Source organism: Aquarana catesbeiana, linkage group LG12 (assembly GCF_042186555.1).
Source record: "Aquarana catesbeiana isolate 2022-GZ linkage group LG12, ASM4218655v1, whole genome shotgun sequence".
NCBI lineage: Eukaryota > Metazoa > Chordata > Amphibia > Anura > Ranidae > Aquarana > Aquarana catesbeiana.
In genome coordinates this window covers 65,229,625-65,373,803 of record NC_133335.1, presented here as the reverse complement: position 1 = coordinate 65,373,803, position 144,179 = coordinate 65,229,625, and the positions used below count along the sequence as shown (strand labels likewise).

General features: G+C 43.4%; 4 protein-coding genes and 2 non-coding genes across 8 annotated transcripts; all 6 read right to left on the bottom strand.

Moving 5' to 3' along the window:
• Nucleotides 1-54,322: 54,322 nt before the first annotated feature.
• On the bottom strand, nt 54,323-54,395 carry TRNAT-UGU (transfer RNA threonine (anticodon UGU)). The gene has a single exon. It is a non-coding gene; the product is annotated as a tRNA-Thr (tRNA).
• Nucleotides 54,396-54,488: 93 nt separating this feature from the next.
• On the bottom strand, nt 54,489-54,571 carry TRNAL-CAG (transfer RNA leucine (anticodon CAG)). Its single transcript has one exon. It is a non-coding gene; the product is annotated as a tRNA-Leu (tRNA).
• Nucleotides 54,572-81,765: 27,194 nt separating this feature from the next.
• LOC141113786 (Ig-like V-type domain-containing protein FAM187A) lies at nt 81,766-83,111 on the bottom strand. The gene has a single exon (XM_073607068.1). The coding sequence runs from the start codon at nt 83,026-83,028 to the stop codon at nt 81,766-81,768; it is 1,263 nt and encodes a 420-aa protein (XP_073463169.1). The 5' UTR covers nt 83,029-83,111.
• Nucleotides 83,112-89,488: 6,377 nt separating this feature from the next.
• Nucleotides 89,489-90,892, bottom strand: LOC141113785 (Ig-like V-type domain-containing protein FAM187A). Its single transcript, XM_073607067.1, has one exon. The coding sequence runs from the start codon at nt 90,749-90,751 to the stop codon at nt 89,489-89,491; it is 1,263 nt and encodes a 420-aa protein (XP_073463168.1). The 5' UTR covers nt 90,752-90,892.
• Nucleotides 90,893-97,155: 6,263 nt separating this feature from the next.
• On the bottom strand, nt 97,156-99,844 carry LOC141113784 (Ig-like V-type domain-containing protein FAM187A). The gene has a single exon (XM_073607066.1). It carries the CDS (start codon nt 98,416-98,418, stop codon nt 97,156-97,158), a length of 1,263 nt encoding a protein of 420 aa, XP_073463167.1. The 5' UTR covers nt 98,419-99,844.
• Nucleotides 99,845-104,317: 4,473 nt separating this feature from the next.
• On the bottom strand, nt 104,318-143,213 carry SMARCE1 (SWI/SNF related BAF chromatin remodeling complex subunit E1). Of its 3 annotated transcripts, none has more exons than XM_073607965.1 (11): nt 143,104-143,213; nt 137,951-137,993; nt 135,857-135,900; nt 134,499-134,603; nt 130,100-130,180; nt 129,791-129,922; nt 122,265-122,436; nt 119,472-119,644; nt 112,321-112,422; nt 109,374-109,614; nt 104,318-105,576 (listed from the first exon to the last, which is right to left on the bottom strand). In XM_073607965.1, the coding sequence occupies exons 2-11, from the start codon at nt 137,955-137,957 to the stop codon at nt 105,353-105,355; spliced, it is 1,281 nt and encodes a 426-aa protein (XP_073464066.1). In that variant the 5' UTR covers nt 137,958-137,993; nt 143,104-143,213; the 3' UTR covers nt 104,318-105,352. The 3 variants fall into 3 exon arrangements, with proteins under 3 accessions (XP_073464066.1, XP_073464068.1, XP_073464069.1); XM_073607967.1 differs by having other exon boundaries at nt 134,505-134,603; XM_073607968.1 differs by lacking the exon at nt 134,499-134,603.
• Nucleotides 143,214-144,179: the final 966 nt, after the last annotated feature.

Sequence of the window (144,179 nt, the reverse complement as noted above, 5' to 3'; positions counted from 1 at the left end):
TTTTAAAAATCATCAGCTACAAAAAGTGTAGCTGCTGACTTTTAATAAACAGCCACTCACCTGTCCCATGATCCAGCGGTGCACTCACCCCTGCCGTTTTCACCCTGTGTCCTCCTCCGGCAGCGCCTGCATCTTTACTATGGGCACCCGGCTGTGACCGCTTGCAGCTTCACGGCCGGGTGCCCACTGCACATGCGTGAGCGGTGTGTGCTCTGTGACTGGTTCCGAAGTCTTCTGGGCCCTGTCATGTGTCCCAAACGTTTTTGGGAGGGAGGGGGGGAAGAACTTCTGTTTCGCTAAGGCGACCAGAACGGAAGTGGGAACGGGTACCTGTCAAAATCGGATGCCCGCCCCCTCCCCCCCTCCCCAAAAGCTCAGTTTCACAAACAGGAGCAGCCAGGGAGGAGGCCTTAAATCAGAACTTCCCCTTTTTGGTGGAGCTCCACTTGCTTATCATGCTGCAACAATAAACTCCAAAGTACACACAGTTCTTCTCTTACTATTCCCGGGCATACTTTGACAGGTAGTAGTCCATAATTGGAAGAGTCCTTGTGAGGTAGATTCCTGTGCGGGGAGCTAGTGGGTTGCTGGTTGTTACATTTTCACGGGTGGACTTCTTGCTTTCTCATGCAGTCCCCATTCCGCCCTCTGAGCTCAGCCTTCCTCCTATTTATATGTAGCACAGGGTGGAGGGTAGAACCCAGAAAAGCCTGGGAAAAATGCAGAACCCCCATTAACCCTTCCCCACCTGGGCAGCCCAGCAAAATTAGTAGGTATCCGCCTACAGGCTTCTCCTGAACAATCTCACAGTCTTCCACATTAGCAGAGGCATTGGTCAGGAGACCAAGCACTGGAAGGAATCAAAAGGAAATGTCTCCGGTCAGTCATCAGTATATAATTAGAAAATGGAGTGTACGAAAAATCTTTAAATAGGCTTTCACTTTTCCGTTTTGGACTGCTTTAAATTAAGGTGGTGGTAATCTCTGATATCTGTTAAATTTTGTTTTTAGCATAATGCTGCATTGCAAATGCATGTGTTGTATTTAGAAATATGTTATCTGAACTACAGTTAGTTTGAATGAGAGATTAGCGTGCACATACACTGTTATCAGTAGCTGTGTGTGGGATCAGAGTGGTAGATGATACTTCCTGTAATGCGTGAAGAGAAAGTGTAACATTTTTTTTTAGGCCAAATCTCTTCTATATCTGACACCCACATATGATAAGTAGAATAGGAAACTGTGTTTTTTTTTTTTTTTGTAGGTATATGGTTTGACTTTGCAGACAGACATGTCCCTTTAAGAAAAAGTGTCCTTAACAGGGAAACTGCATGTTTTTCTATCTTTTGGCTGGTACATAGTTCTACCTGTACTTGTGTAGCTGTCACACTTATAAAGTTTCATAAGGTTCCAAAAAATACAGGCTCCCAAGGTTCTATCTCATAGACTGGTAGCCCAAAGCTTCCTGTACAGCTGTATGTGTAATACAAAAAAACTAGTCAAGTTCACATTTGTGTATTTCAAATGTGTATATAGCGATTTTGTTGGAGTTAAGCTTTAAAGACGATCTCTGGGAAAGAAAAACACTCTCCCTTGCAGTGGGGCTGTCCCTACGCTGCAGGCTGTAAATGCTTGTTTAGTCTAGGGCAATGGTTCTCACCACAACTGTGAGGGCTAGGCTCTCTGGAGGGGGCTGGGGTTCTCTCCAGGAGGCTATGGGCTTTTGCTGGGGCACTGTGTGAGACTTGAGGGTACTGCAGGAGGTTAGAGGCACTATAGGACACTGTGGGGACTGAGGGCTCTCAGGGGCCCTGGGGGCACTGTGGAAGGTTAAGGGGCACTGCAGGCAACTGTTGGTGGTTGAAAGGCACTGTTAGAGGATCCGCAGGCCAGGAGGAAGGAGGCCACAGCCTGGCAGTGGGCCGTGGCTGGGTGGTTGAGAACCACTGGTCTGGGTCACTTGGAAAAACTGTAGTTTTATTTACCTGATCCTGCACTCCCATCTACCTCCCTATGCTTTGGCAATGGTCTGTCCTTCTGTCCAGTGCAGGGCTATGGGTTGCCAGAGGATCAATGGCCGCTGGAACATAGGGGAGAAGAAGCTGCGGGACCAGTCTTACAGCCTGGAGCGGAGGATTGAGTAAGAAAATCTGCTTTTTGCAGAACCCTAGACCTACACAAGCTCCTTTCAGTGGGGCTAACTCACATTTGTCCCCTCCCTAGAGTTTGGCTTTCGTCTCTGAGATGTGAGGGAAAATAAGGGGCATTACCCACGAGACGCCAGAAATATAGTAGGGTGACCATTAGGCACTAGATAGCAGGCAGTATATAGGGCATTATCCCACCAGGTAGCAGAATATAATATCAAATCTAACTGTACAGTAGACTCCCAGAAACATATAGATAGTTGGGGCCCATGCAGACCGCGGTGCATATGTGTTCACAGGTGCTGATGATGGACATTGCATGTGCTTTGCATACGCTGCTATGCATTTGTATGGGAGCTGCTTTGTTTTGTTTTTTTACTTTTTAAAAGCACACATTGCTTTTTTTCCATAATGATCTTAGCATTTTGGGCCACGCTGCATGGTCCTTTTTTGACCAGTGGACACAAACAAAGTGCATTATTGTTAAATTGGGAAAATTCAAAAGAGGCCTTGCCCCTGCATTTGGGCTACATTGCTTAATGCAAGTAGTTTGATTGGTCCCTCATAGATTCAGGTAGATTGAAACACACAAGGTCCACATACCTATGGTGTCCTTGCAGGAAGAAGCCAAACTGCATGTTGTGGTAAATAAATGGCAGCAAATGGCTAACACTTAATTTAAAGTAAATGATCCCTGTCCTGTATGTCTCATCCAGTTTGTCCGGGCTTATTTTTTGATGTTTTAAAGTAGAATTCTAGCTTTCCTATTACTTTAAATAGTTTTATTACCATCACACGATGATGCGGACACTGTTTTTGCTGTAACATGTAGCAATAACTACATTCAGTAGGTGCCCCTGTGTTACAGCAGCGGCACGGTGAATTCCCATCTTCTACCGGAATTAAAAAGTCAGGCTGAATACTTCTCAGTCACTCAGAAGTCTTGTATTTTTGTCAGTGAGTGCATTGTGACATCATTTGTCTTTGTCTCCAACTCGGCCAGTCAGAGGAAGCCTTGATAAAAATACAGACTTCTCTTGAGTGGCTGATAAGCACTCAGTCCAACTCTTTTTAATTCTGGCAGCAGATGAACAGTTGCGTTGTTTATTGTATGTGGCTGATGCTACAGCAGTATTTTATACACACGCACCCATTCAACACCAAACAAATTAAAGTAAAAATAAACCACTTGATAAAAAAATAAATTAATTAAAACTACTTATGTCGTGCCCTCAAGTCGGGTAAACACTGTCAGCTCCGGTCAGAGTCGCTCTACCAATTATGCAAAGTTAGTGCAGCGATCCTCCCCCACTGAGCTGTTGTGTTCTGACAGGGGGACAGCTCCCCACCAGAACATTCCGATCAGCACTCTCCACTACTGGCTGAGAACGCTGTTCAGGAGTGGGTCGACTGCTTGCTTTCCAGCATGCTCGTCAGACAGAAGCTGGCCATACGGCGGCTTCTGTCGGACAGACCGACATACACACAACATACACATGGGCTGAATGTCTCCCAACATTTGGCCTCTGTTTGGCTGTTTCATGAAAGCGCTGTTGACATCAAAATCCCACTAGCATGCACTCATGCATTGTGCTGGAGGACATTCTAGCTTTCCAGTCAGCAGAAGTGAAGTACAACGTCACCATGTGCCTTCAGGAAGCAGACAGGGTTCAAGGTATTTTTTTTCTGTAGCTCTTACCCCCAAAGGAGCCGTTGATGTTTGGGTCCCCTAACTCCAGATGTCAAACAACCTTCCCAGCAATGCCACACCCTATGACACATCAAGGGTAAATATTTATTGTAACAACACACTATAAACTGACAGCCAATAGATGGAAAAGCAGTAATAAACACTTTAATAAGTATACAGAAACTGTTATATGATAATGTCTGACTCTAATGTCTGAAAATAACAAGCGGACTGATCAATAGCCACTATATTAAGGAAGGTCATGACTAGGTGCAATGCAAGGATAATGGTCTGACAGTCTCTGGCAAAACCTCCACCACTGGCCAGTGCGTTGGGGCCCAAATCTTGCACTGGAGCACTCGAACATACAGTAAGTCCTTCCAGGGCATAGGTGCCTAAGCAGTTCTCCAATTGAGTAATACTGTTCCTTTAAATAGGGTGCAGTGGGGTATGGCCAGCAGCCTTTTACTGACACATAGGATGATGACTTATCTTTTCCTGCTCTCCATCGGGGGCTCAGCGATACCAGCTGCAGTGACTTTCTTCCCCATGACCAGACATTAACACCAGACTTGACTGTGGTGTTTTCCGACAGACCAGGAGATGTCAGGAACTCTACCTCTGCAGCACATTGTCCTGTGAGCAGCTTGCTTTGCTGTGTAGGTTTCACAAAGCCCTCCCAATCACTGTCCCAAGCCCGGGAACTCTGTCTTTTCCTGTTCTGCAGCTCCCTGGTCCTTCTGGGACATGTAGTTCCAAAGCTAATCTGCAGCACAGGCCTAAGCTCCCTGGGACTACACCTCCCACATGTCCTTGCTCCTCCCAGCAGGCTCTGCCCTTTGCCAGGCTGCACAGCAACAGCATTTCTTCTTCCTTTGTTTTCTTGGGTGGTAAGGGGGGCTTTCCTCTGGCTGCACATATCCCTGCCCCTGCACCACCACCTTACAAATGTTCTGTGTTTTCTCTCTTGCACATCTTCTTTCTAGCAGGCAAGGAAAAAGAGAATAGCTGCAGGACTGGCTATGTGTGAGCTGCCGCAGCGATGCGTGTGTGATATTGTCAGTGGCAGGGTCAGTGGCAGGTTGGTGTGTACAGCAGCTGGCAGGAGCACTGGAGACCCATGCTACATTTCTTAAATGTGTTTTTCTTACTCATTGTTTTTTGGGGGCTGTGGGTCTCCTAGATAAGCGGACCTTTCGTTTTCATGGGATGGGTTTCATATTCTTTTAGATATATATAGAGCAGCAGAGGGAGGAATTTATGCTTCAAGATGCAATCTTACAGCAAGTTTGTCGCATAATCTCATTGTTCCTGTTCAGCATTGCATATCTGTGCAGAGTTGATGACTATCCCCCAGTATACTTTGTAGTGGCTAATCTTGTAATTGTGGGATGATATACTACATACCAGGTGCACATTAGTATACGACATTGTGATGCCCTCCATATAATCAATAATGTGTTTATAGATACACATCTGTCGTCAACTGCACTATAGTCCCCACTGGCATTCCTTCCTCAGCTCTGATTTTTCTCTTGTTCAATTGCTGCTATTTGGCACCTCTGCTGTGTCCGCTAACCCCCTAGATTTCCTATAGTCCACATTGGTGCACCAGCATTCCCTTTAGGCCTTCAGGCATTCTGGCCATCTGCAGGGTTTTGCTGTTGTTAGGGATTTAATGCACCTTCCAAACGCATGCACTTTTTTTAACGGAAACTTGTTTCTCTTTTTGTTTCCTATTGGTCGCAGTTTCTGACTTTGTTTCTTGACAATAAGCTTGCCTCTTATGCTTCAGTTCAGTTCTGGTAATTCTGGTTACTCCCGAAAATAATCTTTCGGCTATTCTACCTACCCAGATGCCTACAACGATTGACCTCTCCCCACCCACCAACTTACTTAAAGCAGAGCTCCACCCAAAAAGCTCTACTTGTTTGCTTCCTCCCCCCTCCTCTGCTGCAGTTGGCACCTTTCGGGGGGGGGGGGGGGGGGGTAGAGGAACGGCTACCTGGTTTTAAAAGGTACCCATACCCACTTCTGGGAGACCTCGCCACCGAGATGTCCCCTGGAGGTTCGGCCCCCTCCTCCTTCCCCCGCTCCGGGCCATTCACAGAAAGCAGCACGCTTCATGCATGCAGTGCGTGAAGGCAGTGGCAGCACCCAAGAGCAAACTAAAAAAATCGGCTGTGGTGCCGACATTGTGGGATCCCTGGACAGGTAAGTGTCCTAATATTAAAAGTCAGCAGCTACAGTATTTGTAGCTGCTGACTTTTAATTTTTGGGTGGGGGGTCTGGAGCTCCAGACTGGTACTCGGCTATGCCCTCTACTTTCCAGTTGTCACCAGTAATCCAGTAATCCCAAAAGCCTGTACTTTGCGGGTGTCTGACTTACAGATCCAAGGAATCTGATGAAGACTGGATACTGCCAGCAGCGAAATATGAAATATGAACAAAGCATATCCCTCTATAGTGTGGTTTTGAAAGGTACCCATACCCACTTCTGGGAGACCTCGCCACCGAGATGTCCCCTGGAGGTTCGGCCCCCTCCTCCTTCCCCCGCTCCGGGCCATTCACAGAAAGCAGCACGTTTCATGCATGCAGTGCGTGAAGGCAGTGGCAGCACCCAAGAGCAAACTAAAAAAATCGGCTGTGGTGCCGACATTGTGGGATCCCTGGACAGGTAAGTGTCCTAATATTAAAAGTCAGCAGCTACAGTATTTGTAGCTGCTGAATTTTAATTTTTGGGTGGGGGGTCTGGAGCTCCAGACTGGTACTCGGCTATGCCCTCTACTTTCCAGTTGTCACCAGTGATCCCAAAAGCCTGTACTTTGCGGGTGTCTGACTTACAGATCCAAGGAATCTGATGAAGACTGAATACTGCCAGCAGCGAAATATGAAATATGAACAAAGCATATCCCTCTATAGTGTGTACATTTCTCAAGCCACAGCACTAAGTGTCCGTTCTGTCCGCTGCCTTGTTCTTCTGCTATCAGCATGAGTCACTTCTGACACGTTTTCATGTAACTTCAGCTCTCTGCCCCCTGCTTTTCAGAGCTTAGAGATCATGAGTAAATTCTGCACTTCGAATGGATGAGGGGAAAGACGGCTGGAAATAAACAGGTACAACGTATGTAGGAGGATTTGTTTCATCTCTGTGTATCGCCTGAGGCCAGTTACTTTACTGGGTATATGTAAGAGTTTACAACCACTTTAACATTGAGACCCAAGAGGAAACCTGAAAGTAATTAGCAAAATGACCAGGTTGCTATAGTAAGGTTTTGTAATTGTTTTCTATTATTTGAGATTGTTGAAAACTTTGACCTCTAGATATAGATCTTTTCTTTGATGTAAAGCTGTATGTGGTCACTAAGAATGAAAGTGTCTTCACGTATCGCGTGTTGAGAAAGTAACCACAATTTCATCACTAACATAGAAAATGCCTATCAAATGGATATGTTTTGTCCCACTTACTGACACTGTTAGAGGTCAATACCACAAATCTGACTGGTATTACTAAAACAAATTTTGGGCTATTTTTTTTCTGGTTAAAATATAATAGTTCACTAACCTCTGTAAGATTGTATTGCTGTCACTTCCTGTTCTGATTAAACAAGGTGTCCCTAGACAGGGAAACTACAGCATAAGCCAGAGTGAGAGATTTTCTAACTATGCTGCATTTAATCCAAAACTGAAAAAAATGCCATTCGTTGATGTTGAGCTTTGCTAAGTATCTTCTGATGAGCATAACTATGTCTACAAAAAATTCACAGATGCAAATATTCTTACTTACTGCGATGAGATGGAAGCTCTTATGTCATGGTTTAGCCTAAAGTTTCCTGTTTGTGAAATTCTTCTCTCCTTTCTACAGTGGTTCTGCTGGACTTCTAGTTCTACTTACATGTGCTGCTGGCTTCTGTGTTCACCTATGGGCGCCGCCTGCTCTACTATGGATTTTTATCCCTTTCCTATTTACCACTTCCTCGTCCACCTCACAGTCTGCTTCTCTATATAGGCATGCTCAGTGCAGCTCGCGTTGCCTGAGCAACTTCCTAGTTTCCCTATGTATTACTTGTATTCTGTGTCTGACTTTCTCTGTACCATCTCTGGCTTCATCTACTGTGTTTGCCTATTTGTCACGTGCCCTGACCTCTGCTTGTTTCCCGGATCTTCTGTCTTCTGCCACCTGTACTCTGCACACGTGAGTGGTCTCTGCACATTCAGCTGGGCATACATGGGGGGCCGGGACCTGGTTCTTGTCTGCTGCAAGTCCATCCCCATCATCGGGGGCTCTGGTAAAGAAGCAGGCTGGGGAACCATGAGTTGGCCTTCTACAAGGGCTCACTACCATAGGAACCGGACATCTTGCACAAACGCCTCAATTCACAAACTTTTGACACAATGATAAGGATTATTATCTTCTAGCCACACAACAATAACCCCATCTGAAAATAAGAATCCTCATCCTGGTGTGTAAGCTTTGTTAAAGCAGTTCTAAACCTTCCCATTCTTTACAGCCAAAGAAGCTGCCATCTTAGCCTCTGTTTGATCTGAAGTTGCTATTGTGTTGAACGTGTGAGAAGCTATGACACCAGCTTGGTTAAGAGTACAAGCATCTGTGATGGTATGCCTTGAATGGAACTGTTTTGGGGAACAGCTAAATTAGTTGGTGCTGCTTTAAGTGGAACCTAAGTCAGAAAATTAAGTCTTGCTAGATCACTTCAGGCTGGCCCCTTTTGCAGGTATAGATTTGTAAAACATTAAAAATAAGTGACTATACTGTTTAAAAAACAGTTATACACTGTCTCACCTTGCTCTGCACATGCTCAGTTGCTCTCTATTTTTTGGCACTGCTGAATTTGTAGAGGCCGATCTGCTGACAGCCTTATGCCGCGTACACACGAGCGGACTTTTCGACCGGACTGGTCCGATGGTCTATCGTGATGACGTACGACCGGACTAAAATAAGGAAGTTGATAGCCAGTAGCTAATAGCTGCCCTAGCGTCGGTTTTTGTCCGTCGGACTAGCATACAGACGAGTGGACTTTTCGATAGGAACTGGGTCCGGCAGAGTTCTGACGTAAAGATTTGAAACATGTTCCAAATCTAAAGTCCGTCAGATTTTCGACCGAAAAAGTCCGCTGCAGGTCCAATGAAGCCCACACACGGTCGAATTGTCCGCCGGACTCGGTCCATCAGATCAGTCCGGTCGAAAAGTCCGCTCGTGTGTACGCGACATTAAAGCGGAATTAAACCCTCCTATCCTTTACAGCTGAAGAAGCTGCTTCTGTTTGAACTGCAACTGCCATGGTGCTGCACATGTGCTCAGTTAGGACACCAGCCATTTGATGGTTTAGCAGCTTGGTTGAGGACACAAACTGGTAAATTGATGGGTTCAGTTCTTCAGCAAAATGGCAGCCTTCAGCAAGAAGAAACAGGAGCAATGCTGGTGGCAATTTACAGCACACACTATTTCGGTAGTATTATTAATGTAGAATATATGTTCCTTGCTAAAGAACCTTTTTTTATCAAGTTGTTATGGGTAAAGTTCTGCTTTAACCACTTTCCACCGGTAAGGCGTAAATGGACATCCTCCCGTTTCAGTGGTTATACCGGGTTAATGCCTGCACCTACAGGCATCAACTTGGTATTGTTCTTTTCAGCTGGCAATTCCCTGCACCGTTAGAACAATCATAGTGGCTGTTCAGCCTTTTGAATTTTCTTAAAGGCGGCGGGGGAGTGGACACCCCCCTCCCGTCGCCCCCTGGTGCTTCTACCTGCTCGCCCATGCGATCTGCGAGCTGGAGAAGGAATCCGCCACCAGCAGAAGTTCACCATAGAGAATACCGGTGACCAGATGTTCCCTGGCAGTCTTTATGACTCTCAGAGTCCCGAGTGTGGTGTTATGACATCACGTCTGGCCTGGCAGTTGTAAATACTGCCGTGTACTTGGCTGCAAACCCGATATCATTTTTTTTTTTTTCCAGCCCGGAGGAGAGATGTGGGATCTTATTGACCCCACATCTCTCCATAAAGAGGACATAAAGAGGACCTGTCATGCACTATTCCTATTACAAGGGATGTTTACATTCCTTGTAATAGGAATAAAAGTGATCAAAAAAATGTAATCGCTTCCGGACCAGCCGCCGCAGTTACACTGCGGCAGGTTGGCTCCCCTGCGTGAAGCCACGTAGCTATACGTTGGCTCGCGGGGTCCGGATAGCAGCACAGCAGGGGTGCCGATGCTTGAGGCCGACGGTTGCAATGACTGCCGGCCACGAGCAATCGTGACCAGGAGAGACAGAACAGGGATGAGTGTGTGTAAACACACACTTCCCTGTTCTGTTCTGACAGGAGTGACAGATCGTGTGTTCCTATTAGCTAGGAACCACGATCCCTCACCTCCTCTAGTCAGTCCCCTCCCCCTTCAGTTAGAATCACCTCCCAGGTAACACAGTTAACCCCTTCACCGCCCCCTAGTGTTAACCCCTTCACTGCCAGTGACATTTTTACAGTAATCAATGCATTTTTAAACGCACTGATCGCTGTATTAATGCCGATGGTTCCAAAAATGTGTCAAAATTGTCCGATGTGTCCACCATAATGTCGCAGTCACAATAAAAATCGCAGATTGCCACCATTACTAGTAAAAAGCCATTCCACGACGTGCGCAATTTTAAAACATGACATGTTGGATATCTATCTACTTCCTAGCGTAACATCATCTTTCACATTATACAAAAAAATGGGGCTTACTTTAGTGTTTTGTTTCTTTTACTTCATGAAACTGTTTTTTTTTTCCCAAAAAACATGTTTGAAAAATTGCTGCGCAAATACCATGCAACATAAAAAGTTGCAACATCCTCCATTTTATTCCCTAGGGTCTCTGCTAAAAAAAAAATATATAATGTTTGGGGGTTCTGAGTAGTTTTCTAGCAAACAAATTATGAGTTTTACATTTAGGAGCAGAGTGCCAGAATTGTCCCAGATGGCAAGTGGTTGAAGTAGTTCAAAACTCTAATGCCCTGTACACATGATAGGATTTTCCGAAACAAAACTGTGAATTTTTTTCCAAAGGATGTTGGCTCAAACTTATCTTGCATACACACGGTCACACATATGTTGTCGGAAATTCCGAACGTCAAGAACTCAGTGACGTACAACACGTACGACAAGCCGAGAGAAATGAAGTTCAATAGCCAGTGCGGCTCTTCTGCTTGATTCTGAGCATGTGTGGAATTTTGTGCGTCAGAATTGTGTACACACGCTCAGAAAATTTAAGAACCTGCTCTCAAACAGTTGTTGGCAGAAATTCCGACAACAAATGTTCTATGGAGCGTACACACGGTCGGACTTTCCGACAACAGGCTCACATCCAACATTTGTTGTCAGAAAATCCTATCGTGTATACAACCCATTAGCGTTTGTTACCTTAATGCATTGTCTGCATTAAGATAAAGAACTCCCCACTATTAGTTTACTGTGTAGCGCTCTCCCAGCACAAACACAGGTACACATATACAGCTCCAGTGCTCCACAGATAAAGACCCACTTCTGTGAGGCTGCTATGTGAAGGGGTTAAACTGCTGCTAAACACCAACAATTACAAAGTAATAATAAAGCTTTGCCTCATCTAGCCAAGTAGGTTGCCTATAATAAAGAACAAGATTCCTCAAGGTTTGGGACTTTAAATGGACGCAAGGTAGTGGTAATATAAAAGTAAAACATTTATTTTACAAGCAATGAATCAATCAATAGTGTAACAAAAATATACAAATAGCTGATATAGATGTTTTTTATCATTAGCTATTTGTATATTTTGGTACACGATTGATTAATTGCTTGTAAAATACATTTTGTACTTTTATATTACCACTGCCTTGCGTCCATTTAAAGTCCCAAACCTTGAGGAATCTTGTTCTTTAACAATTACAAAGTTACATAGTTGGTAAAGTTGAATAAATACACCAGTCTATACAGTTCAACTTATGGAAACAAGTATGGTAAAAGAGCGACATCATTAATTAATATGGCGTTGGAGCACCTTTGGCATCCAAGACGGCCTGAATTCTCCTGGGAATTGATAAATATAAGTCTTGGATGGTGGAGAATGGAATCTAATACCACTCTTCATGCAAGAATCCAGGTCACAATCCTGCGCAATGTCCTTTTGTCTCTTTCAGTCAGTTGACCGCGCTTATGCTTATCATATGACGTTTTCCCGGAAACTGTATATGCCTTCATAACCTTTGATAACCTGGTGACACTCCAAATAAATTGACAACTTCAGTCACAGAGGCACCAGCTAAGCGGGCACCAACAATTTGCCCTCTTTGAAACCCAATAAGCTCTGACATGTATCACTAGCAGCGCACGCAGTGAATAACGAAAGTGAGGCTTTCCGCCTATTAGCTAGGTGTCTCATCACACAGCGGAAGCAAAAGAATGTTACATCACTTCTGCTTTCAACGCAAAACATGTTGTTACTTTCATACCTGCAAATCATGTTGTGTTTCCATATTTTTGTCCAGCCCTTGTATTTGTGTATTGCTATCATATTTCCCCTTAAGCGTCTTTTCTCCAGGGAGAATAGGTTTAATGATCATAGTCCTTCCTCATAACTGAGGTCTCTAACCCCCTTATTAGATTTGTTGCCCTTCTCTGGACTCTCTCTAGCTTCAGCACATTTTTTCTGTGGGCTGGTGACCAGAACTGGGTGGTATACTCAAGATGTGGCTGAACCACAGTTTTGTAAAGTAGTAGAGTAATGCCCCGTACACACGATCGGACATTCCGACAACAAAATCCATGGATTTTTTCCGACGGATGTTTTCTCAAACTTGTCTTGCATACACACGGTCACACAAATCTTGTCAGAAATTCCGATCGCCAAGAACGCGGTGAAGTACAACTCGTATGACGAGCCAGAGAAAAATGAAGTTCAAAGCCAGTGCGGCTCTTCTGCTTGATCTGAGCATGCGTGGAACTTTGTGCATCGAAATTGTGTACACATGATCGGAATTTACGATAACGGATTTTGTTGTCGGAAAATTTGAGATCCAGATCTCAAATTTTGTGTGACGGAAATTCCGATGAAAAATGTCCGATGGAGCCTACACACGGACGGAATTTCCGACAACAAGCTCCCATCGAACATTTTCTGTCAGAAAATCCGACCGTCTGTACGAGGTATTATATTTTTATCTCTTGAGTAAATACCCTTTTTAATGTATGCCAGTAGTCTGCTAGGTTTACTTGCTGTAGCTTGACATTGCATGATGATAACTGTGATCGACCAAGATCCCCAGATCCTTTTTTATCCTTGATTCCCCGATAGGTTTACCCCAAGCAAGTAACTAGTATTCATATTTTTAGGCCCTAAGTGCATTACTTTACATTTTTCAATATTAAACTGCATTTACCATGTAGTAGCCCATTCTTTGAATTTAATTTATCAAGGTCTTCCTGTAAAGTTGCTATATACTCTTGTGAAGTTATTACCCTACTTAGCTTTGTATCATCAGCAAACACTGAGATTGAACTATTTATTCCAACCTCTATAATTTATGAACAAGTTGAACAGAATTGGTCCTAGGACACAGACTTGGGGTTCCCCGCTTACAACCCATTCAGAAGATCACCAACTTCTGGATGCACTCCTGTAACCAGTTTTCTATCCAAGTACATATACTATCGTCAATGCCAACTGACCTCATTTTGTATACTAAGGGGTACTGTATCAAATGCTTTGGCAAAATCCACAGACCTTCCTCTATCCAGATTACAGCTCACTTCCTCGTAGAATGTTAACAGGTTTGTCTAGCAAGAACAATCCTTCATAAATCCATGTTGGTTACTACAAACTATACTAATTTTATCAATAAATTCTTGGATATCGTCACTTACCATATCCTCCAATAGTTCCCATACTAATGATGTTAGGCATCCTGATCATGTGACCAATGTTACAATAAGTCACAGTGATTTTGTGATAGGAAAGTGTATTAAATAAATCATGGGGGTGCCTTAGCACACACTGGGAACCATGAAGATATATACCAGGAGGTCACCAAAACTAAGCTGGTGTTCTAGACGTGGCCAAAATACCAGCAGGCCACCCTCCTAACACCTGCTTTGTTTATCTTTATATTTTATTTTTCGCATGTGATATGAAAGCCCATCCCGCCTCCCACTATTAAGACCTACGTAAAGGGCCACCATGAGTGGACAAGATGAGGCTGAGTATGTAAAATATTTTGTTTAGCAGTTGGAACTTAGCATGCAATAAGATTTATTTACAATGATTGACACACATACACAGGGGTTGCAGATCATAGATATGTGAGGTTCATTACTAAGGATTTGTTTAGGTCTAAATCAGTGGGAATTATCACTACAAATATGTCTTTTTTTTCTATAATACATAAAGCAACAACAGAAAAGTATAAATACACCAGTCGTATGTATAAAATGAAACCAACTTTAACCAGAATCTATCAGCATCAGTTAGATCCTGTTTAGTTGGCACCACCCAGCTTAACTTAACTGCTTGCCGACCAGCTGCCGTCATTATACTGCAGCAGGTTGGCTCACCTGCGCAAATCGCCGTAGGTGTAAGTCGGTCACTTTAAGAGCGATAGGAGGCATGCACGCGCTGGAGCCAATGTGCGTGGCTGGCGGCCGCGATCGCTCCACAAAGAGTCAGAATGGGGATCTGTCAATGTAAACCGACAGATCCCCATTCTGACAGGGGAGTAGAGAGAGATCTGCAGTTCCTAGTGATCAGCAACAGCGATCTCTCTCCTCCTCCAGTTAGTACACTCCCCCCCACAGTTAGAAACGCCTCCCTAGGGAACACTTAACCCCTTGATCGCCCCCTAGTGTTAACTCTTTCCCTGCCAGTGACATTTATTCATTAACCAGTGTCTATTTTTAGCTCTGATCACTGTATAAATGTCACTGGTCCCAAAAAAACGTCAAAAGTGTCCGATCTGTCCGTCGCAATGTCGCAGTCCCGCTAACAATCGTAGATCACCCCCATTACTAGTAAAAAATAAATAAATAATAAATATGACACAAATCCATCCCCTATTTTGTAGGAGCTATAACTTTTGCGCAAACCAATCAATATACACTTATTGCGATTTAATTTTTACCAAAAATATGTAAAAGAATACATATTGGCCTAAACTGATGAAGAAATTCATTTTTTTTAATTTTTTTTGGATATTTTTTATAGCAAAAAGTTAAAAAAAATCCTTTTTTTTTTTTTTTTAATTTTTTTTTTAAATCTTTGCTCTTTTTTTTATTTTTAGCACAAAAAATGCAGAGGTGATCAAATACCACCAAAAGAAAGCTCCATTTGTGGGAAAAGAAGGACGTCAATTTTGTTTGGGTACATTGGCGCTCGTCCGCGCAATTGTCAGTTAAAGCGGCGCAATGCCGTATCGCAAAAAATGGCCTGGTCATTAAGGGGCCAAATCCGTCCATCCTTAAGTGGTTAAATGATCAATCATTTTTTGAGCCAAATCAGAAATTGTTGGCTGAAGTGAGCCTGTACCCAATCAGACACTATTCAGGTATTCTGACAGCCACTGGAGCTGGCTGTAAGAATCAGTGCTGGGACAAGGCCATTTGGTGCCCATGGCGAAGATGGCAAACTGCGCCCCCATCTCCACATCTCCCCCCACTGTAATATTCATATCTACCCCACTGTAATATTCACATCTCCCCCCACTATAATATTCACATCTCCCCACTGTAATATTCACATCTCCCCACTGTAATATTCACATCTCCCCATCCATCCCTTACGGGCAATATTTAAGACTCAGACGTAACTGCTCAAAAGATGCTGATTTTGTCAGGGAAGCCAACAAATTAAGAGAGAGACTCCTTGAGCGAGGTTACTCGCCCACATGTTTAAAAAAAGCTTTCAAAAGAGCCTGAGGACAATTAAGGCACAACATCTTGTTCTCCAAAAAAACACCTTCCACTTCCCAACCAGCTATTAGAGTAATTACCACTTATAATAAGCAGCATGGGATCATCAAAAATATCCTACAAAAACATTGGCATCTACTACAAATAGACCCCAATCTAAAACCACACATATCTGCAACACCCACTATTACGTATAGGAAGGCCCGTTCATTAGGGGATCATCTCGTAAAAAGCGAATATACAGACACTTTTCGCTCAGATATATGTAAACGACTGGGAACCTTTACATGTGGTGGATGCTCAGTTTGCCGCTATATGAACACACAAAACAAATTTAAACTACCCAATGGAAGAATGTACAGGCCGAGACATTTTGCTAATTGCAAGACCCCTGGAGTGATTTATTTACTCACTTGCCAATGTAAATGCTTTTACGTTGGCAAAACCAAATTAGAGTTCCACAAAAGGGCGGCACGACACATCACCAGCATGAGGCAGGCGAGACCATCACACGGGAAAGTTTCCCCTTGTCCATTTCACCATCCTTGATCGTGTCCATCCGGACATGAGGGGTGGTGATTGGAACAAGATCTTGCTCCAGAGGGAGGTCCGTTGGATCGCAAGCCTCAATGCAACACAATTTCCAGGCTTGAATACCCAGATGAGTTTCCGTCCCTTTTTGGAGGGCTTTGTCTCAGGTGGGTGTGAAAAAGAATGAAAACCCAATATTACATACCCGACAAACATTGGGAATATACATTCTTGTAGGATATTTTTGAATTACCCAGATGTAATGGATTGGTTGATTATGTTTTCGATGATAAATTCCTTGCACACATCTTTTGATGATGCCACCTGTATTTTACAGAATGCCTTTCCAACCCAGTTGTACACGCATAATGATTGGTATAATATATCTAGCATTTATGTGTTCACCTAAGTGTGCATATAGTCTTAATAATCTTTGTTATTTGATTTAATGTATAAAATATTTTATATGCGGTATTATACCATCTGTCATTCATCTTTACCCATTCATTGCACACCCAGCTACGTCCACCATGCTTGATTTACCAGAGTGATGTTTTTTATAGTCACTTTATTTCGAGATATTTACTAATTCTGGCTTTATGGTTCAAAACTTTTTTACTCAATTTACAGTTTTTGGTTGCTCGGCTTTGGATCTGCCTCCGCCCGGCGCACGTGGGCCACGCCGAACCATCTGAGATGACGGCGTGGCACCCTCTTACACTGCAGACTCGCCCGATTTTGGGCTTGTCATGACGGTGTTCTCGTGCGTCGGTGGGGTGGACCTGCATGACGCCCCCCCAGCACTTCGGCTTTGGGGGGGCGCCGTGCAGACCCCCCTCTGGGGCCCCATTTTTGGATGCCCTGGGTCCTTCTCCCTTCCTTTCCTTGTGGTTTCCAAACAGAATGGAATCAGTGAGTCGATTTCCATTTTATTTCTTGATTTTTTTATTTTTTCATTTTTTCATGTATTTTTCTTCTCTTTATATGGTTGCCACACACCCACCATTTATCCATATCGCTCCTTTCCTTCTCTCTATACCTCTCCTTTTCTGTCTATTCCCCCTCTTCTCCTCTCTCTTCTTCCCCTGTTTATGCGACCGTGTTCCCAGTTGCCATAGCAATAATCATTTTCCTCCACTGCTCTGATCTCATGTTATGGCAAGTACTAGCCTGACAGCACCTTGCTGCGCCCGTCGTGCGTGATGACGCCATTCTTCAGGGACGGCGGGACCTCGGAGCCTTTTCCTTTCCAGGGCTCCTATGTGTCCGTCCTCCCTGTGTGCGTCATCCCGTCCGACGCACGCGCACTCCGCGAAGCGGCATCCTCCCTCTGCTGACACTTCTTAATGGAATCCCACTGCGCAGATGCTGATGGCTATTTAAGCCGCTTTCTGGCGTCCTGCCCAGTGTTTTATTCCACCACCAAGGCTCTCCACGCTTCAGCTGCCCGTGCATTATCCCTGCATCTAATAGAGAGTGTTTTCAAATACTTCTCTCCTTTTAATGTATGATATATTCTGTTGCAGGACACACTCTCTGAAAGACAGAGACAGGCAAACCCTCTTATGTCTCTCCCCCCTTTATATACAGGCAGAAAAGTTTTTCTTTGCAGCAGCAGACGGTGGCACTACTAATCTTTTAAATTTAACAGTTTTTTCTGAATGTCCTCTCTCTAACATTTCAAATGTTGAATACAGCATGACCTTGTAAATGTGGAGTACTGGCCAGACACATTTTTGTTTAAAATGAAAGAGCCTCCTATGGCAAATGGGAAATAAAATAAATCTTAAAAAATATATATACGAATGTATGGGTTTTGTCAAAACTGCTTAAAGCTTCTTTTCCTTTCTTTCTAAGGTCATTTTGGGGACCCAGCAGGGCCATCCTTCCATTTGGGGGCCTTTGCGGAGTCATGTCTGAAGCCGAGGGATAACCATTACTCTACACTGGTTGGTCAACTGACGATCAGTGCGTTTTTATCCTAAATACATAAATTGCTGTCTCATCCAAAATTGGATGCCTGTGCATATTTTATGCATCTACTTTTCATTCCTGAAAACCTTCTGCTGGTATGTATGGTGGACACTGTGGGTCGCTGGGCTACTAAAACTTCTTATGCTCATATTGTTACATTGTGCAAACTGTTTTCATTTGTTGTTTCAGAATGTATCTTCTACATATATGAATTTTTTTCTCTCTGCAACACGCCTCTGAAGAAGGGACATCGTCCTGAAACATGTTAGGCTTCTAGAGAAAATATCTTGTTTACAAATGGAAGTATACAATAATTATATGAAGGCAAATTCTATTATATAAGTACTTTTTGAGATTTATGTCCAATGTATTCTGTTTTTAAGCTTTTCTAAATAAATAAAACATATTTTTTATCTAATCGCATGGTTCGCCTACAAAGTCCCATTATACTGGGGGGTATATAAGTTCCCTGATTTAAGGGTCTTATCCTATGCACTGTAATATTCACATCTCCCCCACTGTAATATTCACATCTCCCCCCACTGTAATATTCACATCTCCCCACTGTAATATTCACATCTCCCCCACTGTAATATTCACATCTCCCCCACTGTAATATTCACATCTCCCCACTGTAATATTCACATCTCCCCCCACTGTAATATTCACATCTCCCCCCACTGTAATATTCACATCTCCCCCCACTGTAATATTCACACCTCCCCCCACTGTAATATTCACATCTCCCCCCACTGTAATATTCACATCTCCCCACTGTAATATTCACATCTCCCCCCACTGTAATATTCACATCTCCCCCACTGTAATATTCAAATATCCCCCCACTGTAATATTCACATCTCCCCACTGTAATATCCACATCTCCCCTCACTATAATATCCACATCTCCCCACATCTCCCCACTGTAATATCCACATCTCCCCCCACTGTAATATCCACATCTCCCCACATCTCCCCACTGTAATATCCACATCTCCCCCCACTGTAATATCCACATCTCCCCACATCCCCCCACTGTAATATTCACATCTCCCCCCACTGTAATATCCACATCTCCCCCCACTGTAATATTCACATCTCCCCACATCCCCCCACTGTAATATTCACATCTCCCCCCACTGTAATATTCACATCTCCCCCCACTGTAATATTCACATCTCCCCCCACTTTAATATTCAAATATCCCCCCACTGTAATATTCACATCTCCCCCCACTGTAATATTCACATCTCCCCACTGTAATATCCACATCTCCCCACTGTAATATCCACATCTCCCCCCACTGTAATATTCAAATATCCCCCCACTGTAATATTCACATATCCCCCCACTGTAATATTCACATCTCCCCACTGTAATATCCACATCTCCCCTCACTATAATATCCACATCTCCCCACATCTCCCCACTGTAATATCCACATCTCCCCACATCTCCCCACTGTAATATCCACATCTCCCCCCACTGTAATATCCACATCTCCCCACATCTCCCCACTGTAATATCCACATCTCCCCCCACTGTAATATTCACATCTCCCCACATCTCCCCCACTGTAATATTCAAATATCCCCCCACTGTAATATTCACATCTCCCCACTGTAATATCCACATCTCCCCTCACTATAATATCCACATCTCCCCACATCTCCCCACTGTAATATCCACATCTCCCCACATCTCCCCACTGTAATATCCACATCTCCCCCCACTGTAATATCCACATCTCCCCACATCTCCCCAATGTAATATCCACATCTCCCCCCACTGTAATATCCACATCTCCCCCCCACTGTAATATCCACATCTCCCCCACTGTAATATTCACATCTCCCCCACTGTAATATCCACATCTCCCCCACTGTAATATTCACATCTCCCCCCACTGTAATATTCACATCTCCCCCCACTGTAATATTCACATCTCCCCCATGCATCACAGTCCACTCAGCCCCCCCACCTGTCAGCCTACCACATCACAGCTCTCAACAACTCCATTTTTAATGTCCTCAGCGAGTCAGCACACACTTTCCTCCTTTTCAGACTATTGTCCTCACTCCCTCTAACTTCGCCCCCTCCCTCACTTACCTTGCACAAACCGAAGATCAGAGGGAGGCACGGCATGTCTCGGATGGAGGGCAGGTGTTGCAAAATGGTGATTGGTTGCTGAGACCACCCTTCATCCTACCCTGTTTCCCCAAAAATAAGACCTAGCATGATTGTCGGTGATGGCTGCAATAAAAGCCCTACCCCCCAAATAAGCCCTAGATAAAGTCCTTGTAGGTCTTATTTTCAGGGTAGGGCTTATTTTCGGGGGGAAACAGGGTAGGGTTTATTTGGGGGGTAGGGCTTATATTGCAGCCATCACTGACAATCACACTAGGTCTTATTTTCGGTGAAACAGGGTAGCAGCCAATCACACACACTATTGGCTCTGTGTGAGGATTGCGGAGACGGCAGGGGGATGAAAAGGCTGCTAAATGGCGGTACCGCGGTGGGCCGCATAGGAGAGTGAGGCGGTCCGCCATTTAGTAATGCCTGTTTTAGAAGGACACTTCACTGCGCCCCCCACCCCTAATAAATTGTCCCGCTCAGGGCATCCGTCCCTTCGGCCCACCCCTTGTACCGGCTCTGGTAAGAATACAATCAGTGGCAGGGGGAGATTTGTAGATGGATGAAGCTGTTGGATTTTAGGGGTGAAGTCTATGTGGGTATGACAAGCTTTAGAATTTCTGGTTTCCCTCAGCTGTTTATTTCTATATTTTACCCCTTAATGCCACCTCCTGGCAGCCCTTTAAGTGGGCTTTAAGGCTCAGGAAATGGCATGGCTTCTCTGTCATGTGACTCATAGCAGTTATATGATTGGGAGCCTACTCTGTTGGCTCCAGTTTAAAAGCCATGACCAAAAGCTGTCAGTGACAGCTCAGTCAGTGTGGTCAGCACATAACAACCTTATACTGCCGTGGACACCTATGTGTGGCAGCTGGGCGTTAAAGCCCACTTTTCTTGCCAAAGCATATGTATGTTATGCGGTCGGCAAGAGGTTAAAGGCTAAATTCACCTTTGGAACATGCTAGATGTTCCACCTGTATTTATGGTTATTTTATTTACCTCCCTGTGGGTGGGGAATCTTCTCCCCTCACCCAATGTCACAATTTAAAAGGCTCCGAGCACATGGCTGCATCATTCATTTAGAGTTCAATTAATGAACTGCTTCTGGACCACCCATATACTGCGGCAGGGCTGCGCGAAACAATGTACCTGTACGTTGTCTTGTCTTCTGGGTCTGGGGTGCGCACGCGTGCCGCCGGAGACCCTCTTCCTCTGTGATTGGACACAGCGGAAGCCAATCAGCAGGTCGAATGGCCGCCGGCCACCCACAATCGTTCGCTGGAGAGGCAGAAAGGCAGTCTGCCTATGTAAACAAGGCAGAGCGTTGTTCTGTCACAGAGAAAGAGAGAGATCTTGTGTTCCTGCTAATCAGGAACACAGATGTCTCTCTTCCTCCAGTCAGTCCATCCCCCAGACAGTTAGAAAGCATTCCTTACAAGCACAATTAACCCTTTGATCGCCCCTGATGTTAATCTCCTCCCTGCCAGTTTCATTTATACAGTGGCAGTGCATTTTTTTAGCACTGATCACTGAATTAGTGTCACTGGTTCCCAAGAACTGTCACTTAGTGTCCGATTTGTCCGCCGCAACGTTGCAGCCCCGCTAAAAATCGCTGATCGCTGCCATTACTAGTAAAAAATTAAAAAATGCCATAAAAATATCCCATAGTTTGTAGACGCAATAACATTTGTGCAAACCAATCAGTATACGCTAATTGGGAAAAATATGTGGCAGAATACATATTGGCCTAAATTGATGAATAAATTTGATTTTTTACATATTTTTATTGGATGTGTTTTATAGCAGAAAGTAAAAAATATATATAAAAAATTCCACCAAAAGAAAGTTTTATTTGCTGCAAAAAAATACATCAATTTTGTTTGTGAGCAGTTTATTGACTCTTCCTGCAATTCAGTAACTGCCTCCCCATATCGGAGTTATGAGCAGACAGTGTACTGAGATTCTGCAGGATCCAGCATTGTATCCGTGTTATCTGTAATACAATGGCATGATACAGGGAAAAGGTATTGAACACATGAAGAAAGGGAGTTGCAAAAAGGCATGGAAAGCCAAGAAACCAGCTGAAATCTATTAGTAAGTAGAAAGCAATTGTGCCTCTTGTCAGTAAAATCAGCTGGTTCTGTCTCAACTGATGGCCTATAAAAAGTGTCACACAAGAAACATTACCATGGTGTCACTCAAGAAACATCTCCTGATGGGTAAAAGCAAAAGAACTCTCAAGACCTTTGCAACCTTATTATTACAAAATATACTGATGGCATTGGTTACAGAAGGATTTCTAAACTCCTGAATGTTGCAGTGAGCACTGTTGGGGCCATAATCCGGAAGTGGAAAGAACATAATTTCACCATAAACCGACCACGACCAGGTGCTCCTCACAAGATTTCTGACAGAGGAGTGAAAAGAATTAACAGGAGAGTTGTCCAAGAGCCAAGGACCACTTGTGGAGAGCTTCAGAAAGACCCAGAATTAGCAGGTACAATTGTTTCAAAGAAAACAATAAGTAATGCACTCAACCGCCATGGCCTGTATGCACGCTTACCGCGCAAGACTCCAGAAGAAAAAGCATGTTGAAGCTCATTTAGGCCCCTTTCGCACTTGTGCGACTTGAAAATTGCGCAATTTTGCCATGATTTTTGCCGCGATTTTCATGCGACAATGCCTGTGTAAACATGAGGTCTATGAACCTAAAATCACATCAAAGTTGGACCAAAGTAGTGCAGGGATATGAACGGTACTCATTGGAAAACATGGGGAATTACTTGTTGTGCGACTTTGCATTCTCAAATCCCAGGACAAGTCGCACAAGTGTGAAAGGGGCCTTAAGGTTTGATGCACAACATTAAAACAAGCCTGTGAAATACTGGGAGAATATAGTCTGGTCAGATGAGACCAAAATTGAACTATTTGGATGCCATAATACATACCATGTTTGAAGGTCAAATGGCACTGCACACCACCCCAAAAACACCCCCATACCAACAATAAAGTTTGGAGGTGGGAACATCATGGTGTGGGGCTGTTTTTCAGCATACAGTACTGGCAAACTTCATATCATTGATCATCTACCAGGATGATGAAGATGAAACAAGGGTGGACATTTCAGCAGGACAATTATCCCAAACACAAAGCCAAGAAAACTCTCAATTGGTTTTAAAGAAAAGAAAAAGCTGATAGAATGGCTCCCAGCCAATCACTTGACTTGAATCCAATTGAAAATCTATGGAACGAATTAAAGATCAGAGTTCATAGAAGAGGCCCATGGAACCTTCAAGATTTGAAGACTGTGGAAGAATGGGCCAAAATCACACCTGAACAACGCATGCGACTAGTTTCTCCATACAGGAGACGTCTTGAAGCTGTCATTACCAACAAAGGATTTTGTATGAATTATTAAATACATTTCAGTTAGCGTGTTCAATACTTTTTCCCTGTGTCATTCCATTTTATTACACATAACTTAACTTAAAGTGGTTGTAAGGGTAGAAGGTTTTTTTTTATCTTAATGCATTCTAAGCATTAGCATAAAAAGGCTTCTGTGTGTAGCAGCTTCTCCAGCACCCCCCAATTACTTACCGGAGCCCCCTCTTTCTCCATCGATGTCCACGAGTGTCTAAGCCATCCGGGACACTCCTCCTGATTGGCTGAGACACAGCAGTGACGCCATTGACTCTCGCGGCTGTCAATGAAAGTCAGTCAGCCAATCAGGGGAAAGAGGGGGCGGGGCCAGGTCAGGGCTCCATGTCTGAATGCATGCACTGAGCTCTGACTCAGCTTGGGTGACCCCATAGGAAGCTGCTAGCTGAGAGGGCACTCGATAGGAGAGAGGGGCCAGGAGCATTAAAGAGGGACCCGAGAAGGGGAGGATCCGGGCTGCTCTGTGCAAAACCAACTGCACAGAGGAGGTAAGTATAACGTGTTTGTTATTATTTTTAATTTATTTTTTAAAAGGAGACTTTACAATCACTTTAGTTTCTGAACTTATTTGTTTTGGTTTCTTTGTATGTATGGATTGCATGGGTTGTTACCGACGTGGTCAAAAATTTGATGTCAATAGCACCTTTAGAAATATACAGTATCTCACAAAACTGAGTACACCCCTCACATTTTTGTAAATGTTTTATTATATCTTTTATTTATTTATTATATCTTTTCATGTAAATTATACTTTGCTACAATGTAAAGTAGTGAGTGTACAGCTTGTATAACAAAGTACATTTGCTGTCCCCTCAAAATAACTCAACACACAGCCATTAATGTAAAAGGAATATATTCTAAATATATATACTCGCTCTGGAAGTGAAAATTATTAAACCCAATAATAAAAAATGAGTAAAATTGCAGCTGCTGTACACAAAGTGCTATACACTCAACAAAAAATGAAATGAATAAATTACAGTGCTCGCAGTAGTACAAATAATGTATCAATGAATACAGTGAAACCAATTCATAGTTAAGTGAATGTCCATATATCGATGACTGATGTGCTCCAAATCATAAAGTGCGATCGTACTCCAAAACTCAAAGTGCGCCACACTCCCTCCTGTGTCCCCACTCACTGGATGGAATGGACCCCCAGCTTTGCAGTCTAGGGGTCGTTCAGGCTTATAGTGTTGGCCAGGGATGGCAAATTCACATCAAGATACCAGGAAGATCTCCAATGCTCATGGCAATCAGGCGTGGATCATAGTGCCCAAAATGACATAAAGGAAGGGGACTATAGTGAAGTACTGTTAGGTAAAGGTATTTATCGCACAGATAAAAGAGGTACTTACAAAATGTAGGTTAAAACAAGCATAGGTTTATCAAAGGATTGCAATGGGAAGCGCCGCTGCTGGCGTGCGTTCCACCAAAAACCGGAAGTGACATTGTGTGGACTTGAAATCGGAAATTGCGTCAACGCGTTTCTCCCTCCCAGAGGGTGTCATCAAGGACCTGGGGATGACAAGGGGATACTTGATTTCCCTATGTGCTCTAACAGAGCCCCATAAATACCTGGTACTTCTAGGTAGCCTGTGACTCTTTCCTCTTCCTCCCATGATGCAGAAATTGAGTGTTTATTCTCAAAGCCTAAGATGGGCACAGGGTAATTTACCCCATGGAAATTCCAATCCAGAACATACATAGGACTTTTTCTCAGGGTTCTAATGGGTGAGTGGGGTGGAAGGGGATTCAAGGGACAATAAGCATCTGCAGTGGAGGGGGCATGATTCTGTTACTTTGCTCTGAATGGTTCTAATGGGTGAGTGGGGTGGAAGGGGATTCAAGGGACAATAAGCATCTGCAGTGGAGGGGGCATGATTCTGTTACTTTGCTCTGAATGGGCAAATTACAAGTTTGCTTTAATGGAAATCCCTGTCAATTTAAAAAGATCAGATACTGAAAGAAAAATCCAAAGTAGAGGTTATCACTATTAAAAACTTTATGTCCGAACATAGATCCAGAGAGAGAAGCAAGTGAAATTGCAAGTACTGACTTTTGTTGTAAAAAGTCAGGTTTGGCCTGCCCCATTTTTATTGGTCAGTAATTGTAAACATTCAGTATATATTTTTTTTATAACAAACATTTTATACTTACCCTGTCAGTGCTCCTGGCTCCTCCCCCCCACTGCCAAGTGCCGCCATAGCAAGCCGCTTGCTGTTAAGGGGCACTCGTGTGTGCTCGCTCCTGACCCGGGTCTTTATGTCCAAAAAAACACAGAGTGCATCTTAGCCTCGCCCCCTCCTCACTGGCTGTGATTGACAGCAGCGAGAGCCAATGGCTTCTGCTGCTGTGTCTGAGCCAATGAAGAGAGTCAAGAGAGCCGCTGCTTTTGTGCACATTGCTGGACTGAGATCAGGCTCACGTAAGTATAAGGGGGGGGGGGGGGTTGGCTCAGCACACTGGAAGCAACAAAACACACCGGCAACAAAAGTGAGTACACCCCTGAGTGAAAATGTCCAAATTGGGCCCAATTGGCCATTTTCCCTCCCTGGTGTCATGTGACTCATTAGTGTTACAAGGTCTCAGGTGTAAATGGGGAGCAGGTGTGTTAAATTTGGTGTTATCGCTCTCACTCTCTCATATTGGTCACTGGAAGTTCAACATAGCACCTCATGGCAACTGAAAGAAAGAATTGTTGATCTACATAAAGATGGCCTAGGCTATAAGAAGATTGTCAAGACCCTGAAACTGAGCTGCAGCATGGAGGCCAAGACCATGCAGCGGTTTAACAGGACAGGTTCCACTCAGAACAGGCCTCGCCATGGTCACCCAAAGAAGTTGAGTGCACGTGCTCATCCTCATATCCAGAGTTTGTCTTTGGGAAATAGACATATGAGTGCTGCCAGCATTGCTGCAGAGGTTGAAGGGGTGGGGGGTCAGCCTGTCAGTGCTCAGACCATACGTCACACACTGCATCAAATTGGTCTGCATGACTGTCGTCCCAGAAGGAAGCCTCTTTTAAAGATGATGCACAAGAAAGCCCGTAAACAGTTTGCTGAAGACAAGCAGTTTATGGACATTGATTACTCGAACCATGTCCTGTGGTCTGATGAGACCAAGATAAACTTACTTGGTTTAGATGGTGTCAAGCGTGTGTCGCGGCAACCAGGTGAGGAGTACAAAGACAAGTGTGTCTTGCCTACAGTCAAAAGATATAATAAAATATTTACAAAAATGTGAGGGGTGTGCCCACTTTTGTGAGATACTGTATGTGTGTGTGTGTGTGTGTGTGTGTATAGACACTTTTTCACCTGTTCAATTGCTTGATAACACAAATTGCTAATCAGCCAATCACATGGCAGCAACTCAATGTATTTAGGCATCTAGACGTGGTGAAGACGACTAGCGGAAGTTCAAACCAAGCATCAGAATGGGGAAGAAAGGGTATTTAAGTGACTATGAACATGACATTGCTGTTGGTGCCAGATGGGCTGGGCTAAGTATTTCAAAAACTGCTGATCTACTGGTATTTCACACACAACCATCTCTAGGGTTTACAGAGAATGGTCAAAAAAAGATAAAATTTCCAATAAGCGTCAGTTGTGTGGACGAAAATGCCTTGTTGATGTCAGAGGTCAGAGGAGAATGGACAGACTGGTTTGAGATGATAGAAAGGCAACAGTAACTCAAATAACTCGGGCTACAACAGCAGAAAAACACACCGGGTGCCACTCCTCTCAGCTACTGCCCCCCCCATCTACCGTCTAGAGAGGTCTGGCCATAAGTGATCTTCATGGAAGAATTGTGACCAAAAAGCCATACCTCCAATGTGGAAAAAAGGATGAGCAACTCAACTATGCACGAAAACCAGGGCCGGTACAAGGCAGGGGCAGATGCCAATTTGCTGGAGGGAGGGGGTCGCAGGTGAAGTGCGGCAGTGTGCTTCACAACACAGGCGGGTGCCACGAGCAAAGGCAGAGGAGCGCTGAAGCCCAGTTGCCGCAGACCCCGCGTGCTCTCCCAGCTGACAAATGATAGGAGCGGGGAGCGGGTGCATGGAGGAGAAACTGTGCTGCCCCCCTCCTCCCCCCTTGAGCTGCCGCTGTACAGTAGAGGGCTCTGTTTCCTGCCCTCCTTTGGTCAGCAGCAGGGAGAGCGGCTGTGTCTCTGTGTAGAGAGAGCAGCTGCGGGATCTTTTTTCCCCCTTCTCATGCTGCTGTACTCGGGAGCAGGGAGCGGTGCCCTCTCCTTCCTATTGGGCAGAAGAAAAAAAAAAGCACAAAGTTTGCCATCTTTACCCAGGGCCCTGAATGACATAGGAACTGAGGTGCAGAAAAATGGCAGCAGGTGCTCTGAATCAATATGTGATGAATCAAAATGTGAAATATTTGGCTGTAGCAGGAGGCAGTTTTTTCGCCGAAGGGCTATAGAGCGGTACAATAATGAGTGTCGGCAGGCAACAATGAAGCATGGTGGAGGTTCATTGCAAGTTTCAGGCTGCATTTCTGCAAATGGAGTTAGAGATTTGGTAAGGGTCAATGGTGTGTCCTCAATGCCGAGAAAAACAGGCAGATATTTATCCATCATGCCATACCATCAGGTGATTTGCCCCAAATGTATTCTGCAGCGGGACAACGACCCCAAACATGCAGCCAATTTTGTTAAGAACTATCTTCAGCGTGAAGAAGAACAAGGAGTCCTGGAAGTGATGGTTTGGCCCCCACGGAGCCTGTTCTAAACATCATTAGGTCTGTCTGAGATTACATGAGGAGACAGAAGGATTTGAGGCAGCCTACATCCACAGAAGATCTGTGGTTAGTTCTCCTAGATGTTTGGAACAACCTATTTGCCGAGTTCCTTCAAAAACTGTGTGTAAGCGTACCTAGAAAAAATTATGCTGTTTTGAAGGCAAAGGGTGGTCACACCAATTATTAATTTGATTTGGATTTCTATTCTGTTCATTTACTTTCCATTTTGTGAACTGATAAAAAACAAACTATTAACACTTTTCTCTTTCCGGAAAGCATTCTTGATTTACAACATTTTTACACCTGCCTAAAAAGTTTGAGATTTAGTAATAATGTTTTTATTTAAAAAAAACAGGTTAGATTAGGAAGAAAATTATAAAACAAGGCTTTTTTCTGATGTGGTTAGCTTTGAACTTTTTGGAGAACGCTGTAACATCACTTTAATTTCCATACCACAAAATAATGTTAGCAATGCTCTGTTTTTTGCTAGGGTCAAACAATGTCTCCAGGAAGTTAATACTGTGTCCTAATTTCACAACTGCTTAAAGCTGAAATATTTGTTGATCTAAAATTGGCAGTTTAATACAATTTTGTATTAATTTGCAAGATTCCATGTATTTTTGAAGTGCATGTAAACCCAAAATTTGTTTTTAGCATGCCAGTTTCTTCTTCCTGCCAAATGCAGAATCTATTGATCTCCCATTTTTTTTTGTGTACTAATGGTTTTGAAGCATCTGAGCTTGATTGAATACAAAACTTCCTATGCAGAGCAAAGTAACAAGATCACTTTGAAGCAGCTCCCTGCATTAGCTTATACTTATGTTTCCTTAACTCTTTTTCCATTGTTGGGGAGTAGATGACCTGTGTAAGCCCCAAGTGAATCTGAAAGTGATATTAAAGTCTCATTTTTTTTTTCTTGTTTAAAAATAACAAACTTGTCATACTTACCTGCTCTGTGCAGTGGTTTTGCACCAAGCAACCCAGATCCTACTCTTCTCGGGTTGCTCGCCGGTGCTCCTGGCCCCTCCACCCAGCTGAATGCCCCCATAGGAAGCAAAATGCTCTCAGGGGCACCCGTTCAAAGCCTCTGCTCTGTGTGTCTATTCAGAATGGGAGCCGCAGCTCGGATCCACCCCTCTCTTCTCATTGGCTCACTGATTTTGATTGTCAACAGTAGGAGCCAATAGCGCCCGCTGCTGTCTCAGCCAATGAAAAGGGGAGACCTGGAAAACCGAGGCTCTCGTGCAACATCGCTGGATTGAGATGGGGCTCAGGTAAGTATTAGGGGGGCTGCTGCACACACAAGGTTTTTTATCTTAATGCATAGAATGCATTAAGATAAAAAACCTTGGGGGCGTGTCCAAGATGGCGCTGGGAGTAGACATGCTGTAGTGGAGCTCCCATTCCGGACTATAATCCTTAATTAATCCTTGTGTAGAATTGCCATATTTCAGCTTACTACCCTGCAGACTGCCTCATCGAGTACAGAGGAATGAAAAAAGGCAAAAGGGGAAACCACAGAAAAGGACTATCGGACGCAGTGAGTACGCCGCCTAAGCCTAGGCCTACCCTCTCCTCGGCCCACCACATGGAGACTCAGACGGATTCCCCGTCTGACGGCTCTATCCAGACTGGCTCTGCAGCTTTCGATGCCCTTATGTTGGCTATTTCTACCTGCCAATCTACCCTTATGGTGAAGATTGACCATGTCCAGATGGAGACGGCCCTCATTCGTCGAGACATGGACAAGTTCAGGGAGTGGGTGACCGAAGTTGGGAGACGGGTGTCCGGGACAGAGGGTGTGCAGAGAGATCACCATGCGGACCTGCAGATTCTTAAATCCAAGGTTAAACTCCTTGAGGCCAGGGCAGAAGACACCGAAAATTGGAACCGCCGTAACAATCTGTGTGTTCTGGAGCTGCCGGAGGGTGCTGAGGGCTCAGATCCCGTGGCCTTCATGGAACACTTACTCCCCTCCTTGCTCCCAAAGGCAAAATTCTCCCCGCATTTCTTAATTGAACGTGCTCACCACATTCCGGCGACCAGAGGGCCACAGGGGGCTCCACCACGCACGTTCATGTTTAAACTCCTTCACTACAGGGACAGAGACATGTTGGTTCGTGCAGCCCGCTTGCAGGGAGAACTAACATTCGATAATGTCAAACTACTAATTTTTCCAGACTATTCTGTGAAAACACAGAGACAACGTAAGTCCTTTGACCAGGTCTGTGCCATGCTGCGAGAGAAGGGGGTTAAATACAGTGTACTCTTCCCCGCCAAGCTGAGTGTCCAAGATGGCGACCGTGTGCAGTTCTTCACCTCCCCCAGAGACACTGCTGCGTGGGCTGACACCATGCAACATTGATGGTCTCACAGTCTTTCTTCCTACTTGTGCCTGTATGTCTATCACTGTGGGACCTATCCGCAGTCATGGACCACGATGACTGAGACTTGTGTGCTGTAGTGCTCAGGTTCCCCTGGTTCCCCGGGAGCCCATACCTACCATCTGCGACTAACGTTGGGCCACCTTTGCTGGCTCTCAGTTATATGTGTTATGTTGCATGACAGTAATGTTTTTTTGTCACTTTGCTTGTACTGCGATGGTTGTCTTCCTCTGCCCTCCTCGGGCCCGATGGCACGATCTATTGCTCCTCCATTCCAATACTCCTCACCCCATATTGACAGTGTATCTCCATGTCTACCCTTAATGTCCTCTCCTGGAACACATGCAGATTGAACTCCTGAATGAATGAATGATTTGTAGAGCGCTGCAAATGCGAACTGAATCGCCTCAAGGCCTCCTCAAACGATCCTTAGTATTCCAGTTTATCAAAATGCATAATCCACATGTTTGTGTGCTCTAGGAGACGCATCTGGTTGGGGGCAAAACCCTTAGCCTTAAGAAACCGTGGGTGGGCCATCACTATCATTCTACCTACTCCAACTTTGCTAGGGGGGTGAGTGTTCTTGTACTCAAGACGTTCCCCTTTAAACTGCTTGATCTGGCATTGGACCCAGAGGGTAGCTTTGTGATGATCTATGCACTAATCCAAAATCTATCGTAGGTCATCGTAGGCCTCTATTTGCCACCCCCTGCATCACTTAAATTGCTAAATCTGATTACTGCCAAGTTAGCACAATTTCCCTCGCACAATGTGGTGTTATTGGGGGATTTCAACCTCGTCCTGGACTCTGACATGGACAGATGCGCAGCTGCTGGGGCCACCTGTCAGGGACTGGCAACCTGGGCCGACACTTATGGTCTCATAGATGCGTGCAGGTGGAAGTACCCCCTGTCTCGAGCTTTCACCTGTCACTCTGCGTCCCATAAATCCTTTTCACGCATAGACCTGGCCTACCTGGGGGCGCCTGTTCTGTCCAGGGCTTGGGGCATTACCATTCTCCCTAGAAGGATTTCAGACCATGCCCCACTGCTTTTGACGCTGGACCTGTCAGCAGAACCATCTGACAGGCTCTGGAGGCTTTCCAGGTTCTGGGTCTCAGATACGGAGGTGGAATCCCAATTTAGGAGCGAAATGGACATGTACTGGAGGGTTAACCCGAATTCAGCCACTGTGACCTCTGTGTGGGACGCCTTTAAGGCCTACTTTAGGGGGCAGTATCAGTCCATTATTGCTAAGGTTCGGATGGGGGTGTAGAGTGGACCTTAACAGGGTGGAAACTGAGGCGACCAGACAGGAGGCCATATATATCAGGACCCAGGATCCCCAAATTTATGCCTGCTTACAATCTCTGACTAAGGAGGCCCTTCTTTTGCGGACGACTCTGATGCAGAAGAAACTGCTCCATCAATCACAGCACATTTTTGAGCAGGGAGAAAATGCTGGGCGCCTCTTGGCCTGGCTGTCAAGGGAACAGACAGAAGTGACGACCATTGCACAGATCCTCTTTCCTGATGGGGTCCTCCTCCCTGCTCCTTTGGAAATGAACCAGTGCTACCTATTACCAACAGTTGTATAGTTCCTTGTGACTTACGACCAAAAAGATCTAACTAACTATTTAGAGAGTATTGACATCCCAGTCCTCACCTCTACATATGCAAACAAACTAGATGCCCCCATTAAGGTAGAAGAGATACAAATGGTTTTGAAGATGATGCAGGTGGGTAAGACACCGGGACCGGACGGATTCACAGTCGAATTTTATAAAATGTATGCAGAGGAGCTGGCTCCCACGTTTCAGGCATTACTGACCCAGGCGTCAGAGTCAGGGGTACTCCCGGACACAATGAGCGATGCAGTGATAGTGGTCATCCCCAAATCTGGGAAAGACCCTACTCAGTGTTCCTCCTACCACCCTATTTCCCTCCTCAATGTTGACACCAAAATATTCTCTAAGATCCTTGCCAACCGGTTGAATACTGTCATCACGGCCTTGATCCATCCTGATCCGCTTCATGCCAGGCCGTGGGACGGACATAAACATCTGGAGTTTACATACCCATATAGCGATAGCTAAACCTGACAACCCTGGGGTGGTGGTCTCTCTCAACGCCGAGAAGGCGTTCAACTCGGTCGAATGGGGGTACCTATGGGCCGTCCTCTCTAGGTTTGGTTTTTCTGACTTGGCTGCAGATGCTGTATGCCCAACCTAGGGCGCGCACTAATGGGAACTTGTCAGAATTATTTTCCTGGGAAAGGGACACATCAGGGCTGTCCACTGTCACCGGCATTATTTGCCCTGGCCCTGGAACCGCTTACCATTCTCCTTCGGATGGACTCGGGAGTCAGGGGCATACGGGTGGGTCCATTAGAGGAAAACTATCTTTATATGCGGATGACTCCCTGCTATACCTAGCAGACACTTCCACCTCCTTACGCTCAGCGCTGGCCCAATTTGATAACTTCAGTCGATATTCTGGGATCCGAATCAACTGGGACAAATCGGTGCTGTTCCCACTACACCCGTCATTGCCCCATACGGACACCCGTGGGCCCCACAACGGTAGGATACCTGACTAAGAACTTACCAGGCGGTGTATGACGTGGCACAACCTCCCGCTCACCGTGGTTGGTAGGGAGAATTTAATTAAAATACTATATCTACCAAAACTGCTGTATTTCTTCAGGCAGACCCCTATCCCTAGGTCCTTCTTTCAGAGATTGGACAGCATCATGACCTCCTTTATTTGGGCTGGTCGCCCCAAGGGTAGTGCGACAAATTCTTTACCTGCCATTATCTGGCAGCGGGTTAGCACTTCCCAATTTTTTACTATACTACTGGGTGGTGGTTCTATTCACTGTGAGATGGTGGTTCTTCCAGGTTAAACAGAACCTGGTGGTAACTTTAGAGGCTTTAGATTGAGGTCCGGCTTTTTCCTTCCGCGTTCCACCTATTTACTGCCTATGACCAATATGGCATTTAAGTCAAAACGAGGCTTGGTCGAGGTCAGGCTCCTCTCTGCTTCCTATTTACTCTCTGTGTCCAATACGGTGCCTGACTCAGAATGAGGTCAGGCTCCTCTCTGCGTTCCACTCTCTTTCTATGTCCAATATGGCGCCTGACTCAGAACGAGGCGTGGTTACGTTTGGATGTTATTTTAGTGATGGCTCAGCACACCGCCCGTGCCCCAGGAAGACGCAAGGTATTGCGAAACATGTAGGGCGGTGCGTTGTGCTGACGCCATCACGCCACATGTGACCCCGGCACAGGGGGTGTTTTGTTTTTATTTGTTTAGCATCCGCACGTTTTACCTAATAAACACGCTTTTCTACTACACGATTGGCGTCCCCCTCTCTCTTGCTTATCCACTCGGGGCTCGGAGCCCGAGTGGGTCTTTTTTCAGAGCCAGAGAAGCGGCATATCGGGTATTTTTTCCGTCCCCTGTTTGACATCCACTTCCATCTGAGGGAACCGGACGTTGGAGACAGCGAATATCCACACATCCACAGCTCCTTACAGAGGGTAATCTGTCTGCCTACATGACCCTGCGCTGGAGGGGGTCCACCTTGTCTGGTAAGGGTCTTCACATACAGATTACCGCTCTGTCTTTGAGATTCATCCATCCACTATACAAGCCCCTGGAAGTTCCTTAATATTTATCATTTCTCACCTTGGAACTTATCACACATCAGGAGTGTATTTGTCCCTTTTATGCTATACATTGTGGACATTATTATAGGCCTCATTTATTGTACTTTGTTATTGTTTGTCACATTGTACTCATTTAGTATATTTCACTATACATGTATTTGTATAATTCACCACCATTTTTTCAGCGCAACTTTATGTATTTGATTAACTTTAGAGGCTGCCCTTCTGGGATCCTACGCGGCACTGTCTAACTTGGTATTCAGGGGGCCTCTCTCCCCCCAGTTTCTCTCCCTCCCTTACTCTCTCCCCCACTTCCCTGCCCCCCCCCACTACACTTACGTGCTACTCACCTCCAGGCAGTGGGGGGGTATTGCAGTCACAGGACAGCTGGCTGCCTATATCCATGCCAAGCTCTTCCTTCTATATATTCTGTGCTCTTAACTGTTAATTTGCTATCTGTTTATAATAAGCATCCGCTGTGTTAATCTCAATCCTCTGGTATCAATGCTACTTGAAATGTGAGGCAAGGATTTCAATTGACATTCTGTTTATGCTTTGTATGTTTTTTGTATGTCCAATAAACTTTACTGTGTTAAAAAGATAAAAAACCTTTTGACTTTAGAACCACTTTAAGTTGGCCATAGACCGAGATTCGAACCATGTATGTGGGCAGGCTGAATGTACCAAAGTTGAAAGATCAATCAACTTGGGTACAACCAGCCTGTCACATTTTACATGTGATTATAGCCTGTTATCTGTTATAGCCACTAGCATTAATCACTGTGCCCTGTCTGCAGGGATGGCTCACCCCACAGAGACATGTGCTCCATAAACCTAGAGGTACCAGGAAGACACATGCTCCATTTAACATAGAGGTGCCAGGCATCATTTGAACAACAGGGGGGTGAAGAGAAAGCAATCATAAGCTGTTAACATCCAATAACAAAATCTTCATACACCATAAAGGTGCTACAGTATTTAAAGTGACAATGCAATATAAAAATAAAGTGCTCAATCACAGAAAGTTCATGAATAAAAAGTGCTTGTGTGAAGGTAGAATCCAATAAATCCAGATCATATGTAACACAGTGTCACACAGGGTTCTCTGATCGGCTGGACGTGTCTATCTCTCTGAAGCTCATACAGGGGCAATCTTCTCAGGAATATACGTATGTCCATAAAAGTGATCTTGATCTACAGATGAAGAAGAAGAAGAATACAGAAAAAGCTAAAGCATGTGAACGGTATATGGAGGGAAGCGAGGACCTATGTAAGATATTGTTGATATCCATGGAAATCTTTTACCTGTCTGATTGGAGGTCCCAGGAGTAGGAATTTAGTGCTTGGATCGTGGAGTCACGTATTACATAGTAACTAGACCTGTAGGGGTCTTTATTTGAGGTGAGAGGCTGGGGCAAACCACTGGCGCACTACGGATGGTGAAAGTTACATATAATCTGGACTTATTGGATTCTACCTTTCTTCAAACAAGCACTTTTTATTTATGAACTTTCTATGATTGAGCACTTTATTTTTATATTGCATTGTCACTTAAATACTGTAGCACCTTTATGGTATATGAAGATTTCGTTATTGGATGTTTACTTATTGCACTGTCACTTTTTGTATTTTGCACTTTATGAATAATGGATGTTATTGCTCATTGAGTGAGCGCCACATATTCCTATATTTCATTATTATGGTGTGAGAACACCTTTTCACGTTGGCAGCTACTCAGCTTTATTTATCGTTATTTGGTTTGCGCATTAGTATTTTCACATACAATCATAAGCTGTTGCCACCTACAGTGAGGGAAAAAAGTATTTGATCCCCTGCTTATTTTGTACGTTTGCCCACTGACAAAGAAATGATCAGTCTATAAATTTTAATGGTAGGTTTATTTTAACAGTGAGAGATAGAAAAACAACAAAAAAATCCAGAAAAACGCATTTCAAAAAAGTTATGAATTGATTTGCATTTTGATGAGTGAAATAAGTATTTGACCCCTTCACAAAACCCTTGTTGGCAATCACAGAGGTCAGACGTTTCTTCTACTTGGCCACCAGGTTTGCACAAATCTCAGGAGGGATTTTGTCCCACTCCTCTTTGCAGATCCTATCCAAGTCATTAAGGTTTGGAGGCTGATGTTTGGTAACTTGAACTTTTTGCTCCCTCCACTAATTTTCTATAGGATTAAGGTCTGGAGACTGACTAAGCCACTCCAGGCCCTTAATTTGCTTCTTATCGAGCCACTCCTTGTTGCCTTGGCCATGTGTTTTGGGTCATTGTCATGCTGGCTGAGGGAAGGAGGTTCTCACCCAAGATTTGACAGCACATGGCCCCGTCCATCGCCCCTTTGATGTGGTGAAGTTGTCCTGTCCCCTTAGCAGAAAAACACCCCCAAAGCATAATGTTTCCACCTCCCTGTTTGACAGTGGGGATGGTGTTCTTGGGGTCATAGGCAGCATTCCTCCTCCTCCAAACACAGCGAGTTGAGTTGATGCCAAAGCACTTGATTTTGGTCTCCTCTGACCACAACACTTTCACCCAGTTCTCCTCTGAATCATTCAGATGTTCATTAGCAAACTAGGAGGGGGACCTTGCGGGCGCTGCAGGATTTCAGTCCCTTGTGGCATAGTGTGTTACCAATTGTTTTCTTGGTGACTATGGTCCCAGCTGCCTTGAGATCATTGACAAGATTCTCCCATGTAGTTCTGGGCTGATTCCTCATCGTTCTCGTGCTCATTGAAACTCCATGAGGTGAGAACTTGCATGGAGCCCCAGACCGAGGGAGATTGACAGTTATTTTGTGTTTCTTCCATTTGCGAATAATCGCACAAACTGTTGTCACCCTCTCACCAAGCTGCTTGGCGATGGTCTTGTAGCCCATTCGATCCTTGAGAAGGTCTACAAATCTTGTCCTTGACATCCTTGGACAGCTCTTTGGTCTTGGCCATGGTGCAGAGATTGGAATCTGATTGATTGCTTCTGTGGACAGGTGTCTTTTATACAGGTAACAAGCTGAGATTAGGAGCACTCCTTTTAAGAGAGTGCTCCTAATCTCAGATTGTTACCTGTATAGAAGACACCTGGGAGCCAGAAAACTTGCTGATTGATAGGGGATCAAATACTTATTTTCACTCATTAAAATGCAAATCATTTCACAACTTTTTTGAAATGCGTTTTTCTGGATTTTTTTGTTGTTATTCTGTCTCTTAATAAACCTACCATTAAAATTATAGGCTGATCATTTCTTTGTCAGTGGGCAAACCTACAAATTCAGCAGAGGATCAAATATTTTTTCTCCTTACTATATAAAGCTAACCCAATCCCTTGTCCAGCATGGGCATAGCATGGGTTCATTGTAATCTTCCACAACTATTGCTGCTTCTTTCCCTGTTGAATTATTATTATTATATGTATGCATAAAAAGTGGGAGAAAAGAATGTTGGGTACCAACCCATTAAAGCCTTGTACACACGATCAGATTATTGGACGAATTTTCGTCAGTTTTTTGTTGCATGCTAGTCTCAAATCGAAAGTAAAGAGGATACTCACCATCAGAAAATTTTCGTATGACAGAATTCAACGTCAGAAGTGTAATGTGTTGTGTCTTTCATTTCTGAGCATGCCTAGTCTTGCTCTGCAGATTTTTTTGGGGCCGAAAACCATGCTAATGAAAAGAAAATCGGACGTTGTGGTCACATCAGACAAAAATTTTGGAGCCTGCACATCCAGTTTTTGTCTGACGAAAATTTGTATGCGGCTGTCAAAAGCAGCATACTAATGATCAGAAAATCGGCAGATCGTTCATCGGAATTCAGATTTTCTGATTGTGTGTACGGGCCTTTAGACATCAATCAATCTCAGTTGGATTGACTCTAAGGCTATGTTTCCACTATTGTGTCCCCAAAGTCACGCGATTTACACTGCGACTTTGCTATCCGATTTTTGTTTCGATGTCATGCAACTGGTGAAAGCCATGTGAGAACAAGCCGCACCGAAGTAGGAACAAAGTAGTGCAAGAACCTTTTTTGGAGTCACTGCGACTTGAGTCGCACCAATTAGAATGGGGGCCATTGAAATGCATGGGTTTTAACTTGTCATGCGACTTCACATGTGTCAAGTCGCACAACAACTCGCAGTAGTGGAAACAGAGCCTAAAGCCTAATTATGTGGGGGTCTTGTGAGCCAAAGATGGACTGATGCCTCTGTGAGGTGAAACAAATATAGATAAGCTGCAAACACTAACCACGTTTCATTGCGTGCATAAACCAAAAAATATAAATAAACGTGCCTGCGCTGAAAAAACAGATATATCCCAATAGTTGGGAGGTGCATATATAGTGTAAAACTATACTACAAAATTTCAATTAAAAAAAAAAAAAAAAAAATGCTAGTAATATATAAATTATAGAATGAATACAATCCTTATATAAAAGTATCCCATAAAGTGCAACATGCAAAAAAACAATATATATATGTGGTTATAAATATAAGATCAAAGTGCAAAATCAAGTGTCCACATTTAAAAAGTTCAATTCATTGATATCAACACATAAAGTGCAAGTAAGTGGTGTCCACAAAAAACAGTGTTCCTCATGCTCCTCCTTAATGGTGTTCACAATCCAGCATGCTTCAGTGCTCTCCTGTGACCCCCCACTTGTGCTTGCGCTCACCTCTGAGCGTGTGACACGGTAATTAAACGGTGTCTAAACACGCATTGGAGCCACCCCTTGGGCTCATACAGGGTATGCTGGTATAAACTCCAACCACTCTCAGATGTCATCAGATAGTCTCACATACAAGAAAAAAAAAAGCTCCATAGTGTGATACAGTAGGGATTTATTTAAAATATATTAAAACTTCCCTCCCAGAAGGGTACTCACAATATGTAGGTGCGTGAGTGCACCAATCTTTCCAGAGAGTGTTTGTATAAAACAAGCGTTTGTATGGCGTGCGGTGTGTCGTTCCTCATCTACCTCTGTTGCTGACAGCTCCGGGGTAGGGATAGTTTTAGGGATAGTTTTACACTATATATGCACCTCCCAACTATTGGGATATATCTGTTTTTTCAGCGCAGAGCCTAAAGCCTCGTACACACGATCGGATTTTCAGCAGGGAATTGTGTGATGACAGACCGTTTGCCTAAAATCCGACCGTTAGTACGCTCCATCAGACAATTGTTGTCCAACTTTCCGACAACAAATGTTGGATGGCAGGCTAGTAAATTTTCGGCGGACAACGGTCTGTACACAAGTCCGTCACACAAAAGTCCAAAGTACAAACACGCATGCTCGGAATCAATGCTCACCAAACACGACATTAGCAGAAGGTGCTCAAAGGGTGGCGCTCAAGAGCTGAAATTCCACGTAGTACGTCACTACGTTCATGTTTGTTGGCCGACAATTGTGTGCCGTTAGTATGCAAGACAAGTTCCTGCCACACGCCCTTCGCACAAAAGTCTGACGCTCTGTTGGCCAACAATCTGATCGTGTGTACGAGGCCTTAGACCTCATACACACTATTAGATTTTCTGCAGATTCTTGTCTTCAGATTTACCAAAACCATATAAGAGTTTCAGTTTGTATACAATCAGGCAGGCCCTCGCACTACATGGTTTTGGTAAATCTGAAGACAAAAATCTGCAGAAAATCTAATACTGTGTATGGGGCCTTACAATTAGTTTGCCAAAGTTTTACTCCACTCTGTTAACATATAGAGATATCCAACCTGCAAGACTGGTCATTCAATTGTTATACAGTATACAAAAGTATCGTCCTAATACAGACAAAGATCCAAAATGCATTAAAATCATTTAAAATTGAAATTCATTAACACCCTGCATGATCGATATTTTATATGTTTCTTATTATAGTGGACTTATCAGTATACACCCTTTTCTGTGCACATCACGTGTGATGTCTGTGTGGTGCGGATTGAGACATACATTCTGCAATGTGATTCTGGCAATCACACTGCGTTTTGCGATCTATTTCAGGGTGTTGTTAATCTAACATTGACACCCCGCAGCAGATCGATTCGATGCCGAATCTTGTGCGTTTCCTGCATCGCATCAGTGTAAACCAGGGCCTAATGTGCATGTATATATGTATTGGGACGCCTGCCTTTGTACTCACATTAACTTGAATGGCATCCCAGTCTTAGTCCATAGGGTTCAATATTGAGTTGGCCCACCCTTTGCAGCTATAACAGCTTCAGCTCTTCTGAGAAGGCTGTCCACAGGGTTCAGGAGTGTGTCTATGGGAATGTTTGACATTTGTAAAGGTCAGGCACTGATGTGGACGAGAAGGCCTGGCTCGCAGTCTCCGCTCTAACTCATCCCAAAGGTATTCTATTTAGGTCAGGACTCTGTGCAGGCCAGTCAAGTTCCTCCACCCCAAACTCGCTCATCCAGGTCTTTATGGACCTTGCTTTGTGCACTGGTGAGCAGCCATGTTGGAACAGGAAGGGGCTATCCCCAAACTCATCCCATTAAAGCATGGAGCATGAAATTGTCCAAAATGACTTGGTATGCCAACACCTTAAAGTGATTGTAAAGGATCATTTTTTATTTTTTTAAATAACAAATATGTCATACTTACCTCCACTGTACAGCTCGTTTTGCACAGAGTGGCCCCAAACATCCTCTTCTGCGGTCCCCCGGCGGCTCTCGCGGCTCCTCCCCACATCAGATTACACTCTAGGAGAAGTGCCCTGCCGAGGGGGTTACCTTGCGAATGCCGACACAGACACGAATGCTGGACTCGGCCCCGCCCCCCGGCGCCCATGTCATTGGATTTGATTGATATCAGCGGGAGCCAATGGTTGCGCTGCTATCAATCTATCCAATCAAGAGCCGGGACCCCGTGGAGAGAGGGACAGTTCGTCCCCGCCAAAGAGATGAAGGGGCTCAGGTAAGTTAAACAGGGGGGCTGGGGGGCCAGTGACTGCCAGGTGTTTTTTCACCTTAATGCATAGGATGCATTAAGGTGAAAAACACGAGGGTTTACAACCCCTTTAAGAGTTCTCTTCCCTGGAACTAAGGGGCCAAGCCCAACCCCTGAAAAACAACCCCACACCATAATCCCCCCTCCACCAAATGATTTGGACCAGTGCACAAAACAAGGTCCATAAAGACATGGATGAGCGAGTTTGGGGTAAGAAATTGACTGGCCTGAACAGAGTCCTGACCTCAACCCGATAGAACACCATTAAGATGAATTAGAGTGTAGAGCGGGGACTGCGAGCCAGGCCTTCTTGTCCAACATCAGTGCCTGACCTCACAAATGCACTTCTGGAAGAACGGTCAAACATTCCCATATACGCAACCTAAACCTTGTGGACAGCCTTCCCAGAAGAGTTGAAGCTGTTATAGCTGCAAAGGGTGGGCCAACTCAATATTGAGTCCTACGGACTAAGACTGGGATGCCATTAAAGTTCATGTGCGTGTAAAGGCAGGTGTCCCAATACTTTTGGTAATATAGTGTATATTCGTATATATTTTCTGGTTTTGATTTTTCAATGGCTGTCATACACAATACTTTCCATTAGATGGCAACCTTGTAGAAATACAAAACAGTTTAGAAGTCTGTTTTATGAAAAGTATGGGGATTGGAGACCAAGATTACTGGTGTCCTTCTGAAAAATACTAGTTGCCTGGCTTTGTCTGGCTATAACACTTTTGACTTACAGGACACTTATGATGTAAATAAGCATCAAAATGGTACAATTCTGAGATTCCCAGAAGGAGAGGACAGCAATGGTAGTCTCCATGAATCTCTAATGGTGTACAGTAAAGTAGAACATAAAAGAAGAGCGCACACCATACTAGTGCAACACAAGAACTTTAATTTAAAGATGAACAAATGTAATGGCAAAACCTCCATAATTGAAAGAACTAAGATGTAATTACTTAAAGGGGCAGTCCACTGCCAGTAAGGCTGGGGAGGGAGGAGCTAGATGATGCTGGATGTCCTCCTGCCAGGACATGAGGCAAGCTCTATCTGACTTGCTGCAGCTTCTAATGCACGCTGTGAGAAGCTCACAGTATGAAAATCAGAGTAAGCAATTTTAGGACAGGAGAGGATCCTGTACAACTGTGCAAGAATGAAGGGAGGGCTGGAGTTCCACTTTAAGTCATGGGGATCAATAAAGGGCTCATTTAGTTGTGTGGAATCGAACACTCATATAAAGCTATTGAAAATCCTGAAGTACTAAAAATTCAGTTATATTATTCAAGATGCAATTTTGTGACATGAAATGGTCATACGCATAAATGCTCTAATAAGAGTGTTCGGAAACAAGAAGAGAATACAAAATATATTAATATTCTATTCATATAGGAGTATTATTACATTATTATTAACAGATCTGCTTCTTATAGTGCCGGCCCTAATACACTGTACGACTGTATTATAGATGCCCCATCTATCAATAGGGGTATCAAAGCAGAACTCTAGCTCAGTGTTTCTCAACTGGGGTGTCATCTGGGTTCCCCTGGGGTGCCGCAAGCATGGGACTCAGTTTGCCTTGGATCTGCATCATGAGTTGGCGCAGTGCATGCGGGGCTGGCTCCCAGTACCATAACAACCAATGACAGTCTAGGTCTAGGACACAAGGCATTTGTTTCTATGGCGATGGCAGCTAGCTCACCGGCGCCATGACAACGCCAGATTTATGACTTATTAGTGGTGGACTTTTATGTATTTATTGACACACAAATCCCTGTGCTGCCAGAGGAGAGGAGACATGTCGTTTGTTCCTAGAAAGTAGGAACAGTGATATGTCTCCTCTCCTACTCAGTCCTATCCCCATACAGTTAGAACACACTGAGGGAACACACATTTAACCCCTTGATCACCCCCTAGTGTTAATCCCTTACCTGCCATTTACATTCACACAGTAATTTTTATAGAACTGATCGCTGTATTTGTAATTGTCAATGGTCCCAAAAATGTGTCAAAGTGTCCGATCTGTCAGTCGCAATCCTGCTAAAAATCGCAGATCACCACCAATACTAGTAAAAAAGAATTGCCATAAATCTTTCCCCATAGTTTGTAGACTCTATAACTTTTGCGCAAACCAATCAATATACGCTTATTGCGATTTTTTTTTTTTTTACCAAAAATATATAGAAGAATACATATTGGCCTGATGAATAAATGTGTTTTTTTTTTTTAAATTGGGGATATTTATTATAGCAAAAAGTAAAAAAATATTGTTTTTTTTCAAAATTGTCGCTCTTTATTTGTTTATAGCGCAAAAAATAAAAACTACCGTATATACTCGAGCAGGGGCGTTGCTAGGGGGTGGCTGTTGGGGCTATAGCCCCGAATCTGGGGCCCATAGCCCAGAGTCTCTTGCCGTAGGGTCCCTGCCTAACCAGTGGGTTGCGGCTGCTGCGGCAGGCAGCCTGGCTGCATGAGAGAGGCGGAGGAGAGGAAAGAAGTGAGCTCTTCCTAGCCGGGCCTCTTCAAATTGAGAGCGAGGTGCGGCGAGCAGCAGAGAGATGACATAATCTCTTACTGCCTTACCATTTGCTTACCATTTGTACCCCCAACCCCCCCCCCCCTCCCACGGGCATGCAAAAAGGAGCTGCTATGGGCTCTAGCCCCAGATCTTTTGCAGACCTAGCAACTCCCCTGTACTCGAGTATAAGTCGAAATTTTCAGCCCCTTTTTTGGGGCTGAAAGTGCCCCCCTCGACTTATACTCGAGTCACCGCCGTCTGCCTACATGATCAGCGTGTCATGCAGACGGCGGCCATTCCTATGTTCAAAAGCCGCGCCTCCTCGTCTGTGATAGGCAGTCAGTGTACAGCCTATCACAGACATTCTCTCATCCTTGTCCGTGGTATGAGGATGAGAGAATGTCCGTGATAGGCTGACCGCTGACTGCTGGGAAATGGAGTTTTCTGCCTATCATGGACGAGGAGGAGGTGCAGCTTTTGAACAGTGAATGGCCGCCGAATAGTAATAGCACACGCTGATCGGTGCAGAGCGGCACACGGAGGATGCACAGGACACAGGTAGGATGCACACAGACACATGCACACAGGTACATATACACATGACACATGCACACATACACAGGACACAGGTACATATACACATGACACATGCACATATACACATGCACATATACACAGGACACATGACACATGCACATATACACAGGACACATGACACATGCACATATACACATATGCACAGGACACATGACACATGCACATATACACATATGCACAGGACACATGACACATGCACATATACACATATGCACAGGACACATGCACAGGGAGGTATACAGCTGCAAATGGGCATTGTTGACCCTCTTTTTCCACTTACAGTAGCTGCTGCATTTCTCACCCACGTCTTATACTCGGGTCAATACGTTTTTCCCATTTATTTGTGGTAAATTAGGGCCTCGACTTATACTCGGATCGACTTATACTCCAGTATATACGGTATAGAAAAAAGCAGACACTGCGCTTCACGAAGGATATTGCTGTCTACAGGACATATGAGACTGGGCACCTACGGATCCTATTGGCTCATGGAGCAACTACATTTGTAGTTTCGGAGATATCCGGCCCCGGTCCTGCCCCGATGACATTATATACATATGTTGCTACCGTTTATGGTTGGAGCCCGATTGCTGTCAAGCACATTTACTGCTACACATACTTTGTAAATGCATTTTATGCATCCAGCTACCCCGTTCTGGCATCCATCTGTGTGGTTATCATAACAGCTGCCTCCTATTTTTGAACATGGAATCATTCAAATTGAATTAACATTTATCTGAGTATACTTCACTCTCTACCCATGATGAGGGTGCTTTTTTTTAAAAGACTGGAGACGCGTCGGGTATCGGGGTACACTACCCATTGGAGAGTATTGATGTTCTTTTGTATACCATGATATTTTGCTTTTTTGTGTTTTGTTTTTGTGTATCATGTATGTATTGTAGATTCGTCTTTTTATCTATTTGTATTAAACATGCAATATTATTAAAGTTATTCATTTTTACATCAGAGTTGGTGGTCTTTCAAAGTCCCACTTAGGGGGTATTTCCTTTTGTTCAAAAAATAAAAACCGCAGAGGTGATCAAATACCACCAAAAGAAAGCTCTATTTGTGGGAAAAAAAGGACGCAAATTTTGTTTGGGTGCAACGTCACATGACTGCGCAACTGTCAGTTAATTGTAAAAAGTGCTCTGGTCAGGAAGGGGGTAAAATCTTCCGGGGCTGAAGTGGTTAAAGAAATACAATACTTCAGAGAGCAGAATAATGCAGCAACCAATTAAGGGATGACCAAACATGATTGGACAAATCAGATCCAACATCCATCAATGGGTCCTATAGCAATCACTTGGTCTAGTATGGCTATAGTTTCATATTTGCGTCCTTGATCAATAACTTTACTAATTCTCGTGACACTGATTACCAGTCATTCAACCTTTTACTTTCACAAGATAGTTTAAACAACACTCTTCACAGGGCACTTTTATTAATAGTCTACTTGGTAATCACAGCAATGGTCCAGGGCACAGTTCTAAGTGTCATGGGGCTTTAACCACTTCACCACCATAGCTATATTACGGCAGGGCCGCCGCTTTGTGCCAGATACCGTTCCTAGTATGTGATCTGACACTTCTGGGTCTGGGGTGTGCGTGCGCCACCGCTCCTGATGTGATCACACACAGCAGAAGCCCAGCGGCGGGTACCGCGGACGTGATGTCTGCCAACACCTGCCGACTGTTCAGGACAAGGGCAGAACAGTGATCTGCCTATGTAAACAAGGCAGACCGCCTTTCTGTCAGTAGGATAGGCATTGAACCTGTGTTCCTGCAAAGCAGGGACACAGATCTATGCCTTACCTTAGTAAAAGCATCTCCCACACAGTACACAAGCACTGGCTAGGAACACATTTAACCCTTTGACTGCACCTGATGTTAAAGCGGAGTTCCACCCAAAAGTGGAACTTCTGCTTTAAGGACTCCTGACATGCCACATTTGCTCTCCTCACCCCCCTCCATCCTTGCAATCTTCTGGGACATGTCACCTGTCCCAGAAGGTTGCCCGACCCCTCAGAACGCGCAGCGCGACTCGCACATGCACAGTACCCACACTTGCAATGCCGGCGCCATGGTGTAGAGAAGCGAAGGAGAGAAGTGAGGCTTCGGGCGGCCCCATCGCTGGCCGGTGGAACAGGTGAGTGTTTATTAAAAGTCAGCCGCTACACTTTTTGTAGCGGCTGACTTTTAATAAACACAGAAATGGGTGGAACTCCGCTTTAACCCCTTCCCAGCCAGCGTCATTAGTACAGTGACAGTGCATATTTTAGAACTGATCACTGTATTAGGGCTCATGCACATTGCAGCTAAAAAAAAGCTGGCTTTACAGGCATTTGAGCTTGGATTTCAGCTTGAAGAAGCTTATATTTTTTAGGCTCTTTTGCACTTTTTTATTGAGCTTTAAGCTTCTTTGAGCTTTTTTGAGCATAAGCATTTTTTTTTCACAAACCCTCCCCTCAGCTCATTTTTCCTATTTTTTTGTATGTTTTCGAGCTTCTTTGAGTGTTTTCATGCTTTTTTGCACGTTTTTGGGTACTTAGGCATCTTTTCTGCTCCAAAGCTCTTCTCAAAAATACGAGTTTGGTGGGTTTTTTCTGCATGTAAGAGCATTATGCCTGTATACTCCTCAAAAAGCCATAGTGGGCATGGACACATTGGGGTTTATTTACTAAAGGCAAATGCAATTTGCACTGCAAGTGCACTTGGAAGCGCAGTCACTTTAGATCTGAGGGGAAGATCCTAAATCAAGGGAAGCTCTGCTGATTTTATCATCCAATCATGTACAAGCAAAATGCTGTTTTTTTTAATTTTCCTTGCATGTCCACCTCAGATCTACAGCGACTGCACTTCCAAGTGCACTTATAGTGCAAAGTGGATTTGCCTTTAGTAAATAAACCCCCATTGGCTAACATGAAGGGGGGTTTCCATGCAGAAAAAATAAGAGCTCAAAAAAGCTCAAAAGCCTGTAGGAGCAGCTTCTTTGAGATGCAGTGTTCATGAGCGCTTAGTACCACTGGTTCCCAAAAAGTGTCAGTTAGGTGTCTGATTTGTCTGTCGCAATATCGCCACCATTACTAGTAAAAATAATAGTAAATAAAAATATCCCATAGTTTGTAGACGCTATAACTTTTGCGCAAACCAAACAATATACGCTTATTGGGATTTTTTTTTACCAAAAATATGTAGCAGAATACATATTGGCCTAAATTAATGAAGAAATTAGATTTTTTTTACATTTTTTATTGCATGAGTTTTATAGCAGAAAGCAAAAAATATAGTTCTTTTTTTTCAAAATTGTCGGTCTTGTTTTGTTTATAGCACACACACAAAAAAAAAGCAGAGGTGATCAAATACCACCAAAAGAAATCTATATTTGTGGGAAAAATAAAGAAATTTTATTTGGGTACAGTTTTTGCATGGCCGCGCAATTGTCAGTTAAAATAACGCCTTGCTGTATTGCAAACATGGCCACATCATGAAGGGGGTAAATCTTCCGGAGCTGAAGTGGTTAAGGTCAACTAGGGATGTGTATCATGCATGCCTCGTTCTGTTTTCTGCAAGTACTTATGTAAATGGTTCCACTTGGTTTCATTTGATGCATTGTAGAACAACCCTTGGAAGGTTACATAGGTTAACCACTTCCTGCCCGGCCTATAGCAGAATGACGGCCAGGCAGTGGTTCAGTTATCCTGACTGGGCGTCAAATGACGCCCTGCAGGATAACAGCCGCCGCAGGCATCGCGGCAATCGGCGGTGCGGTGTGTCAGTCTGACCTACACTGATCTTGGTAAAGAGTCTGACCTACACTGATCTCGGTAAAGAGCCTCCGGCGGAGGCTCTTTACTACGTGATCAGCCGTGTCCAATCGCGGCTGATCACGATGTAAACAGGAGGAGCTAGTTGATCGGCTTTTCCTCACTCGCGTCTGACAGACGCGAGTAGAGGAGAGCTGATCGGCGGCTCTCCTGATTGTTTATCAGCGCAGCCCCCCTCAGATGCCCACACTAGACCACCAGGGAAGCTCCCAGGACCATCAGGGAAGCCCCCAGCATGTGGATGGCCAGGTACATCCCCCATGGCCATCCACATGTGAAAAAATATGCCCAAAATATGCCAATCAGTGCCCACAAATGGGCACTGACTGGCACCTCTGTGGCACATTACAAAACAAGGATGCCCAGCAGTGCCACCCATCAGTGTCATCAGTGCCATCTATCAGTGCCCACCTATCAGTGCCCATCCGTGGCACCCATAAGTACTCATCAGTGCCACCCATAAGTACCCATCAGTGCCGCCTACGAGTGCCCATCAGTGCTGCATACCAGTGCCCATCAGTGCCGCATATCAGTGCCACCTATCAGTGCCGCCTATCAGTGCCCATCATCAGTGCCTGTCAGTGCCACCTCATTGGTGCCCATCAGTGCCACCTTATCAGTGCCCGTCAGTGCAGCCATATCAGTGCCCATCATTGAAGAAGAAAACGTACTTATTTGCAAAAAATATAACAGAAACAAAGAAAGACTTGTTTTTTTTTTTCAAAATTTTCGGTCTTTTTTTATTTGTTGCTCAAAAAATAAAAATTGCAGAGATGATCAAATACCACCAAAAGAAAGCTATATTTGTGGGAACAAAATGATAAAAAATTTGTTTGGGTACAGGGTAGCATGACCGCTGAATTGTCATTCAAATTGCGACAGCGCTGAAAGCTGAAAATTGGCCTGGGCAGGAAGGTGTCTAAGTGCCTGGTATTGAAGTGGTTAAAGGATTGTATCTCTTACATATAAACACCGAGATTTAAAATCAAGCGTGGGCCTTCAGAGGGAACTCAACCAAGCACAGCTTACAATCGACCAAATATTAGGAAACTAATGTAATGTCAGAAGGACTACAGCTTTTTCTTATACAATGTGTATAATAGAAACCAGGGACAGTTGGGAGCTATGCATATACTTTATAGCAGTATATAAATTAAAGGATGATTGCCTTTGGCAATGTTACATGTTCTATCCATTTTTAGGGTGGATTTTTATGTAACATGTTCCCACTCCTGCAGCCTCTCAAGGATCTGCCACCCCCACCCCTGGTACCAGCGAGCCAGGGATCTCCCAGCACCCACTGTCACAGTTTGAAAATAACACAGCCATGTTAGGCTCCACCTACACGGCCACGTCATTCATTCACAGTTTCCTGTGACTGAATGAACTACAAGTACCAATAACCTTTGTAGTTGACAGCTTGTAGTTCTCAGTGAACTATCAGGGCGCTAGTGAGCGCTCTAGGTAGTTCCTTAAGTCTTCCTGTCCTTGTGTAACTGAAAATACTGATGATGGAGTTATAAAAGTGTAATAAAAAATAAGATAAATATTCCATTTGGTTTGATACCTTTTTTTATTAATCATATGGGTATTTGAACCAAGGATGGTTACTTGTTTTCTTGAACAAGTGAACACAGAAATCAAACTAAACGAAACTTTGCAAATAGGTGTAAGGTTTTCAGCATTGGGTTTGCGTTCTCATCGTCGCTGCTGATACTTGATTTCCCCATGTGTTATAATAGAGCCCCATAAATACCTGGTACTTCTGGGTAGCCTGTGACTCTTTCCTCTTCCTCCCATGATGCAGTAATTGAGTGTTTATTCCCAAAGCCTAAGCACTGACAGATGGGCGCAGGGTGATTTACCCCATGGAAATTCCAGTCCAGAACATACATAGGACTTTTTCTCAGGGTTCTAATGGGTGAGTGGGGTGGAAGGGGATTCAAGGGACAATAAGCATCTGCAGTGGAGGGGGCATGATTCTGTTACTTTGCTTTGAATGGGCAAACTACAAGTTTGCTTTAATGGAAATCCCTGTCAATTTAAAAAGATCAGATACTGAAAGAAAAATCCAAAGTAGAGGTTATCACTATTAAAAACCTTATGTCCGAACATAGATCCAGAGAGAGAAATAAGTGAAATTGCAAGTACTGACTTTTGTTGTAAAAAGTCAGGTCTGGCCTGCCCCCTTTCTATTGGTCAGTGATTGTAAACATTCAGTATATATTTTTTTATATAACAAACATGTTATACTCACCCTGTCAGTGCTCCTGGCTCCTCCCCCCTACTGCCAAGTGCTGCCATAGCAAGCCGCTTGCTGTTAAGCGGCACTCGTGCATCTTAGCCCCGCCCCCCTCCTCACTGGCTGTGATTGACAGCAGCGAGAGCCAATGGCTTCTCTGAACCAATGAAGATAGTCAAGAGAGATGCTGCTTTTGTGCACATTGCTGGACTGAGATTGGGCTCAGGTAAGTATAAGGGGGGGGGGGGGGGATTGGTGGCGCAGCACACTGGAGGTTTTTAACCTTAATGCAGAGAATGCATTAAGGTAATAAATCGTCAGCCTTTAGAACCACTCTAAGTCCTTTGGTGGTTCTTCTGCCCTTACAGGTCTTTATTCGTCTCAAAGCAGCCATTCTTAAAATGGCCTTACTGCCAGGCCACTAATACTTCCAAGCTGAAGTTTAAAAGGTAAAAATATACAGAAAAAGGACTGCTAAATCTCCTTCCATTGTTTGAGTGAAGCTTTTCTTACATGTGACGCTGAGTCTTGGAGCAGCAGATCCTTTGAGCAATGAATGTGTTTATCCAGATCAGTTCTCCAGCCTAATTGAACCCCAGATTGCATGCGTACTACAGTTGGTGGTGTAGTTGTCTGGATCCTGGAAGGTAATAATACTCTCTAGTTTTGCTCTATAAGTACTCTGTAGATTTGCTCTATAAAACTTACTGTGACTTTAAAACCCAAACAAACAATCCCCAACACGTGACACCCTCAACAAGGTCATTGAGAAAGTATTAACTGTCTTAACAGGTATTAATAAAATACTTCTATACAGTTCAATAACTGCTGTTCAATTTGCTGGAGCTTGTACAAAAAAGATAAAGGCAGCAGCCATATTAACTGAGACTTTCATAAAACATCATTGCCACCTACTGGTAAAGTATTGTTTCTACAGCATCTAGTTTTTAACCATGATCTATAAAAAAAATAATCAACATGCTACAAAGGTCTGCAGCTGTTCCTGAATTCCAGGGATAGTCCTGAGTTTTGAAAATATGTTAAATTACCAATTCCAACTGTGTGTACTACTTTACTTGCATTCCCTTTTATTGTCTTTAGGCTGGTGCCTCTCACAAGCCTCTGCCATAAAGGACCAGTTTTAAAGCTGTGGTGGAGATTTTCTCAATGGGCATTTTGCTTTTTTGTTTTGCATATTGTGACCTGCACCCTGTCCTCCATTCTCCCTTAGGCAACAATGACATGTTGTGTTCCCGATGCCTCCTGGGATTTGTAAATTGTAAAAGTTGGGAATTATTGCTCTCACTTCAACCTTTGCAGCGATACCTTACATGTGTGGTGCTTCATTGGTGCACCCTGTGCACGTGTTTGCATTTGAGTGTAAGAGCAGGGCAACAGGGTTTACATGTCGTGTTTTCGTTTTTTTTTTATATACATTTTATTATAATTTTATTTTGTTTTTTATTTAACTTTATTCTTATCACAAGGTGGTTTGCAAACCTCCATGCGATAGCACTGGGAAGGTGACAGGTACACTTTATGGAGACATTGGGGTCTAATCAATCCCTAGTGTCAGATGGCTGAAAATCAGCACACAAGAGAAGATACCAGCCTCAGTGAGGAACTGTTGGAAAGGTGAATATTAAAGGGATTGTAAAGTTTCTTTCTTTTTTTTTTTTTTTTTAAATAACAAACATGTTATACTTACCTCCTCTGTGCAAGGGTTTTTCTGGGGTCCCCCCACGGTGCTCCTGGCTCCTCCTCTTCTCACGTTCCATTGGGAGAGCCGCTTTTCAAGGGGGCACTCGTGCGGGTGCGTTTCTGAGTCCTGCTGCTACGTCCATTGACACAGACAGCAGGACTCAGCTCTGGCTCCCGTGTCACTGGATTTGATTGACAGCAGCAGGAGCCAATGGCTCCTGCTGATATCAATCAATCAATCCAATGAGGACCCGAGACAGCGGCTGGAGCTGCTGTGCTCGTCCCCATTACTGAAACGATCGGCTCATTTAAAAAAAAAGGGGGGGGGGTGCTGCAGCATTAAAGGTTTTTCACCTTAATGCATAGAATGCATTAAGGTGAAAAACCCTGGGGTTTACACCCCATTTAACCCTTTAGTTCCACTTTAAAATACAACTAAAGGCAAAACTTTATTTAATGTTGGGGCAATCCAAAACAAAAAAAAATTTATTTAGTTTTACTTTAAAGCAGATTAGGAATGATAAAAACATTTTTAAAATCCTAAACGTTATTATCTTGCAATAGAAGTTAGTAAAAACTATAAAACGATCAGAAACTGTATAAAAACAGTAGGCTATCTTGCCATTAGTGACACTAATGTTTATGGCGAGGTAGCTTAGTAACACTTTTTATACAGTTTTTGATAACTTTCTATTACAAGGTAATAAAGTTCATCATTTTTAAACATGCTTATATCATTCGGTCGTAATCTGCTTTAAGGCTCATTCATATGTGTGCAACTTTTGATCTGCGGTGGTTTTTAGAGACTTTTAACAGGCAGTGAGGTCACCTCCTCATCGCCTGTTTTAAATTCTGACCCAACGTGCTGCAACCGTTTTCATTGCATGCAGTTGCGGGGTGGTTGTGGTGTAGTCCAATTTATTTGAATTAGGCAGGTTCGGCAGTGGTACAGCTCGCCAACTGCAACATGCTGTTTCATTTTACCATACCAAGTCCTTAGACCATCTCTGCTATGCATGGCAAACAACATAAAATTGTAGGCAACGCAATTTAACCACTGAAGTCCTGGAAGGTTTTACCCCCTTCATGACCGGGGCATTCTTTGTCATATGCCACTGCGCTACTTTGACTGCCAATTGCGCGGTCGTGCAACACTGTACCCAAATTAAATGTATACATTGGGTTTTGGGTTTGGGTTTTTTTGGGGTTTTTTATTTTTTATTATATAAACGAAAAAAGACCGAAAATTTTGAAAAAAAAAACTATATTTTTTTACTTTCTCCTATAAAACATATCCAATTAAAAAAAATTTCTTCATAAATTTAGGCCAAAATTCCAATAAGCGTATGTTGATTGGTTTGCGTGAAAGTTATAGCGTCTATAAATGATGATATATATATATATATATATATATATATATATATATATATACTGGAATTTTTTTATACTAGTAATGGCGGTGATCAGCGACTTAAGATAGGACTGTGATTGTGCATCAGGCAATCTGACACTAACACTGGTTGGGAACTGACACTGGCATCACCAGTGACACTAATACAGTGATCAGTGCTAATACTATACACTGTCACTGCACTAATGACACTGACTGGGAAGGGGTTAACATCTAGAGGGCAATTGAGGAGTTAACTGTGTGCCTAAAAAAAAATGATTACTACACTACTAAGTGAGATGCAGTCGCCAACACTTGCAGAAAGGCCCCAGCATTCTAGAGGCCTTCAAACGTTTCCACCCTAATGTTTCCTTGGGACTTTGGGGAAAAATTCTTATGATGCTGCTATGTGAGATACAGTCGTCAAGATTTGCAGAAAGGCCCCAGCGAGATTTGAACTTGCGACCCCTGGTTGACAAGACCAGTGCTCTAACCCCTGAGCTATGGAGCCCTTTTTGTCAGCATGGAACACAAGTTCTTTTTTGTGCTAGACGTTCAGCGGTAGACGAGCTGAAGAATGTAAATGCAAGAAAAGCTTAAAAGCTGTCAGAAGTGGGATTCAAACCCACGCCTCCAGGGGAGACTGCGACCTGAACGCAGCGCCTTAGACCGCTCGGCCATCCTGACCTGTGATGCTTGGTGTTGGTTGATTTAATGTGCCCATAAACTCTGCTGAGGCCTACATGCCATTTTTTTTCATGTTGCTGTTCTGCCAGGAATTCAATGAAAAAATAAATCCGCTGAAGGTTACTTGATGGAGAAATTGCGATAGAAGCAGCTTTACCCTTATCACCATTCCTTGCTACCTTCATCATTTGCAATGCGTTGGAAGGAAACAACAAAGCCGAATGTTAAAAGTGCAAAGTAGTGATTTAATAGAAGGACACTCAGAAAACAAGCGTCTTCCTGTTAACAAGAGATGGCCATTTGCTTCAAGTGCACTTTTTCTTCAACCCAGAATTAGAAAGTGGGTGTTTCTAGTAGATATTGTTTAATTCAAGATCTCTGGAAAGTCAAGTTGCCCCAACGATTTGATTTTGTATTCTGGAGCCCTTCAAACATTTACACCCTTACCTTTCCTTTGGACTTTTGGGCAATATTCTTACTACGCCACTATATGGAATGCAGTCACCAACACTAGCAGGAAGGCCCCAGCAAGAATTTGAACTTGCGACCCCTGGTACAGGGCCAGTGCTCTAACCCCTGAGATATGGAGCCATATTTGTTACCCTGGAACACAATTTTCTTTTCACTAGAGGTTTGGTGGTAGAAGCTGGAATACATGAAAGGCAAGCAAAGAAAACTCAGAACTCACACCATTTTGAATGAACACACTGAGTTGTGGAATGCGGGAGCATCCTCACAACTCCTAGATAACACTTCTGGGCTACGTTCCTATGACAGTGCATTTCGAGGAGTTTCTCCTCTTTCTCAAGCCTAGTATGTGGGCAAATAGAACTGTCTAAAGTACAGATGGAAAATCACAAGGGCCTAGCTGCACTTCTCAGATGTCAGGTTTTTTTGGTAGTGAGCCCTTGTAAAAAGCCAACTCATGGTTCCCCAGGGCACAGAGTCTAAGTCCCAGCCTGCTTCTTCACCAGGGCCCCTAATGGTGGAGATGCAGCAAACTGGAACCAGATATGCCCGGCTGACAACGTGGCGACCACTTGCATGTGTGGAATACAGATGGTAGAAGACAGAAAAGGATCCAGGAAACAAGTGGAGTCGGGAGGTTGGCAGGCAAGGGAAAACAGTAGACGAAGCTGGAGTCGCTACACAGCTAGTCAGGCACAGAATACAAGTAGTATAAGGCAAACCAGGAGCACAGAGAAACTAGGAAGTTGCTCAGGCAACCCGGGCTGCACTGAGCATGTCTATATATAGGGAAGCAGACTGGGAGGCAGGCCAGGAAGTGATAGTAGAGGATAGGGAAAGAAATCCACAGTGGAGCAGGTGACACCCATAGGTGAACACAGAAAGCAACAGCACATATGAATAGAATCACAGATGTAGCAGAACAACTGCAGCAATGAGGAAAGAAGTTTACAAACATAACTGCAGGGCAGACCGTGACATCAGAATTACACAAAAATTAGTCTATTAAGTGCTTTGGCGATAAAGGTGATAAAAACTGGAGGTTGAGCCATGTTTTTACCACCCACACCCATCCTCCCTCCTTTCCCAACTGCCCCCTTAACCATTTGCTATCCGGGCCAATTCTGACACTTCGCTCCTACATGTAAAAATCTACTTTTTTGGATAGAAAATTACTTAGAACCCCCAAACAAAATTTTCTATTTTTTTTTTTTATTGGGCAGAGGCCCTATAGAATAAAATGGTGGGTGTTGCAAATTTTTATGTCAATTGGTATTTGCGCAGCGGTTTTCAGATACAATTTTTTGGGAAAAAACTTTCATGTATTAAAAAAAAACAAAACACTACACAAGTTAGTTCAATTTATTTGTATAATGTGAAAGATGATGTTACGCCAACTACGGTGCTTAAAATTCTCCATAGGCGATGCTTTAAACGCCTTTACAGGTTACCAGTTTAGAGTTGCACAGGAGGTCTGATGCTAGAATTATTGCTCTCGCCCTGATGTTTGCGACAATACCTCACATGTGAGGTGCGATCGCCATTTACATATGTGTGCGGGAGTAACGTATCCGTTCACATTTTATTTTCTATTTTATACAAAATAAAAAAAGTGTTTACAATTTTTTTTTGGAAATAACTTTATTGCTATCACAAGGGATGAACAAAATCACTTGTGGCAGCATGGGCCATGACAGGTCCTCTTTATGGAAAGACCCCAAAACTCTCCTAGCTACCCATGCAGCCGATTATGCACAGATCGGTCGGATCAGCTGCTTTTCTTGCTGCTGGTGGCCAGGCAAACAAAGAGCCAAAATCGGAAGTGACGACAACTCGTCGCTCCCGGTTTCCAGGGTTACAGAGGGAGGGGAATGACGTCCGTTCCTCTCAACACAGGGCATGACGTGAATTGTGACCAGTTAACCAGAAATCTACAGAAATTCCATCAGTGTATGCCCAGCTTAAAGTGTTCCTCAGCATCCTAATCTACTCTGTGTGTTTAAATCGATTTGCCTATTTTTTATTATATATATATATATATATATATATATATATAAAATCTGCACAGAAGGGATATCATTTACAATTAGCATCTTTTAATAAAGTAATTACCTTTTGCAGGAGTTTTTTATATTTCTAGATTTATAATTTTTGTAAATGTAGATAAACTTCCTGGTTCCTGGAGGGGGAGGAGAGGTTTCCATAGCTAAGGCGTGGCAACTTCCTCTGACACTGCTGTTGCTATGGAAACCCGACCTACAACCTATTACGCTGCTCTGAGTATGTGCGAGATCTGGAGATGCATGCTGGGTAACCAACATGCATGGAATACAGGAAGAGATACAGTGTGGCTTCAGATGCCCACACATGAGATGACCGCGGCCTGCTGGGACTTACAAAAGTAAGTAATGGTGCACAAATGCAAAACGGACCTTCGTTTACAGCATACCTTTACTAGAATACATTAAGCATGAGGATTATAGGGGTATTTTTATCTAAAAAGTAAAATTTCGGCCGGAACACCACTTTAAGGCTAGCTGCAGGGTCAGTCAGGGTTCCTCTTTTACACCACCTCTGTCTAAACATGCAGATAGCAAGGAGATGGATGCTTTGATAGATGGCACTTTTCTCTGTCTGTTTGCCTAGAACAATTTAGCTGACACCCACCACTGCCTCTGTTTTCCTCATGGAGAACTTGTCTAAAGCAAGTGTATGGACACAGGGAAAAGTGGCTGTCAAAGTGCTTTACCAACAGCATTGTAGAACAAGTAATTTTCTAGCAAAAAAAAAAACAAACTGTTTTTAACTTGTAAACAACAAATCTCAAAAAGAGGCTCGGTCCTTAAGTGGTTAGCACACATAAACACAACATAACACAAAATTCCTGATAAATTCCTACTAAGGCTTTGTTCACAGGTCTTCCGTGCAGCGCTGTGCAGGCAGTCCCGTTCGTGTCAGTTTGGACGCAGACACATTCGCTGCTCCCAATCTAACATTCGTGTGGGTGCGGGTGCACAACCCCAAATATAGACAGTGTAAGTACAGGGACATGTACCTGCAACCCACACAAATGTCAAATCGAAACAACTGTGTATGCCCATGTGGGTAAACACAGCCCTGCATGGGTATATTGCTGTAGTTTGCCTCATGCAAGGCCTTACTTTGTTTTTATTTTATTTATTTTTATGGTGTTATTTTAAATAATCTTTCTATTTGTTTTTGGAGGGGGGGGGGGCACTTTGGTGAGACATCGGGGATCTTATTCTCATTCTTCTTCTCTACAGTCTCAGCTTTACTCAAGATGAATAAATAGAAGCCTCTGTACAGAGTATAATATGTTTACTATGCTTCAGTGATGAAGGAACACAGGAGCGATCGGTACCGATTGTTCACAGTGTTCATTTAGGAAGGGGCTGGTAAACATGACATTCCCCAACCCACTCTCCATCCAGCAGCACTGCAGGGAGGAGATGCCACAGTCATAAAGGGGGGTAGTACCAGAGGGGTCGGAGCAGCCGGTGGTATGCATTTGCAGAGTTACGTCCCCCTGTGGCTCCCCTGCAACACCCAAAGGGGAGAGGAGAAGCTGTCAGCTGCAGGGGAGCCACAAGGGATCTGTGCTGCATGGGGGGGTTGGGTGTATCGATGGTGCTACATCCTGTAGAGTGTGAGGCAAAGCCAACCACCTCCTGACCATTCTTTGTGTGCAGTGTGGAAATCCTGCAGCATGATGGTCAGGAGGAGGAGCGCTTAGCCTCCCACAATGTGGGAGGAGGAGCTACGCCCTGACGTCACCGCCGAGTCCCGGAAGCATACGGGCTTCGCGTGTGTTTTCATGCGCTTTTACTCTGCTTTTATGTAAGTTGCCACCTGTTTTTTACCTCTAATAAATATAACAGGTTTACACTATGTGGAGTTTCTCTTATTTTTTTTGGTATAACACTGGTATCTGTCGATCCTGTCTGATGACCACCTTTGCTGACACTGTGGAGATCAGGGCTTGCCAGTGGAATCCCGGGCTGGGGTTGCAGCCATTCGCCTTGTGTGGTCCCCTGTAACAAGGGACCAACACCTTCTGGTAAGCGGCGGTACTTTTTGGTGGTGGAGGAGATTCCTATATTTCACTAGTCACTTTGGCGTGAACCTTCACTATTCATCACTGTGGACTCACCCTCAATATCTGAATTTCTGATGTTCACCCATACAAACTGTGGTTTTTGATGGACCGATTCTTATGAACTTTGGATTTCAATTATTACTCCATTTTTACTTATTTTTTCCACCTGCACATTTGATGTTTAATCATGTGATGGGCTGCTAGATATACTTATTGTTATTGGCAGATGTCATATGTATTAATATATGTTCACGACACGGGTTGTGTGATATTCACTTAATATATATTTGCTTTTCAATTTTTGCAAATTTCATTGATTAGCGCGATTTTTTCACTTTATCTGTACATTTGTTTGGTGTAGTATAACACTTTAGTCGCAGCTCTTTTTTTGTTTTGGTTTGGTTTTATTTATAGCGCAGTATTTTTTATATCCAGTGTGGAAATCCTGCAGCGTGATGGTCCGGAGGAGGAGGGCTTAGCCTCCCACAATGTTCAGAGCAGCTTAGGGGGGGGCAAAGTCCACCCCAGCTCCCCCTCCATATCTGGCCTTGATTGATATGCCCTCTGTGAATAAGGTTTTAAATTGGGCAGTGAGGGGACGATATATCACCTCTTTACTGACTGTCAAATGCCTCTGCAAATTGCTTTTCAGAGAGGTGGCAAGAGCTGCCATGCATGTGAACGAACCTTAAAGCAGAACTAAACTTCCACTGTTTCCAGGGCTTTTTTTCTTAATGAATAGATGCAGATAATCCCCCCTTTGGAGTAACCCCTTATATCTGCCCTTACTGAATTCCAAGTACCCTCCCTTGGTTCCATCCCCTACCCATCTCCAAGTTCTGCACCTTTTAGAGAATACAGAACCATATATATTTTTTTGGTGCCAAGTGATTTGTATGGAATTTGTTAATAACAAGAAAAGCAGACAGGAACAATAGATCCTCCCACCCAGCAACAATAGACACCCCAAGTAACAATAGACGCCTGCCAGCAACACAAATCTTTGCAAACTAAATATCATGTTTTGGGGATTTTAAGTAATCATCAGGCCTGAAATGTACATTTTAACATGTGTGCAAAAAAAAAAAAAAAAAAACCCCATGCCTTTTACAGTGTTAAAAACACCAGCAGCAGGGTTGACGTCATCCAGCTGTTGAACTGAGCACAGGGTCCCTTCTGTACCCACTGGGACTAAATGAGCACAGGGATCCCTGTCCACCTTCTGCATAGCTCCCAACTGTCCCGGATTTCGGGGGACTGTCCCTGATTTGGAGCAATGTCCCTCTGTCCCTCATTCATCCTCATTTGTCTCTAATTTTGGTCTGGTCTATATAGATGTATATAAAATGCACTTTTTATCTATCAAAAAGTGTTTTCCAATTTCGTCTGATTGTTGCATTTGTAAATTCCAAAAGCCAATATAAAGGTATGAAATAGTATAGGTATAAATAGTAGTGGTAAAAAAAAAGCATTTTGTGGGTTTAACCAATCTTGTTTTTTTGTAGAATTCTCCTTTAAGGGGGCGTGGCCAGGGGTGTGTCCTATGCCTGCATACTTTTGCTGATAGGTGTCCCTCATTCCCATCTCGAAAAGTTGGGAGGTATGCCTTCTGTGCTTCCACACAGCATCATCCAGCCTTCAGACTAGCGGACAGCTCAGAGCAACTTCCACATCATATGGAAGCATCATAAGATGCCACAGAACCACATGCTTGAGCTGCCTTCCCTCAGTGCCACTAAGCCCCTCAACTGCTCTACATAGTGAAAAACGTCAGTGTGCATTGCACACAGCTGTGGGGTGGTTAAGGCTGGCCATACATTAATAATTAGGACAAAGCCCCAGGGGCAGCGTAACACGTTAAAAATAAATCATTTTTTTTCTTACGTTTTTTTTTTTTTTTACATACTGCCACCAGAGCAATACAGTGTTGCCATAGTAAAACTGTACTACTTTGTGGAGCTGATCAGGATTTTTTTTTAACTACACATTATGATTGCTTAGAACAGTGAATTTCAGTATTATAAGCAACCATTTTTGCTGAATGAAAACTATTCATTCAGTGTTTTACCATTGTGATCGATTGTGATTGGCCACAGCTAATCACATAGTGCAGATGGGCTGTGATTGTTCCTGTCTGTACCATGTGATCATGTAGGAAGTGGCTCATGTACAACGTCAACACGCACCTTCTGTTGTCACCCACGGCTTTGGAAGTCTGTGAATCAGCAGCCTGCTGGATTATATATGCTGTACGTGTACTGAATCCAGCTCTATGGGAGTACATGGAGCATGAACTTTGTAATAAATGGTGAGCGTTAAACGGGCTTCACTATGGTAGTCCTTTCTTTTATTCTCCGGTCTGATATCCTAACCTGCTGCTGAACAACAATCATCTCTGCTGGATACTGGGTGTCGCTCACTCTCTATTAAGATAAATGCGGGTTTGACCATTATAATTTTTGGTCCTACTTATCTGGTAAGAGGCGTCTGTCAACAGTTAATGCCTGGTGGTGGATTTCTTCTCAACTTTAACCACCTGCCGACCGCTGCACGCCGATATACGTCGGCACAATGGCAGAGGTGGGCAAATGGGCGTACCTGTACGTCCCCTTTAATTGGCGGGGCCAGCAGGCGCGCGTGCGCCCACTGCGTACAGCGTGACCGTGCCAGCGTGACCCACGGACACTGGGTAGCCCATCCCCCCCACAGTTAGAATCACTCCCTAGACACACTTAACCCCTTGATCACCCCCTAATGTTTAACCCCTTCCCTGCCAGTGTCATTTACACAGTAATCAGTGCATTTTTATAGCACTGATCGCTGTATAAATGACAATGGTTCCAAAATAGTGTCAAAAGTGTCCCATGTGTCCGCCATAATGTCGCAGTCACGATAAAAATCGCAGATCGCCGCCATTACTAATAAAAAAAAAATAATAAAAATGCCATAAAACTATCCCCTATTTTGTAGACGCTATAACTTTTGCGCAAACCAATCAATATGCGCTTATTGCGATTTATTTTTTTTTTTGTACCAAAAATATATAGAACGTATCGGCCTAAACTGAGGAAAAAATGTGTTTTTTTTATATATATTTATGGGGGATATTTATTATAGCAAAAAGTCAAAAATACTGCTTTTTTCCAAAATTGTCGCTCTTTTTTTGTTTATAGCGCAAAAAATAAAAACCGCAGAGGTGATCAAATACCACCAAAAGAAAGCTCTATTTGTGGGGAAAAAAGGGCGTCAATTTTGTTTGGGTGCAACGTCGTACGATCGCACAATTGTCAGTCAAAGCGTCGCAGTGCCGAATCGCAAAAAGTGCTCTGGTCAGGAAGGGGTAAAATCTTCCTGGGCTGAAGCGGTTAATGCACACACTGCACTTTTTGGATCACCTCTATTATTGTTTTTTTATTGATGAACTGTTTACATTTAGATGGACTTTTCATTTTGATCTGGCTGGTCTGTTTTTTTGCAATTTTACTGTATATGGACTGATTTATTGCACTTGCACTTTGTGTGATTGTTATACTTATTATTTATCTGAATTGCTATTAGCACTGCTTTTTTATTCTTTATTCATATGAGCTCTTATCACAGGTTTTTTAATATAGCTGATTGTTTTTTATTAGTTTGATCTAGCGCTGATTTTTATAGAAATTTATATACCATACCTGTCCGATGCCCCTGGAAGCTGGAAAACACTGAAGTTCACACCATTTTTACAGAGGTCCCAACTTCCTTGTGGGGGGGCGTACACTGAGCGGCTGCCCTGCTGTATTTTGAATACGGGAGCTTGACCGCTTAGACAATGCTTTGCACTTTCTGAATAAATGCAAAGCAATCTCTGAACGAAAGAGGTGGAGTGGTGATGTCAGGCTCTCTACCTTGTGCAATCAGAACTTTTTTATACTTTGCATACATTGACAAAATGTAATGCATTTCCGAATGGCACCTGTGCCGAGCGGCCAATCTACACTGTTAACAATTTAGCAGGACAGCCGCTCAACATGAGACCCCAAAGCAAGTAGAGATCACTGGAGTAGCGGTATTGACTTCAGTGATTTCCAGCAGGATTGGCCATGTATGGTATATACATAGACTGGTCCAAACTGCACCAATATAACTATGTATAAAATTTCCATACCTGGAATTATTCTCTAAGCTGTGGTAATTGTTTGTGTCCATCTGATGAACCAGTAACTAAGACCCCTTTCACACTGGGGCGCTTTGCAGGTGCTACCGCGCTAAAAATAGCGCCTGCAAAGCGCCCTGAAAGAGCCGCTACTGTCTCTTCTCCCTCGGGGCTTTTACACTGGAGCGGTGCGCTGGCAGGACGGTAAAAAATGTCCTGCTAGCAGCATCTTTGGTGAGGTGAAGGAGCGGTGTGTATACCGCTCCTGCCCATTGAAATCAATGGGCAGCGTGGCTACACCGCCGGCAAAGCGCTGCTGCGGCAGCGCTTTGCGAGTGGTTTTAACCCTTTTTCGGCCGCTGGCAGGGTTAAAAGTGCCCCAATAGCGGCCGAATACCCCCGCAAATACGACGGTAAAGCGCTGCTAAAAATAGCGGTGCTTTACCGCCGACGCCGCCCCCCAACCCAGTGTGAAAGGGGCCTTACAGTGTCTTTTTTATTTAGAAAGGAGTAGAGTCAGTTTCCAAATAAGAAATATGAATCAATCTTTATTCATCTTCAGGTATTAAAAAATAAAAAAAATACAACCTCGTACACGGTCATCACAAAAACAGCATTAATATTTGTGTGGGGGACATTCAGCTGCAAAACTGCAGCAGAACTGGATAGAGGGGACTTTACCCACTTTCACCCCCTTCCTGCCCAGGCCAATTTTCAGCTTTTAATGCTGTCGCACTTTGAATGACCATTGTGTGGGCATGCAACACTGAACCCATATGACATTTTTATCATTTTTTAAAACAGATAAAGCTTTCTTTTGGTGGTATTTAAAGAGGAAGTAAATCCAGGCTTTTTTTATATTTTTTTAAATATTATGATCCAACAATGTATTTGTAAGCCTTATGCCACATACACACGAGCGGAATGTCCGACAGAAAAAGTCCGACGGAAGCTTTTCATCGTCTATTCCGATCGTGTGTATGCCTCATCAGACTTTTTTTTTCGAAAATTCTGACAGACCTAGAAATGGAACATGTTCTAAATATTTCAGACGGAACCAATTCCTATCGGAAAACCCGCTCGTCTGTATGCTGTTCTGACGGACCAAAAACGATGCATGCTCTGAAGCAAGTACGAGACGGAAGCTATTTGTTACTGGCTATTGCACTTCCTTTTTCTAGTCCCGTCGTACTTTTTGTACGTCAACGCGTTCTGGACGGTCGGACTTTGGTGTGACCATGTGTAGGCAAAACCGCTTGAGCGGAATTCTGTCGGAGTTCCGTCGGAGAAACCTGTGGAGTTTAAGACCGGTCGTGTGCACAGGGCATAACAGACCACTTTAACCTACAGGTAAGCCTAGATTAAGGCTTACCTGTAGGTGCAAGAAATATCTCCTTAACCTACACGGTTAAGGAGATATTATACAAAAAACGGGCACTGAGGTCAACGGCAGGTGCACTGAGCGTGCCGTTAGTGAAGGCAATCATCCTGTCACTGCCGGCTCCCACGCGCATGCACCGGAGTGATGTCATCGCTGCTCCAGCCAGTCACAGCGCCGGAGCAGCGATACCCGGAAATCACTCCAGGAGATATGGCGGAGACGGAGGAGGTGAATGAGGGTCGCTGCGGGGGCTTCGATCTCAGGTAAGTAATTCATAATGAGCTAGTATGCATACTAGCTCATTATGCCTTTGTCCTGCAGGGTGTTATTTATTTTTTTTAGAGAGGGTTTACTTCCTCTTTAAATCTACACAGGAGTTCTATTTTGCACAGGAGTGTATTTGTTTACTTAGGAGATTTCATTTGTAATATACAGGTAATATACATTTATCTTATTAAGTTGCGCTGATCACTTATCTCACACCAATTTTGTGCACTGTATACACTTTAGGTCTAGCTGCAATTTTTTATTAGATTAGATTGATTCACTTGATAGCGCAAGGGATTACACGGTTTATTTGAAAAAACGATACTACCTTCGGTAGGAATAGGAGTTTAGGATGAGGCCGCAATACAACCTCATCCTTATGAATAAACCAATATGGCCCTTTAAAAGAAAGAGCAGCCAACTCTGATATTCTTCTTACAGAAGATATGGCAAACAAGAAATGTATTTTTCCTCGTCAAGAGGACCAAGGGTATATCTTGTATTGGCTCAAAGGCTGCTTCTGTAAAGCCGACAGGACTAAATTTAAGTCCCAAGGGTTCAGGGGTGACCTAAGTGGAGGATTAATCCGCGTTACCCCCTGAATAAAGTTACGAACCAGAGAGTGTGAAGCAAGCGGTCGTTGAAAAAACCACGATAAGGCTGACATCTGGCCTTGATAGTACTCAAGGCCAGCTTCTTTTCTAATCCTATCTGTAGGAATTCCAGGATCCTACCTATGACATATTTCCTGGGGTGCCAACCCCTGGATTCACACCAGGAGACACATGCCTTCCAGATTCTATAGTATATGACTCTGGAGGCCGGCTTACTAGCATTAACCAAATTAGAAACTACTGAAGCTAAAAGCCCACATAGTTACATAGTTACATAGTAGGTGAGGTTGAAAAAAGACACAAGTCCATCAAGTCCAACCTATGTGTGTGATTATGTGTCAGTATTACATTATATATCCCTGTATGTTGCGGTCATTCAGGTACTTATTTAATAGTTTCTTGAAGCTATCAATGCTCCCCTCTGAGACCACCGCCTGTGGAAGGGAATTCCACATCCTTGCCGCTCTTACAGTAAAGAACCCTCTACATAGTAGGTTAAACCTCTTTTCTTCTAATTTTAATGAGTGGCCGCGAGTCTTGTTAAACTCTCTTCTGCGAAAAAGTTTTATCCCTATTGTGGGGTCACCAGTACGGTATTTGTATATTGAAATCATATCCCCTCTCAAGCGTCTCTTCTCCAGAGAGAATAAGTTCAGTGCTCGCAACCTTTCCTCATAACTAAGATCCTCCAGACCCTTTATTAGCTTTGTTGCCCTTCTTTGTACTCGCTCCATTTCCAGCACATCCTTCCTCAGGACTGGTGCCCAGAACTGGACAGCATACTCCAGGTGCGGCCGGTCCAGCGTCTTGTAGAGTGAGAGAATTATCGTTTTATCTCTGCAGTTGATCCCCTTTTTAATGCATGCCAATATTCTGTTTGCTTTGTTAGCAGCAACTTGGCATCTACTAGGACCCCCAGTGTCCTTTTCCATCCTAGATTCCCCCAGAGGTTCTCCCCCCAGTGTATAGATTGCATTCATATTTTTGCCACCCAAATGCATTATTTTACATTTTTCTACATTTAACCTCATTTGCCATGTAGTTGCCCACCCCATTAATTTGTTCAGATCTTTTTGCAAGGTTTCCACATCCTGCGGAGAAGTTATTGCCCTGCTTAGCTTAGTATCGTCTGCAAATACAGAGACTGAACTGTTTATCCCATCCTCCAGGTCATTTATGAACAAATTAAATAGGATTGGTCCCAGTACAGAACCCTGGGGAACTCCACTACCCACCCCTGACCATTCTGAGTACTCCCCATTTATCACCACCCTCTGAACTCGCCCTTGTAGCCAGTTTTCAATCCATGTACTCACTAGGGGTGCGCATCTTCACTGGCCTCACGATTCGATTCGATTACGATTATCAGGTCCACGATTAACGATGCATCACGATTACTGCGCGCGGTTTTCATCCAAAAAATTTAAGTAGTCAGAAGAACTCCATTTTTTAAATTTTATCTGTTCTTAAAAAAAAGACAACACTCCTTGCATGTAGCAAAGTGTAATCAGTGCAGACAACTTAAAGAGGAGCTCCAGACTGCCCCCAAATGACTACAGGAGATGATCAGAGACTGCAGACATGCTACAGGAGATGATCAGAGACTGCGGACATGCTACAGGAGATGATCAGAGACTGCGGACATGCTACAGGAGATGATCAGAGACTGCGGACATGCTACAGGAGATGGTCAGAGACTGCGGACATGCTACAGGAGATGATCAGAGACTGCGGACATGCTACAGGAGATGATCAGAGACTGCGGACATGCTACAGGAGATGATCAGAGACTGCGGACATGCTACAGGAGATGATCAGAGACTGTGGACATGCTACAGGAGATGATCAGAGACTGCGGACATGCTACAGGAGATGATCAGAGACTGCGGACATGCTACAGGAGATGATCAGAGACTGCGGACATGCTACAGGAAATGGTCAGAGACTGCGGACATGCTACAGGAGATGATCAGAGACTGCGGACATGCTACAGGAGATGATCAGAGACTGCGGACATGCTACAGGAGATGATCAGAGACTGCGGACATGCTACAGGAGATGGTCAGAGACTGCGGACATGCTACAGGAGATGATCAGAGACTGCGGACATGCTACAGGAGATGGTCACAGACTGGGGACATGGCACAGGAGATGGTCACAGACTGGGGACATGGCACAGGAGATGGTCACAGACTGGGGACATGGCACAGGAGTTGGTCACAGACTGGGGACATGGCACAGGAGTTGGTCACAGACTGGGGACATGGCACAGGAGTTGGTCACAGACTGGGGACATGGCACAGGAGATGGTCACAGACTGGGGACATGGCACAGGAGTTGGTCACAGACTGGGGACATGGCACAGGAGTTGGTCACAGACTGGGGACATGGCACAGGAGTTGGTCACAGACTGGGGACATGGCACAGGAGTTGGTCACAGACTGGGGACATGGCACAGGAGATGGTCACAGACTGGGGACATGGCACAGGAGATGGTCACAGACTGGGGACATGGCACAGGAGATGGTCACAGACTGGGGACATGGCACAGGAGATGGTCACAGACTGGGGACATGGCACAGGAGATGGTCACAGACTGGGGACATGGCACAGGAGATGGTCACAGACTGGGGACAATAATGCAGAGTTGTGGTGTGATGAATGCACATAGAAGACAATTGTATGATATGGACTTGTGTCACAGCGCCCCCCCTCCCCCTCTGTACTTACATGCTGCTCCGCCGGTGCTGGTGGCAACCTGTAATGAGCAGGGCGATCTGCCTGCTCACCATCTCCCCCCGATCTCCACTCCAGCCGCCGGTGTTCTGCCGGTTGTCACATCTTTCCTGAGCAGGGAATTCTCCCGGGAGAGCGCTCCGTACGTAAAGCTTTTACTAGTGTGTGTATTTTCCGCTCATGTGACTCTCGGCCGCGCCTCCCTCCTCTCACGTCTCTCCTGATGTCAGCCCCGCCCGCCTCTCTTCTGACCTGATAGCTCCAGTCAGTGGGCGGGGCTGAAATCAGGGGACTCAGAGGAGGGAGGCGCGGCCGAGAGTCACATGAGCGGAAAATACACACACTAGTAACAGCTTTACGTACGGAGCGCTCTCCCGGGAGGGGGCGGGGCCAGACATCGATTTTTCGGGTCGCATGCATCGATGCCGCATCGGGGACACCCGAATCGCGATGCATCGATGCTGCGATTAATTTCAGCAGCCCTAGTACTCACCCTATGGTCCATGGCAACGGACCTTATTTTGTACAGTAAACGTTTATGGGGAACTGTGTCAAATGCTTTTGCAAAATCCAGATACACCACGTCTACGGGCCTTCCTTTATCTAGATGGCAACTCACCTCCTCATAGAAGGTTAATAGATTGGTTTGGCAAGAACGATTCTTCATGAATCCATGCTGATTACTGCTAATGATACCGTTCTTATTACTAAAATCTTGTATATAGTCCCTTATCATCCCCTCCAAGAGTTTACATACTATTGATGTTAGGCTAACTGGTCAGTAATTCCCTGGGATGTATTTTGGGCCCTTTTTAAATATTGGTGCTACATTGGCTTTTCTCCAATCAGCTGGTACCATTCCAGTCAGTAGACTATCTGTAAAAATTAGGAACAACGGTCTGGCAATCACTTGACTGAGTTCCCTAAGTACCCTCGGATGCAAGCCATCTGGTCCCGGTGATTTATTAATGTTAAGTTTCTCAAGTCTAATTTTAATTCTGTCCTCTGTTAACCATGGAGGTGCTTCCTGTGTTGTGTCATGAGGATAAACACTGCAGTTTTTGTTACTGAAGCCCCCCGATTCACTTGTGAAGACTGAGGAGAAGAATAAATTCAATACTTTTGCCATCTCCCCATCCTTGGTAACCAGATGTCCTTCCTCATTCTTTATGGGGCCAATATGGTCTGTCCTCCATTTTTTACTGTTTACATACTTAAAGAATTTCTTGGGATTTTTTTTGCTCTCCTCCGCTATGTGTCTTTCATGTTCTATCTTCGCTGTCCTAATTGCACCCTTACATTTCTTGTTGCATTCTTTATAAAGTCTGAATGCTGAGGATGATCCCTCAACCTTGTATTTTTTGAAGGCCTTCTCCTTTGCTTTTATATGCATTTTTACATTGGAGTTAAGCCATCCAGGACTTTTGTTCGCTCTTTTAAATTTATTACCCAATGGGATACATTGGCTAATGCCCTTATTTAATATGCTCTTAAAGCAAACCCATCTCTCCTCCGTATTCTTTGTTCCTAATATTTTGTCCCAATGTATGCCTTTTAGCAAGGTTTGTAGTTTAGGGATCTTTCAGAATGTGGGTCTCAATAGCCAAACTGCTAAATTTAGTTCGTTTCTGGGAACATTTGATCTGAGAAAACGAGGAGACGGGAACTCTCGGAACTCTAGTTTGTAACCTAGAGCTGTTGAGGAAGCCACCCATCTGTCTTGACATTGTTCCTGCCAGACCCTTGAAAACTGTAGAAGCCGTCCCCCCACTTGAGTGAGCTAATGCCCTTATTTAATATGCTCTTAAAGCAAACCCATCTCTCCTCCGTATTCTTTGTTCCTAATATTTTATCCCAATTTATGCCTTTTAGCAAGGTTTGTAGTTTAGGGATCTTTCAGAATGTGGGTCTCAATAGCCAAACCGCTAAATTTAGCGTTTGTAAGGTAGGATTGAATACTGGACCTTGCGAGAGAAGGTCTGGCTATAGCGGTAGGGTCCAAGAGTCCCCTACCGCCATTTTTACGATCTTGGCAAACCAAGATCTCCTGGGCCATGCTGGGACCACAAGAATCACCTCCTTCCTTTCTTGCTTGATCCTGCGAGAAGGCGCGGAAGCAGCAGAACAGGAGGGAATGCATAGATGAGTGAAAAACTGATCCCACGGAAAAACCAAGGCATCTGTTCAGTATGCCATTGGATCCCTTGTCCTTGACACAAAGTTGTCGATCTTGTTGTTGAACCTGGACGCAAACAGATCCACGTCCAGGAACTCCCCATTTTTGGCATATTGACAGAAAGATGTCGGAGTGAAGGGACCATTCTCCCGGGAACAATTGTTGGTGACTCAAGTAGTCCGCCTGCCAATTCTCTATCCCTGGAATGAAAATTGCTGATAGGCAAGGAATGTTGTCTTCTGCCCAAGATAGATTATGATTCACCTCTCTCTGGGCCGCACAACTTCTCGTGCCCCCTTGGTGATTGATAGAAGCCACAGCTGTGGCATTGTCAGATTGGATCCTGACAGGACAATTCCGTAGTCTGAGCGTCCAGGCCTCCAGGCCAGGCGTACTGCCTGAATCTCTAGAATATTGATGGGCAAGGTCATCTTTGATTTGGACCGTTTCCCTTGGACAGACACTTTTTTTTCCAGGACTGCTCCCCAGCCCAGAAGGCTGGCATCCGTTGTTACCACCTTCCAGGTAACTGGTAGAAAGGATTTTCCTTTTTGAAGATTCTTGGATATCAACCACCAATTGAGGCTCTGACGCACTTTGGGGGATAAACGCATTGGGAAGCCCAGAGCTTGGACCTTCTTGTTCCAAGCTGACAGGATACTGTTTTGCAGCTGTCTTGAATGAAACTGCGCATAAGAAATGGCCTTGAAAGAAGCCACCATCTTTCCCAACAATTTTATGCAAAGTTGAATAGAAGGATTCTTCTTTGTTTTGATCAGCTGAATGAGTTCCCTTATGGAACTGATCCTTTCCTGGGGCAAAAACACCCTCTTCTGAGCTGTATCTATGATCAGCCCCAAGTACTGTAATCTCCTTGATGGTTTTAAGGAAGATTTCTCTAGGTTCAGAATCCAACCTAGGTATTCCAGGTAGCTGACTGCATTGACCAAACCTTGGTTTTAAGCGGGTTACCGATTGATCTATCAAGAGTAGATCGTCTAAGTAAGCTAGTATCGTTATACCTTGAGCCCTTAACCTGGCTAAAGGAGGAGCCAGGACCTTTGTAAACACTCGAGGTGCAGTAGCTAGACCGAAGGCAGAGCTACAAACTGGAAATGAAGATTTTCTACCTCGAAGCGTAGAAATTTCAGGTGAGCGGGGAAAATCGGCACATGGAGAAAAGCATCCTTGATGTCGATTGATGCCAGAAATTCTCCCCCTTGTAGGATGGAGACTACTGATCGAATTGACTCCATGCGAAAGGAACGGATATTCAAAAACCGCTTTAGATCTTTGAGATCTAAAATGAGTCTGACATCCACGTTTGGTTTTGGAACCGTGAAAAGGTTTGAATAAAACCCTAATCCTTGCTTTACCAAGGGGACCACTGATATCACTCTTTGAGACATGAGATGATCCAAAGCTAGAAAGAGAACTTCTTTTTCACTGGATCTCTGGGAACATTTGATCTGAGAAAATGAGGAGACGGGAACTCTCGGAACTCTAGTTTGTAACCTAGAGCTATTGAGGAAGCCACCCATCTGTCTTGACTTTGTTCCTGCCAGACCCTTGAAAACTGTAGAAGCCTTCCCCCCACTTGAGTGAGCGGGGGTGCCCCTTCATAAGGAGGCTTTAGTATTTTGTTTTGTGGGTTTCCTCCCCCAGGTCCTCTTTTGGCCCTGGGACTGACCCTGAGGTTTACCTTCTGAACCTGACGGTGGAGGCCATCGTGACTGCCTGGAGGCTGATTCCCCGGGCACCGGAGAAGAAGCACGTTTTAAAAGAAAAAATGCTTTATTTATTTTTAACCAGTAAAAGGGAACTTTTCCCATTAGAAAATCTTTGGATATACCTATCCAGATCATCTCCAAATAACCGTTCACCATGAAATGGGAAACTGGCCAAGAGCTTTTGCGTGGCGCTTTGGCTGACCAATTTTTCAACCATAGGATTCTACGCACATGTACGAGCCCTAGCATGAGCCGTGAGGCCTGGAGAATAGAATCTTTCATAGCGTCTACTGTAAAACACAACGCTTCTGATATCTTGAGCACCTCCATAAACTGGTCCTTTAAGGACTGAGATACTCTGATCGCTGCCAGTGCAGGCTGAACCTGCGAGCAAAATATAGCTTTTAAAAAGGAATTCCAACTTCTTAACTGTTGGATCCTTTAGCATATGAGCATTGTCTACTGGACAAGTCAGGCTTTTGTTTACAGAGGATATAGCAGCGTCAACTGCTGGAAATCCCCATTTCTTATAGAACTCTTCCTCCATAGGATAAAGTATTGAAAACTTTTCTGGTGGAAAAAACTGTTTATCTGGGTGCTCCCACTCAGAATTGCCATGAATGGATAGGAAAAGCATGAACAGATTGAGGAGGCTTTAGTGAACCCAAACCAGAAGTGGGCCCATCGACTGACTGCGCTTATTGGCAGTAAAAATGTGGAGCGGACCAATTCAGTGGGATCCTGCGAACCTGATCCTTTCGTATTAGGCTCTTCGGAAGAGGAGACATTAGCCTCTTCCTGGTCCCTTGCCCCTCCTGATGGCTCACTTTAACCAGTCATATTACTCTCAGGGGAGGATGCCATCTTTTTTTGAGATGGTTCTAGGCTCCCTAGTGACAATAGTCTTTCTAGAGCCCTTTTTTGAGGTGTTTTTAACCCCCCCTTCCGACCATAGCCTGATGCACAAAGCAGAGGTACTACCAGAAGGAATGCATCCACTGCTTGAGCAATAGTCCAGCTCTGCTGCTGCTATTAATGCTCAGCCTGATGCAGTAGTAAATGTGTCAAAGGAAATGCCTGTGTCACCAAACCTCATATATACCTTTGCTCTTGTGTCCCTCCGCAACTTGTAACAGCAACAATGGTGCCTTTAAAACACACATTCCTCGCACTGGGCGTTGGAGGATGCCAACGCTGTGCTAAGCCCTGCCCCCCGTCGCTACGGCCCTTCCTCCCTCCTTTCAAAAGAAAGCTCTTCCCACGCGAGCACGGACTCCGATCCTATGGGATCAGCAGAGAGAAATGGCGGAGGGGGGGCCTGGAAGCTGCCGAGCGGCGTGCCATTCGCGCTCTTTTTTTTTTTTTCGAAGTGCACCTTCCCTGAAGAAAAACAGCACAGGGGGCAACTGGTGGGGAGGCAAACCCCCCCCCCCCCACCCCACCCCAGACGACTTACTGGAGGTCTGCTGCCAACTGGAGAAAGAGAAAAACTGCTGTTTCCTGGACACATCGTGGGCGCTCTGAGAAGCATGAGACGTAAGTGCTCTATACAGCCCCCAGTGACACATAAGCGTGACAAAATTTACTAAATTAAAGGAGACATTCATAAGAAAATTTAGAAAATTTCTTAGAAAACTCCATTTACCTTTCCCGTCGCAGAGTTTTCTGTGGTAAACCAACAGACCCAATCTTCACCCTTCACGGTGGGTTCCGTTAAACCTTCAGGAGTTGGGGATCCTCGAGGAAACGCACAATCCTGGACCTGTAACAGCACCACCGCCAGTAAAACTTTATGGCCTTGATACCAAAAAGTACTGGATCCCAGAGTCCAGCTATCTAAAAGAGAAGCATTTACAGGCAAGACCTCGTTTCTTCAGATACGAAGCCCAGTACCATTCAATTCGGCCAAAAAGACACTTTAAATAGATCCGGCTGCATGGCTAGCCCCAGCAAGGATTGCTGCAGTGGAGCCCAGCACAGCACATCTTTACTCGTGACCAACACCTTAGACACTGGCGAAAAAACTGAGGTACTCCCACCAGTGGGAGGGGTTATATAGGGTGTGCACTTTTTGATTTAGGGCTTGCCAGTGTCCATCACCTGAAGGTGGCCCACATAATAACTACTATGGCTCTGTGTCCCATGATGTACGATAAGGTGCAATCGATAATAAATGACTTTGGATTAGCATCGTACAATAAGCTTAATTTGAATAAATCTTCTATCCTGCCCATAGGGCTGACAAGTAGGATGAAAGACCATCTCAAAGCAACACTCCCATTTCAATGGGTAACTAACAACTTAGCATACCTAGGGGTCACACTGACATCACCATCAGCTTCCACGTATGAAGCAAACCTTCCTAAGCTGATTGGAATAATTAAGCAAGATCTGCAACATATATCCAAGTTTGAATTGTCCTGGGTAAGGAGGATTGCTGCTTTGAAAATAATTCTTCTACCTAAGATAATATACCACTTTAGAACTATACCGATAGTTATACCAGACCGTTTCTTTACAGAGGTGGATAAACTATTTAGGCAATTCATTTGGGGTAAGAAAATGGCCAGAATTTAATTTCCCTTACTAGGGAAGCATAAGCTTAGCGGGGGTGTGAACTTCCCTAATTTTAAAAGCTACTATTTTGCGGCCCGCCTGGATCAGACTAAATTGTGGTTTGACCCACAGTCAGACAAAATATGGGTCCAGATTGAGAAGAGCATTATGGGCAACAGACGCTTGTCTTCCTTGCTATTGTCATATCTGACCCATACGAAACAAAACTATAAGACCTTTCCCTCAGTAGAAGCCACTATATTGGCATGGAACAAACTACATACCATAGTACCTCAAGATACGATGGATACATGCACTGATTTTACTCTACAAGTTTACAAATATATCATACCAAACTTAAACATCCAACCATGGTTAAGAAAGGGAATACTGACCTACAAAGAGCTGTTATCTAAACAACTCAGACCCACAACATTCTCTTACATTCAACTTACCTATTTTCATAATAATAACCCGAACATATTTTATAATAATCATAGAGAAGCTTGGTCATACTCAATGTCTAGCCATGACAGACGTAAGGGACTGTCATAGTTCTACAACAAGCTACAATATAGTGGAGCCTTTCAAAAATCCTCCAACATGGAAAACTGGGAAAAGGAGATGTAAACCTCCTACACACAGAAGGAATGGCAAACAGCCATTCAATTTCATTTTCGCTACTCCCACTGTGTAAACCATTGGGAACTGATGCTGAAAATGCTGTACAGGACTGACCCCAGTCAGACTGGCGCAAACTTATCTAGACTCATTTCCCAATTGCTGGAGGGAGTGTGGAGAAAGGGGTGGCAATCTGCATATACTATGGAAGTCCAGGGGAGTGAGAAGTTTTTGGAAAACAGTATTCTCCCTAATTTCTAAGGTCACAGGCCTAATTATTTCACCGTCACCACAGATGGCTATACTTAGCATAGGAATACATTCAGTACCTATACAATTTTGGCCTATAGTTACACATGTACTAATAATGGCAAAGTTAATGATTACCTCTAAATGGAAATCTTTAGAAGCTCCTAATGTCTCTGAAGTCATTTATAGAATTAAATTACAGTATACATATGAAAAATATTTTGCTGTACGGAACCAAAACCTACCCAAATTTAAATCTTGCTGGAATTCCTGGATTGCGAGCTATCCAAGTACTGACTAGTAGCATAATATATAAACGAATATTTATATAAAGCAAAATGCATTAAATGTTCTTGATATGAAAAAAATTTATGATAATTTGAACCATTTAAAAATATCTATCTTTAACCATTTTTGTTGCTCCCATGTGCCTCGTCAAAGTCCCGCCATGATTCTTTCCCCCTTTTTTTATATACAAATTACCGGGATGGAGGTGGGGACTTGAACGGCCCCACTCAACCTCATTTAAAGTCCCAAAAACACTTGTTTTTAAAACCTTTTTCTAATCCAATTAGGGATGGAGGCACATGGTGGCACTGTCAATATTATCACTTTCATTTTTAATCATCTCAAATGGCTACTTGTTAGCTGCTTGAATTCAATTCCCATTAACTGCTAGTATTAGACTCTAATCACCAATGTGTTTTTCTTTTCTCTTTTTTTGTGTGTTTTTTATTTTCTGGTCTATTGATTAAGAATGCTTTTTTTCTCTCCCCTTGCATGTGTGCGGTGATGGTGTGGGCTTGATTGTCTGCTGGACCGTGCCTTCCGTGTCCCGATCGGGAGCTGCGACGCGCACTGCGGACTCTCCCGCCACCTAGTGGTGACGTTGGGTGGGCGGGGGTTTCCCCACTGCGCGTCGACGTCATGCATCCCCCGCCGGGTGCGCTGACGTCAAGCGCGCGGCCGGCCGGGTGTTTTCCATCTGCTGACCCGCTGGGGGAAGGGCTTGATTGGCGCTTCAGACTGAGGGGCTGTGTCGGTCTGGCTCCTGGGTTGGCGGCGTCTTCCTCTCCCCCTATTGGACCAGCGCATGACGTTGGGGGCGGTCCCTGCTGCGGTGCTGCCTATATGGGCTCCTTCCTCACATGGGTTTCACACACAGGACAGCATACACCTATTCAATTTGGACTACAAGAGACACATAGGCATCTCCCCATTTTTCCACAGACACTGACAATTAGGTACTCTCCTTCACATATCCTAATCGCTTTACACTCTGCTTTCTTTTCTTTAAACATTTTTTGTTATCTTTTCTCACCGCACTGTTTTGCAACTAACTTTTTTTTTTGGTCACATACATCACAGAGGTTTTCCACCAAGGTGGTCACCCCCCACAACACTATCACCATTCATACCTCTACCCATGTGGGGCGTTGTTCATGTTTGGCTGTGCTGGCGGCGGGGCGTCCCCTCAGCTCCCGTGTGGGGCCCTGCATGGCCGGTCTTGGGGGTTCTGGGCCCGCACCACCCCTGCAAGGATACACATGTAAGTGTGTGGGATAATTCAGGGCATGGGGGTTCTCCCATGTCCTGGGTTTACCCTTTCATTTTTTGATTTAGGTTAGAATATGTTAATTTTTTTACATCTATTCCGTTTTTTCTATCCATAGACAATTACCAAGGTTTCGTTCCTGATGATAGGCTATAAGGCCTTGAAACGCGTAGAGCTAACATCAACCGATATGTATACATTTCTGTAATACTTTGTATGGCCGTTCTTTTTATACTTATTTTCAGTTTATTTTAATATGCTTTCTATAACAGCCCTATACAGGGGGTACTCTCATTGATACAATTGATACAGCTATCTTTGTCCATAAAATTATGTCTCATTCTATATACTATATAATCTGTACCAACCTGTTGTTGGAATGTCTATTTATGTACAAATGCTTGGTTCTGATGAATTGTAATAAAATATACGAATATTTATATAAAGCAAAATGCATTAAATGTTCTTGATATGAAAAAAATTTATGATAATTTGAACCATTTAAAAATATCTATATTTAACCATTTTTGTTGCTCCCATGTGTCTCGTCAAAGTCCCGCCATGATTCTTTCCCCCTTTTTTTATATACAAATTACCGGGATGGAGGTGGGGACTTGAATGGCCCCGCTCAACCTCATTTAAAGTCCCAAAAACCCTTGTTTTTAAAACCTTTTTCTAACCTTTAAAGGGGTTGTAAACCCTCACGGTTTTTCACCTTAATGCATTCTATGCATTAAGGTGAAAGACCTTCTGTGCTGCAGCCCCCCCCCCCCCCTTTTTCTTACCTGAACCCGATCGTTCCAGCGACAGGGACGAGCATAGCAGCTCCAGCCACTATCTTGGGTCCTCGTTGGATAGGCTTTAATGATATCGTTAAATGACCTGAGGAAGGAGGCCATGCCTCTGAAACGCATTGGCATGGCAACTGTGTAATGTCCTCACTCTCTTCCCCCCTGTATCTTGCTTGTGTGGGTTTGTATGTCCTCGAAGAGCAGCGCCGGCTGGACCGGAAGCATGCACATTAGGATCTGCACGATGAGCATAGTGGTGGATAGCCTCGGATGTGCTGCCAAGATCCGCCAGCTAGGTGGTCTTGAGGTGGTTATAGAAGTGTGGCCACAGTTGAATCCTTATGCTTCATCTATCTTCACACAATGTGAGTTTTACCATTGTAGTGTTTTAACTTTACCATAATAAAGCTGAGTTACACTAGGGCGGCTTTGTGCTCTCTTCTTTGTGTTCTGTCTAGATGTGTTCCTACCACCCAGAGGATCCAGAGAATAGAATATAAAAAATAATTCTGCGCTGCCCAGAGAGTGATTAAGCAGCTAACACGGCCAATCGAGTATAAGCATATAACAATAAAACAAGAATATGTGTAGCGCTAAAAACTGAAAAGTTTGATATAAAGACAATGAAGTCTAGCTATTAGTGAGAAAACATCTGAAAAAAAAGAAAAAAAAAAAAGAAAAAATTGAAAAAGTCCTTAATGTTTATATGACTCATAAGAGTTGATGGTCCATATAAATGTAGTTTTCCACACGAAGTCACTACATTTATATGGACCATCAACTCTTATGAGTCATATAAACACCCAGAGGATCCATAGGGAGCAGCAGCACCCTTTGACTTGTCTAATTATCACCAATAACCAGCTGGACGGCTATACCAAATTGTTGATCAGCGCAGCTGCTAGTTTTTTTCTTTTGTGTGCATTTTTAGTCATGGCTTTACTGGATATCTCCTTGTGCTGTGGGCTGCAGAATTAGAGCCTGCCACGCCTTGATTTGTAGTGACCTTGAGAGAGTCTCAGTCTCTCTCCCTCCCCACTATCCCCCCCACCTCTCTCTCCCCCCATTTCTCTCTCTCCCCCCACTTCTCTCTCTCTCCCCACCCCTCTCCCCCTCTCTCTCTCTCCCCCCTCTCTCTCCCCAAATCTCTCTCTCCTCCTCTTTCTCCCCCCCACCTCTCTCTTCTCTCTCCCCCCTCTCGCTCCCTCCTCTCTCCCCCCCCACCTCTCTCTTCTCTCTCCCCCCACCTCTCTCTTCTCTCTCCCCCTCTCTCTCTCCCCTCTCTCTCTCCCCCCCACCTCTCTCTTCTCTCTCCCCCCCACCTCTCTCTTCTCTCTCCCCCCTCTCTCTTTTTTTTTTTAATATCTGTAAACCCAAACACTAAATTTGTGTGAATAATTCCCTAAGGACAATTCTCATGATGTGAACAGACCCAAAATGTGAGCCTTCATGCCTCACAAGTTATAATAATGCTGTAAAAATGCCAGTAGCTTTGCAGTGAGTCTTTCCATGGTTTTGAAACAGTGTTTTTTTTTTTTCTTCATTGGCTCAAAAACGTTAAACGCTGGTGTGACGCGTTTTTGAGCGTTTATCGGCGTTGAGCGATGCTACAGTATTTTTACAGCTGAAAAACACCTCTCAGGAACCAACAGGTTTTGGGGGTTTTTTCAGCCAAAAAACACCCCAGCCAAAAACAGTTGATAACAGCCTATGTGTGTATATACACACAGGATTACATGCTGGAGAGTTTATTGACTGTAGAAAAAAAATGTCTGAATCTAAAAACATCCAAAAACGTCCATTGTAAATGAGGCCTAACTGTGCAAGTCTTCCTAAATAGATGCCTGTTTTTTTAATTTAATAATATTTAAATTTCATTTTATTTATTTTTAAATAAATATCTAGTTTCTGCTCTCTGAGACCCTTGTTAATAGGCTGCTTTCATTCCATCTGCTACAGTCAAGGTTCCCTGCCGGTTGATTGACAGTTATATCAGTATAATGGTGGTTATATCTGTTTCGATAAACGAACAATTTATTTTCCAATCAATCTCTTCCAATAGGAATAATCAATTTATAGTTAACCCATTTGATCGATATGCCACACACAGGAATGGGGATTTTCGATTATGGTTAAGAAATGATCATAACTTTTGATTGTACATTATCGATCCTATTTCTGCATTATGTAATCTTATAATATGATTGATTGAAATACGATCGTATTCGTGATCAAAGTATTTTTTTGCAGGTCGATGCAAAACGATCGATAAAATTTTGACCTGGCTGATCAACTCCGTTTATTCAACTTTGTTATAAATGGAGTTCAAAATGACCAGAAGGGAACTTATGGTTATTCGGCTGTTTGCAGATTTGGTCATTTTTATCAAATAACACATCAAATGGATCTTAAAATCAAAGTGTCTATTGCCACTATAAGCCTCATAATGAAGTGGGATGCCCATCAAAGTGTATACTGCTTCCTCACCGAACCCTGTAGAGCATTTTTGCACACTTTATGCTCCCTGGAATTATTCTCTAAGCTGTGGTAAGGACATATCTCCGATTGTTTGTGTCTGATGAACCAGTAACTTACAGTGGCATAGTATGCTTTATTTAAAAAGGCGTAGCATCCTTATTGTTTATGTTTTTCAATTGACTCTGTCAGCCAGACGCTAACCTTTAAAGGGGTTGTAAACCCTCACAGTTTTTCACCTTAATGCATTCTATGAATTAAGGTGAAAGACCTTCTGTGCTGCACCCCCCCCCCTTTTTCTTACCTGAACCCGATCGTTCCAGCGACAGGGACGAGCATAGCAGCTCCAGCCACTATCTCGGGTCCTCGTTGGGCAGGCTTTAATGATAGCTTTAAATGACCTGAGGAAGGAGGCCATGCCTCAGAAACGCATTGGCATGGCAACTGTGTAACGTTCTCACTCTCTGCCCCCCTGTATCTTGCTTGTGTGGGTTTGTATGTCCTCAAAGAGCAGCGCCGGCTGGACCGGAAGCATGCACATTAGGATCTGCACGATGAGCATAGTGGTGGATAGCCTCGGATGTGCTGCCAGGATCCGCCAGCTAGGTGGTCTTGAGGTGGTTATAGAAGTGTGGCCACAGTGGAATCCTTATGCTTCATCTATCTTCACACAATGGGAGTTTGACCATTGTAGTGTTTTAACTTTACCATATTAAAGCTGAGGTCCAGCCACCCAGAGAATCCATCGAGAGCAACAGCAACCTTTGACTTGTCTAATTATCACCAATAACCAGCTGGACGGCTATACCAAACTGTTGATCAGCGCACCTGCTAGTTTTTTCTTTTGTGTGCATTTTTAGTTATGGCTTTGCTGGATATCTCCTTGTGCTGTGGGCTGCGGAATTAGAGCCTGCCACGCCTTGATTTGTAGTGACCTTGAGAGAGTGTCTTTTTATCCCTCCCCCCTCTCCCCCCCACCTCTCTCTCCCCCCCCCACCCTTCTCCCCCCACCCTTCTCCCCCTCTCTCTCCCTCCTCCCTCTCTCTCCCTCCCACCCTTCTCCCCCTCTCTCTCCCTCTCCTCTCTCTCTCCCCCCCCTCTCTTTTTCTCCCCCCTCTCTTTTTCTCCCCCCTCCCCCCTTTCTTTTTCTCCCCCCTTCCCCCCTCTTTCTTCCCCCCACCTCTCTCTCTCCCCACCTCTCTCCCCCCCTCTCTCTCCCCCCCCTTTCTCCCCCCACCTCTCTCTCCCCTATCTCTCTCTCCCCCCCTCTCTCTCCACCCCCACCTCTCTCCCTCCTACTTCTAGTGACCCATGAACGACTCCTTAGACCATGTCTGCTATGCATGGCGATGGCGAATACCTACAATTATAGGCGCTGCATTTTAAGCAATGGATTATCGCAAAAATAAGGAAAAAAATGGCAAAACTGAGACCGATCATTCTCAATGCGAGGATGGAGTCAGAATCAGTGAACTTTCGCTTTTCTGTTGGGTCCGCTTGAAGGGTCAGCTTGATACCAGCTTTAAGCTTCCCTTGCAGCCAACAGTAATATGTTGCTTGGTCGCTGTACCGGACGTAACGGAAGTTCAGATTATTGCCGTGATCTATAAAGATACGTGTCGCCTCCTTTTGGCCAATCAGATAGTCTGATTTGTAGAATTGTTTGTTGCTTTTATCCCAGGCAACAGCATCTCCTGGTTTGGCACCTGGGCAGGCAAGAGTAAGGCTGCTCCCCACGGTGTGTGTATGTTTTTCAGTCGGAGCCTTGGAGAGGAATGGGATATAATTCTTGATCTTGCTTAGTTTGTGTAGCCAGTATTGGGTGGTACCTTTTAACCCTGGAACCCTTGTGTGGCAGGGGGTCAGACAACTCCTGATGAATATTTCTGGTCTTCGATCGGAAAGTTCCTTTCGCAGGTTGTCGGGAATCCCATGTGAGCCGCAGGGAACAACGCTGCTCTGTGAGAGCATGTGCCTTGGTTCAAGATGGGCACTACTGACATAGCAAAAGCCTATCTTTCTGTGTTCCCCGGGGACATCACAGCGGTCACACTTTTCCCAGTTCCAGAAAGCGGTGAAGGCTGTCAGGTGCTCTGTTTTGAGGTCTGGCTGTGGGTCTTGGTGGTGCTCCTGAAATGCCACATAAGCATTTGAGGTATCCTGCACATCAAGGTCGTACCCCCAGAAGAACGCACCATCGCCGTTTCCACATATGTAAATTCCCGAGTCTTTTACGCGGGCCTTGTGTATGATGACGTTGTACATTTTGGTGACGATCTTCGACTCCACATGAAGAGACTTCTGTGTTCCATCTGGTGTCAGCATCTGAGTTTTTACACTGTTCACTGATTTTTTATAGAACCAGTAAACATGTGTCTTTGTGTCTGGCCTGCACTTACAGGGCAGTTCTATGGTCATATCGGTAGCATAAGCCACACTTTCATAAATCGGAATAGACGGGCATAAAAGCTTTTCATTTGTTTGTTCCTTTTCTGAAAGAACATAAGCATTCACTGTTGTGATCTGCCAACAGATGAAAAACATCAAAATACTAACAAGCTTTGTGAATTCCATACTAGACTGCATCTAACGGTCTGCACTGTACTGAGGTCAGTGACTTCTGACAGGAGCAGTGAGGCTGCAGGCTGTTTACCTCCTCAGCTGGAGCTGTTATTATGATGTCACAGTGTGCCGTGGTTGCCATGGAAACCTCAGCCAGGCTTTGCAATGGAAAACACAGGAAAATACACCCCTGTAAACTGCTCTAGCAGATTAATTAGTTTGGTCTGGGAAAATTACTGGATGAAAATTGCTACATATTGTATTGGAATTAATTTATAAGCATTGAAAGATATGAATCAGCCTATAGTAACCAGAGATGTTAGATTTGATTTTATCAGATTAAATGCAATCAGCAAACCCTCTTTTTGTCTTATTTCTTCTATGATGATTTTAATGAATAAAGATTTAACACGAGGATAGGGGTCTTTGTTTTTAGCTGTGTGAGTGTAATATTCAAGTCTGTTTAGACATGGATAAAAATATCTGTTAGCGATGTCAGTTAGCCAGAAAACAAATTCAAATTCCAACTGTCATTTGCTAACTGCCGGTCTGGAAGTGGGGAAGTTTTTTTTTTTTTTTTTGAATATCTGTAAACCCAAACACTAAGGCCCCTTTCACACTGGGGCGGTGGGGGCGTCGGTGGTACAACAGCGCTATTTTTAGCGCTGCTGTATCGTCGTTCTTGCAGCGGTATTCGGCCGCTAGCGGTTCGGTTTTAACCCCCGCTGGCGGCCGAAAAAGGGTTAAATCCGCTCGTACAGCGCGGCTATAGCCGCGGTATTACCGCGGTATAGCCGCGCTGTCCCATTGATTTCAATGGGCAGGAGCGGTGAAGGAGCGGTGAATACACCGCTCCTTCACCGCTCCAAAAAAGCGGTTTGCAGGACTTTTTTCACCGCCCTGCCTGCGCACCGCTTCAGTGTGAAAGCCCTCGGGCTGTTTAGGGGCGGTTTTCAGGCGGTATTTTTAGCGCAATACCGCCTGAAAACTGCTCCAGTGTGAAAGGGGCCTGAATTTGTGTGAATAATTTCCTAAGGACAATTCTCATGATGTGAACAGACCCAAAATGTGAGCCTTCATGCCTCACACGTTATAATAACGTTATAAAAATGCCAGTAGCTTTGCAGTGAGTCTTTCCATGTTTTTGAAATAGCGTTTTTTTTTTTTTTTTTCAATGGCTCAAAAACGTTAAACGCTGGTGTGATGTGTTTTTGAGCGTTTATCGGCGTTGATCGATGCTAGAGCATTTTTACAGCTGAAAAATGCCTCTCAGGAACCAACCGGTTTTGGGTCTCTTTTTTCAGCCAAAAAGCGCCACTGCCAAAAACAGTTGCTAACAGCCTATGTGTGTATGGACACACAGGATAACATGCTGGAGAGTTTATTGACTGTAGAAAAAAATGTTGGAAGCCAAAAACAGCAGCTGTAAAAACATCCAAAAACGTCCATTGTGCATGAGGCCTAACTGTGCAAGGCTTCCTAAATAAATGCCTGTTTTTTTAATGTAATAATATTCAAATTTCATTTTATTTATTTTTAAATAAATACCGTATCTAGTTTCTGCTCTCTGAGACCCTTGTTAATAGGCTGCTTTCATTCCATCCGCTACAGTCAAGGTTCCCTGCCGGGTGATTGACAGTTATATCAGTATAATGGTGGTTATATCTGTTTCGATAAAGGAACAATTTATTTTCCGATCAATCTCTTCCAATAGGAATACTCAGTCAATTTATAGTTAACCCATTCGATCGATATGCCACACACAGGAATGGGGATTTTGATTATGGTTAAGATATGATCATAACTTTTGATTTTACATTATCGATGCTATTTCTGCATTATGTAATCTTATAATATGATTGATTGAAATATGATCGTATTCGTGACCAAAGTATTTTTTTGCAGGTCTATGCAAAACAATCGATAATATTTTGACCTGGCTGATCAACTCCGTTTATTCAAATTTGTTCTAAATGGAGTTCAAAATGACCAGAAGGGAACTTATGGTTATTCGGCTGTTTGCAGATTTGGTCATTTTTATCAAATAACACATCAAATGGATCTTAAAATCAAAGTGTCTATTGCCACTATAAGCCTCATAATGAAGTGGGATGCCCATCAAAGTGTATACTGCTTCCTCACCGAACCCTGTAGAGCAAATATATATATATTAAATGATCATTTCAGGAAATTTCATTTTAAAGGCTTTTGTTGCCATGGTTACCAAAGCTTCTTATACACAGTGATGGGCGGTGGGGGAGGCGGCTGGAGCATCTCAGTTTGATTACAGAGCCTGGGGGAGGGAACAGACACACCATGTACTGATTTATAATAGAGGAATATGATGGGGCAGTTTTGATGGGGCAATTCTAGTGGGGCAGTTTTGATGGTGGCAATATGATGGGACAGTTTTAATGGGGAAATTTTGATGGGGCAGTTTTAATGGGGCAATTCTGATGGGGCAGTTTTGAGGGTGGCAATATGATGGGGCAGTTTTGATGGTGGCAATTTGATGGGGCAGTTTTGATGGTGGCAATTTGATGGGGCAGTTTTGATGGTGGCAATTTGATGGGGCAGTTTTGATGGTGGCAATTTGATGGGGCAGTTTTGATGGGGCTGTTTTGATGGGGCAGTTTTGATGGTGGCAATATGATGGGGCAATTTTGATGGGGCAGTTTTGATGGTGGCAATATGATGGGGCAGTTTTGATGGTGGCAATATGATGGGGCAGTTTTGATGGGGACAATGTGATGGGGCAGTTTTTATGGGAGCAATTTTGATGGGGCAGTTTTGGCAATATAGAAAAACAAATAAAGCCCAGCGCTCAGGATATATTAAAAGCAAACTGCAACAGTCATAAATCAATAAAATGAGGTAGTTTAATAAACCAATAATAAGTATGAACTGACAGTAATAACTACTGAATAATAAAACCAAAATGTAGAAAACTGTTGCAGAAAGCACCACAGTAACACAAAATTAAAAAACACAATGACAGAATCTTAAGAAGTTAAATGGTATAGCACTAAGTTTCAACATGTAAAAGGCACTTGCAGTAACGGACAGTCAGCCTTCGAACAACAGGAGACCAGCACAGGAGATCCGTCCAGAAAAATCCCCAACAGAAAACAATGGGTGAAATGGTGGAAGCGGAATACAGTACTTACAACAGAAGGCAATGGGTGGAATGATGGGAGCGGAAAGACGTGGAGAGGAGCACACTCACAACTACCCAGTGGTTTGGGGAGTCTAGCATCGTGCAGGGAAGCTCGCCGGCTCCAGTAAGCTGTAGAATGACTGTGGCATGCACTGAGCCGAAGCTCCACCATGAGGAGAGCAGCCTGGCTGGAGCTCTGTGGCAATGGATGATGACGTCAGCACAGGGGAGTCGCCGGGATGTCAGTGGGTGAAAAACAAACTGCTGAGTCTCCAGATGGTGTCTCCACAGGGGTGAAAGCTCCTCAGTAAGACATGGTGACACTGCCCAAAGACCAACGCTGGACCTGAGATGCTAATCAGGGGAGAATAAAAGTGCCGGCAGGCTGATGGAGCTCACATCTGCCTAGACGGCCTGGGGCTCCTCAGAAAAACATAAAGTCAATAAAAATAAATTGATGAGAATCGATGAAAAAGATGGAGCAAACAGGGAGACTGATCAGAAATCATCTGACCAGGAGGGGATGTTGGGGATGATGTTGCTGGAGAAACCGCTGCTAGCCAATGTGGAAGCTTCACAGGGATAGTGGATGGATGGGTGAATCAATGCTCACTGTGACAAGGCTCTGGCTGGGGCCACTGTCCTGGGGTTGCCTTGACGACGCGTTTCGCGCACGAGCACTTTGTCATAGCTTTGTCATCACTATGTCTCTCACTCATTAGGTGTGGGGATTAATGATCAAAAAGCTTTTCAAAAAAACCTTTAAATATTCCACATCTTTCATACATTAGTGGTGTTGTTAAACTTTTTGAATGAAATTCATGTTTATTTTAAAACCATTCCTACTTTTCCAACTATTCTCACTTCTTTAACTTTTTCTTACGGATTCCAGCTATTCATCCAGTAAGCTTTAGCAATTCAGCTATTTAGCATTCCCACTCATTTTCTCCAAGAAATGCATTTTCTAGTAACCTTATAAAAATGCCAGTAGCTTTGCAGTGAGTCTTTCCATGTTTTTGCAATAGTGTTTTTTTTTGTTTTTTCAATGGCTCAAAAACGTAAAACGCTGGTGTGACGCGTTTTTGAGCGTTTATCGGCGTTGATCGATGCTAGAGCATTTTTACAGCTGAAAGACGCCTCTCGGAACCCACTCGTTTTGGGGTTTTTTTTCAGCCAAAAAACGCCCCAGCCAAAAACAGTTGATAACAGCCTATGTGTGTATGGACACACAGGATAACATGCTGGAGAGTTTATTGACTGTAGAAAAAAAATGTCTGAAGCCAAAAACAGCAGCTGTAAAAACATCCAAAAGCATCCATTGTGCATGAGGCCTAACTGTGCAAGGCTTCCTAAATAAATGCCTGTTTTTTTAATTTAATAATTTTCAAATTTCATTTTATTTATTTTTAAATAAATATCTAGTTTCTGCTCTCTGAGACCCTTGTTAATAGGCTGCTTTCATTCCATCTGCTACAGTCAAGGTTCCCTGCCGGTTGATTGACAGTTATATCAGTATAATGGTGGTTATATCTGTTTCGATAAACGAACAATTTATTTTCCAATCAATCTCTTCCAATAGGAATAATCAATTTATAGTTAACCCATTTGATTGATATGCAACACACAGCAATGGGGATTTTCGATTATGGTTAAGATATGATCATAACTTTTGATTTTAGATTATCGATCCTATTTCTGCATTATGTAATCTTATAATATGATTGATTGAAATACGATCGTATTCGTGACCAAAGTATTTTTTTGCAGGTCGATGCAAAACGATCGATAAAATTTTGACCTGGCTGATCAACTCCGTTTATTCAAATTTGTTCTAAATGGAGTTCAAAATGACCAGAAGGGAACTTATGGTTATTCGGCTGTTTGCAGATTTGGTCATTTTTATCAAATAACACATCAAATGGATCTTAAAATCAAAGTGTCTATTGCCACTATAAGCCTCATAATGAAGTGGGATGCCCATCAAAGTGTATACTGCTTCCTCACCGAACCCTGTAGAGCATTTTTGCACACTTTATGCTCCCTGGAATTATTCTCTAAGCTGTGGTAAGGCCATATCTCCGATTGTTTGTGTCTGATGAACCAGTAACTTACAGCGGCATAGTATGCTTTATTTAAAAAGGCGTAGCATCCTTATTGTTTATGTTTTTCAATTGACTCTGTCAGCTGGACGCTAACCTTTAATTAAAGGGGTTGTAAACCCTCACAGTTTTTCACCTTAATGCATTCTATGCATTAAGGTGAAAGACCTTCTGTGCTGCAGCCCCCCCCCCCTTTTCTTACCTGAACCCGATCGTTCCAGCGACAGGGACGAGCATAGCAGCTCCAGCCACTATCTCGGGTTCTCGTTGGACAGGCTTTAATGATAGCTTTAAATGACCTGAGGAAGGAGGCCATGCCTCAGAAACGCGTTGGCATGGCAACTGTGTAATGTCCTCACTCTCTTCCCCCCTGTATCTTGCTTGTGTGGGTTTGTATGTCCTCGAAGAGCAGCGCCGGCTGGACCGGAAGCATGCGCATTAGGATCTGCACGATGAGCATGGTGGTGGATAGCCTCGGATGTGCTGCCAAGATCCGCCAGCTAGGTGGTCTTGAGGTGGTTATAGAAGTGTGGACACAGTGGAATCCTTATGCTTCATCTATCTTCACACAATGGGAGTTTGACCATTGTAGTGTTTTACCATATTAAAGCTGAGTTACACTAGGGCGGCTTTGCGCTCTCTTCTTTGTGTTTTGTCTAGATGTGTTCCTACCACCCAGAGGATCCATAGGGAGCAGCAGCACCCTTTGACTTGTCTAATTATCACCAATAACCAGCTGGACGGCTATACCAAATTGTTGATCAGCGCACCTGCTAGTTTTTTTCTTTTGTGTGCATTTTTAGTGATGGCTTTGCTGGATATCTCCTTGTGCTGTGCGCTGCAGAATTAGAGCCTGCCACGCCTTGATTTGTAGTGACCTTGAGAGAATCTCAGTCTCTCCCCCCCCCACCCTTCTCCCCCTCTCTCTCCTTCCCCCACCCTTCTCCCCCCCACCCTTCTCCCCCTCTCTCCCCCTCCCCACCACCCTTCCCCCCCCCTCTCTCACCCCCCCACCCTTCTCCCCCTCTCTTTTTCTCCCCCCCACCCTTCTCCCCCTCTCTTTTTCTCCCCCCCACCCTTCTCCCCCTCTCTCCCCCCCTCTTTTTCTCCCCCCCACCTCTCTCTCCCCTATCTCTCTCCCACCCCCACCTCTCTCTTCTCTCTTTCTCTCCCTCTCTCCCCCCTCACCTCTCCCCCCCCCCACTTCTAGTGACCCATGAACGACTCCTTAGACCATGTCTGCTATGCATGGCGATGGCGAATACTTACAATTATAGGCGCTGCATTTTAAGCAATGGATTATCACAAAAATAAGGAAAAAAATGGCAAAACTGAGACCGATCATTCTCAATGCGAGGATGGAGTCAGAATCAGTGAACTTTCGCTTTTCTGTTGGGTCCGCTTGAAGGGTCAGCTTGATACCAGCTTTAAGCTTCCCTTGCAGCCAACAGTAATATGTTGCTTGGTCGCTGTACCGGACGTAGCGGAAGTTCAGATTATTGCCGTGATCTATAAAGATACGTGTCGCCTCCTTTTGGCCAATCAGATAGTCTGATTTGTAGAATTGTTTGTTGCTTTTATCCCAGGCAACAGCATCTCCTGGTTTGGCACCTGGGCAGGCAAGAGTAAGGCTGCTCCCCACGGTGTGTGTATGTTTTTCAGTCGGAGCCTTGGAGAGGAATGGGATATAATTCTTGATCTTGCTTAGTTTGTGTAGCCAGTATTGGGTGGTACCTTTTAACCCTGGAACCCTTGTGTGGCAGGGGGTCAGACAACTCCTGATGAATATTTCTGGTCTTCGATCGGAAAGTTCCTTTCGCAGGTTGTCGGGAATCCCATGTGAGCCGCAGGGAACAACGCTGCTCTGTGAGAGCATGTGCCTTGGTTCAAGATGGGCACTACTGACATAGCAAAAGCCTATCTTTCTTTGTTCCCCGGGGACATCACAGCGGTCACACTTTTCCCAGTTCCAGAAAGCGGTGAAGGCTGTCAGGTGCTCTGTTTTGAGGTCTGGCTGTGGGTCTTGGTGGTGCTCCTGAAATGCCACATAAGCATTTGAGGTATCCTGCACATCAAGGTCGTACCCCCAGAAGAACGCACCATCGCCGTTTCCACATATGTAAATTCCCGAGTCTTTTACGCGGGCCTTGTGTATGATGACGTTGTACATTTTGGTGACGATCTTCGACTCCACATGAAGAGACTTCTGTGTTCCATCTGGTGTCAGCATCTGAGTTTTTACACTGTTCACTGATTTTTTATAGAACCAGTAAACATGTGTCTTTGTGTCTGGCCTGCACTTACAGGGCAGTTCTATGGTCATATCGGTAGCATAAGCCACACTTTCATAAATCGGAATAGACGGGCATAAAAGCTTTTCATTTGTTTGTTCCTTTTCTGAAAGAACATAAGCATTCACTGTTGTGATCTGCCAACAGATGAAAAACATCAAAATACTAACAAGCTTTGTGAATTCCATACTAGACTGCATCTAACGGTCTGCACTGTACTGAGGTCAGTGACTTCTGACAGGAGCAGTGAGGCTGCAGGCTGTTTACCTCCTCAGCTGGAGCTGTTATTATGATGTCACAGTGTGCCGTGGTTGCCATGGAAACCTCAGCCAGGCTTTGCAATGGAAAACACAGGAAAATACACCCCTGTAAACTGCTCTAGCAGATTAATTAGTTTGGTCTGGGAAAATTACTGGATGAAAATTGCTACATATTGTATTGGAATTAATTTATAAGCATTGAAAGATATGAATCAGCCCATAGTAACCAGAGATGTTAGATTTTATTTTATCAGATTAAATGCAATCAGCAAACCCTCTTTTTGTCTTATTTCTTCTATGATGATTTTAATGAATAAAGATTTAACACGAGGATAGGGGTCTTTGTTTTTAGCTGTGTGAGTGTAATATTCAAGTCTGTTTAGACATGGATAAAAATATCTGTGTTAGCGATGTCAGTTAGCCAGAAAACAAATTCAAATTCCAACTGTCATTTGCTAACTGCCGGTCTGGAAGTGGGGAAGTTTTTTTTTTTTTTTTTTGAATATCTGTAAACCCAAACACTAAGGCCCCTTTCACACTGGGGCGGTGGGGGCGTCGGTGGTACAACAGCGCTATTTTTAGCGCTGCTGTATCGTCGTTCTTGCAGCGGTATTCGGCCGCTAGCGGTTCGGTTTTAACCCCCGCTGGCGGCCGAAAAAGGGTTAAATCCGCTCGTACAGCGCGGCTATAGCCGCGGTATTACCGCGGTATAGCCGCGCTGTCCCATTGATTTCAATGGGCAGGAGCGGTGAAGGAGCGGTGAATACACCGCTCCTTCACCGCTCCAAAAAAGCGGTTTGCAGGACTTTTTTCACCGCCCTGCCTGCGCACCGCTTCAGTGTGAAAGCCCTCGGGCTGTTTAGGGGCGGTTTTCAGGCGGTATTTTTAGCACAATACCGCCTGAAAACTGCTCCAGTGTGAAAGGGGCCTGAATTTGTGTGAATAATTTCCTAAGGACAATTCTCATGATGTGAACAGACCCAAAATGTGAGCCTTCATGCCTCACACGTTATAATAACGTTATAAAAATGCCAGTAGCTTTGCAGTGAGTCTTTCCATGTTTTTGAAATAGCGTTTTTTTTTTTTTTTTCAATGGCTCAAAAACGTTAAACGCTGGTGTGATGTGTTTTTGAGCGTTTATCGGCGTTGATCGATGCTAGAGCATTTTTACAGCTGAAAAATGCCTCTCAGGAACCAACCGGTTTTGGGTCTATTTTTTCAGCCAAAAAGCGCCACTGCCAAAAACAGTTGCTAACAGCCTATGTGTGTATGGACACACAGGATAACATGCTGGAGAGTTTATTGACTGTAGAAAAAAATGTTGGAAGCCAAAAACAGCAGCTGTAAAAACATCCAAAAACGTCCATTGTGCATGAGGCCTAACTGTGCAAGGCTTCCTAAATAAATGCCTGTTTTTTTAATGTAATAATATTCAAATTTCATTTTATTTATTTTTAAATAAATACCGTATCTAGTTTCTGCTCTCTGAGACCCTTGTTAATAGGCTGCTTTCATTCCATCCGCTACAGTCAAGGTTCCCTGCCGGGTGATTGACAGTTATATCAGTATAATGGTGGTTATATCTGTTTCGATAAAGGAACAATTTATTTTCCGATCAATCTCTTCCAATAGGAATACTCAGTCAATTTATAGTTAACCCATTCGATCGATATGCCACACACAGGAATGGGGATTTTGATTATGGTTAAGATATGATCATAACTTTTGATTTTACATTATCGATGCTATTTCTGCATTATGTAATCTTATAATATGATTGATTGAAATATGATCGTATTCGTGACCAAAGTATTTTTTTGCAGGTCTATGCAAAACAATCGATAATATTTTGACCTGGCTGATCAACTCCGTTTATTCAAATTTGTTCTAAATGGAGTTCAAAATGACCAGAAGGGAACTTATGGTTATTCGGCTGTTTGCAGATTTGGTCATTTTTATCAAATAACACATCAAATGGATCTTAAAATCAAAGTGTCTATTGCCACTATAAGCCTCATAATGAAGTGGGATGCCCATCAAAGTGTATACTGCTTCCTCACCGAACCCTGTAGAGCAAATATATATATATTAAATGATCATTTCAGGAAATTTCATTTTAAAGGCTTTTGTTGCCATGGTTACCAAAGCTTCTTATACACAGTGATGGGCGGTGGGGGAGGCGGCTGGAGCATCTCAGTTTGATTACAGAGCCTGGGGGAGGGAACAGACACACCATGTACTGATTTATAATAGAGGAATATGATGGGGCAGTTTTGATGGGGCAATTCTAGTGGGGCAGTTTTGATGGTGGCAATATGATGGGACAGTTTTAATGGGGAAATTTTGATGGGGCAGTTTTAATGGGGCAATTCTGATGGGGCAGTTTTGAGGGTGGCAATATGATGGGGCAGTTTTGATGGTGGCAATTTGATGGGGCAGTTTTGATGGTGGCAATTTGATGGGGCAGTTTTGATGGTGGCAATTTGATGGGGCAGTTTTGATGGGGCTGTTTTGATGGGGCAGTTTTGATGGTGGCAATATGATGGGGCAATTTTGATGGGGCAGTTTTGATGGTGGCAATATGATGGGGCAGTTTTGATGGTGGCAATATGATGGGGCAGTTTTGATGGGGACAATGTGATGGGGCAGTTTTTATGGGAGCAATTTTGATGGGGCAGTTTTGGCAATATAGAAAAACAAATAAAGCCCAGCGCTCAGGATATATTAAAAGCAAACTGCAACAGTCATAAATCAATAAAATGAGGTAGTTTAATAAACCAATAATAAGTATGAACTGACAGTAATAACTACTGAATAATAAAACCAAAATGTAGAAAACTGTTGCAGAAAGCACCACAGTAACACAAAATTAAAAAACACAATGACAGAATCTTAAGAAGTTAAATGGTATAGCACTAAGTTTCAACATGTAAAAGGCACTTGCAGTAACGGACAGTCAGCCTTCGAACAACAGGAGACCAGCACAGGAGATCCGTCCAGAAAAATCCCCAACAGAAAACAATGGGTGAAATGGTGGAAGCGGAATACAGTACTTACAACAGAAGGCAATGGGTGGAATGATGGGAGCGGAAAGACGTGGAGAGGAGCACACTCACAACTACCCAGTGGTTTGGGGAGTCTAGCATCGTGCAGGGAAGCTCGCCGGCTCCAGTAAGCTGTAGAATGACTGTGGCATGCACTGAGCCGAAGCTCCACCATGAGGAGAGCAGCCTGGCTGGAGCTCTGTGGCAATGGATGATGACGTCAGCACAGGGGAGCCGCCGGGATGTCAGTGGGTGAAAAACAAACTGCTGAGTCTCCAGATGGTGTCTCCACAGGGGTGAAAGCTCCTCAGTAAGACATGGTGACACTGCCCAAAGACCAACGCTGGACCTGAGATGCTAATCAGGGGAGAATAAAAGTGCCGGCAGGCTGATGGAGCTCACATCTGCCTAGACGGCCTGGGGCTCCTCAGAAAAACATAAAGTCAATAAAAATAAATTGATGAGAATCGATGAAAAAGATGGAGCAAACAGGGAGACTGATCAGAAATCATCTGACCAGGAGGGGATGTTGGGGATGATGTTGCTGGAGAAACCGCTGCTAGCCAATGTGGAAGCTTCACAGGGATAGTGGATGGATGGGTGAATCAATGCTCACTGTGACAAGGCTCTGGCTGGGGCCACTGTCCTGGGGTTGCCTTGACGACGCGTTTCGCGCACGAGCACTTTGTCATAGCTTTGTCATCACTATGTCTCTCACTCATTAGGTGTGGGGATTAATGATCAAAAAGCTTTTCAAAAAAACCTTTAAATATTCCACATCTTTCATACATTAGTGGTGTTGTTAAACTTTTTGAATGAAATTCATGTTTATTTTAAAACCATTCCTACTTTTCCAACTATTCTCACTTCTTTAACTTTTTCTTACGGATTCCAGCTATTCATCCAGTAAGCTTTAGCAATTCAGCTATTTAGCATTCCCACTCATTTTCTCCAAGAAATGCATTTTCTAGTAACCTTATAAAAATGCCAGTAGCTTTGCAGTGAGTCTTTCCATGTTTTTGCAATAGTGTTTTTTTTTGTTTTTTCAATGGCTCAAAAACGTAAAACGCTGGTGTGACGCGTTTTTGAGCGTTTATCGGCGTTGATCGATGCTAGAGCATTTTTACAGCTGAAAGACGCCTCTCGGAACCCACTCGTTTTGGGGTTTTTTTTCAGCCAAAAAACGCCCCAGCCAAAAACAGTTGATAACAGCCTATGTGTGTATGGACACACAGGATAACATGCTGGAGAGTTTATTGACTGTAGAAAAAAAATGTCTGAAGCCAAAAACAGCAGCTGTAAAAACATCCAAAAGCATCCATTGTGCATGAGGCCTAACTGTGCAAGGCTTCCTAAATAGATGCCTGTTTTTTTAATTTAATAATTTTCAAATTTCATTTTATTTATTTTTAAATAAATATCTAGTTTCTGCTCTCTGAGACCCTTGTTAATAGGCTGCTTTCATTCCATCTGCTACAGTCAAGGTTCCCTGCCGGTTGATTGACAGTTATATCAGTATAATGGTGGTTATATCTGTTTCGATAAACGAACAATTTATTTTCCAATCAATCTCTTCCAATAGGAATAATCAATTTATAGTTAACCCATTTGATTGATATGCAACACACAGCAATGGGGATTTTCGATTATGGTTAAGATATGATCATAACTTTTGATTTTAGATTATCGATCCTATTTCTGCATTATGTAATCTTATAATATGATTGATTGAAATACGATCGTATTCGTGACCAAAGTATTTTTTTGCAGGTCGATGCAAAACGATCGATAAAATTTTGACCTGGCTGATCAACTCCGTTTATTCAAATTTGTTCTAAATGGAGTTCAAAATGACCAGAAGGGAACTTATGGTTATTCGGCTGTTTGCAGATTTGGTCATTTTTATCAAATAACACATCAAATGGATCTTAAAATCAAAGTGTCTATTGCCACTATAAGCCTCATAATGAAGTGGGATGCCCATCAAAGTGTATACTGCTTCCTCACCGAACCCTGTAGAGCATTTTTGCACACTTTATGCTCCCTGGAATTATTCTCTAAGCTGTGTAAGGCCATATCTCCGATTGTTTGTGTCTGATGAACCAGTAACTTACAGCGGCATAGTATGCTTTATTTAAAAAGGCGTAGCATCCTTATTGTTTATGTTTTTCAATTGACTCTGTCAGCTGGACGCTAACCTTTAATTAAAGGGGTTGTAAACCCTCACAGTTTTTCACCTTAATGCATTCTATGCATTAAGGTGAAAGACCTTCTGTGCTGCAGCCCCCCCCCCACCCCCCCTTTTCTTACCTGAACCCGATCGTTCAGCGACAGGGACGAGCATAGCAGCTCCAGCCACTATCTCGGGTTCTCGTTGGACAGGCTTTAATGATAGCTTTAAATGACCTGAGGAAGGAGGCCATGCCTCAGAAACGCGTTGGCATGGCAACTGTGTAATGTCCTCACTCTCTTCCCCCCTGTATCTTGCTTGTTGTGGGTTTTGTATGTCCTCGAAGAGCAGCGCCGGCTGGACCGGAAGCATGCGCATTAGGATCTGCACGATGAGCATGGTGGTGGATAGCCTCGGATGTGCTGCCAAGATCGCCAGCTAGGTGGTCTTGAGGTGGTTATAGAAGTGTGGACACAGTGGATCCTTATGCTTCATCTATCTTCACACAATGGGAGTTTGACCATTGTAGTGTTTTACCATATTAAAGCTGAGTTACACTAGGGCGGCTTTGCGCTCTCTTCTTTGTGTTTTGTCTAGATGTGTTCCTGCCACCCAGAGGATCCATAGGGAGCAGCAGCACCCTTTGACTTGTCTAATTATCACCAATAACCAGCTGGACGGCTATACCAAATTGTTGATCAGCGCACCTGCTAGTTTTTTTCTTTTGTGTGCATTTTTAGTGATGGCTTTGCTGGATATCTCCTTGTGCTGTGCGCTGCAGAATTAGAGCCTGCCACGCCTTGATTTGTAGTGACCTTGAGAGAATCTCAGTCTCTCCCCCCCCACCCTTCTCCCCCTCTCTCTCCTTCCCCCACCCTTCTCCCCCCCACCCTTCTCCCCCTCTCTCCCCCTCCCCACCACCCTTCCCCCCCCTCTCTCACCCCCCCACCCTTCTCCCCCTCTCTTTTTCTCCCCCCCACCCTTCTCCCCCTCTCTCCCCCCTCTTTTTCTCCCCCCCACCTCTCTCTCCCCTATCTCTCTCCCACCCCCACCTCTCTCTTCTTTCTTTCTCTCCCTCTCTCCCCCCTCACCTCTCCCCCCCCCACTTCTAGTGACCCATGAACGACTCCTTAGACCATGTCTGCTATGCATGGCGATGGCGAATACTTACAATTATAGGCGCTGCATTTTAAGCAATGGATTATCACAAAAATAAGGAAAAAAATGGCAAAACTGAGACCGATCATTCTCAATGCGAGGATGGAGTCAGAATCAGTGAACTTTCGCTTTTCTGTTGGGTCCGCTTGAAGGGTCAGCTTGATACCAGCTTTAAGCTTCCCTTGCAGCCAACAGTAATATGTTGCTTGGTCGCTGTACCGGACGTAGCGGAAGTTCAGATTATTGCCGTGATCTATAAAGATACGTGTCGCCTCCTTTTGGCCAATCAGATAGTCTGATTTGTATAATTGTTTGTTGCTTTTATCCCAGGCAACAGCATCTCCTGGTTTGGCACCTGGGCAGGCAAGAGTAAGGCTGCTCCCCACGGTGTGTGTATGTTTTTCAGTCGGAGCCTTGGAGAGGAATGGGATATAATTCTTGATCTTGCTTAGTTTGTGTAGCCAGTATTGGGTGGTACCTTTTAACCCTGGAACCCTTGTGTGGCAGGGGGTCAGACAACTCCTGATGAATATTTCTGGTCTTCGATCGGAAAGTTCCTTTCGCAGGTTGTCGGGAATCCCATGTGAGCCGCAGGGAACAACGCTGCTCTGTGAGAGCATGTGCCTTGGTTCAAGATGGGCACTACTGACATAGCAAAAGCCTATCTTTCTTTGTTCCCCGGGGACATCACAGCGGTCACACTTTTCCCAGTTCCAGAAAGCGGTGAAGGCTGTCAGGTGCTCTGTTTTGAGGTCTGGCTGTGGGTCTTGGTGGTGCTCCTGAAATGCCACATAAGCATTTGAGGTATCCTGCACATCAAGGTCGTACCCCCAGAAGAACGCACCATCGCCGTTTCCACATATGTAAATTCCCGAGTCTTTTATGCGGGCCTTGTGTATGATGACGTTGTACATTTTGGTGACGATCTTCGACTCCACATGAAGAGACTTCCGTGTTCCATCTGGTGTCAGCATCTGAGTTTTTATACTGTTCACTGATTTTTTATAGAACCAGTAAACATGTGTCTTTGTGTCTGGCCTGCACTTACAGGGCAGTTCTATGGTCATATCGGTAGCATAAGCCACACTTTCATAAATCGGAATAGACGGGCATAAAAGCTTTTCATTTGTTTGTTCCTTTTCTGAAAGAACATAAGCATTCACTGTTGTGATCTGCCAACAGATGAAAAACATCAAAATACTAACAAGCTTTGTGAATTCCATACTAGACTGCATCTAACGGTCTGCACTGTACTGAGGTCAGTGACTTCTGACAGGAGCAGTGAGGCTGCAGGCTGTTTACCTCCTCAGCTGGAGCTGTTATTATGATGTCACAGTGTGCCATGGTTGCCATGGAAACCTCAGCCAGGCTTTGCAATGGAAAACACAGGAAAAATACACCCCTGTAAACTGCTCTAGCAGATGAATTAGTTTGGTCTGGGAAAATTACTGAATGAAAATTGCTACATATTGTATTGGAATTAATTTATAAGCATTGAAAGACATGAATCAGCCTATAAAAACCAGAGATGCTAGATTTTATTTGATCAGATTAAATGCAATCAGCAAACCTTCTTTTTGTCTCATTTCTTCTATAATGAGTGTAATGAATAAAGATTTAACACGAGGATAGGGGTCTTCATTTTCAGCTGTGTGAGTGTAATATTCAAGTCTGTTTAGACATGGATAAAAATATCTGTGTTAGCGATGTCAGTTAGCCAGAAAACAAATTCAAATTCCAACTGTCATTTGCTAACTGCCGGTCTGGAAGTGGGGAAGTTTTTTTTTTTTTTTTTTTTTTTTTTTAATATCTGTAAACCCAAACACTAAATTTGTGTGAATAATTCCCTAAGGACAATTCTCATGATGTGAACAGACCCAAAATGTGAGCCCTCATGCCTCACACGTTATAATAACGTTATAAAAATGCCAGTAGCTTTGCAGTGAGTATTTCCATGTTTTTGAAATAGCGTTTTTTTTTTTTTTTTTCAATGGCTCAAAAACGTTAAACGCTGGTGTGACGTGTTTTTGAGCGTTTATCGGCGTTGATCGATGCTAGAGCATTTTTACAGCTGAAAAATGCCTCTCAGAACCCACTAGTTTTGGGGCGTTTTTTTTCAGCCAAAAAATGCCCCAGCCAAAAACATTATGCATTATGTAATCTTATAATATGATTGATTGAAATACGATCGTATTCGTGACCAAAGTAGTTTTTTGCAGGTCGATGCGAAATGATCGATAAAATTTTGACCTTGCTGATCAGCTCCGTTTATTCAAATTTGTTCTAAATGGAGTTCAAAATGACCAGAAGGGAACTTATGGTTATTCGATTGTTTGCAGATTTGGTCATTTTTATCAAATTGCACATCTAATGGATCTTAAAATCAAAGTGTCTATTGCCACTATAAGCCTCATAATGAAGTGGGATGCCCATCAAAATAAGCCCATTTTGGATGGAACTTATGGGGAGACTAGATGAGGTATTATCAAAATTAAAAGCGTTTGTGGAGTTTAATGTAGGTACAGCACCAGCGGGGGTGATGTGGGATACCTTGAAGGCTTTTCTCCAGGGTATTCTGATCCAGAAGGTGGTAAAGATTAAGAGGAAATCCAGAGAGTGGGGGTACACTAGGAAGGAGGCGGTAAAGGCACAAAAAAAGTACGTCTAGGATCCAACCCCAGAGAAACAGACTTATGGCTAAATAAACAGCTTGACTATAAAACGGCAGTGATGGAGAAAGTGGAGAACAAGCGACTTTTCCAGAAGCAATGCTCCTTTGGAGAAGGGGAAAGTGTGGGTCGTATACTGGCTCTTCTAGTTAAAACTCCTTATTCCTCTCCCTGAACTATCCCCTGCGATTAGGACTTTAAAGGGAGAGATCTCTTCTCCTGTGTCTCAGATTATAGACACATTTAGAGATTATAAAAATCTGTATAAATCGCAGTGGGTAGATGGGGAGAAATGGAAATATTTTTCAGGGAATAAAGATACCGGCTCTTTCGGACAGAGACAATTTGGAGGCCCTTATAACCAGCGTTAATTTCGTGGACTAAATTGATATTATTTTAGTCGACTAAAATACAACTAAAACAACTAAAATTACTAAAATTAAAATGGCATTTTAGTCAAAAGACTAAAATTAAAATGCCATTTTAGTCAAAAGACTAAGACTAAAACTAAATTGAAATTTGACTTCAAAATTAACACTGGTCTGTAGTGCATGTTCATACCTCAATGTAATAATAAATAACATATTAGATTTTTCACTCCAGCAGTATGAGTTTGCAAATTATAGAGAATTGTTAACTAATGCATTAGAATTGAATTACACCCATTAGATTTTAGACGACTAAAATGTACTGGAGATTTAGACGACTAAAACAATTGCAGAAGACTAAAATGCCATTTTAGTCCTAAGACTAAATCGAAATTTGCTGCCAAAATTAACACTGCCTATAACCCTGGAGGAAGTACAACAGGCAGTAGCCGGGATGGTCAATCAAAAGTCTCCCGGGTCAGCCACTGGTGACTTATAAACATTATGGAGGTGCTGCTCCCGGAGTTACTTAAGGTGTTGAATTGGGCAGTGGTAGAGGGGAAATTGCCTTCTTCAATGATGGAGGCTACTATAATAGTGCTGCATAAGGAGGGAAAAGACTTGTTGGATACATCTTCGTATAGGCCGATATCCCTGTTATGCTCCGATGTTAAAATATTGACAAAGGTGTTGGCAACTAGGCAGAATAAAAGTATTCAAAAACTTATATATTCAGATCAATCTGGGTTTATTCCCAATAGATCCACTAGCATGAATATTAGAAGGGTATACTTGAACCTGCAGACCCCAACAGAGAATGTGGCATTGAGGGCTATTTTGTTCCTTGATGCAGTCAAGGCCTTTGATAGCCCCACTCCAGGCTATCTCTGGCGGGTCTTAAAGGAATTCAGGTTTGGACCTTCCTTTATTGGATAAATAAAAATGCTTTACAATGCCCCAAGTGCCAAAGTTAGAATTAACAACGAATACTTGGGAGGGATCCAACTTGAGGGGGACGAGACAGGGGTGTCCTTTTATCGCCCTTGCGCTGGAACCATTGGCAATAGCGATCGTCCTCATGTATGCAGGGATTCCAAAGGAAGACTGGGGAGCAAAGGATTGCACTGTATGCAGATGATCTGCTTTTTTTTGGGGTGGGGGGGGGGGATACCGAGCAGTCCCTAATGACTGCAATGAATATAGTCTAGGAGTTCGGACGGTTTTTGAGCCTAGCTATAAACTGGGAGAAGTCAGCGCTTCTGCCCGTGGACCCGCTTAGAAACCCTATACGGCCCGAAATTCCTCAATTAGAAGTAGTGGAGACAATTAAACAAATAGATATATGTCTGATGAGAGACCCCAATCAATACATCAGCAATATAATTCCACTCCTGACCAAATTTAAGCGTAAAATCTACATTTGGTGCCGGCTTCCTTTGTCAGTGGCGGGGCAATGCAATCTGAGCAAAATGATATGGATGCCACAATTGCTGTACTTACTGCATAATTCCCCAGTGTGGATATACAAAAAATGGTTTAAAAATAATTGAGACACTTTTTAGGGAATTAATCTGGAAAAGGGGTCAGGCCAGGATTCGTCTGCATACGTTGCAGTTAGCAACAAATGAGGGGGGCTTAGCTGTGCCACACCCCCAGAGTTACTTCCTGGTGGCACAGTTGCAGCACGTGGGGAGGGTGTAGTATTCCGGGGGGGAGGGAGCGCAGGGGGTAGAATGATGCTATTAGGAGCCCCGCACAATACAGTGTTGGAGGCGTTAGAGGCAGACTCTTTTCCCTTCAGGAGTCCAACATGAAGGATGGTTATAAAAGTGTGGAAATCAGAGAAGACATTAATGGGTTATAGGGGTCTAACAGAATACTCCCCCCTTTGGTATAAGAACTTGCAAGAGCTGTTGGCCATGGGAAAGATTAAAGAATGGGACAAACAGGGTATAAGCCGCTTGGCCCACTTATACGAGGGCAGCACTTTAAAATCATTTGTAGATTGTAAGCTCTAACGAGCAGGGCCCTCTGATCCCTCCTGTATTGATTTGTATTGTAAGTGTACTATCTGCCCTCATGTTGTAAAGCGCTGCGCAAACTGTTGACGCTATATAAATCCTGTATAATAGATCTGAGGAGAGAGTATGGCATCAAACCACTCATTGTACAGATATTTACAGATCAGACATGCCCTGGGCGCCCAGTTTAAGACACAAGCAGTATAATAAAACAACCCGAGATTTATTTATTTTTATTTTTTATGCGTAGGGAAATAGTATTCATATTGAGACTTTAAAGCTGGACAAGAATAATAGACGAGAAATTTAGGGTACAATAGATAACACTCAGGACGATATGGGTAGTAATTGAGTGTGAGTGAACACTGGGTGGGCACGGGAAGATAAGGTGAGAGGGTAGAGAAGGGTTAAAGTGTACAATGGAACAGTTGTAGATAAGAGAGATGAATAGGAAGGATGAAATGAGGGTGTATAGGCTGATATAAGAAGGGGGGTGCGGGGGACCGGGAGGGAGTAAATGTAGGTGGTATGATATGCAAGGAGAAAATATTACCCTTGGAAAATACTTTGGTGAAATGTCTTTTATGAATGTTTTATAATTGGGAAAAAATGTCAAGAATATTTAAATAAATTAAAAAAAAAAAAAAAGCTGATGCTTCCTCTGTATTGCCACCTCCAGTCCCAAGTGGAGTGACACAAAGTGCACGTCACCTGGGACCTTTCTAGCAGTCTGGAGAGCGATGCCAGAAGATAGAAGGTCAGTGTATTAAACCTCACATACACTTCGCTTTTGCAATGGGCATATTAGCACTTATAAAAAAGGGTTATTAGGTTGCTTTCACACTCATCCGCAGGTGCCGCGCAATGCCCCTGCAGTTTTCCTGCGGGTCAGCTGCACTAAGCCATAGACTTCTATTATACACTGCAGGTTTAGTGCACTTTCTGAAATCGCACACAAAATCTCCTAAATGTGGGAGTTTTGGTGCGCTTTCAGAAAGTGTACCACACTCATAAGATGTAAAAAAAAGTCTTTGGCCCAGTGCAGGTAACCCATAGGAGAGCCCACAATGCAGGTACACCTGCAGAGCATTGGTGTGAAAGAAGCCCAATAGGGGGCTTGTTTACATTCAAGGTTTGGGTGGTGGTAAAACCCTATAGTTCATTGTGGCCTGTGACCAAATCACTTAAATGGCCCTTTCTCTTCAAAAAGTTGAGCACCTTTGTCTTAAGGCATAGTCCGCCTTTAAAAAAATGTGCTATCGATATAATGATAAAAATGTGTGCGTTCAGGCCTGCAGAGCATTGCAACTGGGATTAGTGTGTCCCAGGTTGCAATATATAGGCTCTTGCATTGCTAATCCCCCCAGCAATCTACAGAGCAGTGCCTTTTTCCCCCTTTTTCTTTTTAGGAATTCCAGGTATGGATATTCTATACATAGTTACATTGGCCCAGCTTGGATCAATGTAACTATGTATATACCATACCTGTCCGATGCCCCTGGAAGCTGGAAAACACTGAAGTTCACACCATTTTTCCAGAGGTCCCAACTTGCTTGTGGGGGCCGTACACTGAGCGGCTGCCCTGCTGCATGTTGAATACAGGAGCTTGACCACTTAATGCTTTGCATTTTCTGAATAAATGCGAAGCGATCTCTGATTGAAAGAGGTATGGTGGTGATGTCAGGCTCTCCATCTTGTTCAATTTGCATTCACTCACAAAATGTAAAGCATTTCCGAGTGGTGCCTGTGGCGAGGATCTGACCTCCTCTGTTAACAATTTGGCAGGACAACTGCTCAACATGAGACCCCAAAGCAAGTAGAGATCACTGGAGTAGCGATATTTACTTCAGTGATTTCCAGCAGGATTGGCCATGTATGGTATATACATAGACTGGTCCAAACTGCACCAATATAACTATGTATGAAATATCCATACCTGGAATTATTCTCTAAGCTGTGGTAAGGCCATATCTCCGATTGTTTGTGACTGATGAACCAGTAACTTACAGCGGCAGAGTCTGTTTTATTTTACAAGTCGTAGCATCAGTTTACAAAATGAAAATCAAACACAAGAAAGACGATTCGATCTTTATTCAATCTTCAGGTATTAAAAAATAAAAAAAATACAACCTCGTACACGGTCATCGCAAAAACAGCATTAAGAATTGTGTGGAGGACATTCAGCTACAAAACTGCAGCAGAATTGGATAGAGGGGACTTTAAAGGACACCTGTCATGACACAGATATGTTGGCTACCATTGCTTTGGAAATGCTATGTTATTGGCTGTCTTGGCTTTAGCACTTTGACTGACCTGGAGCAAGTATGCACAGAAGCAATACTGACTTCACCCTGTCGCTGCTTGCTGGATACTTCTCACAGCCCAGTGGTTCAGGAAGTACTGAATTCCAAGATGGTCAAAAAAATCTTGCATTTTCAAAGTGGCAGATTACATTTTCCCTCATGACACATTCTCTTACTTAAGCAATGTCCGATGAGTTAAAATGACCTATACTGAGAAGCGAATGAGACTTCAAAATAGATTTGGTACTGGCATGTTTATGTGTACAGTTCAGCTCCGGACTACCAGGCAAAACCTCCCACTGCTGTCAGTTTGATCCCTAAAACAAAGGGAGCAGACACACACACAAAAAAAGGGGGGTCTACAAGTACCTGCAAAAGAAGGATGGCTGCAGTTCAATAAACTCTCATTTAGAGAATTGCATATATCCCTACGACCAAAAATCTAGTTTTAATTACAGTGTAGAAATATTTACTGATCTGTCAGGTGTGCTGCTGTAGCACTGGGTTTGGATGGGTCCAATAAGGTTATTCAGATCAAGTGGAACAATCGTTGGTGATCCTCCCATGTACATTTGCAGCTATGCCAATTAGGATGTTACAAAAAAAAACAAAAAACCCCAACATATAACAGCTCTACCCAGTTCTATTGTCACTAAACCAATGGAACCCATAAAACCAGTGAAAAGACTGGCAGGTATTATCCAATCTTTCTTGTAGCATTCACTTTTTTAGGTCACTAATGTTTAGGAATGACTTGGATTTCTGTCTAACCAAGGTTTGGGTCACGTGGAAAACTGTAGATGGATGTTCATTCCTTCCGCTCTCCCTCCTCTGTGGTCGGATCGGCTGTTGGCTCTTCCACGGTTCCACTGTTAGTTTCAGATCCGGTATTACTGTCACTAGTTCCTTCATCCAGTGTACTGTCCACAGCCTCCTGTCCGCTTTCCTTGTCCTCTGGAGTGGACGTCCCCTCCTCTCCATTCTGCTGGCTCTCACTAGTTTCTTCTGCAGGGGGCAGAGATGGCGTGTCCTCTGGAAATAGGAAATGCAATTTATATATTAAGCAGGCAAGACTCAAAAAAAAATATGTTTGAGTCACAGTCCTATTAACCTTGAACTGAGCAGGTTGCACCAATTATAAACCTCCCCCAACACACACACACACACACACACACACACACACACACACACATTGATCTCTCACTATCCAGTCCTCAATAATCAAGTAAGTCTCAGCATCCAAGGTTTTTCACCTTTAGAATTACTTTAACCCTTCAGTGGATAACTTTTCTTTTTTCCAAAGAGCCAAGAATAAGGTTCCCTGAAAGGGAATGGAAAAGTCAGTGCAATAAGGCTTTTAGTTAGACTAGCTACACCACAGAACTGCCTGGCACTGCGTTGATTGCTTGCAGCAAAGATATCTGAGGGAACATAAAAATTCAGTTTAACGTTTGAGCCTGGGGGATATGGAATAACTAATTTGAACCATTTTCAGCCTACAGCAGTGTTGCTTTCAGTGTAACAGATGGGTCTCCCTTAATACAACATCAATCAGTGGCTTAATATTGGGAGGTGGAGGCAGCTCCTAGGCCATGATTGTCAGTGATCGGGATCTCATTCCCAGGTCCTCATTGCAAGTAGTGACTGAGCGATGTCGGAGACAATGCGGTCACTGGGCTCTGAACGACTGCACCCATAGCCCAAAAAAGGGACACCAGTTGTATGCATAGATATGGCAGCTTGGCTTTAAAGCCTACCACTATATATACAGGTGCATCTCAAAAAATTGGAATATCATCAAAAAGTTAAATTTCAGTAATTCAATTAAAAAAGTGAAACTCCTATGATATGGATTCATTACACACAGAGTGATATATTTCAAGCATTTTTCTTTTGATGATGGCTTACAGCTAGTGAAAAACCCAAAAATGCAGTATCTTAGAAAATTAGAATATTACATAAGACCAATAATAAAAAAAAAAATAAAAAAAAAAAAAAAAAGATTTTTAATCCAGAAATGTTGGCTTACTGAAAAATATGTCCATGTACTGTATTGTATGCACTCAATATTTGGTCTGGGGTCCTTTAGCATGAATTACTGCATCAGTGCCGCGTGGCATGGAAGCGATCAGCCTGTGACACTGCTGAGGTGTTATGGAAGCCCAGATTGCTTTGATAGCGGCCTTCAGCTCATCTGCATTGTTGGGTCTGGTGACGCAATACCCCAAATATTCTCTATGGGGTTTAGGTCAGACGAGTTTCCTAGCCAATCAAGCACAGTGATACAATGATCATTAAACCAGGTATTGGTACCTTTGGCAGTGTGGGCAGATGCTGCAAAACGAAACCAGCACCTCCATAAAGCTGGTCAGCAGAGGGAAGCGAGAAGTGCTCTAGAATTTCCTGCTAGAGGGCTGCGCTGACTTTAGACATGATAAAACACAGTGGACCAGCACCATCAGATGACACGACTTCCCAAATCATCACTGACTGGAAACTTCACACTGGACCTCATGCAACTTGGATTCTGTGCCTCTCCACTCTTCCTCCAGACTCTGGGACCTCAATTTCCAAATGAAATGCAAAATCTACTGTAATCCAAAGAGAGGACTTTGGACCACTGAGCAACAGTTCAGTCCTTTTTCTCCTTAGCCCAGGTAAGACGCTTCTGCTGTTGTCTGGTTCAGGAGTGGCTTGACACAAGGTATGTGACAGTTGTAGCCCATATCCTGGATATGCCTGTGTGTGTGGTGGCTCTTGAAGCACCGACACCAGCCAGTCATAGTCCACTCCTTGTGAATCTCCCCCAAATTCTTGAATGGCCTTTGCTTCACAATCCTCTCAAGGCTGCTGTTATCCCTGTTGCTTATGCACCTTTTCCTTCCACTCAACTCTCCATTAGCTGTTTGGCGACGGGCTCACACCAATATACGTCGGCAGAATGGCACTCCTGCGCAAACTGGCTTACCTGTAGCAGGAAAGCAGGCGTGCGCTGCGAGTCCCGCGGACTTTGTGTCTGCCCGCGATCACAGCAAGCAGAGGCAGAACAGGGAACTGCCTTATGTAAACAAGGCATTTCCCTGTTTTGCCTAGCAACATGACAGATCTTCTGTTCCCTGTCATTGGCAACATCGATCTCCTGTCATGTTAGTGGCAGTACACCCCCCCCCCCCCACAGTTAGAACACGCTGAGGGAACACACTTAACCCCTTGATCGCCCCCTAGTTTTAACCCCTTCCCTGCCAGTGACATTTATACAGTAATAAGTGGCTATTTTTAGCTCTGATCGCTGTCAATTGTCCCAAAACAGCGTCAAAAGTGTCCGATCTGTCCGCCGCAATGTTGCAGTCCCGATAAAAATTGCAGATCACCGCCATTACTAATAAAAAAAAAAATTAAAAATTATAATAAAAAATGCCATAAATCTATTCCCTATTTTGTGGGCGCTATAACTTTTGCGCAAACCAGTCAATATACACTTATTTTTGGTATAAAAAAACAAAAAAACAAATTGCAATATGTAGAAGAATACATATCGGCCTAAACCGAGGAAGAAATTTAACAAAGTAAAAAAAAAATATATTTTTTTTTTTTCAAAATGGTCAGTCTTTTTGTTTATAGCACAAAAAATAAAAACCGCAGGGCTGTTCAAATACCACCAAAAGAAAGCTCTATTTTATAGGGGAAAAAAAAAAAAAAAAGGATGCAAATTTCGTTTGTGTACGACGTCGCACAACCGCGCAATTGCCAGTTAAAGTGACAGTGCCAAATTGTAAAAAGTGCTCTGGTCAGGAAGGGGGTAAAATCTTCTTGGGCTGAAGTGGTAAATTTGCTTGGATACAGCACTCTGAACAGCCAGCTTCTTTAGCAATGACCTTTTGTGACTTACCCTCCTTGTGGAGGGTGTCAATGACTGTCTTCAGGACAACTGTCAAGTCAGCAGTCTTCCCCGTGATTGTGTAACCTACTGAACCAGACTGAGAAACCATTAAAAGGCTCAGGAAACCTTCACAGGTGTTGAGTTGATTAGATCGTGAGACCATGAGTCTACAATATTCAACTCTTTCACAATATTCTAGTTTTCTGAGATACTGAATTTGGGGTTTTCACTAGCTGTAAGCCATAATCAAAATTAAAAGAAAGAAATGCTTGACATATTTTCACTTGATGGCTAATGAATCCATACAATAGGAGTCACTTTTTGAATTGAATTACTGAATTTAATGAACTTTTTGATGATATTCTAATTTTTTTAAATGCACCTGTATGGCACGGCCAGTGTTTAGGGCTTACACTTTAATTTAATTGATCATATTGTGCCTCCTGCTAAGTAATAAACCTATAGCTTACACTTTTTCTCCACAGACACACAACCATTGTGACAGATATGATTATCATGTGACTTCCTCAGTGGTTCGTAGAGAGGTAACAACAGCCAGTATGAACTTACTTCATTGTTTACTGGGTGCCATAGCATTGTTTAGGTTAGCTGGAGGGTTGCTATGGCACCCAGTAATCAATGCAACAAGTTAGTTAAATACTCATTTATATTGGAGTTTTGAGGGGCTGAAGCATAAAACCCAGTTAGGGCTGAAGCAACAGTTTATGAAAATTCATAAATTTGATTCCATATTCCTGCATGTGCTTCAACACAGCATCCTGTCTCTTATATGAAAACATGTCCAGCCAACCAGTAAAAAGAAAAGCCATCATAAAAATGGCCACCCTTACTGCCAAAACTCAGCCAATCACCATTACATTCAGAGACAGTGACAAAATGGGTTTTTCTGATGGTCAGGCATCAGCACTAGATCTATACTGGGACTTACCCGTCTCCATGGGAGGAGTTTCTTCCTCTTCTGTCTTCTCTTCAGACTTTGGTGTTTCTTGCTCCTCCTCGATGGCTGTGGCGGCGGCAGCAGCGGCGGCTGCTGCTGCTATCTGGTTGCGCTCAGCTTGCTCTGCTGCTTCCTTCTCTCGTTCCTCTTGCCGTTTGCGAGCCTGCTCCTCAGCCTGGGCTATTTCTGCAGCAATCTTGTCCATGTCCACCTCCACCTTTAGGCTGCATAACTGGATGAGAAACAAATAATCATACTTCTAAGAATCATGCAAGTACATACAATATTTACTTACAGGAGCACAGAACACAACACTTTATTCTGCCATGTCTGTATCAGAAAAGAAGAACAGACGGGCGCCAGACTAAATTATGATGCCACACCATCGAGACAATCCAGAGACTGACTGCCACCATGATATGTGCTTGAATTATTCATCCATTTGTGAGTTGCCCTTTGTCTTACCCTCAAACTGTTGATTTTAATGCTGCACTTAGTCTGGTGCCCCACTGTTCTTTTCCACAATACGGAGTCACTTGCTTCGCTCTAAAGGTGCTGCAGCCAGGTGCTGCTTGTCATCTTATAGCCCTATGGACTCCAATAATGTGCATTTAAATCATGATGTTTTCTGATGCAGGAGGCTGTTTTTTTAGTACATCCCTCCAGCTACTACATTCCTACTGTCATAGCTGTATCAGAGTAAGTATGTACTAAACACTCTGCATAAGCCCACCTATGTGATAGGCAAAGTAATTACCCAGAATGACTCTGGGCTACTAAAAGCAATATACACTGATCAGCCATAACATTATGACCACTGAGAGGTTAAAGAGGAACTGCAGTCTGCTCACATAATCTGTAATAAAAACATCTTTGCCATTCTGAAGCTTCCCTCCAACCACTTTGCATATTATTTTATATATACCGTGATTCTGTACTTGCCAAATATGCTGCAGAAATCTCCCTCCACCAAGTCTGGCTGCAGCCATTTTAACTGTGGGCAGCTGAAGCTGCTGCCTGTTCACTTCCTGGATATACAGACACACACCTCCAATTCTGCAGCTCTCATTGGAGGGAGAGGGAGAGGGAGAGGGAGAGGGAGAGGGAGAGAGAGAGAGAGAGAGAGAGAGAGAGAGACGCTGTCTGTGTACGATGTCATAAACCTAGGCTTTTTTCCCCAGACAAGAAACAGGAAGTGGGCTGTATAAGGTATTTACTGGCAGGAAAAAAAAAAAGTTTTACTATCCAAAGTTAAAACAAGGGCAGGAGATTTAAAAAATCCGCTTTAAAGAGGTGCTCCAGGCTCCTGCAGAAAAAAAAGTCGACAGCTACAAATACTGTAGCTGCTGACTTAATATTTGGACACTTACCTGTCCTAGAATGCAGCGGTGTCTTCACCCGAGCTGATTTTTCAATTGGCTATCGGGTGCCACGGCCATCTCCACCAAGAGAAACTGTCAGTAAAGCCTTGCAGCCAGGTCCCTACTGCACGTGCGCAAATCTCTGGTTGGGCCAGCTGCGGGGGAAGGAGGCAAACTTCTGGCTGAGTTCACCGTGGCGAACTCACTTGGAAGTGGGAGCGGGAACCTTTTAAAACCAAGTATCTGCTCCCCAAAAGGTGGCGAATGTGGCCACGGAGGGAGGGAGGAGGCAGACAAGCGGAGCTTCCCTTTTTGGGTGGAGCTCCGTTTTAAGTGAATAACATTGATTATCTCATCACAATGACACCTGAAAGTGGGTGGGATATATTAGACAGCAAGTGAACAAGTGGTCCCTGAAGTTGGTGTTGAAAGTAGGAAAATTTGACAAGCCCAAGAATTTGAGCAAATTTGATGAGACAAAATTGTAATGGCTAGGTGACTGGGTCAGAGCATCTCCCAAACTGCAGCTCATATGGAATGTTCCCAGGCTGCAGTGGTCTGGGCCAACCAAAAATGGTCCAAAGAAGGAGAAGCAGCGATAGGGTCATGGGCAGCCAAGGCTCATTGAGCTCATTGATGCATACAGGGAGTGAAGACGGCGGATCCAATAGTAGAGCTACCGTAGCTCAAAATCGCTGAAAACATTAATGCTGGTTCCGATAGAATGGTGTCAGAACACACAGTGCATCGCAGTATGTTTTGTATGGGGCTATGTGACCACAAAACTGGTTAGGGTGTCCATGCTGACCCATGTCCACAGGCAAAAGTGCCTACCTTGGAAACGTGAGCATCAGAACTGGACCACACAGCAATGAAAGAAGGTGGCCTGGTCTGATAAATCACGTTTTCTTGTTCATCATGTGGATGGATGTGTGTCGTTTACCTGGGGAAGAGAAGCACCAGGATGCAGCAAGGGAAGAATGCAAGCCGGTGATGGCAGTAATCAGCTACTGACGATTTGGTGCCAGATACCTCAGAGCACACCTTCAGAGTTCTAGTGGAGTCCATGCCTCCATGGGTCAGGGCTGTTTTGGTGTCAAAAGGGGGATCTACTCAATATTAGGTGGGTGGTCATAATGGCATTATTGATCAGTGTATAATGTACAATGAAATATGCATTCTTTTTTAAATGTACTGGGTTTGAGCCCAATACCCAACTGGAATTCTACTTTCGGAACAAGCTTATAAGTACGTCAGTCAGTGAAGGTTTTTTTTTCCCCTTTAGGCTGGGTTCACACTATACAACACAGCATCTCACAGCAGGAGTCCTGTGCGTCTCCATTCACCATATCAGGTACGATTTCAGCCCGAATGTTGGGCTGAATTCGGACCCGAAACTGACCAAAAGACGCCCTGGGCTCCTGTGCAATTCGCACTGGAGCCGCTGCGGAGATGTGTGAACCGGTCACAATCTCCTGCTATGCGAATTGGATGCGGTGTAATCCACATCCAATTCGCAATAGTGTGAACCCAGCCTCACTCTTGATGGCTGGTTCTCCATTTTAAATATGACTTACCCGTTTAAGCTCATTGTTGAAAGCTTCGGTACTTTCTAGGAACTTCCTTTTCTTCTCCTGATGACGATCTTCAATCTGTAGTAGCTCTGCTTCCAGTTTACGCTGGTGAAAGTCAAGAGGGTTGTGAGACTGGCACCAGGATTGTTCAGTAAAATATATGTCCCATTTTTCTAAGTGGTCCAGATCCTGAGCTAGCATGGTCAACAACCTCCTGGACCCCTTACTTTCCAGCTTTCTTCCACAATAGTCCACAGAAACAGCCCTTCTAAAGACACCCCTACTAAAGACTTACTGTTAAAACCAATGGCCTCTAGTCAGTACTATTACCATTAAACCTTTCTACTGCCTTCCACACAACTGACCACCCATTCCCCCTCAAACACTCCACTCCTTGGCCTCCAAGCCTCTGCTCTTTCCTGGTTCTTCTCCTACCTACCGTTCCTTCAATGACACTTACAACCTCCTAATCCTCTTTTCCTAGGGGTCCCCTAATGCTCTTTCCCTGGACCTGTTCTATTCTAAATCTTTTCATGGTCAGTTAATAACTTGAGTAGCTTCCAATACCATCTTTATACTGACCACATGCTCAACTCCTCAGCTCACCCCTTCAGCTTCCTACTATCTTACTAATCTAATACCTGACATAAATTGGTAAGGCCAATTCTTAGAACTCAGTCTTTAAAAAACTGAATATTTCCTCCCCCAGCAAAGTGCCCCAGACTTTTCCCATCGAGAGTAATAGCATAACTATCCCCCCCCCCCCAATCCTGGGGTGCTAGGTGTAATCCCAGACTCTGACCCGTTCATTCAGCTGCGCAAGTTGTTGGTGCTAAATAAATTCTGTATTATAATAAATAAAACTAGTCATAGATACAGCTTAAAAAAGACGATCTATGAATTCTTTTCAAGTATGAGCGGAGTCCAAAAGGGGGCAGAAGAAACAGAGCTCTTGCTTAAACGCTTCAGCCCCGGAAGAATTTACCCCCTTCCTGACCAGAGCACTTTTTGCGATTCGGCACTGCGTCGCTTTAACTGACAATTGCGCGGTCATGCGACGTGGCTCCCAAACAAAATTGACATCCTTTTTTCCCCAGAAATAGAGCTTTCGTTTGGTGGTATTTAATCACCTCTGCGATTTTTATTTTTTGCGCTATAAACAAAATAAGAGCGACAATTTTGAAAAAAACGCATTATTTTTTACATTTTGCTATAATAACCCCCAAAAATATATAAAAAAAATTTTTTTCCCCTCAGTTTAGGCCGATATGTATTCTTCTACATATTTTTGGTAAAAAAAAAAAAAAAAAAACCCACACATCGCAATAAGCGTTTATTGATTGGTTTGCGCAAAAGTTATAGCAATTACTAAATAGGGGATAGTTTTATGGCATTTTTATTAATATTTTTTTTTTTTTACTAGCAATGGCGGCGATCAGCGATTTTTATTGTGACTGCGACGTTATGGTGGACGTGTCGGACATTTTTGGGACCATTGTCATTTATACAGCGATCAGTGCAATTAAAAATGCACTGATTACTGTGTAAATGACACTGGCAGTGAAGGGGTTAACCACTAGGGGGTGGGGAGGGGTTAATCAGTACTAGGGGAGTGTTTTCTAACTGTAGGGGGGTTGGGCTGTGTGTGTCACTAGACTGATCACTGCTCCTGATGACAGGGAGCAGTGATCAGTGATACTTGTCACTAGGCAGAACGGGGAGATGCTGTTTACATCAGCATCTCCCCGTTTGTCCTCTCCGTGAGGCGATCGCGGGTATTCCCGCGGCGATTGAGTCCGCGGGACCCGCGACCCGACTCACGGAGCGCGCGGCGCACACGCAATGGCACGGCAGGGAATTTAAATGGACGTACAGGTACGCCCATTTGCCCAGCCGTCCCATTCTGCCGACGTACATCGTCGTGCGCCGGTCGGGAACTGGTTAAGCTAACAGGAATGCCTATTAATTTGGCTTCTGATATGCAATGAGCTGACAGACATACATGGAAGACAAACAAGATGGAATTGCTACAAAGCTCATTTGGCTGCGCTTCTCCTATAGCTCACAGGAGTGCAGTTCGTTTTGCACACCTGTGACCACTTTTCAGCAGAGAATGGACTGAAGTCCGCTCTCAGCCGACGTCACAAGACTGACACTTGTCTCAGCGAATTGCTGAGAGCCTGAGATGAGCGGGGAGGAGCAGAGCGGAGAGATGCTGATTGACAGTCAGCAGCTCTCTGCTCGGGGAGCTGAGAGAACAGAGCCATCAGTGGTGTTCGATCGCTTGGTTCTCAGTGTAGAGGCACCTGGGGGGGGGTTGACAGATGCAGATCAGACCTAGATAAGCTCCCTACTTCTCTCTTAACTAGGACCCTCAATTAAGATTTTATGGTTCATAAGAAAAGAACTGGCCCAGAACAAGTATGCCGATCAAGAGTTTTGACTTTACCAACATTCCAAACTAGGGACTTTTGTGCTAAGTAGGGTGGCTGAGCATCAGAACTTTTATCAGTACTATTTGCCAAATAGTTTTCTAACCTAGTCATACCAGAGAAAGCATGCCAATAGAAGATCTGTGTCCCCATTATGTGAAGCTTTAGGATTCAGAACGCACCTTTAACCACTCCTGTGGATCTGGGTGAGGCAAAAATCGACCTAGCCTTGGCAAGCGCGGTCACAATCCCATTTCCAGAAGAGACACATTGTTGCAGTTTAATAAAGCCATCAGCACTCTTTAGGACTAGAACCCCTACAAAGCAGTTTATCTTTCATAGCTATTAAAAAGAGAAAAATGGGAGCCTTAAAAATTAAAGCAGCATTAACACAAAAGCAAACATATTGAAGCTTTCCAGCTCTTAGATGTGGTGGCTGCATCAATTTTCTTTAAAGCTTTTTTCATCTGGTGATCCAGCCAGCAAGTCGGGATGACACAGACCACTTGACACTGGCAGGGGTACTTAAAATAATCAGCTCTTTATCTATTCATGCATCTAAATCTGCTAGTACATCTCACACTCCCTTCCCCCGACTGACAATGTTGTTGTCCAAAGGTGCCCCCTGTGCTCATTCATCCAGAGAGGGGGCTCTCTAACACAGGAGGTGTGTTACTGGCCAGATCACCAGGTGAAAACAGAATGCAGACACCACATCTAATGTCTGGTAAGCTGCAATAGATTTGGTTTAGGATTTAATAGTGCTTGAAGGAGAAGTTCACTTTATTTTAACCACTTACAGACCGCCGCACGCCGATATACGTCCTAACTTTGAAGAGGAATATCGTTGTTATGGCAGCAGCCAGCTGCCATAACCCCAGTATCCTCTTCTTTGACCGGCGGTCCGCTTTCAGATAAGTGGTCTCTGCGGCAGATTCGCCATGAGATCACTTTTATCAGCGACGGGAGGGGTCCACCCCCCTCCACCGCTTACCGGAGCCGTCGGCAGAGGTGATCAGATGTTGCTCCTTCCTTGGCATGGAGACGAGTGAGGGGAAGATGGCCCCCACCTGTCTCCATACAGGGCGGAAGCAATGTCAAAACGTCACTTCCGCCCATAGCTCTTAAAGGGCCATTTTTTTTTTTTTATTGCATTTTATTGTAAATATGAGATCTGAAGTCTTTTTGACCCCAGATCTCATATTTAGGAGGACCTGTCATGCTTTTTTTTCTATTACAAGGGGACGTTTACATTCCTTGTAATAGGAATAAAAGTGACAGATTTCATTTAAAAAGAACAGTGTAAAAATAAAAAATAAGAAAGGTAAAATAAGAAAACGGTGTTCAAACCACACGTGAGGTATCGCCGTGATCGGTAGAGTGAAAGCAATAATTCTAGCCATAGACCTCCTCTGTAAATCAAAACATGCAACCTGTAGAATTTTTTTTAAATGTCGCCTATGGAGATTTTAACGTGTAAAAGTTTATCGCCATTCCACAAGCGGGCGCAATTTTGAAGCGCGACATGTTGGGTATCAATTTACTCGGCGTAACATTATCTCTCACAATATATACGGTCTTATTTTTTAGTTAAAAAAAAGTGCATTTTTTCCAAAAAAAAGTGCGCTTGTAAGATCGCTGCGCAAATACAGTGTGACAGTAGTATTGCAACGACCGCCATTTTATTCTCTAGGGTGTTAAAAAAAAAAAAAAAAAGTATAAATGTTTGTCGGGGGTTCCAAAAAAACCCCGTAAACAACAAATCTCAAAAAGAGGCTCAGTCCTTAAGTGGTTATTTTTGCAGGTAAAAATGTGCATTTACTTTTTTTTTATTTTTTGGAGCCTGGAAAGTATTGCACAAGCGACCAAATCGCTAGTGCCATGCAGGTCTCCTACAGACGGTCAGTGTGTGCCCCATACATCGTACAGCCAGGCAGTTTCACACTCACAGGAAGACTCAATGAACTACCACAGTGCTCAACAGCAAAGTCTGTCGTGACTTGTAAATTCACTCATACATGGAGCCCCACACGGCCACTCCATTTTCAAAAAGTGACAGCTAGTATGGGGGAACTTCTCCCTGTACTGCTGTCATGCATAGGCAGCAGGTCCCCGAGTGGCTGCAGCAGTGGGAACGGGGGGGGGGGGTTGCTTGACATGAGCCACTAGCTCACCACAGGAGCAGAAAATGAAAAGCTTTTTCCTTCTTTTAGACAGAACTCTGTATCTGCATGTGGTTTTTGCTAGTTAGTGTACATTAAAGTACAAAAATCACATTATAATAACTTGTAATAGTATAGTTTCTACATGGCTTTGATTGTAATTACTTTTTTTGTATTTTTCCTGACCATTTGCTACAGTGATGTAGAAAGCAGTTCCTGGAAGTCTGAAGTTTTTTTTTAAACAAATACTCCACATAAAAAGCTATTTTGTTTATTTTGAATGGCTCATATGCTCGGCCACCTAAACATTCTTTAAAAAAAAACAAAAACAAAAAAAAAACTCATAAAACAGTGGTTTGGGCTTTTACATGACTGACAGCCTTTAATTTATAAAACCCAAAATCTGATCTCCAGCTTTTAGTGGAGTTTAACAGCTTAAGGACCGCCCCATGTACATATAATGCAGAAGGGCGGACCTTAAGCACAAAAATCATGTACCTTTACGCCATTCCTTACTTCAACTCTGGGGCACACGCCACTGGAGAGCCGCTCCTGCTGTGACAGGATACAGCGGGAGCCAACCAGTGGACCCGATGTCTGCCGGAAACCAGCGATCATTCGGAGAGAGGCAGATCGCTGTTCTGCTAGTAAGGAAGACAGATCTTGTGTTTCTGCTAAGCAGGAACGCGGATCTGTGTCTTTCTTCAGTCAAAGCACAGTAAGAAAGCACGCCCAGGGAACAGTTAGTGCCGATTCACACAGGGGCAACACAACTTCAGCGCGACTTTGCAAGGCGACTTCAACGCGACTTTAAGCAACTTACAAAGCAACTTCAAGTCACCTCCAGGACAGGCGACTTTGGCTGTGGCCAATCACAGAATAATCAGCTCTCTGGGAGGGAGGGGTTTGCCTGGGTAAACTAATTTCTTTTCCTGTAAAGTCGCTTTAATATAGATGGAGATCTGACTTGGAGGCGACTTCCATTGAATTCTATGGGTACAGGTCGCCTAGAAGTCACCTTGAAGTAGTACAGGAACCTTTTCTGAAGTTGGAGCGACTTCAGTAGTGTACATTAAGACAGCTCTCATTGACTATAATGCAATTCCCAATGTCAAGTGACTTGGGGCGACTTGAGGGCTGACAAGTCAGATCCCAAGTCATTGTAGTGTGAACCGACCCTTAACCCCTTTGATCGCCCCGGATGTTAACCACTTCCCTGCCAGTGATATTAGTACAGTGACTGCATTTTTTTTAGCATTGCTCTTATGTATTGGTGTCACTGCCTCCCCCAAAAAGTTTCACTTAGTGTCAGATTTAATAGCTTATAACCGCCATAACTACTAAAAAAAAAAAAATAAAAAAAAAAATAAAAAAAAATATATATCCCATATTTTGTAGACGCTATACCTTTTGTGCAAACCAATCAATATAGGTTTGGTTTTTTTTTTTACCAAAAACACGTAGCAGAATACATATTGGCCTAAATTGATGAAGAAATTAGATTATTTTTTTTTATCGGATGCGTTTTATAGCAAAAAGGTAAAAAATTTTTTTTTCTTTCTGTTTCTAGCACAAAAAATAAATACTGTGAGGTAATCAAATGCCACCAAAAGAAAGCTCAAATTGAGAGGGAAAAAAAAAAAAAGGACATAGTTTTAATTGGGTACAGTATCGCACAATTGTTAATAGTTAAAGCAATGCAGTATCGCAAAAAGAAATGGCCTGTCAGGAAGGGGGTAAAACCTTTTGGAGCTGAAGTGGTTAAATAATTTGTTTGGGCCAAACGATTTCATTTACAGATGCAGCAGATCTCTGTGCTGTATGGACTTCCTGTCCCACACTCGGAACAAAATCAAGTCAGGCTGATCTCTGCTCAACCATTCACAGGGAGCTTTGCATTTTTTGGAAGAACACAAAGCTTCCTCTGAATGGCCGAGTTGGAGATCATGACATCATCTACCCATCTCAGTCACTCAGTGGAAGCTTTGTAATATTCATTAACTACAAAATACTCAATGAATGACTGAGCAGAACTTATCCTGACACAATTTTGTTCCTTAGTGTGGAACCGGATGTTCTTATCCCATTGCTGGACCACAGCACTGTATATACTGTATGTAGCTAAAGCCGAAATCTGGGGATCAGCTTCAAAATGGAGCTCAAGGTTTTGTTCCTGGAATTGAAAAGTGTTAAAGCCCCTGGAATGCTTTTATTGCAGTCCATGTACTTGCTGGAGAGCTTTGACCTAACTTCCTGTCTTGAAGGATACTACTGGAGCATACAGCACTTACAACATATCATCTGTGCCTCAACCCACCTCATTCTACCAGCCTCAAAAGTTAAAAGCTCCAGTCAATTTCTGAATTACATGGCTCAGAGGGTTTCTGCACAGAACTTGGTGGCTTCCTTAAAATATAATCTAAAACAGCATCCAAAAGCTAATACCAATTTGTGCTTTCCTGAAAAGACCATTTCACATACCAATAAAGGCAAACATGCCCATGAAAAGTATTGCAGCAAACACACAGCATAATATGGGGTTCAGTTTCATTGTTCTCACCTGATGCACCATGAGGGACTGGACTTGTCTCTTAAGAACCTGCATCCTGGCTGTTGTGACCACGGACCTCACATCTGGCACTACGCTCTCACTCAAGATCTCACTGATTAACCGGTGATTCCTCTGGAAGCGAGCAGCAGCAGTGTGCTTCATGGAAAAACCATCATCATAGTCTGCAAGACAAAGCAAAGCTTTGTTATACTAGTCTAACGTTGTTTTTTTTTTTCCCCATTTGATTTATTTTTTTATTTAAGATTAAGATATGAAAGTCATCTGCTTAATTTGAAAAAACGTAAACAATGCATGTTATCATTTTTACAACCTTTTTTCCTATGTATAGTTTGTAATGATATATATATACACAGAAGCAACAACATTTGTTTATTCCATATGCAGGTTCTGTTTCCTGCCCAATGGTTCTACCAATCAACAGGAAATGATCTTCATGAAATCCAGCCAAGCACTGTATAGTGGAAACCCAACCAGAACTTTATAATTCTGAGATTTGAGGCTGATGCAAGATCCAAGTGTTAACATTTTACAGTTAAATGGGTCTTAACCCTTTCATGACTAAGCCTATTTTTGAAATTTGGTGTTTACAAGTTAAAACCCTTATTTTTTGCTAGAAAATTACTTAAAGCGGAGTTCCACACAAAAATGGAACTTCCGCTTTTCGGAACCCTCCCCCCCTCCGGTGTCACATTTGGCACCTTTCAGGGGGGAGGGGGGTGCAGATACCTGTCTAAGACAGGTATCTGCACCCACTTCCGGCATTGACTCCCATGGGAGTCTATGCCTCTTCCCGTCCCGACCGCGCTGTCTGCTGGGAACACACAGCTCCCAGGAGAGAGCGGGGACCACTAGGGACGCGCAGCGCGACTCGCGCATGCGCAGTAGGGAACCGGGAAGTGAAGCCGCAACGCTTCACTTCCTGATTCCCTCACCTAGGATGGCGGCGGCAGCTGCCGAGAACCGAGCTCGGTTCTCGTCGTCCCCTGCCGACATCGCTGGACCCTGGGACAGGTAAGTGGCCATGTATTAAAAGTCAGCAGCTGCAGTATTTGTAGCTGCTGGCTTTTAATATTTTTTTTTTTTTGGCGGTGTGGGTGAACCCCCGCTTTAAGAGTTCCCAAACATTATATATATATTTTTTTTAGCAGAGAATAAAATGGAGATTGTTGCAATATTTTATATCACACGGTATTTGTGCAGCGGTGTTTTAAACGCAAATTTTTGGAAAAGGGACACTTTCTTGAATTTTAAAAAATCCAAACAGTAAAGTTACCCCAATTTTTTTGTATAATGTGAAGGATGATGTTACGCCGAGTAAATAGATACCAAACATGTCACCCTTTATAATTGCATGCACTCGTGGAATGGCGACAATCTACGGTACCTATGAATTTCCATAGGCGACGCTTTAAATTTTTTTTTACAGTTACCAGGTTTGAGTTACAGAGGAGGTCTAGGGCTAGAATTATTGCTCTCGCTCTGACTATCGCGGCGATACCTCACATGTGTGATTTGAATAGATGTGAGGTCTAAAAGACCCCCGATCCCTCCTGTGCACTTCAAAGTATTCAGATCGACGAAAACGGCGATTCTGAACACTGTATATTTTTTTTTAAAACCAGCGCCATTGGCAGCCGAGTAAACGGGAAGTGACGTCGCTTCCGCGTTTACAATGGGAAGGCTGGAACGAAGCTGCCCACAGCAGGACTGCATTTTAGAAAAACAAAATCGCTGCACTGAGCTTTCTCAAGCTGCAGTGTGCAAGAGGCCTTATTCTGGCTTTTGCCACATATACTCACTTTATGTTGATGTTTCGACAATGACCTTGATGTGTGTGTGTGTGTTTTTTGTTTCCTATTCGCTGTCAATTGGTTGTACTTTCTTTGAAAATTCCTGAATAAAAATATAATCTTTAAAAATAAAAAAGGAGGCAGCAGGGACTCCATCCCTGATAAGATTTGCTTTAACAGAAAGGATCCAATGGCTGGGGAAGAAGAAGAAAGAAGAAGAAGCTTACCAGCTCGTAAAAGTGGTGGCTGCATTGATTTTTTTTTTTTAGTACCTATCAATTCTGGGAATACAACTTCCTGTCTCCCTGGGTAGATACACTCATTCCACTTGCCTTTATTATATTCCATTGCATAGGGGATGTAGAGATTAGTAGTTTACAGAGCATTTTTGTGCCCGTTCAGCTCACAGGTAACATGGGATATTGCATGTCTGGCATGATGATCAGGTATTTTCCATATTTGCTGTAAATGTTTTTGCCTGTCAATGTCCAGGGGCTTGCAAGTCATAATACATTTTTTTTTTTTTTTTTAGGATTTAGTCAATCTGCAATACACAATGGGGGTGGATTTACTAAAACTGGAGAGCGCAAAACTCGGTGCAGCTCTGCATAGAAACCAATCTGCTTCACAGTTTTAGGACACATTCACACGGAACGCGGGTTTGAAATCAGCGGAACTTTTCACAGAATTTCAAACCTGCATTTCAGTACGAGATTGGGGGCGACGGGTCTATTGAAATCGCCCCCAAAGTCACCAAAAAAAAAAGCGGTACGGCGTTGCAAAGTCAGCGTCACACCAATTGAGATAGTGCCTTTGCCGGCAATAGGCTGCGATTTGGCATGTCAAATCGCACAGTGTGAATGGGGGCTTATTGTCAAAGCTTAATTGAACAAGCTGAAGTTAGAAGCCGATTGGCTACCATGCACAGCTGCAGCAGATTTTGCACTCTCCAGTTTTAGTAAATAAACCTCAAATGTTATGTTCGACTCACCATCAGGATCCTCCGCTGGCTGAATACTCATATAAGGCTCTCCTTTGTCTATGCGGGACTGGCGCTGGCGGCTTTCTTCTTCTAGGGCAGCTTCGGCTCTGCTTTTGGCGTTGATATAAGCGAGATAAGCAGGCGAGTTGTGGTAGGTTTTCATTGACTCATTGTACTCGATCTGCAGGAAATCACACAAATGCCCGCAATTAATATTTCACACAAGAGGTATGAACCTGTCCTCCCTGATTCCAACCTACATGATCACATAAAAGTCATATAAAAGTATTCAGTTTATGGTTGGGTCTACTGTGTGTGTCTGCCCCTGAAAAAGAAAAGTCAACTTGTGCGTTTTTAAAATGTATGCTCTTTGAGATTACCTTTTTAGGTGACACCAACTGTTTTTCTACAAAAAGTCATACCTTGCCATGTTGTCTAAACAGGGATTTTCTCACCTAGCACGGTCAAGGATTTAATGTTTATCCAGATAGAATAAAAGGGTGCTAATACAACGCTCAATATTTCGAATTGGGGTAAGGAACATTTGCAAGCGTGTGAAATGTCCAGCATCAGGATTTTTTTTTTCAACTCTTGGGTAGCGGGCGCGTGCCGCCACCAGCTCAGAGCCAATCTACACAGCGGGAGCCAATCAGCGGGTCTCACGGACTCCATATCCACCGGCTGATTGTTCAGTACAAAGGCAGTTCTTGCAATAAGTCACTGATCCTGTGTTCCTGCAAAGCAGGGACACAGATCCATGCCTTCCCATAGTAAAAGCACCTTCCACACAACAACACTGGCTAGGCTTACAGTTAACCCTTTGATCGCCCCCGATGTTAACCCCTTCCCAGCCAGTGTCATTAGTATAGTGACAGTGCATATTTTTATCACTGATCACTATATTAGTGTCACTGGTTCCCAAAAAAGGGTCAGTTAGGTGTCCAATTTTTATTAGTAATTTACAAGCATTACTAGTAAAAAAAATTCTATAAATATATCCCATAATTTGTAGACACTAACTTTTGCGCAAGCCAATCAATATACTCTTATGTGTGTTTTTTTTACCAAAAAAACATGTAGCAAAATACATATTGGCCTAAAATTGATTAACCAGTTCCCGACCGGCTCCTGTAGATATATACGTCGGCAGAATAGCACGGCTGCCCAAAGTAACGTACCCATATGCTACTTTGAATTTGCCGCCGTGAGCACGCGCCGCCTGCCGCAATCTCTGTGAGTCGGGTCGCGGGTCCCGCAGACTCGATCGCCGTGGGCATACCCGTGATCGCCTCACGGAGATGACGAACGGGGAGATGCCATTCTAAACAGCATCTCCCCGTTCTGCCTAGTGACAAGTGTCACTGATCACAGCTCCCTGTCATCGGGAGCAGTGATCAGTGTAGTGACACACACAGCCCACCCCCCCCCTACAGTTAGAATCACTCCCCTAGGACATACTTAACCCCTCCCCGCCCCCTAGTGGTTAACCCCTTCACTGCCAGTGTCATTTACACAGGAATCAATGCATTTTTATAGCACTGATTGCTGTTTAAATGCCAATGGTCCCAAAAATGTGTGAAAAATGACCGATGTGTCCGCCATAATGTCGCAGTCACAATAAAAATCGCTCATCGCCGCCATTACTAGTCAAAAAAAAAAAAAAAAAAAAATTCTTAATAAAAATGCCATAAAACTATCCCCTATTTTGTAAACGCTATAACTTTTGCGCAAACCAATCAAATGCTTATTGCGATTTTTTTTACCAAAAATATGTAGAAGAATACGTATCGTACGTACCTAAACTGAGGAAAAAAATGTTTTTTAATATATTTTTGGGGGATATTTATTATAGCAAAAAGTAAAAAATAATGTGTTTTTTTTCAAAATTGTCACTCTTATTTTGTTTGTAGCGCAAAAAATAAAAATCGCAGAGGTGATCAAATACCACCAAAAGAAAGCTCTATTTGTGGGAAAAAAAAAGGACATCAGGAAAGGGGTAAATCCTTCCGGTGCTGAAGTGGTTAAGAAATTTGATTTTTTTTTTCTTTTTTTTTTAATTGTCAACAATTTGTTTATAGTGCAGTGGTAATCAAAAACCACCAAAAGAAAGCTTTATCTACAGTGTCGCATGACCGCACAATTGTCAGTTAAAATAACGCAGTGCTAATCGCAAAAAATGGCCTGGTCATGAAGGGGGAAAAGCTTCCGGAGCTGAAGTGGTTAAAGTCTGCGTCAGACGCTTCTGAGAAGATTCAGAATTTTGCAGTCCTTTAAAAAGCAAAGCACTAAATGTGCAAAAAGGTGACCAAGTCAAAAGTTCTCCCCTCCCCTCTTGCAGAGTATAATCCAACAGGTCAGTGAGGCTTGTCCTTGCATTAAGGAGGATTGGGGGGGGTGGGCAGCTTTAACCCTTAGCTGACCTATACAGACTGGCCTCTTTTACAAATGAACATATACAGTGACCAGGTTAATGGCGGCATGGTGGCTTTATAGCAATGTTGCCTTGAAGCCCCAGTTTGATCTCCTCCAGAGCCTCCATTTGTATTGAGTTTATATATTCTCCCTTAAAGTGTTACTAAACCCAGTAATATGGAACATACTTCATTTGCTGCCCACAGCTTATAAATCTTTTTACATTAAAATATATATAACTTTTTGGCTGATCTGTATACCATGGTTACATGATAAACCGCAGAGTTTCTCCAGTGCTGAGAGTTCAGGAAGGTGGAGATTTTCACTTCAGCACGCCCACATGTGTGATGCCAATATCATGTGACCTGACTAGCTCTGAGAACAAGTAATCACCATATTCTCTCCATAAAAGACACAACTGAGCATGTGCGGGTTGGCTACTCTGCCTGTGTTAGCTGGCTTTCCCCAGATAGACAGTGCAGGAGGGGAAGGATCTGTGCATATAGGATAAAACAGCCTTTTTACACAATGCAGAGGATTAACCCCTTAAGTTCCACAGTGAGTATAACAAGCATGCTATGCTGCATATACAGACGGATTTTACTGTTGTGGGTTTAGTAACACTTTAAGGTTGTATAGTTCCTCTGAACAGTATATCTGGGTATGGGTGTCAAAACCAAATGTGAATTTTCATGCCAAGCATCCATTTCCTACCTCCAACAAATCCTAGCACATTCCATCATACAAACACTTTACCTATCCCACCCCCTAGCCTAAAAATGACCCTATAAACATGTTCCCCAATAAACAGTGTGTATGATGCTGTATCCACAAAATAAAAGGGTATACTAAACTTCAGCTTTACCACCCTAACCATTAACCTAGCTAACCTCAACAACTCAATAAGGCTGCGACTTACCTTTTATGTCATTAGCAACACTGCACAAACCATCCCACACTGTAATACCCAGATTGTGCCATTTGTAACAGATGACCCATCCCTCTGGCCGTTCCAAGCTTCTCACCTCTCATGATCCAAACACTTTGTAGACTGGCTTTTGACCAACCTAGCCTTCTCCTGTGAGTATACATGTTCTAGGACTGTACTATGGATATTAGAGTGCAAGCCTCTCGGGGTGTGTGTGTGTGTGTGTGTGTGTGTGTGTGTGTGTGTGTGTGGGGGGGGATCAGATATCTGAAGAGCAGAGGGCAGGACATATGCCTATCCTTTTATTGCTTGGAAGCAATGTGATCTATTGTGGAGCTGACATGTTACTGGCTCACACCTAACAAAAATTGGTAAATGGAAATAATCGTTGCTCCCTCTCACTTTCAATAAACTGGGAACAAATTCAATAAATCATGGAAGCCTTTGTAAGTGAGCATTGTAACCTTTTTAACTAGTCCTTTACAAAGTTATTTTACCGCTTAAAAACGATAAACCATGTTTGGCAGTTGTGTGGGCACAGGAGGAATGATCCACCAGTAGACTCAAGGCTCCAACAAGCTTTTTCCACTGATTGAACCGCTGCTGGCTGACGAGTTTCGAAGGGAACGGCTGAGGAAGAATGTAAACCTTCGAAACGCGCCAGCCAGCAGCGGTTCGCACGTCCTCTCTTCGGGACCTAGAGACTGCTATCAGTGAACAGACTGTTACAAGTCAAAGACTGTTATAAGCGTGATTTTCTTTCTACCTTCGTGAGTAGTTTTTAATCATGTTTTTTTGAATAAATGTATCAAAGGATAATGCACAAGGCTGGTGCGCCCTCTCTTTTCGGTTTTATCCTGGTGGGCAGCAAGGCCGAAAGCTATTGTCCATCCTGAACTTTGGACTGCTCGGCTAACACACCCGTGCGCGAGAGTATTTGTTTTTGTTGTACCATGCAATGCCAGACTCCTGCAGACAAGTCCTGCATACGGGCTGGCTGTTTACAAGTTGCAGAGCTTGTGAATGAACTATAAGGCTGCTCATCAGTGATCTTGCAGTCCATTCAGCACTACCAAGACATCAGCTATATTGGCTGATGGTAGTTGTAAGTTCATGCATTCACAGGAAACTGAAAGAATGACGCGGCCATGTGGGCATAGCCTCGCATGGGCGTGTTATTTTCAAATAGTGACAGTGGATGCCAGGATAAGATCCTCGCTGTCACATGGAGAGCTGCGGCTGCTGGAACATGTAACATGTTCCAAAAGGTGGTCTTATCCTTTAAAAGACAGCACAAGAGTCTACATTCCAGCAGCCACCATAGAGCAGATTTTATTTTTTTTTTAGAGCAGTTGGTCATTAGAATCTCATGTAAGCACCTGTACACTGTACATAGTGCCAGCACTAGTCAAAGTTTTACCAATGGTATCCTAACCACAAAGGCCAATTTTACCAAGGTCTCCACTGCTAAACAATGCAGATTAGTCCGAATGGAAAAATGACAAAACTAATTGATTGCTCTTCTCTCTCCTGAGAACTTACATTCTCCAGAAAACATTTTCTAACACTTGTAAGTACATTTGTCATTTATAGTTTGTGTAGCAGAGCAGAACCATCCGTACAAAAACAGCTATTGTGCAATTATAAACCAAAAAGAACATTCAGAGATATGAAATACATCACAGCAACAAAAAACACAAGCTTCATGCATGAACATAACAGAATGCACAGATGTCTCTGAGGGCAAAATAAATCTAGAATACAGTTTATAAAAAGGACAACATTCACATAATTTCTTAGGTTATATAGTAGATTATACAGAAAACACAGAGGTATACACGTTTGTTCAAAGGGTGCCTATTCAGATAGCAAGTTTATATAGAGGGATTAGAGATCAGGAAACCTATTTTCTCTTTGAACGCAATTGTTGTATCCTGCCAGACTTAATCTAAACCATAGTATAACAGTGAATTTTTACTTAGATCCATTGTCTGCCTTGGTAGCATAATTCAGTCATCTACCAAGGTCAGCCTGTCACTGCGAGAAACATCACCATAAAAAGGAGAGGGACTAACAGCTTAGTCTACCTAAAGGGACTTCATTGGGGTGTGGCATGGAATCATTGGGGAGGTGGCCAGAGCCAAGTAGACCGAACTTGGAAGAAAGCAGGCATTACACAGACAACCCTCTAGCCTGTCAGAGGACTCAAAGCCCTATTTAGAACAAAGGTGTAAACATTTTTAATTTTACAAACTGGGTCCAGGAATCCAATTAGGGAGCTCCATGGATAAAATATATCCGATATAACTACTGTGAGCCTACTAGAAATAGAATGAAAAACTAGGTGCCCCAACTATACTGCTGAACAAGTAGATCACATTAAACACTTAGGGCTCATTCACATTGTGCATATTCCTACACTGCACAAAAATGCTCTGCCACCTTGCAGGCGTGTGCGGGTGCCACCAATTCTTCACGTTGGTGCATGTCAGAACACACAGTACCATGCGTTTCAGTGCAGCATGACTGCACTTTTTTTGCACGTTCTCGGGCATGTGGCTGCCCTAAAACATGAAAGGTGGAAAATCAAAGCGCACATGCTGAGGTCCCACCTCCTGATGTGAATGAGCGCTTAAAAGTTAAGACTAAGTAAGGGTCTTTATTTAAGGTAGTGGAGTCAAAATGGTTCAAATTTGGAGACCACCAAGCTAAGCCTTAAACTCTGACCTTAGAAAAAGCCTGCGATTGCAGAGCCCTCTACTAGTGGCCGAGGCTCAATGAAATCTTCATATCGGAGCTGGTCATCTCCTTATAAAAATATAACTAGAACACAACTATGACTGCCCCTACAGTTGAACAGGTAGAGATGCATTGAGGATTTGAGAATTCTGACACATTTCATGCTCTTTTACCAAACCATATGCAATTCAATGGCAAAATAGCTAGCACAGATAATTGTGCAGTTCAAATCAATGTACTAAATACAGGGCAAACTGATATACAATGCATGTGTCCATACTGCTATACAGATTCAACAATGAGGGTTCAATGAGTACTATATACTATTATATAATACTGAGAAACGCGTTCTCTTAAAACGATATAACTTAAATGAATTGATAGTGTTTTTAAATGTCCTTTGTAGATCCTAATGTGCCTCTGGTCTAAAAACAAAAGGCAGCCAAACGATTATTCATAAGGCATTGATAATGTATGGATCCATAGCCACAATTGTACTCAGTAGAATACCAATTGACAAAAGGCAGCAGCATGGCCAATGTCCAAAATGGCATTTGAGGACTAGTTCACATTAATAGGCGCTGTGAAGGAACTGGTGCTGATGTGTTGTAATGACACAGATACTTTACATTTTTTTTTTCCAAAATGTATTGAAAGGTCACAAAATGGCATTTCATTCATCTGCTGCAAGTAGCAACTCGTATTGCAAGTCGCAACACACTGTGCTAAAACAAAAAAAAAAAAAAAAAAAAAAAGAAAAACACAACAAAAGTTGAAAGTACAGCATGTCGTCCTACCTTTTATTGCCTTGTCTATGCGCTCAGACTGCATTGGGCAAAGCTGCCCAACACCTATAGTATAAAATGGGCCATAATTGGACTTAATCATTTATTAACCAACTAATCCTCAGCAACCTAAAGCAATTTTTATACATTTACTGTAAAGCACATATTTGACTTTATGTTTCTTAGCGTCAGACAACCATATAGTGCAATCCCTGAAGCAATTTAAAGGCTGTTATCCCATGGAAGGACACAATCACTGTACAAAGGAGATCCTTTTTCAATAAGTATCACTGCAGACAGTATAAGGATTAGGACTATCACTAGTTTTTCATTGAAGACAAGAAGTACTGAGTCTGTATGCTCAGGGATGGATAGAGCTCAACTGCTACTGAAGGGATTTACTATTCCATACATTTCTTGTATCAATCTTAACTCTCCTCTAAATTTTAGCTAGGGGCAGATGTTTCATTCCATGAGCACTGGAGACAAATGTTTAGCCGGGGATCATCCACCTAATCCTGATGTTTTCCAGCCTGGGACCTAGTGAACAGCGGTGTCAACCCTCACAATCTACACAATTCAGCACCTCAAGCCTGGAGAGTGGCACCTGAGGATCTACTGGGATATTTAAGGATTTTTTTTTCTCTTATCTAAATACTAATTCCTCGTACCTTTTCAGCTTCATATTCGTTCAAGTACTCTTGCTTCTCCTCATCGGTTAGGTCACGCCACATCCCACCAATGATCTTGCCAATCTCCCACAACTTAAGGTCAGGGTTGGAAGCCTTCACTTGGTCCCAGACCTATTTCAGAGACATTAAGGGTGGCGGAGAGGATTTTTGTTTTAATTACTAGAATGTCTACAGGTTTAGTCTACGTACAATCTTTATTCTAGATTTATTCTACAGAAATACAGGGGTGATAAGGAATCTATTAAGGTGGAGACAGACAGCAGCACCTCCCCCCAAGCCATCACTTACCTTTCTGCTGTATCTCATGTATGGCATCAGTGGCTTATCCGGGGGCTTTGGTGGTTTTGGGATGGTAATCCCAGATGAGGCCTAAAAGAAAAGCAGACATGAAAGCTAAGCTGTGCATTTAGCAATGTTTAGAGACTTCCAAAAAAAAAAAAAAAAAAAAACACATGCTTTCCTCATAATTTAAAAAGCAGTTTACTTGTAAATCTAAACTGACACAGACCACAATATGGCTTCATTCACTACATGCAGCTTGAAGGTTCTACCTTATATATGCCTCCCCCTATATCTGTAATGATGCTAAATCCACTAGCCAATCAGGCTACCTGACACTAATCCTGCTCATCCACAGGTGACTATATCTGCAACAGTTGTGGAGAGTTGAATCATGGCAAAGAACTATAGTAGCTTTCTGGATGGGTGCCGTCTGCTATACTGCAAGGAAAGGGGGTCCTTTTTAGTAATTTTCCAATCAGGTGATGTAATAAGCAATTTTCTGTTTTAAAATGTCATTGACAATCTATACATTAGCCAACACCTCTAACAAACATCTTTACTTTGTTTGTTCCTACAAAAAAATAAAATCAGTAATTCAAGAATTTCTGTTGGTGCACAAATTTCTTTTTGGACTTGTGCAACAACTCCCTTAGGAGTAGGATGAAGAGAACATCTTTGGAAATAAGAGAATACATTTGGAAATGAAGGACCCATCTATGTTTTCAGTGCCCAAGTACACTCTTTGTATTGCCACTAAGATCATATAAAGGGTATTTGTTTCATTCTAGCATTACCATTACATTTACCACAATAAATACAAATAGGCTAGTTAAAAGGAGTTGTAAACGCTTAATTTTTTCCCTAAAATAATAAACCTGTCATGCTTACCTGCTCTGTGCAATGGTATTACACAGAGCAGCCCCAATTCTCCTCTTCTGGGGTCCCCCACTGGTGCTCTCAGCTCCACCTCTTCTATGTGTGCCTCCATCGCAAGCTGTGTGCTATTGCAGGGTACATAAGGAAGTGCTCCTGAGCCCTGCTGTGGGCGCCCATAGACACACACAGAGCCGCTTGGCCCCGCCTCCTCCTCGAACAATTTTATTGACAGCACCAAGAGCACATGGCTCCTGCTCTGTCCTGTGAGGAGAGGAACAGAGACCAGCGCCGCTGCATGTCATGGAAGGTTGCAGGAATGCCTTAAGGTAAAAAAAAAAAACAAAAAAAAAAAACAAAACAAAAAAAAAAAAAAACCTTATGCCTTTTCAACCACTTTAAATCCTGGCCACATGTTACATTGTAATAGTACAAGTGGTTAATAAAGCTTAAAAAAAAAAATCATATTATAAAAGACTGGAAGGTGCTTACTCAGCTTAAGTATGAAAGGGCTAAAGATTTCTGCAGTTTCATTTTATTGTTTATCAATATAAAGTTTAGGGGTTTTGTTGCAAACCTGTGCAATGTTGAGGCAGGACAAAGCATCAGGTTAGCTTTGAGGCCTGGTCCCATTGCAAAATATACTCCACTTTGGTCCCCCACCACTGGGGATTGAAGAAAATACCGTTACTTCTGGAAATGGAGAAACATGCGATTCCCTTCATATGACATTGCAGGTACCCAATGATTGGCTCAGTTCTGTTATATGGGGGGGGGGGGGACAGAGGCGCATGCCAACTCTGAGTGAAGACCCGACTAGAGGTTGCACAGGGATACCTTTCTTTGTTCTAGTCTAGTAGCTTAAAAGAATTAAAGCAAACCTATTGGGTTGTCCTGCCTGTTTATTACAAACAGGTTCACTTTAACAGAAACTCTGTAGGTGCTTTCCTTCACTCCTATACTATTCCTTTTTTGGGAGTAGAGACAAAATAAATCTTATGTAAGTCCAAGTGACAACTTGGAGGCTGAAGAGGAACAAAAAATGATCAGTTATTGGGGGGAAAAAGAAGCATAAAAGTTTACTTTAAGCCACCCCCTAAAACATAAAAATGACAGCCCATATAGCTCAGGTCATCACTCACAGTATATAAAAAAACACTCAGGCCAAACAAGTATCATCCTGCTAACTTTTCTTATTCCAGCGCAGGGTAGAAAACAATAGGACGACGATTAGATGTTAGTGGCATTACAAGGATCTTACACTTTCAACCATAGGTACCTATAGAACAAATAAGATCTATACTAAAAAGGACTGACTGTATGCTGGAACAACCATGTAGAAAAACTTTAGCTATAAACTGTCAACAGTTTAACATGACTTGTCCACATGCAGAAAGAGGGTAAAGAAACTAAAAGACAAGCAAATGCGTAAAAAAAAAGAGCTACTAGTAACATTCAAACATATGAGCAGGTTTCCAAATTTATCTAAACTGAACTTATTTGAGAAGAGTTGTTGGGAAAGGAGAAGAAAAGTGTTGATCCTCACCGCACAGCGCTAGAATAACTAATATTTTACACACAGTTTTTCCCATTGACAAGACTAGTTTTTTTAATGCTTACATTCAATTCCAGAGATTAATTTCACTTTCATTTTTTATGGTTATTACATTTTACTTTAAGTGAAAGAACACATCTTATTTTGCTACTGTGGATCATTTTTACTAGTTTCTTTTGGGAAATGTGGAGAAAAAGGCCCCCCCTTTCATACGGGGTGGATCCGCTGGACGGACTCGGCTAGCTCAGCAGGAGATTGCTCCGTTGATCCCTGGTGAGCAGGCGGATGACAGGTCCGTCTCTGCTCACTGTGCAGGAACGAACCTGTCAGAGCCCTGCTGTTCTCTATGGGGAGATCAGATGAAAAAGGACAGCCTGTTTTTATCCGATCCGCTGGATCTGTTTTGAGTGGATCTTGTCGGATCTGATGGCAGGCAGGTGTTGACATCCGCCTGCCCATACATGTCTATGGGTGGAACGCACGGATCCGCCTGAAAAACAGACAGGTCGAACCGAGCGGGCAGATTGTGTGAAAGGGGCCTTAAACGGCATTTGCTCAAAGATCCCTGATCAGAAAGATACCTGCCCATTCATGTGAAGACAGCTGTAAATCTACACATACGAGGTGCACTTAAAGGGTTAGTTCACCTTTACCTAAAGCTGCCTTTGCAGGTGGGGGAGCCTGTGATTAAAAACAAACTGTGCAGCTTTAATACCCACTTCTGCTCACCTCAAATCACAGGAGCGAGTTATCCAACCCCCACACTTATGCTCCTCTATTTCCTCCATTGCAGCATTGTGACAGGAGACAGAGTGCATTGGGGAGGGGGTTCAATTTTGAAATCAGAGTGTCTTAGCAACGTCCTATCCATCTCTGGAGGTTTTTCGTCCAGGCCTCTGGAAGCAAAGGCATTATCCAACTTTAGTCAAAGCTGCACAGTTTGTGTTTTTATGTACAAGTGCCCCTTACATGCACAGGTTGTTTTTGGTAGAATTTAACTAAACCTTTAAACCTACCAGCTGCACAAAGGGTGCCCTTTTTACATGCAGTGATTATTGCAAGCTTGCATCATTTGTCAATTCTAGGCCAAAACCTGGGTCCTCTTATGCCGTGTACGCACGAGCAGACTTTCGACGGACTGAACTCTGAAGGACTTTTTGACGAAGTTCCAACGCAACGGACTTGCCTACACACGATCACACCAAAGTCTGATCGTTTGGAACATGACGTACGATGGGACTAAAAGAAGGAAGTTCATAACCAGTAACCAATAGCTGCCCTAGCGTTGGTTTTAGTCCGTCAGACTAGCAAACAGACGAACGGATTTTTCGACCGGACTCGAGTCCGTCGGAAAGATTTGAAACGTTCCAAATCTAAAGTCAGTCTGATTTTTCGACAGCAAAGGTCCGATGAAGCCCACACACGATCGGATTGTCCGGCAGATTTGTTCTACCTTTGCTGTTGAAAAGTCTGGTCGTGTGTACACGGCATTAGTGTTGTATGGCAAAGCCGTTTTCCTTCCCATTCTAAGTCTTCCAGTAACATCATTGCACTAGAGTACAGTAAGCAGCCTTTCAGCTCTTATAAATGTATAAATCTTTCAGGTCTTTTCAGCATCTGGGAACGTTACCTTTACAATTATGAATACTAGTAGCTCTTTTTGTATGCAGCAACTTGTATTGCAGTTTTTAAAAAAAAACCCTCAAGAGTATCTGCATAAGCACAGTTCAACCAGCCACCCTGTAGGGACAATGATGGGACATGGTGATTTGCATTATTCACAGTCCTGTTTATTTGCAATAACCAAAATGAAAAACTCAGCACCATGTCTCATACCACAGTTAGCCAGGCAATGCCATTGCACAGATTGCCTGGTTAGTCCCTGCTTTGCAAAGAGGCCGGTTTCAGTTTAAAGCATAATTCCCAGTTCCATCTGTGCTGTAACGCCTCAGGTCACACATCATGACAATCTCCTACCGTTACCCTGCTGTTGCTGCCTGGGTTCCCTCCCAGCCTGTAGTTGTTGTAGGCAAGATGGCTGTATGGATTGTATCCCACAAACCCTGGTGTGCTGGGCATTTGCTGATGGAAACAAATGAGACAAAAACACGAATGAGAAATGATTTCTAACAAAGGAAATAAAATATTAAAAAAAAAAAAAAATTACAAAATGAAAATGGTTTGCATATGGCATGTTCAAGAAGCTGTGAAAATTTGTCTTTTAGAAGCTCAGCACGGGGGGGGTACCGCAGTATACAGATTTTCATGATAATTTTAGATTTTAAATTTGTGCAATGAGTTGAAATGTTTACAAGTAAAAAAAATACCAGTTGGCACAGGGAGATTCCATAAACAATGTATCTAATATCTCCATATTCTGAAGTGTTGGAGGATCTTTATTCTGTACGGTAAATGAACTAAGGATGGACAATTTAAAAAGGAGAAACCACATGTTGCTAGGGCCAAAGCCAGGAGCCAGAAGACATTTTAAAGAAGTCAGGGAAAGCAAACTCTAAAGCCTAATGCACAATTGTTTAGGCACACAGGCTATTCAGCCACTGTGGGTTTTTTTTCAAAGAGGAATAGTGATTTTTTTTTTTTACTTGGCACTGTACGTACCACATTGCAAGCTTTAAACATTCACAAATCTATAAAAGGTTGATGTAAACATGTACAGGCCTGTGATGTTTCTGCTACAAATTAAGCTCTATTTATCTTTAATAATGAATACATTATTATTAAAGAGCATGGTAGAACAATTGGCAGCATCTAATTACAAAATGAAAAAACAGAAGGCAAAGTCTTAATCAGAAAAAAAAGAAAAACAAATAAACAAAACAAAAGTTGGGAACTGTTGTAGATGCAAGTTTATTACATTGCAGAAAAAGCAAGCACACGGGCACCACAAACACACGGGATGACAGCACGCATCTGACAGACATGTAATTATATGAAAAGCAAGCATGAAGATTTGTTTCATATACAAAGCTGATTAACTGGGAGGAGGGGGCTGCCCATAAAGATATTAACTAATTTTAAGTCACATTTAGATGTGTTTAAAATTAGCGCACATCCGTTATCTGGGTTTAGGAACTGACACCTGTTGGAGAAGTGTGGGGAGTGGCCGTTTCACACAAATAAGACAAACATCCAATAACAATCCTAGTAGTGCAAATAAAGCTTTTTATTGTTCAAAACAGCCACTTCAGAACCCATGTAAAATCATATACGGAGAAGGAAACAAATGTGTCACTATAACCTGACCTACAGGACTGCACTAACAAAAAGTCTTGTTGGTAATAAAGGGTTATTGGTTTATAGAATTGTTTACTTACTGTTGCGGGTGCCGGGGTAGGGGGAGGAGCATATGATGGCCGCTCTATTAATAAAAAAAATAAAAAACAATTAATGGACATGCTTTTTTTTTTACCTAAACAATCAAAATGGCAAGCAAAACATGTAACATTATAACTTTCATTTGCAGAATAAAAGGCAAATCTTCACACCTATGCATTTTTGGTGCTTTTTGCATTTTGCAGATTTGCACTACAGTCCATTTAAAATGGTTTCCTATGGAACATGTTCTGTAGTGCAAATCTGCAAAATGCAAAAAGCACTAAAAATGCATAGGTGTGAATCCAGCCTAAAGCAGCGGTTCTCAATCCCTGTCCTCAGGGCCCACTAACAGGCCAGGTTTGCAAGATAACTGAAATACATCACAGGTGATATCATTTGCTGCTCTGTGATTGTAGTATTCTAGTCTGCATCTCCAAAGTAATACTTAAAATCTGGCCTGTTAGTGGGTCTGAGGACAGGAGTTGAGAACCACTGCAAAACTGATTGTATTCACCCAGTCTAAAAGCAAAGACAATATCCAGGGATCAGTTTTAGTTCCGATTGAGAAAAACCCCTGATCCCCATACACACGGCTGAATGCGGTTGGCCAGCTTCTGTCAGACGTGCATGCTGGAAAACCAGCAGCTGACCAGCTTCAGATCAGCACTCTCAGCCAATGGCCAGTCAGTGTTCTGGCGAGGTGTCCCCCTGTCATAACAGAACAGCTCAGCAGGGGAGATCCCTGTACAAACCTTAGATCGTTAGTACATCAGCTCTGACCGGAACTGACAGTTTTCTTTGTTCAACCTATTAGGTTGAATGGAAAAATACTAATAGTGTGTACCAGGCCTAAAGCTTGACAAAGATCACTTGAATTTTTTGCCAATTCTTGCTGTCAGCAGCTAATAAACTTCAACTTCAGATGCATTTATCGTTCGGTTATTCCGGCAGCTGCGGTTGTCGGCTGTCAAAATACAATAAGCTGCAGGGAAGATTCCTCCATCCACGCTGTTTAGCATGGATGAGAAAAACCAAATAATTTCTCCTATTCAGCCCATGGGCTGAAAAAGAGAAGTCTTATGGTTTATGGCTAACCTTCCATGAATAAAATACATCTTAACTATACAATCTACAATGCTCACTCAGCTTCATAAGTTTGTAAAGGCAAACCCGCCCACTACGTCTCAATACTGCACCAATAAAATAGCCCAAACTTGAATTAACCTGAGGCCATGAAATCCATGCTGAAGTTCCCAAATAGACTTTACACAGAATGACAAACAACCTGCAAAAGACTGCAAGCTTGCAGATAGCGGAACATAGCACGGGCCATCCTGTGTTCTAGTTAACCAGACATGTTGAGACATTTGTCTACCGTGTTCACAGATCTCTCTGAATGAATGGCACAGCTGCACCAATTTTAAAAGTGATGGTGGCTCTGGGGGAAGGAACCCTTGCATGCTGTCACCCATATCTATGTACATGGTGCTTGTACCTAAATATGGGTGTAACATGTAATGTAAAGGTGGAGTTAGCATTTGTTAATGCTCAAACACTATTTAAATACGTATTTTGGGGCTCTTTGTAGAACAATGGCTACTATCGGAAATAAGAACACTGGTAATGTATTGAATTATTTTGTAACTGCACTGTCTGCCCTCATGTTGAGAAGCGATGCGCAAACTGTTGGCGCTATATAAATCTTGTATAATAATAATAATAATAATAATAATAATAATAATAATAATAATGGGAACAACTGCACCAGATTTACAAATATTCCATCCAAAAGAAAAACCAAAAGTGATCACCGACACAGTTTAAAAAAAATAAATAAAAGGCTGCCTAAACCCATGCAGGTTCGTTTTCTATGTCTGTTTATTTACTGCGTCTGATTTTAATAAATGTCTTTTATTGCCAAATTAAAGTGTAGGCGTATTCAGTGAGAAAAGAGGCCATACAAACAAGATATCTTACGCTGTCCCAAAGTAAACTGAAACCTGATTGACTTTGCACTCACATACTGAATACGTATATTGATCTATACAGTCTTTTTTCACAACATTAAAAAAAAAAAAAAAAAAATCACTTACTTGACATTTTGGCCAAATATTTTATTCACGTTTCACATTAAACCTGCAAAACAAAAAAAAAAAGGTATGCTTGTTTACAAATTACCCAATTTATAACAGATTCCCCCTTACCCCAACACAGACCAAAAAAAAAGAAAATAAAGCCATAACATGAACACGTTCTTCACATTTAGGCCTCATGCACACAGGCTCAAGAAAATCGACCCCAGCGCAGTACAGGAGCGTCTCACTACAAAAAGAATAATTCTCATCATTCCCAGAAGCTCAGAGATCAGAATGTCACCCTCCCCTATAGGTGGTAGATGGGGTGTAGTGTATTTATGAAGGCTGGCCTGGAGGCAGAATATATTTTAAGCAAATCTTGTCACTGCTTCCTGAAAGATGGAATCCTTAGCGGCCCCAAAACATGGTGGCAAATAAACATCCAATTCTATTTTGCTACAATTGGTGTGCTGGTGGATGTTTTAATACTTGAACTAGACTTGTGACAGCACCATCCATCAACTCACTCCACCACCCACTTTCATTGATAGTCTATGGCTGAAAGGAGCGCACAGGATTATACAGATTCTTGAAATACTACATTTTGTTATTGGGTTTACATACTACCCTAAGGTTGGGTTCACACTAGTGCGAATTGGATGTGGGTTTTCCCGATCCAATTCACATTACAGGAGATTGTGACCAGCTCTCAAAGGAGCCGGTTCACTTATCTCTGTGGTGGCTGCAAAGCGAATTGCACACATGTTCTGTGCGAGTTTCTGGTGTGAATTCAGGCAAAAATGTGGGCCCGATTTGTCCCTGAAATGGAGAAACAGGGACGCACCAGACCCCTGCTGTGAGCCGCATACGATCTGAACCCAGTCTAATGGCCTGTACACATGATCGTACGAAAAAAGTCGTCCGAGGAAGGATCGTACGATATTCGGATCGTGTGTACACTACTTTCGACAGCCGATCACGACTGTTCATCCAATATTATTCGATCGGACATACCCGAAAATTTTCCTTGTACGATTCCAGATCGAAATTTTTTCGTTTAGTCAGTATAGTTGTCGTCCGAAAATACAATACAAATATATTACAACACAAGACATTACTTCTGATTTTTTTGTCTGTCGTATGAGAATTTTCATGACTTTATTTAGCTATTCAATTTCTACTTGCGACTATTAAGCGAGATCGGTCGTACAATATTCGGATCATGTGTACGGGCCATAAGACAGAACAGCTCTGACTGTGTAGCACACAGAGGAAAACTGGGAACAGTGCCAACTGATAACAGCCAGCACAAGCAGAAAGCAAAGAAAGTGATCAGCTCACTGCATTTCTGGCAGGATCAATTGATATGTTTAGCTAATGGTAATTTAAGGATCAGTTCACCTTTTATGAAAAAAAAAAAAAAAAAAAAAAAAAGGAAAAAACTTTTGAGCCTGTAAAGCATTGCACCTGTGATCAGCAGATTGTGGGTGCAATGCCAGGATCCTGCAGACTCTCAGGACTCTCAGTACACAGTCTTGCCCGTACCTCCGATATGGGCAGGCAGTTGTGACTAAGCGCTAAAGAAGCATGAAACGCCTTAGCTGGTCATGCAGTTCCCTTCCATTTGTGTTTTTGGATATGTTTTTATACGGCCAACCAGAATTATATTTGCTCGTGGGCAGGCAGTTACTGAATTGCAAGAAGATAAAATAATAAAAAAAAAACCCACAATGAGAACGCTCAGCAGCCCCCTCAGAATTCATTGAAAACTTCAAGACATCTGCCACAGTGGGCAAAGGTACTTGTAGTTCATTCATTCACAGAACTCCGTGAATGAATGATGTGGACGAAGCCACGCACGGTTTTTAATTGTGACACCAGGTGCAGGGAGAACATCCCCTGCCCCTCTGTCACAGAGAGGGGGGGGGGGGGGGGGAGAGAAAACGGGAGGAGAAGATGCAAAAGCTGGAACAGGTTACATGTTCTAAAGGTAAACTTAGCCTTTAAAGAGAACCTTCCCTCATCTGATAATATCCCTATTACTGTAAATATAGAAGAATATACATTAATTGATTGCTGCATGCCTCCTCCTGGTCCGTGGGGCCACACACTAATGTGCCTCTGAGCTTCCTCCTCTTCATATCCTTTACTGACACTTTCAAAAGACATCATTGGTGGATAGCTTCTTGCTTGTTCTGTGCTGCCCCAGCAATGACATCACTCCTGATCGCATGCATGTGCCATATGAGATCTGGGGAGGTGTGCTGCTGAACAATAACAAGCCACGCTAGACCTCCTATGTACAGTGCCATGAGTTCTATGAGATCTGGTACATGTAAAGGGGTGGCTTGTCTCTGTTTAATAACAAGTGGTCTAGATGTTGGATGTCCAGGTGAGATTTCCCTGGAAGGCATTATGGTGACATAACCTTCCCAGGGTACACCTGTGAGGCCAGGGACACATCACCAGTTTCTAAAGGGAAATGCAGAAATTGAAGGGGAAAAAAAAAAAGTGTACAAAAATTGTTTGTTTGATTTATAAATTACTTGAGGCATTTATGGATGGCCATCTTTGTAAGTATACCAGGAGCCATGAAACACATCAAAGGAGGCTGTTTTTTGGGTGGAGATATCACTGTATGCAGTCAATACTGTAAGAAGAGCTTATTGTGAGTGCGGCAGACATGCTTTCATGTTATCCATAGATGAGGACTGTTAGGGTTTCCACTGGTGCAGTGTCCGACATCGCATGTGATTTGCACTGCAGATCACATGCGATGTCTGTGCAATGCGATTTCAGCCATACAGATTGAATGGCTGAATTTGCATCCCATTTGGACCAAAGTCACAAAGGACTCTTTTCTAGGTCCGCAGCAGAATCAGATCACATAGGTGTTCACACCCATGCATTCCGATGCCTGTCTGAATTTGCAGATCACACTGAAATGCCTGGAAATCTGCTTTAAAATACAAAAAAAAAAAAACAGTGTATTGTTTTAGCCTACAAATGCCCCTCAATGTGTCCATGCACAGATGGTATTTACAGGTGCATTAGAAGAGGAGCATTTAGAGGCATGAACACCTCCAAATGCACTAAAACACTAGACACATTCAGTGCTTAAAGCAGAACTTCACTCGATCAACATGGTCTATAATTACCTGTTTAAAATTTTTTTTAACAAACTATAAACATTTTTTTTTCATAATTTCGGTCTTTTTTTGTTTGTTCAGCAAAAAATAAAAATCCCAGTGGTGATGAAATACCAGCAATAGAAAGCTCTATTTGTGTGAAAAAATTGATAAAAATTTAATTTGGGTACAGTGTAGCATGACCTCGCAATTGTCATTCAAAGTGTGACAGCAGTGAAAATTGGCCTGGGCAGGAAGGGGGTAAAAGTGCCCAGTAGGCAAATGGTTAAAGTGGTAGTAAACTTTTTTTTCTATTTTTTTACCTACAGGAAAGCGTATAATAAAGTTTGAAGGGAGGGGAAGAAATCGCCAAACCAGCAGAGTGTAGTACAATTACGGTAAGTAAAATACCATAAAAAACAAATAGAACTTACAAGCGGGTGAGGGGGAGAGTGAGGATGACAGTCCGCAGTGGAGCTGGGTGGTAGTTCCTTAGTGGAGAAGAAAGGCAGCTGTGGTGGGGAGCAAGATGAGCCTGGAGTCCGAACAGGGAGACCGGCGCCAGACTGCCCTGTGTGGCCGTGATGGTATATCCAGAAATTGGATGTGTGTCCAGCTGGAGTAGTGAGAGGAGCGGTCAGTCCATCCGCTGTGTGAGCCAATCATGATGCGTTTTGGAAGCTTAACTACATCTCCATCATCATCAGCTCCTCTCATTACTCCAGCTGGACACACCATCTTCAGGCAGACATCCGATTTCTGGATATACCATCACAGCCTGACGCCGGTCTCCCTGTACGGACTCCAGGCTTGCTCCCCACCACAGCCGGCTTTCTTCTCCAAAGACTACAACACAGCTCATTACAATCCACTGCGATCTGTCATCCTCTCTCCCCCCCTCACCCGCTTGTGAGTTCCATTTGTTTTATATGGTATTTTACTTAATAAATTGTTCCACACTATACTGGTTTGGCACTTTCTTCCCTTCCTATTTTACAGATTGTGGATTTCCAGCCCACATATGAAGGCAGCCTTGCCAGCACCACAGTGTCAGCTATTTTCTACTAATTGACATTTTTATTCCTTTACCTCTGGGAATAAGTATCTTTCAATATTTCTTTAACCCAGTATATGACATTTGGTCACTATAGGATGAGCCGCGTGTCTGCGCTCTAGTGGTTTTTTGGTCATCTCTCTATAATAAAGTTTCCCTGTAGGGAACGTGAAGATCTCCTAAATGTACAGGAGATATTCTAGTGAGCAGCAGCTGATGATGTCACCGGGACACGCACTCTGAAGGCACATCATACCCGCGCGGTTCCTTCAGAGTTATGTCATGCGCAGGCGTGACATCACCACAGCTCAGCCAATCAGACGACTGGAGCCCACAAATCCAGAAGAAGACGACCGGGTGAAGATGGAATGATTGGATCCCTCCAGCGGCGCCCTATCTAGAAAGGTGAGTCTAACATAATGTTCTAGTATGAAGTGTACACAGAGCGCCATTCATTGCCAACAACGCCTCAAATGTGGCAAAGCACATATACTTTTTGCAAAAAGAAAAAAAAAAAAAAAGAGAAGTGTGAGTTAGATCACCACATTGGAGAGAAATGATTGTCTGCCATAGGTGAGCGGTGCAATAATGTACACAAACACATCTATGGAGGGTATGACTACTGGGGTCACACAACACTACAATGTGAATGAGGCCTCAACCAGCCCCTGGAATGTATGAAGAACACATATTATTATTATATGAGAGCCCATAGAGAACGTCTCCCTCACTGTATACACAGGAGTCCTGACTGAGCTCCCCCCATACTTCTCTACAGGACAGGCCGGCCTCCACATAACACACACCGGGCTCCCTCCTCCCCCCGTACACACACACCGGGCCCGGTCCTCCCCCCGTACACACACACCGGGCCCGGTCCTCCCCCCGTACACACACACCGGGCCCGGTCCTCCCCCCGTACACACACACCGGGCCCGGTCCTCCCCCCGTACACACACACCGGGCCCGGTCCTTCCCACTCCACTCACCTCCCCGCTCCGCTCTCTTTGTCCCTCGCACAGGAAGAGGAAGCCTGAACTTCCGCCGCCGCACTTTCCACACCACGCCCCCCTCTCCGCCCCGACAATAAAAGGCGACACACACTCCGCCTGCCATCACACGCCGCGCTCCCGCACTAAGTCATATGGCTAACGGGTGGCGGTTCTATAGCGGGGAAACGTAAAATGTATTGTGAGGAGGAGGGGGAGGAGGAGGAGGAGGAGGTGTGTGGAATCTGCCGCTATTCACACGACTAAGAAGAGAAGGCGCGGATTGGCTGCTTCGGTGATGAGGGCGGGGATCAGATGGTGTAATGAGTGTTTGCTGCTATGAAAACATGAAATATCTGTGTGCCCTGCACGACCTGTATTATGGAGGCAGAGCCCCCCCCCCCTTACATACTACTACCTGTGTTATGGGGGCAGAGCCCTCCCCCTACATACTACTGCCTGTGTTATGGGGGAAGAGCCCTCACCCTACATACTACTACCTGTGTTATAAAGGCAGAGCCCTCCCCCTACATACTACTGCCTGTGTTATGGAGGCAGAGCCCTCACCCTACATACTACTACCTGTGTTATGGAGGCAGAGCCCTCATCCTACATACTATTGCCTGTGTTATGGAGGCAGAGCCCTCACCCTACATACTACTGCCTGTATTATGAAGGCAGAGCCCTCACCCTACATACTACTGCCTGTGTTATGGAGGAAGAGCCCTCATCCTACATACTACGACCTGTGTTATGGAGGAAGAGCCCTCACCCTACATACTACTGCCTGTGTTATGGAGGCAGAGCCCTCCCCCTACATACTACTGCCTGTGTTATGGAGGAAGAGCCCTCACCCTACATACTACTGCCTGTGTTATGGAGGAAGAGCCCTCACCCTACATACTACTGCCTGTGTTATGGAGGAAGAGCCCTCACTCTACATACTACGACCTGTGTTATGGAGGAAGAGCCCTCACCCTATATACTACTACCTGTGTTATTTAGGAAGAGCCCTCACCCTACATACTACTACCTGTGTTATGGAGGAAGAGCCCTCACCCTACATACTACTACCT

What these genes read in the sequence shown, in the direction of transcription:
- SMARCE1 (XM_073607965.1), bottom strand. An exon ending in TCAACAATGAGCTTAAACGG is followed by an intron (nt 109,615 to 112,320) that starts GTAAGTCATATT and finishes TTTCTCATCCAG; the next exon opens with TTATGCAGCCTAAAGGTGGA. An exon ending in AACTCCTCCCATGGAGACGG is followed by an intron (nt 105,577 to 109,373) that starts GTAAGTCCCAGT and finishes TCCTATTTCCAG; the next exon opens with AGGACACGCCATCTCTGCCC.
- LOC141113785 (XM_073607067.1), bottom strand. Translation starts at nt 90,751, where the DNA reads ATGCAGTCTAGTATGGAATTCACAAAGCTTGTTAGTATTTTGATGTTT.
- LOC141113786 (XM_073607068.1), bottom strand. Translation starts at nt 83,028, where the DNA reads ATGCAGTCTAGTATGGAATTCACAAAGCTTGTTAGTATTTTGATGTTT.
- LOC141113784 (XM_073607066.1), bottom strand. Translation starts at nt 98,418, where the DNA reads ATGCAGTCTAGTATGGAATTCACAAAGCTTGTTAGTATTTTGATGTTT.